The sequence below is a fragment of the Cololabis saira genome, chromosome 1 (assembly GCF_033807715.1).
Source record: "Cololabis saira isolate AMF1-May2022 chromosome 1, fColSai1.1, whole genome shotgun sequence".
Lineage (NCBI taxonomy): Eukaryota > Metazoa > Chordata > Actinopteri > Beloniformes > Belonidae > Cololabis > Cololabis saira.
In genome coordinates, this window is record NC_084587.1 from 25,804,787 (window position 1) to 25,948,965 (window position 144,179).

The 144,179-nt window shown below is 39.1% G+C and overlaps 7 protein-coding genes across 12 annotated transcripts in view; 6 read left to right on the top strand and 1 right to left on the bottom strand.

Moving 5' to 3' along the window:
- The first annotated feature begins 841 nt into the window (after nt 1–841).
- fgg (fibrinogen gamma chain) lies at nt 842–4,332 on the top strand. Its single transcript, XM_061719165.1, has 9 exons — nt 842–992; nt 1,082–1,129; nt 1,242–1,428; nt 1,629–1,713; nt 2,061–2,191; nt 2,564–2,697; nt 3,047–3,231; nt 3,399–3,676; nt 3,816–4,332. The coding sequence occupies exons 1-9, from the start codon at nt 930–932 to the stop codon at nt 4,001–4,003; spliced, it is 1,299 nt and encodes a 432-aa protein (XP_061575149.1). The 5' UTR covers nt 842–929; the 3' UTR covers nt 4,004–4,332.
- Nucleotides 4,333–8,096: 3,764 nt separating this feature from the next.
- Nucleotides 8,097–15,169, top strand: plrg1 (pleiotropic regulator 1). Its single transcript, XM_061730906.1, has 15 exons — nt 8,097–8,247; nt 8,431–8,537; nt 11,348–11,484; nt 11,636–11,689; nt 11,792–11,885; nt 12,001–12,082; nt 12,188–12,286; nt 12,383–12,475; nt 12,681–12,830; nt 12,986–13,087; nt 13,340–13,442; nt 13,553–13,661; nt 14,040–14,179; nt 14,347–14,540; nt 14,620–15,169. The coding sequence occupies exons 1-15, from the start codon at nt 8,239–8,241 to the stop codon at nt 14,677–14,679; spliced, it is 1,533 nt and encodes a 510-aa protein (XP_061586890.1). The 5' UTR covers nt 8,097–8,238; the 3' UTR covers nt 14,680–15,169.
- Nucleotides 15,170–21,739: 6,570 nt separating this feature from the next.
- Nucleotides 21,740–62,717, top strand: dchs2 (dachsous cadherin-related 2). Its single transcript, XM_061719179.1, has 21 exons — nt 21,740–21,987; nt 22,656–24,469; nt 28,595–28,786; nt 28,888–29,119; nt 31,019–31,255; nt 35,470–36,495; nt 36,579–36,766; nt 37,626–37,725; nt 37,832–38,001; nt 38,751–39,588; nt 39,740–39,979; nt 45,753–45,887; nt 48,984–49,193; nt 49,929–50,789; nt 50,873–50,986; nt 51,504–51,715; nt 51,809–51,960; nt 53,851–53,981; nt 54,083–54,369; nt 57,337–57,478; nt 59,331–62,717. Exons 2-21 carry the CDS (start codon nt 22,736–22,738, stop codon nt 61,925–61,927), a joined length of 9,798 nt encoding a protein of 3,265 aa, XP_061575163.1. The 5' UTR covers nt 21,740–21,987; nt 22,656–22,735; the 3' UTR covers nt 61,928–62,717.
- Nucleotides 62,718–90,526: 27,809 nt separating this feature from the next.
- On the top strand, nt 90,527–93,217 carry sfrp2 (secreted frizzled-related protein 2). The gene is made up of 3 exons (XM_061730916.1): nt 90,527–91,101; nt 91,260–91,340; nt 92,250–93,217. Exons 1-3 carry the CDS (start codon nt 90,573–90,575, stop codon nt 92,552–92,554), a joined length of 915 nt encoding a protein of 304 aa, XP_061586900.1. The 5' UTR covers nt 90,527–90,572; the 3' UTR covers nt 92,555–93,217.
- A 5,902-nt stretch (nt 93,218–99,119) lies between these two features.
- On the top strand, nt 99,120–103,408 carry tnip2 (TNFAIP3 interacting protein 2). Of its 2 annotated transcripts, none has more exons than XM_061730926.1 (6): nt 99,120–99,768; nt 100,804–101,103; nt 101,230–101,319; nt 101,576–101,839; nt 102,008–102,124; nt 102,244–103,408. In XM_061730926.1, the coding sequence occupies exons 1-6, from the start codon at nt 99,451–99,453 to the stop codon at nt 102,607–102,609; spliced, it is 1,455 nt and encodes a 484-aa protein (XP_061586910.1). In that variant the 5' UTR covers nt 99,120–99,450; the 3' UTR covers nt 102,610–103,408. The 2 variants fall into 2 exon arrangements, with proteins under 2 accessions (XP_061586910.1, XP_061586917.1); XM_061730933.1 differs by having other exon boundaries at nt 100,807–101,103.
- Nucleotides 103,409–108,939: 5,531 nt separating this feature from the next.
- Nucleotides 108,940–134,590, bottom strand: fam193a (family with sequence similarity 193 member A). 3 transcript variants are annotated; one of them, XM_061719202.1, is made up of 23 exons: nt 134,201–134,590; nt 132,796–132,870; nt 126,379–126,621; nt 122,381–122,556; nt 122,110–122,277; nt 121,541–121,787; nt 121,248–121,372; nt 120,805–120,952; nt 120,624–120,698; nt 120,444–120,518; nt 120,248–120,360; nt 118,817–119,059; nt 117,544–117,700; nt 117,233–117,379; nt 115,254–115,532; nt 114,694–114,916; nt 114,297–114,611; nt 112,782–113,064; nt 112,487–112,673; nt 111,964–112,203; nt 110,857–111,736; nt 110,464–110,545; nt 108,940–110,104 (listed from the first exon to the last, which is right to left on the bottom strand). In XM_061719202.1, exons 1-23 carry the CDS (start codon nt 134,408–134,410, stop codon nt 110,011–110,013), a joined length of 4,785 nt encoding a protein of 1,594 aa, XP_061575186.1. In that variant the 5' UTR covers nt 134,411–134,590; the 3' UTR covers nt 108,940–110,010. The 3 variants fall into 3 exon arrangements, with proteins under 3 accessions (XP_061575186.1, XP_061575178.1, XP_061575196.1); XM_061719194.1 differs by having other exon boundaries at nt 114,249–114,611; XM_061719212.1 differs by lacking the exon at nt 132,796–132,870 and having other exon boundaries at nt 114,249–114,611.
- Nucleotides 134,591–142,693: 8,103 nt separating this feature from the next.
- The window catches only part of arfip1 (ADP-ribosylation factor interacting protein 1 (arfaptin 1)), a 17,811-nt gene continuing 16,325 nt past the window's right edge, over nt 142,694–144,179 (top strand). For all 3 annotated transcript variants that reach the window (XM_061719223.1, XM_061719232.1, XM_061719241.1), the window contains exon 1: nt 142,694–142,926. The gene's annotated coding sequence lies outside the window, so the exon portion shown is untranslated. The remainder of the gene's footprint in view (nt 142,927–144,179) is intronic.

The window sequence follows — 144,179 nt, forward strand, 5'->3', positions numbered from 1 at the left end:
ATGAAATGCATTTTTCCAAAAGTGACTAAAACCACACAGAGATGTAATGGTTTCTTACCACTTGTTCTTGGTTTCTTACATCAGTTTTATGCAGGTATGCTGCCATAGCAACCATTTGGATTGTGGATACACAGATCATATTTTATCACTTGCAACAGTTAATATAAATGATCCGTCAGGGATATTGGATTCTGATTGGATATGCTCGAAATTTCTGTTAAGGCATTAATCTGAATATAGTCTTTTCACCTGTTAAATATGGTTCAACAATCTTCTCGTAAGTAAATCGTGAAACTTTCTCCAAAGAGTCATGTTTGTGTCCATTAGCCAAAAGAAAAATGTAAATAAAAAAATTTCAAGGATGACTGGATATGATCAATATTTTGAGAATATTTTCTTTTTTTTTTTCTAGAGTGCATGAACCTGCTGGACCTGTTTTCTTCCGGTGCAAAACAGTGTTCATCAATAATTTGTCAGCCTTTACTGATACCACATTATTAGTCATGTTTCAGGAATGACTCATGTGGTGACTTTTCTTTGACATGTAAATAAGCAAATGGTGTTTCAATCTTAACTGGAACAGATAATCCAGAACCAGGGTGAAGTCCTTGGTGCCAAATGTGAGTCATCATCTCGATTCTGCCTCATCATCAGCAGCACTGACATAAAAAACAAATATCATGGAAACCCACACGGCTGTGTTCCAATAGGTGAACTCTAGGCGTCCGTCAGACACCGTCACATCTGGGAAACAGCTACTGTCAGACCTTTGAGTCAAAGTTTTGTCACAAAAAAACTGAGGGGTATGTTTACCTTTGGGCTCCTTATCAAAGACTGACCCGAGGACCTCATTCAGATAAATATCCTACAGAGTCGAGCACCTCTTCACTCTCCAAAAAGGCAAAACCACAACTGGTGGCCAAAGCACCATGGCTCCATCACTTCTCGTGACAGCAGGAGGACTACTCCTGCTTTTTTCCTTTTCATCAGCTGTAAGTATCTTATCTTACGTTTTTTTTTTAAACATTACCTTCTTATTGAATCAAAAATCTAAATTGTTGTGTCCTGTTTTTAAATGTAGCAAATCAGAGGAGATGGCCTTGCAGCATGTAACATGAGAGATGGCTTTGTAAGTATCAACCCACATTATCACACTTTTGCATGTTTTTGCAGCGTGAGATAAACATGAACATTTGATTACATTGATGTGAATAAACTGTTCACGCTCTGACTGTATTTAGGGACAATACTGCCCCACTACATGTGGAGTTGCAGAATATATGTGGAAGTATCTACCAGGAGTGACTGAAGATTTGGATGAAATGACAGCAGAATTGGAAACGATAGCCAATTTGACTCAAGGGACAGAAGAAACAATTGTGTTCATGAAAGATTCGGCTACCGCAGCCCAAAAGACATCCCCGCCACGTAACACACTTTTGTCTTGTTTTTAATCTTGCAAACGCACATCCTATAATTATTTACTGGGATTAATGGTTTTCCAGATTTGACTGTAAAGCATTTGGTTCATATTTGCTTTCAATGTGTACTATAAGAAATCCATACTTGACTTAACTGAATGTATCCACACATAAACACGCATTTTTCAGCAGCTTGTTTCTTTGCAGACACATACATAAGCAAGTCTTCAAGTATGTTGGATGATGTTCTTCGATTTGAAAAGACCATCATTACACAGGAACAGCAAATATTGTAAGTTACTGTTAACATTCAGATTGCTTATTAAATGGGTTTTTGTGTACTGATGTAGTCTTAAGCACAATTTTGATCGGCTTTACTGTTTTTGTAATATTTTCAGCTGCTTTACACATCTAAATCCATTTAATTTGGGAATCTTGCAGCTATCCAACTGGTTATTTTGAATATAATTCTGCATATCAGCTCTGATTAAGTATTCTCAGATTATCGTTTCACATTTTTTTCTTGAAATCGAGCTTTTTACAAAATTCCCCACAACTGTTATATCTGCTTGGGAAAGGTAAGACACACTTAACTTCAGATACAATTCATACAACCCATATTTGTTACCCTGTCTCCAGTGAACTCCAGAATTTAATCTCCGACAACGAGAGAAGAATGGCCGATTTGAAACAAATTGCCATTCAGCTCCAACAGAAATGCAGTGAGCCTTGTAAAGACACAGTGGAGATCCAACCCATTACAGGAGCAGGTAAGAAAAATAAATAGATTTTTTTAAGCCTTCCTTTACACACACACACACACACTCACCTCAGGTCATTCGTATTTCACAACCTATTTCTCAATCTGGCTTCATCTCAAAAGCTTCTGTCCTCATTCAGTCTTTAGTTACACATTAAAATCAATATGCTGCAACAAGGCAGAGTAAACATGTTATGATTTTCACAGCAAATGTAAAAATTCTTATGGCAACAAGGGGACAATGTTTAAAGACTACTAGAATTATTATTATTATTATTATTATTATTATTATTATTATTATTATTGTTATTGTTGTTATTGTTATTATTATTATTATTATTATTATTATTATTATTATTATTATTACTGTATTTCTCCTCAGATTGTCAGGATGTTGCTAACAAAGGTGCCACCACCAGTGGTCTTTATTACGTGAAGCCAGCGAAGGCAACGGAGCAGTTCTTGGTCTATTGCGAGATTGACGACTCAGGACGTGGTTTCACTGTCATACAAAGGGTATGCATCAAAGTCAAATTGCATTTATCTGTCTTCATCTTGTGCTATATGATTTGTTCAGTTTATTGTTTAAAAGAGGAAGATGATAAATTGTGATCTCATGAGAAAGTCCAATACCTCAAATTGTCATCAGCTTTAGTCATGTTTGGTATTTTATGCATGGAATCCAATATCAGCCTATACATTTGACAAGGAAAAGCTAAAACTCAGGCTACCCTTCTTGTCTAACCCATCATCTCATTTTTTTGTGGAGGGCTTTCAGAAATGTGAGAACTGGATCAATGTCTCTTGTTCTATAGTGCAGAAGAAAGTTCATAGATGTTGACTGGTGTCTTTTTCATGTCCACAGAGACGCGATGGCAGCCTGGACTTCCACAAAGACTGGGTGCAGTACAGGGAGGGCTTTGGTCATCTCTCCCCAGACGACACCACAGAATTCTGGCTTGGCAATGAGAAGCTCCATCTGCTGACGACTAGCTCAAACATCCCCACCGTGATGAGGATAGAACTTGTTGACTGGGAGGGCAACAAAAAGTACATACACACCCACGCACACAATAACAGCTCACGGTCAAACAGAGCAAACATGACCCTTAATGATACTGTTGCTTTGTATGTTGGGGGGGGGCACAGACTCAGCAAATGTTACAAAATACTCAAATCAAATCTTACTCCCTTCACTGTCGTCTTTTTTCTTCCAGGTATGCTGACTACACCATGTTCAGAGTCGGGCCAGAGGTTGACAGTTACCGCATGACCTACGGTTACTACTTTGGTGGGGATGCAGGTGACGCTTTCGACGGTTTCGACTTTGGAGACGACCCCAGTGACAAGTTCTACACAGCACACAACGGCATGCAGTTCAGTACTCATGACAGGGACAACGACAGGTACGACGGCAACTGCGCTAAGCAGGACGGCTCCGGCTGGTGGATGAACAGATGTCACGCTGCGCATTTGAATGGAAAATACTACCAGGGTGAGAACCTCCTACTAAGAACAAACACATTTAAAACCATGCCTTTTCAAATAATTGGGGATTGTGTTTTATGAAGAACTTCAAACAAAACAAATATCCAAGAAACACGTTCTAAGGGGCTTGTGTTGTCTTCATCCAGGTGGCAGGTATACAGAAAAGGATGCGGGTGAATATGGCTTCGACAACGGCATCATTTGGGTGACATGGCACAACCGCTGGTACTCTCTGAAAGAGACCACCATGAAGATTATCCCCCTCAGTCGCATCCTTGGAGGCGGCGGACAGCAAACTGGTGTGAAACAGTTTGGCGGACTTGGAGACGCATAAAGAGGAGGAAAGATCGCGCTCTGCACTTGTTAACACCTTCCAAACCAGCAATCAAACAGCATCCAATCAGCACAAGTGATGTTTGCTTCTGTTGGTGATCTGACCCAAAAGAATACTAATGTTGACCTTTTCCTTTATCTCCACTGTTGTTTTTAAGCACAATAAATGTATTTCCCTTGATAACTATGGGGTGGTGTCTTTGAGCCTTCTTGCTGCTAGCCTTGTGAGCAAAATTGAATTGTTTATCTGAATGAATTCAACCAAAATATACAGACAAATGTATGCAAATGCAATTAAACATTTCTGAAATAAATGCCATATTAAATGTCCAGGAGTCGTCTACATCATTTAATTTACTCAGTTCTTTATAATCATACTTAATAAAATCTCAAATTCAGACACAGTTATGGTGATGAGGGAAAAGCAAGCCAAATGAACTGTGAGATTTTGACTTTTATGTCCTTGATACTATGAACCCAAGCTATTTTATGTTTTTTCTCTTCCACTTCATTTAAAAAATCTCTGCATACTTTTTCACATTAATATTTCCATCACAAAAGTTTAAATTACCTGTGCAAATGGCACCGATACAAACCTAAACCATCACAGGACCTGTCTTTGGATCGTCCTCTGTTGCAGATAACAGGATGGTTGAGTGGAATATTGATTTGTCTGACCACAATTTCACTGGGTGACGGCTTATCCCAGATGCTTTTGAGCCGAGAGATGTTGACACCGCCAATCTAAGAGGTTGACAAGAGGCTACTGCTTAAGGTGGCATTTGTGAGTGTAACTCACTATTTTAATGTTTGACATAAATTTTCCGGAAGGAATTCCTTGTCCGTGTGGATAAATCAGAATCTTGATGCAGTGTCGCTTAAGGGATCGGACATCGGAAGTGTCCACCCGAGGCTTGTGGTCTTACCCTTTACACACTGAAAACATTCCCGGTTTGTTGAGTTGTTTTAATGATATTACAGTAGAATTTCTACCAATGTGTATTGAGGAACATTTTTTTTTAAGCATTTCAATATTTATTTTCACATATTTGTTGACAAAATTGTATTTTTTTGTCCATTTGTAATACTCAAGCGACTCAGTCCCTCGTGGATACAGCTTCTTTACCAAGTCATCAAGATGACAGCCTGTCAACATCATCTTTTTGAAGCATCTTTTTTATTTTGTCTCGTTCATATCCTTCATGTTGTCCCCATATCATTAAAATCAGACTATAAAATTCAAAATCTAAGATTCCATCATTATTTTCTATTTGTATTTTCCATATTTTTGTAAAAGACCTTCTGGGCAATAATCCTCAAGGTGATCTGAAAGATTCAAAATAGCTGTTTAAGAAATGTAGTTGAATTAGTGAACACAAATTTGCTGTATAGATAATCTTCATTAACTAGGCCAGTAGCGGTTATAAGTAAGTCTTGTATGGATGTATTTAAGAACCAGCACACCAATCATATAATTTTCCTTTTGCTTCCATAGGCATTTTCAAATAGTCTCTTATACTTTTCTCTACTAATCACCTGATTCTCATAAAGTTGTTTAATGTCATATTTAGTTTTCATTAAAACCTCCAGTTTACACTTTATAACTATGCTTCAAACTCCAGCATATTGTCATTCAATGCATGGAAATCACTTGTGATAGTTTCAGTGTAGCAGAGTGAACAGGATGTCAAAGTTGCTGTGTTTATTCTGTATCTATATTTACACAGTTTATTTACTTGGAGTTTTGTACTTGTAGTGCTTGTCCCCATGTGTTGTTGCACTTATAATCTCAGAAATCTCTTATGGAGTCCAAATTCCACCTGACTCATGGCAAATGGCTGTGCTAAATGACACAGATTTCGTAGGGTTTGATATCAGAGAATGGTGAATATGAATGTTTATTTGTATGTATATATATATATATATATATATATATATATATATATATATATATATATATATATATATATTTAAGGCACATGTATACATAAGTATATATATTGGCATATATTTATATTTAAATATATTTAAGCACATATATGTGTGTTCATGCATTAATGTATATACTAGTGTGCTAAGCATGATTTGTAATATAGTACACCACACCAAATGTATAATATCTTATATACAAAAACAGTTTTATATTTTTTTTTCTCTTCTTGCTTTTTTCATCCTTAATATGTATATGTACTACTTGACTGCATGCATATGCCTTCATATTGGTATACTTAAATATGTCATATGTATGTCAAAGATATTTGAATGTATATTCTGTATATGTCATTTATACCGTATTTATCAACACTGCCCTCCTGACACGTAAACATACTCAGAGGCCCACATACAACACACTGCACATGCACTACACACGCAGCACAGACATCTCACACACCAAATGTAATGAATAGTAAACAGAATGCTCCTCCTCCTTTTCTCTGTCCTCTTCTATTTAGAAATGTGTGGTTGTTTTATGTCTTTTTTTCTCAAACACAACAAGTTATACTCACGTTATACTCACACACACTACAGCACATCCCACACACGCCAAACTGCACTCATCATTGTCTTGTCTTTTCTTTCCTACTATATCAAGTTCCACTTTGTGGTGATAGCCCTCTTTGACAGAATTTCTTATTCCTTTTCACTTTTTTTTTTCCTTTTCTTGAGACCTAATAAAATATGGTAGACTGTCAAGAGGGCTGATGATGGAAACACACACACACACACACACACACCCATGCACACAAAAAAAAATTGAAATGCTTAAATATACATATATATTCAGATTCAGATTCAGATTCAGATTCAGATTCAGATTCAGGCGACTTTATTAATCCCTTTGGGAGGTTCCCTCGGGGAAATTGACATCCCCGTCTCACTCACACAGCACTGTCACAAAACCAAACACCCATATAAAGATAAAAAGATTTAAAAAAATAAATAAATAAAGATAAAAATAAAAATAAAAACAAAAATAGAAATAAAAAAAAATAAAAAATAAAAAGTGCAGTGCCATGAATAGAATTATATGGATAGAAAACAAATAAGTGTTATGTAATACCGGTATTGCACAAAGTTATTCCACTGACCTGGTTATTGCCAGTGGTGGACAGTAACGGAGTAAATTTACTTGAGTACTGTACTTACCAGAGGATTTGTACTTTATTTGAGTATTAGATTTCTTTGGTACTTATTACTCTTACTTGAATACATTTCCAAGACAAATATTTTTACTTTTACTCGAGTAAATTTCTAGGAAGGCCTAAAAGTACTCGTTACTTTCAGGTCTGCTCTTTTTTCTTCTTCCCTAAAATCCTATTGGACACAAGCTGTTTTTGTCAAAGGAGGAACCTATCACAGTGCACGCTCTCCACTGGGATGTACGTAAAGCGGAAATACGTCAAGCCTCCTCAAAACGATACCGCCAAAGTAGCCTGCGTTTTTCAAAACAGAGCCGCAACAAGTCAAGACTGCAGGTTTTATATAACATTGTGGTTCTAAAAGCAGCACATCAGTGCAGCTGGTTTCAAAGAGTTAATTCTCAGAAACAAGAGTTAAAAGATCCTTAAATTAATTTTGAAAAAATATAGTAATTTACTGATGTGGAAAATAAGAAATTTACTCTTACTCTTACACTCTTACTTTTACATAAAGTAAATTTAAAAGCATTTACTTTTGGATACTTAAGTACCTTTAAAAGCAAGTACTTTTCTACTCTTACTCGAGTAATATTTTGACTGAGCTACTTTTACTTGTAACAGAGTAAATTTTGACCAGTAGTATTTGTACTCTTACTCAAGTACTGGGGTCGAGTACTCTGTCCACCTCTGGTTATTGCACAGTTATTGTACACTGACTGACCCCCCTAGCAGTCCCTCTGTTCTTCAGTTCTTCTTATGGGTCCGTGTTAAATCGACGCAGAGCCTACACCGTAGGATATGTAGGTTCTACGTTGGTGTAACGCGGAACCATAAATCAGCCTTCAATGTCTACGTTTACGTCGTCCCGCCCATAGACATATATGTCTGTGGTCCCGCCAGGCCGCTGGTGACCGCCAGGGGGCGATAGAGACACACCCTTTACTGACCTTGTTTACTTCCGGGTCGTTGCTCGACTTTTTTAGCGGCGCTCATGTTTTCGCATTTTTGATCATTTATGTACGTGAAGTTTCTTTTTCTGACGAAACAAAACCATTTTCTTCCGCTTTGGTGATATATCGGGAAATTCCTCGCAAGAATGACTGAGGTAAGGCATGTTTTCAGCGTGTTGTGGGTATTTATTTCGACACTGGAGACGCTAACGAGTATATACTCGTGGCTCCGGCTAATTCCTGACTCGTATAATGATGATCTTCGGTTAACTCAGGATTTTTAGCGCGTTTTAATTGAGTATTTGCGATGTTTTACACGTAAATGTAATCTTCCACAGGACGTCCAGAAGCACTCAGTCCACACTCTGGTGTTCAGGTCTCTCAAGAGGACTCATGACATGTTTGTGTCCGACCATGCGAAGGGCGTCTCTCTGGACGATGAGAGGTAAAACACTTCTTACATGCTCGTCATCTCCACGTCCATACAAGGATTTACAGTCTTAACTACTCTGTTTACAGATTTGCATTGCTAAGGTGCAGTAGCGTATACAGGACCGGCTCAGAAAATTAGAATATTGTGATTTTCTGTAATGCAGCTAACCGCGGTTGAATTGGTTTGATATTGGATATTGGATATTCAACACCCATAAAACTTGTGATACATACCACTGATTTTGGTCATATTGCTTGTGATGTGTTCATGGTCATCTAGACTATATATCACAAGGGAGTAATTATTATAAAATCATATTATGGGCTGATTTAATGAGGTTTAATGAAAACAATCGGTGTTATGTATCACAAGTTTTATGGGTGTTGAATTCATTAAACCTCATTAAATCAGCCCATAATTAGGGATGGGCGGTATGGACTAAAAAATGTATCACGATAATTTCTGGCATTTATCTCGATAACGATAGAAATGGCGATTAAAAAAAATACCAATTCAACTCCACCTTTTTAACTATAAATTTATCACCACATTCAGTCTCTGGAGCCCCCAAAACACTGCTCTAAAAGAATACTAAATCCTGCTAAACTACACTAATGGGAATCTTTCTTTCTTTCTTTCTTTCTGGCTCATTTCTTTCTTTCTTTCTGGCTCATTTCTTTCTTTCTTTCTGGCTCATTTCTTTCTTTCTTTCTTTCTTTCTGGCTCATTTCTTTCTTTCTTTCTTTCTTTCAGGCTCATTTCTGTCTTTCTTTCTTTCAGGCTCATTTCTTTCTTTCTTTCTGGCTCATTTCTTTCTTTCTTTCTTTCTGGCTCATTTCTTTCTTTCTTTCTTTCTGGCTCATTTCTTTCTTTCTTTCTTTCAGGCTCATGTCTTTCTTTCTTTCAGGCTCATGTCTTTCTTTCTTTCAGCCTCATATCTGTCTTTCTTTCTTTCAGCCTCATATCTTTCTTTCTTTCAGGCTCATGTCTTTCTTTCTTTCTTTCAGGCTCATTTCTTTCTTTCTTTCTTTCAGGCTCATATCTTTCTTTCTTTCTTTCTTTCTTTCAGGCTCATTTCTTTCTTTCTTTCTTTCAGGCTCATATCTATCTTTCTTTCTTTCTTTCAGGCTCATGTCTTTCTTTCTTTCTTTCTTTCTTTCTTTCAGCCTCATATCTTTCTTTCTTTCTTTCTTTCAGGCTCATATCTTTCTTTCTTTCAGGCTCATATCTTTCTTTCTTTCAGGCTCATATCTTTCTTACTTTCATTCTTTCTTTCAGGCTCGAATTCATTAAACCACATTAAATCAGCCCATAAATATGATTTTTAAATCAGCCCATATATATGATTTTTTAAATAATTACTCTCTTGTGATATGAGCACATCACAAGTGGTTTGACCAAAATCAGTGGCATGTATCACAAGTTTTATGGGTGTTGAATGTCGAATATCCAATATCCAATATCGAACCAATTCAACCGCGGTATGCAATTTAAAAAAAAAAAAAAAAAAAAAAATTAAATGTCATACATTCTGGATTCATTACAAATCAACTGAAATATTGCAAGCCTTTTATTATTTTAATATTGCTGATCATGGCTTACAGCTTAAGAAAACTCAAATATCCTATCTCAAAAAATTAGAATATTCTCGGAATCTTAAACTGTAAACCATAATCAGCAATATTAAAATAATAAAAGGCTTGCAATATTTCAGTTGATTTGTAATGAATCCAGAATGTATGACTTTTTTTTTAAATTGCATTACAGAAAATAAAGAACTTTATCACAATATTCAAATTTTCTGAGACAGACCTGTAATCGTAAATCAGTTTGTGGGGTCAGTCCAGCAAAGAGCAAAGGCATTGGAAATGTTTATTTTTCTGTTTTATTCGTAATTAAAATAGCTTGACTAGAGAAATGCATAATATGTCATAATCAATGGAGCAATAAGGACATATGGATAGAAAACCAACATATGGCTGAACATATGTCTTTAATTTAATATTTGATTTATTCTAAAATGAATAATAATACAGAACAGTATTGTGACTGGGGTCATCTGGATGAACACAGGATTTGTGTCTGTGAATGGACACTACGGCCAATTAAGAAACTGCATACTACTAGTGCATTACTAGTACATACAGTATTTCGTCTTGATGTAGCAGTATGCGTGACCAGATACTTTGCTGCTTCTTGGAAATTTTACATTGTGCAGATAACCAGTCTACCTCACATACTAAAATGTTGTTTTTTTTTTTTTTGACTGAATACAGACAAAATCTTTTCTATTATTTCTTCTTCTTTGCACCAACGTTTAGTACAGTTTCAGAATGGAGAAATGTGATCATCAATTCATAATTGAATAGTATTTATCCTACAATTAATAGTAATTTCTCTTTTTTACCATGTTTTATGCTCCTGTTATTTTTATTATTATTTATATTGGCGCAAACATAATTTTTTGTGCAGCTCTGTCAAATTGCACACCATGTAGATTGGCTCTAAAATGATAAATCCATTGTCATAGTGTCAGATAGATACTCTGTGTATATTATATTGAGTTAATTGTTGTGGTTTCAAATAACATTCCTATATCAGCCATATTAGTTATTTTGTCAAAAACTATAAATAGTTCCTCATATCATCAGAATAATTAATTATTTTTTTGACGTGAAGTTCCAGATTGCCCATTTACAGTGACATAATGTAACTGATGTGGCAGGCAGTGAACTGTGTTCAGACAAATATACCTTTAACTGGTAGAATAAGCACACAGGTAATTATGTAGGGAAATGCCTAATTTTCTCCTGTCATTGCAGCCACAAGTTAAAGATGGGTGTGAAACTAAAAGCAGACTACAGTCCAGTTATGCACATGCCAGTCCTGAAGGAGGGGAAGGACAGAGTGTCACATCCTCTCGGCAGCTTGCAAGGCCATCAAAGCTACTTACAGCCAGGTGAATAGAAAACTGATGTTGTGTGTCTCTGTACAGGTTGACTGTTAACATTTGATAAAATGGAAGAGAAGGTGATAGTTTATATGATCATAAAAGCACAGCAATGCTCAGAACTAAATGTTTTTGTTTCTTTCTAAACATTACATTTTAGATGATGACCCAGAATACCTGATTACTGGGACACATGCTTATCCCTCTGGACCTGGTAAACACTCTTACTTTAGCCAGGTTTATGCATTTGAGCTTCTTTGTTGAACTGCTTTTACATTTTTACAATGTATTCATATCAACAACTCTCACCCATCAGGCGTGGCACTGACAGCTGACACAAAGATGCACAGGAATCCCAGTGAGGCAGGCATACACTCCATGGCATTGGCTTTACCGCCCTCACAAGCCAGGTAAACCTTTCAAACATGGTGTCAACCAAGGAGTCGGTTCATGGTAATAATTTGGCCTAAAAGCCTGGTCTTAAAAGAATTACATAACAATATTTTCTCTGTTGGGCATTCTCAGGCAGGACGCCAGCCGCACCGCAGCCAGTGCTGCCGATATCCGTCGCCATGCAGGAGCAGAGAGATCTCAGTCAACTACAGTGGTGGGTCACAATCTGTCCTCACAGTCATGCTGCATGAAACCAAAGTTGGTTCTGTAACATCTCCTGAGGAAGTGTAACGCTATTATACTTGTGTGTTTATTTTAGTCTCTCATGGAAGGAGGTGGCACCAGAAATTCTACGCTCATGAGGAGAGCACCAACAATGCCGAAGCCCCAGTGGCATCCACCATGGAAACTGTTTAGAGTAACTATGAATTATGTTCTAATGTATCTCATTTGTGACCAACATAAAGATTGTTTGTCTGTTTTTTAACTGAATTGTGTGTGTATCTGCTTACAGGTCATCAGCGGTCACCTTGGCTGGGTGAGATCCATCGCGGTGGAGCCTGGGAATCAATGGTTTGTGACAGGATCTGCTGATAGGACTATAAAAGTGAGTCTTGCCTGTTTTTGGAGGTGCAGCAATCCCACACTGGCTGCATTAATACACTGCAGTTGTTTGTTGTTGTTTTTTTATGTTTACTTTTTTTCTCTTTTACCTATCGTGTTATATAAAAGGCCCAATTTCCAGTTACTTTGAGTGGGAGCCTTGAATATGTACTGCTGGAAACTGAAATGAAAGCGGTTTGTCTCAACAGATCTGGGACCTTGCCAGTGGAAAACTAAAACTGTCATTAACTGGGCACATCAGTACCGTGCGTGGTGTGGCAGTGAGCAATCGCAGTCCTTACCTTTTCTCCTGTGGAGAAGATAAGCAAGTCAAATGTTGGGATCTGGAGTATAACAAGGTAGACCATTTAAATGAGTGTAGGCTGCAGGGAATTATTAATATAGTCATTTTAAGAACAGATTTCAAATATTATCAATTCAGTCATTGTTGTTTGATTCTATTCCTAGTTGTGACATTTTGGCAGTCTCGTGACAGTCTTACTTTGTGTCTTAGGTAATCAGACACTATCACGGACATCTCAGCGCTGTGTATGATTTGGACCTACATCCAACTATCGATGTGCTTGTAACATGCAGCAGAGATGCCACAGCAAGGGTAAGTCCAGATTCTTCAAGTCTCAGGCATTTCATATTGTTTTTTTTTTATGTCGTGGAAGTATGCTTTCTGTGCATCAAGAACTTCTGGGCATCATCCAGAAACCAACTGGTAGAAAATTCAAACTTGGTCTACTGTTTTAAATGGAAAGTAAAGATATAAGCCAGGGAGCGATTTGATATGATTGAATATCTGCTGAATTAATAGTTTGTTTTGTTTTTTTCTGAATGGATTTCTTTCCTTGCCTTGAAGGTGTGGGACATCAGGACAAAAGCAAATGTGCACACATTAACTGGTCACACAAACACAGTTGCCACGGTGCGATGTCAGGCAGCAGAACCACAAGTCATTACCGGTAAATATATTTTGAAGATTAAAAACAAATCCAAAATCGTGTTTACCCTGTTAAGAGTGCAACCCAAAGAGATTTTAAATTCATGCTCGATATATGATTGATTTTTGCAGGCAGCCATGATTCCACTATCAGGCTGTGGGATTTGATTGCTGGAAAAACCAGAGCAACTCTGACAAACCACAAGAAGTCTGTCCGAACTCTGGTGCAGCACCCAAGACAGTGAGTGAACACAGAAAGCGTTGGTTAATGTCAGTGTAGAGTGGAGCATACAAATCCCCCATAATCCCCCTTAATTACTGTCTAACAATTCAAAAGAATCCCTTATTTTAGAGTTCATACATTGTTATCAAGAGTAACTGAGCTTGAATCTTCAAGAAAACTATGTATTTGCATGTTTTTGCTTTTCTGCGATTTATTAGGGAAATCATCTGGTATTTATTTGATAATAATGGAGCCTGAGTCATTAAGTGCATCCTAGTGTGAATTGCAGATTTTAGAAACAGGGTGACATCTGAGTGTATGGATTGTAATGGTGCTCTAACTGCTATTAGAGACACTAATCTGAAGTTTTCTGAAGGAATTGCACTTGTTTTACAGATACACATTTGCCTCTGGATCAGCTGACAACATAAAGCAGTGGATGTTCCCAGACGGCAGCTTCATCCAGAATCTTTCAGGCCACAACGCTATTATCAACACTTTGGCCGTTAACTCTGATGGCGTGCTGGTGTCTGGAGGTAATAACGTGGAGCTTTTTTGTCTAATACTTAAGTCCTGAGGTTTTAATTGTTTACCCTATAATGCAGCGCAACAGACAAATGAATCACTGGATCAGAATTCATCATACAGTTTTTTTTTTTTTTTTTTTTTTTTTTTTTTTAATACCCCTCTCCTCACTCTGAAGCCGATAATGGAACCATCCACATGTGGGATTGGAGGACGGGATACAATTTCCAGCGGATTCACGCGGCTGTACAGCCTGGATCTCTGGACAGCGAGTCGGGAATCTTTGCCTGTGTGTTCGACCACTCTGAGAGCAGACTGATCACTGCAGAGGCCGACAAGACCATCAAAGTTTACAGAGAGGACGACATGGCGGTAAGTTACACTGCTGCATTAGCAAGGTTTCTGAGCCAGATCCTAAGCAGATCAAATATTATTGTGTTCTTTCTTGCAGACTGAGGAAAGCCACCCTGTCAACTGGAAACCAGAAATCCTCAAGAGAAAACGATTCTGAAGTTTTCTTCATTTTTGTCACAGTAATGGCAAGTTTTATTTTTACCAACTTCTGCTGTCAATACACCCAGCATTTTTTTATTATTATTATTTACTAGTGCTTTTTCATCAAGCAAACTTCCTCTCAGCTAATGTGATCTTGACTAAAGCAGTTGCACCATCATTTCTTGCTTCAATCAAAAAACCATTTGCAGTCTCCGTTGTATAAGGGCAGTCCAGTAAAGCTGCCATTGTGGACGGCCAGAAACTGGTCCATCAGCAGAAGACACTTCAGATTCTGAAGGGTAGGCTTCAGCGTGGACCTGATGGCTTTCTGGGTCAGAGCCTGCAGCAGATTGGGGGAAAAAAACAACTTTTTTTTTGTTTGTTTGTCTTTCTCTCCATTGATTCAACAGAATTCCCAGTTGTACAGACTTGAAAATAATAAAACATTGTTCTTCTGGTTTGAGATGGGAAGTTTAAGGAGCTTCATTTTTAATAAATGACACATTTTTCCACACACGTTGTTGGGTGTTTAATGTATTCAGTCTGAATTTACCAAAGTGTCTCTTGGTGACAGTTCCTGTAGTTTTCCCAGTTTCTACGCTTCATCTCCTCCCAGCAATCATGATCTCCTGGTGCCTCATGGAGCTCCACAGTGTTTGGGAAACGGGATTAACTGCTCATTTGTGAGGTCAACATGAGAGAATGTTGAGGAAAAATAACATTTTTAGATAATTAAGCAATTTTATAGTGCAGTTTACTCATCAATTCCACATTTAAACCTAGGTTATAACTTATTTGAAAGCGTGAAAATGTTTCATGATCAAATCAAAAAACATGGAAAAACAAAAAAAACACTTCTTGTGTATCGTCCATTTGACTGTCTAAGTCTGTTCAATTTCTCAACAGTCTTCATCTTGCAGTACAAAATCACAATATTGGGTGATATACCAGTACAAGGCTATACATCATTACTCATCTAAAAGGTTAACAGATGAAGTCGACCCCTTCACTCAGCTCAGAGGTGTGTAGTTTAAACCAGACCTTGAGAAAGTTGGGACGGAAGTAGTGTTCCTCTTGTGCTGAAGAATCTCATTAAATTTGAAAACATAACATTCCTATATATGTTTGCACAGCTGCTTATTGTTCATTATTTAACAAGGAGAACAAGAACAGCTCCAGGTTTCTTCTGCACACTCTGGGCATGCTAAATAAGGCCACGGTGCTGTTGTGCTACGCTTTTGTCTGCTCTCAGTATTGATGACTTCACCAGCTTCTTCACAGGGAAAATAGTTTTTATTTAAGTGATAATTCATGACATCCACACCACTCCTGTCAATGAGGTGTCATTAAGTGGTGCAGCTTTGGAAATTAGTGTAAAACGTGATTTGTCTCTGGACTGTTTGTCAGATCGATCGCTGAGCTATCAAAAATAGATACCGGTAAATAAAACTTGACTAAGCTGTCAACGTAACATTAAGAATCCATCCCAAGCAGTGTCCATGGAGGCTGCTGTAGTGATAGTTTTCCTTATTTATTAGTATGTTTTGTTTGTCGCAGATGTACATCCAGTCCCCACTACACACACAAACATATATGTATATATATACAGTGGGAGAACTTGCACAATTGGTGGCTGACTAAATACTTTTTTGCCCCACTGTATATATATATACATATATATATATATAAGTATATATATATATATATATATACATATATATATATATAATTATTTTTTGCTCATTATTTAATGGTTTTCTTGTTAATTTGATTACTTAAATAGTTTTAATAGACTAGATGTTATCACTTTGGATTGAAAGAAAAACGTTTTTAATGTTTGTGACAGCTTTTCTCATTATTGTCAGATATACAATGATATAAAAACAGGTCTTTTGGTTTTTCCCTTCACCACCCGCCTCATTTATCCAGACTTAGGACTGGCAACTTTGAGCGTGGGCCCAAAAATGGTTGTGTTATCTGGATCCCACATGGACTAACTATATAAGTGAACCCAATGGGGCCACCAAGGATATTTAGTTGGTTAAAAATATTCTAAAAGATACGAGTGGGTGGTAGTTGGTCATTAAGATAGGTGGTGTTTGTTATCGTTTTGGATGCTCTTCTACCTCAGTCAAGAATGTAGATCTTTGAGACAGCATGACAGAAGCTCCAGCCAGGTCTCCTCTTCAGGCTGAATTTTGTCTGTTGTGGAGGATCGACCTCCTCACTTTCTGGTTTTTCAGACGTTAGGAGTTGACCAGCATTAAACATGCATTAAACCCCTGCATTGTTAATGTTCCCTGTCACTGCTCCTTCAATGTCCATCCACATTGGTAGTTCATCTCTAGATTCGAATGCTGCCACTGATAGGACAGCATTATATGAGCATCATTTTATGTTTTATTTTCTGAAAAGAAAATGGCCAATACTTTTTAAGTTACTGAACAATCCAACTTAGACAAAGGGAGACTCTGGCTATACTATGCTGTGCCTTTTATCAGTCACAGCGCTCAACCTAGATCTGTTGCCTAGCTACAGTGCGTGTTTCCATTAAAGAGGAACCTTGATGACCATTATGTCCTGTATGACTGTATGGTCCACAAAAAAAAAACACACATTTTGCTCAATTTGTCCTTTTAAAATTAGCAAGAAATATTTTCTTTTGTGTTGAGGAAAGCATCGCTCCACCAGAATCAAGGACGTTCACGAGTAATGTGAATAATTTCAGAATAATAGTGAATAATTTCACTTTGACAATCCTTTTACAGGGAAACATACAGAAATTAACTTTTATTCGTAGTGATGTCAAACTTTAAACCAGTACTGCATGTGAAATTAGAAACAAAAAACACAATTTGAACATGAAACAGTTTTGTCTCTTTCGACATTGCAAAATAAATAGCAAAACAAGCAATGTTGTATTGTTATGTTTTGAGTTTATAGTCTAAACCGTTGAAGTCTACGATCAGCTTAATGTTTGTAAATACTTTATGAATTTAATAGTTTTTGTTACAATTGAAGAACTGAATGACTGTTTTTGATGTCCCGGTTTATTCAAAATTGGGATTAATATATTAATAATGAATTGCATTAAATAAGCTATGATGCTTGATACACAGATGAAAAGGTTCATATGAATAAAAATTGAAAATGTTGTGTAAAATTTCAATATAAACAGAAAAGGATGATTAGCAAATCCTTTAAACTCTGTATGTAATAAGTAGAAAGGCACTATATCAATGACTAGTTTTTATTTTACAGTAAATGCTGAAGACTTGTCTCAACAAAGCTCAGCATTTTCATGACAAGAAGAAAGTGTCATGTGCTGTCTTCCAGGTTATCGTTCCTCAACTGAGCTGCATTTTTCAAGTCTTTGCATGTGTGATGGACCGCTGACGTGTCTGGGATATACCGACCCCAAAGAGAGTTGGAATAGGCTCCAGCCAACCCCTGTGACCCTGAATCAGTATCAGTGGGTATAGATAATAGATGGATGGAGGCTATGCACATCACAGCTAGATCCAGGTTTACGGTTTCACACTGCCCCATACTGTCCAAAACGGAGCTGCACCACTGTGAAAAAAGCGGCTTTGTTTTATTTTGGTAGTCAATTCAGACACCCAGATATATTCTCTCAAGCAAGGAAAAATTCATTTTTGATATAGACTGTGTCCCATTTAACTGAAACTCTTTTGACAAATAAAGATAAACATTGTGCAGCTAAATTATACCAACTTTTCATAAAAGTCGGGGGTGGGGGTTCTACTAAAGCCTTTATTTATATGTATGTGAACATTTTAGGTTTACAATAGAGATTTAAAAAAATAAAAATAAAAACTTATATCAGGTAGTATGAAAAGTGACTGTTGTGCTCCCACCGGCACTGATTTTGACATTTCTAAACTTCACACACATCTAAGAACAGAAACTATCTATTTCCCTCTTTCAGAAATTTCTACAACGTCGAAGATTCACTTGATGAGTACATCCTGCCTAAAGTTTCCGTTTCACAAACAACCGCATTGGCTCCCTGAATTTGATCCTTTAATAAAGTCGATGGGTTGGAGCGCTGCAGTTCCCACTTGTACCACTGGAGGGAGCTCCTGCAACTCTTTAGTTGCGTTTGGTTCAACAAACTTCACACGTCTGGCCCATGGATGTATTATAATAACTGGCCTTATAAAACACAGTACTTACCACTTATAAGGTCTGGCCTTATAAAACACCGCTTATGTCATCTGAACTCACAGTAGTGGACAGTTGTCTCTAGGGTTGCCACCTTTCAGAAATAGAAATAAGGGACGCCCCGATTTCAACAGCACAGGGCGCCAAAAAAGGGACATTCCCAAAACTTCTAAACTGCATAGAAATGTATTTATTTTATATGAAACAAAATGCTTTGATTTAAAGTTTAAAGTGCTTTAATAGCATTGAACTTGCATGACTTTACAGACAGCCAACCATACTAGCAACTGAAATAGCCTATGCTCCTATGGTAAATATAGGCCTAAATATAGCCTACAGGTGAAGGTCGGAAAATTAGAATATGGTGTTTAAGTTAATTTTTTTTCAATAATTCAACTTAAAAGATGAAACTAATATATTACATAGTTTCACAGTCGTACATGCAAAGCAAGATATGTTCAACTTTTATTTGTTACAATTTTGATGATTGAATTGTTTATTGATTTCAATAAAATATTACATTTTTTGAGATTATTTATTTGGGGTTTTCATAAACTGTGAGCCATAATCACCAACATTATAACAAATAAAGGCTTGAAATATCTCACTTTGAATTTAGTGGGAAATAATATATTTGTTTCACCTTTAGTTGAATTTACTACGAATTAAGTTTTGCAATATTCAAATTTTCCGACCTTCACCTGTATATTATGACATCAAGATTCTATGCAAAATAAGGCACATTCTGAACAACAAATCACTGCAAACACAGTACTGTACTCTGTTTTTACCATATATGACTTATTGTGTTGAATTATGGGGCAACACCTACAGAAGCAGCCTACAGACAATAAACAACATGCAAAAGAGAGCAATAAGGATAGTAAATAATGTAGGATATCATGAACACACAAATGCTCTGTTTTTAAAATCACAGGCAATGAAATTCTGGGATTTGGTTGAGTACAAAACCACTCAAATTTTGTATAAAGCACAAAATAATTTACTTCCTGGTAATATACAAAAAATGTTTAGTAATAGAGAAGGAGGATATGAGCTAAGAGGGAGATGGAATTTCAAACAACCGATTGTACATACTACTCTGAAAAGCATGTGTGTATCTGTCCATGGGGTGAAGCTGTGGAATAAGTTACCTGACAACATCAAAGAAAGTAAAAATATTGCGAAATTCAAAAAATAATTTAAAAACAATACTCTGGATATTTATAGACATGGTGGTATATAATCACGATTTTGGGGGAAATTGAACTGAATCTCTGGTATTATGTTTGGTATTGGTTGTGTATTTATATGTATAGTTGGTAGGTGTGTACGTGTGAAAATCTATGTGTATAATATGAGTATGTGCACTGTATATGGGTGTAGCAAGCATGAATGCATCAATGTGTATGTGTGCGTATTGTATATACGCATGCTATATATGATTTGATGGTATAAAGGTTAGGGCATCTATAAGCTTGTTAGCTTCCTAACCCTTTCGGTCAGGCCTATGTACCCTTTTTTGTTTTGTTGGAAGGACTTTTTTTATTTTTTTGCTGATCGAAATAAACAAACTCAAACTCAAACCCAAACTCAAATAAATAAGAGCATAATATATGTCCTTATTGGTTCAATACAGAACGCAACTCAGGCCCGGGTCTACGAGGGTGCAAAAGCATGCATTGCACCCTCAGTTTATGTGTTTGCATGCTCAGTTGAAAAGACGAAAAGAAAACTGACAAATGCGCGCGCGTCAGCCTGATTTATGGTTCCGCGTTAAATCGACGGCGTAGCCTACGGCGTAGGGAACACTCACCGCGTATCCTACGCCATAAGCTCTGCGTTGGTGCAACGCGAAACCATAAACCAGCCAGTGTCCGTCACTCATCTGCTTCCAGCAGTTACCTGCACCAGCAAGACTTTCTGCTGCTCCGTTAACAAAAAGTAACGATGGATATTCGGAAGTGGTTCAAGCACAACGACGCAAGCAAGTTTACAGGACTGTCTCAGAAAATTAGAATATTGTGATAAAGTCCTTTATTTTTCTGTAATGCAATTTTAAAAAAAAAATGTCATACATTCTGGATTCATTACAAATCAACTGAAATATTGCAAGCCTTTTATTATTTTAATATTGCTGATTATGGCTTACAGTTTAAGATTAAGATTCCCAAAATTTTCCAATTTTTTTGAGATAGGATATTTGAGTTTTCTTAATCTGTTAGCCATGATCAGCAATATTAAAATAATAAAAGGCTTGCAATATTTCAGTTGATTTGAATCCAGAATGTATGACATTTTTGCATTACAGAAAATAAAGGACTTTATCACAATATTCAAATTTTCTGAGACAGTCTTGTATATTTATGGTTAAATTTATTTTTGTTGCTATGTTTTATTTTCTGTTGCTAGATTGTCTGATGGGTGAGGTACTGTAGTCCAGACTAAATGTAGCATTTTCTTTGTTCTGCAGCGATATTGCTGCAAAAATGCACTTGAAATACACTTCAAATATTCTTGTTTTGCTATTATTATTCCGCTTGAAATTATGGGAAAATGCATAATTTAGTGTTGAATAACGTGCCAGGCATGTGCACCCCCTCTGATCGGAAAAGCACCCCTATCATCATTTTCTAGAACCGGCCCTGACGCAACTTAAACTTTAATTCCCAATTACGTAACAATTCCGTATATCAAGGGACGGGTGGCAACACTAGAACTTGTCTTGCAGGGCTAATTTTGATCTTCAACAAGTCAGACGTAATGCGGCTCTGAAGGTGTAATCCACTGCCCTAATTAAACCTTAAGCAACCGGGGCCACAGATGGAGCAGATCAGGGAGAGGCGCTGCAGACGAGGAGGAGCGTCCAGCGCAGCACAAGCCGGGTCCTATCTGCCACTTGGAGCCGTCATGTTGTGTGAGCAACTGCAGGGGATTTAGCACCGAGGGCTGTTTTGATTCCTAATCTGAGTGGTTGCAGTGTGCTTTCCTGCGCGCAAAAATGCCCATCATGTTGACCTGGTTTTCTTTCAAAAACGGCTCCAAAACGTGATTGAAGCTGTAGACTGTGAAGCAGGAAGATGTAGTCTTCCTCCAGCCAGCAGACAGGAGCAGTGGCGTCAATTCAGTGGAAGCTAAGGTATGGCAAGGTTACGAGTCACAGAATTTAACTAGAGTATCAATCAAGACGTCCAGCAAATACTCATCACAGAAGTCTGCTATGTAGTTTATCTGTGTGGTCAAGAAAATTGGAACTTTTTCAAATGCAGTCTCGCTCACTGCAAAAACTCAAAATCTTACCAGGAATATTTGTCTTATTTCTATTTAAAATGTCTCATTTTTAGTATTTTTTAGTCTCATTACACTTAAAACAAGAGTCATCGCCAGAAAAATAACTTATTTGACCATTTTCACCTGTTTCAAGTAAATTTTCAATTGAAATAAGTAGAAAAATCTGCCAGTGGGACAAGATTTATCTTCTCATTACAAGCAAAAAAAAAATTATTTTAAGTGAAAATCTACTTGAAACAGGTGAAAATTGTTGTTTTTTGAGTTTTTGAGTCTTGTCTTAAATGTAATGAGATTTTTTTTACTAAAAATTAGACATTTTAACTAGAAATAAGACAAATATTCTTGTTAAGATTTTGAGTTTTTGCAGTGTATAATAACTAGTGAAATCGATCATGTTGTTCTGATTTGCATTTGTAGTTATTCTATATGTATTAAGTAATAGAATAATCAATACAAATAGACAGAGTAATTCCATAAATGTATTTAAAAAACAAACATTTACATTTTCCCTTGAAGCCAAGGTGTGGCGGCTGCCATACCTTGCCATACCCAATTGACGCCCCTGGACAGGAGACTTGGCCGGGTGAGAGGGAGGGATGGGGCGCAGGGATGCCGCAGCTCGGGCCCTCGGAGCGCTCGTCCTGGCGCTGCTGTGCGCGCAGGCGCTCGGAGGACAGGTGTCCAACCTGACGCTGTCGGTGAAAGAAGGTCTGCCTGCTAAAACCATCGTCGGTGATCTGGGAGCCGTGCTCGACCAGCCCAGCACTGGATTCTTCATCTCCGAGAACAGAGACTCGTATGTGTTCAGGGACCTGGAGATAGACGCAGACACGGGCATCATCTCCACGGCGGTGGTCTTGGACAGGGAGAGCAGAGACAAGTACGAGTTTGTGGCGGCCACTCTCACAGGAGAGGTGATCAGAGCTAGGATAGAGGTGGAGGACGTGAACGATCACTCACCTGTGTTTCCAGTTGGGGAGCTGGAATTGGAAGTGTCTGAGTTAAGCCCACCTGGAAGCAGGTTTCAGCTTGAAGGTGCAAAAGACCAGGACGAGGCGGTGTTTGGTACTCAGGGCTACAGGATCACAGAGAGTGAAATGGTCGAAGTCTTTCACCTGGATTATCGTAGTGGATCCGAGGACCACCTTGGCCTGGATCTCATTCTCGCTAGCAAACTTGACAGAGAAACAAAGGACTTCTACACTTTGACTATCGAGGCCTTCGATGGCGGGATCCCCCCCAGGACAGGGAGCCTGCGGGTGAACATCCGTGTCCTGGACGAGAACGACAACCCTCCTGTGTTTAACCAGACCGAGTACCACGCCTCAGTGCGTGAGGATGCTCCCGTTGGGTCTCTGGTGTCTCAGGTGCATGCCACTGACCATGACCTGGGCGACAATGGCAGAATCACTTACGACATCAGCAGGCGGCAGAGTGACCCAAATGATGCTTTCTCCATCAACGAAACCACTGGATGGATTTATCTCAACAAGCCGCTGGATTTTGAGACTCAGTCATTTCATGAGCTGATCGTCAGTGCACGAGATAACAGTGCTCATCCTGAGTACAGCAGCACCTTTGTGGGTGTCAAGGTGCTTAATATCAACGATAACAGCCCCACTATCAGCGTCCTGTTTCTCAGTGAGGCGGGAGATGCAGTGGTGTCGGAGGTGGCAGCAGTTGGGGACTATGTTGCCCGTATTTCAGTGTCAGACCCAGACCTGGAGGATGGGAGAGTCACCGTAACACTTGATGGAGGGGATGGGAAGTTTATCCTGAAGCAAACAGATGATTTCCTTCATGCTTTGTGTGTTAACTCTGAGCTAGACAGGGAAGAGCAGGACCTATATGAGCTGAAGGTGCAAGCCTCAGATCTTGGGAGTCCACCTCTCACCAGTGAGATGACCTTCTTCCTAAAGGTGTCTGACACAAATGACTGTCACCCGGTCTTTGAAAAGAATATGTACACAATAAGCATTCCCGAGGATGCTCCTGTGGGGAGTTCCCTTTTGCAGATCCAGGCCCGAGACGCGGACGAAGGCGTCAACTCAGACATCAGGTACTCCATCCTGAAGTCCAGCCAGAAAAGCCTGATCAGCATTGACCCACAGTCGGGCCTGGTCACCACAGCTGCAGCTCTCGACAGAGAAACGCAGACGCAGCTGCGGTTCCTGGTGGTGGCAGCTGACGGAGGGGAGCCCACTCTGTCATCCACAGCTACGGTCGCGGTGCTGGTGGAGGACGTCAATGACAACGAGCCCGTGTTCCAGCAACAGCTCTACAATGTGTCCATACCAGAGCACAGCGATGTTGGAAGCTGCTTTTTACAAGTATGTTGATGAAACCCAAACACTTTTTGCCCAGGCTTCTGAGATGTGAATAGCTGTCTGTTCTGTGTTATGAAGTAGTAATGCAAACACACAGAGGATTTCACTTGAGCTAATCAATACATATGGCTTTCATCTCTTAAGATACCATAACCCATCTTACCCAAAACACTTTTCACAGTTCAAATTTAGTATTTACTGGCCAAAGCTTTAAACTGTAGTTTCTGTTCATAGTTCAGCACCAAAGTCTCAAAAACAGTCTCAACAGTCCATCAAAGAAAATGTGTACATGTATAGTTCTGTTGGCAACAGAGGTGGACAGAGTACTCGACCCCAGTACTTGAGTAAGAGTACAAATACTACTGGTCAAAATTTACTCCGTTACAAGTAAAAGTAGCTCAGTCAAAATATTACTCGAGTAAGAGTAGAAAAGTACTTGCTTTTAAAGGTACTTAAGTATCCAAAAGTAAATGCTTTTAAATTTACTTTAAGTAAAAGTAAGAGTAAGAGTAAATTTCTTATTTTCCACATCAGTAAATTACTATATTTTTTCTAAATTAATTTAAGGATCTTTTAACTCTTGTTTCTGAGAATTAACTCTTTGAAACCAGCTGCACTGATGTGCTGCTTTTAGAACCACAATGTTATATAAAACCTGCAGAAACACCAAAAACAAGTCAAATGAATGAAATGAGTTTATTAACAATCATGAACTGAAACCAAATGAACCTGCACCATCCAACTAAGTCTGGATCATTATCAGACTCAGACGACTCAGCGGATTGTGTTTCTTCTCCTGACGCAGGCGTAGCCATTGTTGCAGCTCTGTCTTGACTTGTTGCGGCTCTGTCTTGACAAACGCAGGCTACTTTGGCGGTATCGTTTTGAGGAGGCTTGACGTATTTCCGCTTTACGTACATCCCAGTGGAGAGCTTGCACTGTGATAGGTCTCCTCCTTTGACAAAAACAGCTTGTGTCCAATAGGATTTTAGGGAAGAAGAAAAACGAGCAGACCTGAAAGTAACGAGTACTTTTCAGCCTTCCTAGAAATTTACTCGAGTAAAAGTAAAAATATTTGTCTTGGAAATGTATTCAAGTAAGAGTAATAAGTACCAAAGAAATCTAATACTCAAGTAAAGTACAAATCCTCTGGATATGTACTTAAGTACAGTGCTCAAGTAAATTTACTCCGTTACCACTGGTTGGCAACATGTTTTTATTGGATATCTAGCAGAACAAGATGCTGTTAAGTGGTTTTAATACAAACTGCCAAAAAATATATTGCTCATGTCCAGTGGTAGAAACTCAAGGGTGAAACTACACACCACTTAGATGACTGGTTTCTGGGAATAGCTGGGACCAACGCATTCCACAAAAATCTAATATTCTTTCAACTGAAATAGAACTTTGATTTTAACATAAAGAATAAATCATTTCTACTGCAAAGTGTTACTTGGGGGGGAACGCAGTCTGAAGAAAGTGACTCAGATTCAGACAAAACCTCAAGTTTACCACCTTTTTTTTTTAAATGCTCTTACAAGAAAGGTAGAGAAGTTTAAGAAGTCTTCGCTGTGGACGTCCCAGTGCTCCGTGACTCGCTGCGTCACTCAGTCCATTTGCACAAAGGCATCAGTGATAGACACACAACACTTCACTTGAGCTCACAGATGTGATGCCTGGTGCCACTGTCCTGCAGCCTGGCACAAGTGTAAATCCATGACAAAAGAAGTCCTATTTAACAGAGCATTTTCTGTAAACATAAGAGACGCTGTGTAGGGGCTGAAGAGGTGTATTTTTCATCAGAACAAAAGTCCAATAAGAATATAGTGAGAAGTCGATCGAAATAAATGCTATTATGTGACATTCAGAGGGTAAAGTGGTAACAGGATTAAAAACCTCTGCTGAAGTCATGTTATGTTTATAGAAATGTTTTTATTGAAATATATTAGACATGAGGCATATTTCCACAGAGACTTGATTGGAGTGATTGCAGTACATGTCTAATCAGACTTTACTCACTTCTGTTAAGCGTCCTGTGATAAGAGTTCATTCACTCTGAGGTGATACCATCTTTATGGCTGGAAAGTGGCGCTCTATCTGTGAAATGTTCCTCTTGTCACAGGCACAGTCGGACATAAAAGGAAAACAATCGGCACCGTCTTAGGCGCGTTTTTCTTTTCACTTTGATGCCTGCTTTCTTTTGTTCTCAGCAGAGATAGCCTCCGCCTGGGATATTTTAAAATTCTTTTATTAGGGTGACCTTCTCTGACAGAGCAAAAGTAGTTCATGATTCACAGAAAACACAAAGAGTGACTCTGAAAGATGACGGTTACCACAGTTTGATATAATGTTTAACAGCATATGCAGTTACAGGATTGTTTTATATTCGTACAAGAAACAAACATTGTATTTTGATTGATAAAAATAAAAAATGAGCACAGAGCATAGTAGAAGGAATTAGTGCAATGGCAATAAAATATTTACATATATACAATGGCAAGAAAAAGTAAGTAGCGTTGAAAATAACTGTTTTTCTGCTTAAATTTACAATAAAATGTGATCTACTCTTCATGTAAGACCAACACAATGTGTTCACGCTTATAACACACAAACTATTATACATTCCCACATCATTTTAAACACATCTATTAAACAGTGACAGTGCTGGAACCACTGGTGTTGATAGGTGGCTGAACCTCCCTTTACAGTAGCTCTATTTGAAATCTTTCTGTGGTAAATTTACTTCAATGTTTAGGGTCAGTGTAAAGCCTGTGCCTATAGGCTATACAGCAGGGCAACTGGGTTGGTTTTAGTTAGGACGCGTGCTTTAAACAAATTCAAAGTTCAGACAAAGGATCCAGGTAGGATATGCCAATCCATTTATTCAATATGCAGCAGCACTCAAGATGAACATAAATCCACTGTTTAAACTTATAAACATAAACCTGTGACTGAACGCCACTGTCTGTCTCTCTTGCACGGTCGAAAACTGTCTGTCTTCCCCCTGTCGCACCTGAGTGCAATCACTACCCAGGAAGGTAATATTGGTTTCTATGACAACCACCCACCAAGACTGATTGAATGATTGACAGGTATAACATGAGGTCACCATAAGGGGAATGACAATTCATACTCAGTTTGAGATTCATTTAGTAATAAAACAAAATAAATCAAAGTATTTTATTTAGTTAAATTTGCGAATTCATTATCTCTTCCATAATGGTAAGTGGTCCAGGTCTTGAGGCAGTTAGGTAAGCCCAAAATGTTGATGCTTGCGCCAACATACCCAACTACTCTGGGATGATGGTTTGGCCTTGTGTATTCCTCCTGAACGTCATGAGTACACAAAAATAAATAAAATATATACATACATATATATATATATATATATATATATATATATATATATATATATATATATATATATATATATATATATATATATATATATATATATGGGTCTTTGAAGTCATCTTGCCAGACGCTCACATCAAGGAAGAGTAGTCAGGATTCATCTAATTGTTAGGCGGTCTTGCACCTGGATGACCCCTGCAGCGTGTGGTCTGTACACTGCCATAAAGCTCTCATAGCCATGCTGTCACACTACCTCCACTTGTTAACAGCTTCATGAACTACTCCACGCTTTCTATACTTTTTTTTTTTCAGTTACTTGCTTGCAGTGAACCATTGATATTTACGTTTTAAACTTGGGTTTCCTCTCCTAATATTGTTAGGTCTGTCCATCTTTGAGCTGTGCTCTAGTAATAAGCAGGATATATCTGTTGTGCCGCGTGGTTCATGTCATCCGGTCATTGTATTAATGTACAACATGCCATCCGCTCACTTAATAAGAAACAATACATTTCAAACTGTTTGAAGTTTGAAGATATACCTGTGTGCACTTTTGATAGTAAGTATTAAACTTTTAAATGTACCTGCCGCACAAAAGACAAGATCAAAGAAAAGCAAAGGCAGCATCTCATATACAGTATGTTATAATCATGTTTTCATGAAATAAGCTTAATGTATTAGTGTATTTTTTCCACATTTTACCATTTGAGTTCCCAGATAAGTGCAAAAAAAAAAAGCTGAGCTTTTCTTCCCACCTGTCCCATGTCCTTGTCTTAGGTTGCAGCCACAGACGCAGACACCCCTGAGTTTGCTGCACTGCTCTACTCTCTCTCCGATGGCTTCGACAGACAGGACAAGCATCCTCTCTTCCAAATCCAGCCACACACCGGAAAGCTGTGTGTCTCACAGGATATTGACCGGGACGTGGGACAGACGGTCCACGACATTCTGATCAAAGCTGAAGATCCGGTGAGTGTAGTGTCTATTTTGTCTAATCTCTACACTACGACCAGGTTAAAATTCGGTCTCCTCGCTTAAGTTCCAAATTCAATTGTTCTTTTCGTTTTCAGGGAGGTCTGAGCGCTCAAACGTACGTGCACATCGAGATAGAAGACTTGAATGATAACAGTCCAGTGTTCAGCCCTGAGGAGTACGCTGTGAGCATCAGCAGCCACACGCCGCCTGGCACAGAAATCGTCAACGTGATTGCTAATGATCGAGACTCTGGAAGGTTCGGACAGGTCATCTACAGTATACTTCCTGGAGACATGTCCGTTTTTTTTGCGCTGGATAAACAAACAGGTATGGGAATGAAAAACACTGGTAAAGTTTCTGAAACAGTCCAGAAGAATGTTGTGATTCAGTTTTATTTCTGGTGTTGGATGCTGTTTCAGACTTTGTTGGAATGTCGTCACATGGGGAGTGGTTTCATTTGTTTTCAGGGGTGAACAGGGGGCTAATTTGTGTAAATCCCCATGAAATAATTGTTAGTGTCAGTGCTCAGCAGGGGTAGGGCAGAAAATCCAGAAGCTTTAGATTCCCATGTGGCCGAGGTTAAGAGAAGATTTGCTCACTGCCAAGATTTTAGATTAAATTACATTAGAAATACGTTCACTGAAGAAAAATAAAACAGAGCATTTGATGTTAAGCCTGTTATGTTTTAACATTCCACATTTAGTTCCATAATTTGTGCGTTAATTAATATATGAATATGGAACAATAAAATCATTGAAAACAGAACTATAAAATTCATGAATAATTTCTTCCAAACTTAATACTTTTAGGTGAAAAAAAATCAAACAAGGTATATCCTCTTGATCTAATGTATCAAAAGAAAATAAAACAGATTCTGGTCCTTTAGGAATCACAACCTCAGATAAACATCAATTCAACATATTACAGTCTTATAATATACTTCTCACTAATCAAATACAGCTTATTAACTAATCTTCAGCAAATGGCGCCTCTATAAAAGCTGAGGTTTTTGCAGCTTGCTCGTCTGGAGCATTCAGAGGTGTGTTAATACAATGTTATAAAAGAAAGACATTTAGAGAAGCAAGTTTCTTCAAGATTAGCAGATTTTCAGTTTTTTATTATTAGCCATCATAGTTTCGATCCTTCTTGACTTCTATCAGAAATGATAACACTGACTGATGACAGCGGGCTCTCTCCAGAACTCTAGACTAGAGCGATCTGTAATTTCCAGTTCTTCTTTCCTTTTCTTTTTGGGCGACATCAATGATTAGTACCACCTGAGGTTATGGGGATGTATTACGCCTGGCACACGCGCAGAACGTACGCTCCAGTCGGCAATTGGTGTGTTGGGGATTATTTTTTTGACCAACTCGTGGAGACGAGAACCGACTTTCAGTCCGAGTGCTTTTCTGCCGACGGTCAGCCGTCGGGTTGGTGTGTCCCAGCCCTAAGACTCTAAAAGCCTCAGTTAGCATAGTGAATGTTAATGACGGTATCATAAAAATTGGGCAGCTTCACATCTAGTGAAAGCAGCATCTCACTGTAAAGCATGGTGGTGGAGGAATGGTAATTTAGACGTGCTTTTACAGTTATTAAGTTGACGATCAACCCCTGTGTACTTTACGCACAGAAAACTGCACTAAACTGTTTGGCCTTTTGTTAACCTAATATTGGCGCTATATTAGGTGCTGTCATGTTATTAATCTATGGTTAAAATGACCTAATTTTGAAACCGGGTTTGAAGAAGTTTTCCTGTCGTTATATATAAAACCTCATAATTTTTAATTTATGTGTTACTGATCTAATCTATAACAAATTTGCTTCCAAATATACCATTTGTTTAAAGTCAAATCAAATGATATACCGGTAAATACAAAGTTAGGAAGCACAACATCTGGATCATTGGATTATTGTTTTATTGTTGTTTTTTTAGTGCTATTGTTTTTGTCATATTGACTTCATCAATTATTACATATCTGGTGTTTTCTGAGTTACAGTTCTGATAGATTCTGTATTCTTTATGAGATTATTCATCATTAGTTTTATTTATGGAATCTTATTATTATTAAAAGTAAACAAAAAACAATTTGTTGATGCTCATGTGTACATTTGTGATTGTGTGATTAATTATGAAGAAATGCTAATTTAGCATATATTCTTTTTTATTTATCTATTTAATTCAAACTGTCAGGTTAATGCAAAGCTAACTTGAGCTGTTGTCTGCAGGAACGCTCCTCCTGAACTCGTCTCTGAGCCATCTGGGTGCAGCCAGCGTGAAACTCTTCGTAACAGCGCAGGATGGAGCAGGATTACCCTCAGACAGGCCTGCAGTGGTCACCGTCAATGTTTTACAAAGTGCTCAAGCTCCAGCTGTGTTCCGGAGGTCACGCTACACTCTCTCACTACCTGAAGATGCACCGGTGGGGACATCGGTGGGGACCGTGGAGGCCGTCAACCCAACAGGTAAGTGTACGTCAGCAGAAAGGTAGTATTTCTGTCAACTCTGTTTTATTTCTGCTGATCTTTGACCCTTGACCCTCAGCAGTGTGCATCTGCAGAACCTGCAGCCCATCCTAATTAATGATCATGATCAATATCTGGACCACACAGAACACATTTTCATTAAGTTCATTCATCTTCAAAAGCACCGAATTCCATACACTAGGCGACTTTAAAGAGTTTTATTATAAAACAAAGACAAAAACTGATATTTTTGGATTCCCTTTACAACAATGAACAATGTTTCTGTTTGTTGAAACTGAATTCATGAAATGACACACACATTGTGTTGTACTGCCAAGACGTGGAAAATATTGTCTCCTTGCACCTAATGACTGAGTTTATGAGATCATGGCCCAAGTCAAGGAAGACTCGTGATTTTCTTATATTTTCTTATTGTGGAAATTTGTCTGTGACCTTGAAATCAATAATAAAATCATTAAGTGTAAGGATTCTCCTTAGACAACCGACAACTGATTATAAATTGTATTCCTTATATTTTTGCATTCAAACAAAACCGTGCTGCTTCTTATACAATATATTCACTTTGCAGGCACTTATTGTCATTTTTTAAATCTAAAGCAGTTTACAGCCCTGTTGGCTGTATTACCCAAGAAACTGAATACAAGAGGTTGAGAGTTGAAGCACCGACATTGACTATGTCTCTGGGAACGCTTCAGGATCCCCCCCAGATGAGCTGGACAAAGTGGTTTGGGGATTCCCTGCTTAGGTTACTGCCCTGGTGACCTGACTTCAAATAAGGGGATGAAGATGGATGGATGGATGGATGGATGGATGGATGGATGGATGGATGGATGGATGGATGGATGGATGGATGGATGGATGGATGGATGGATGGTTATCTTTACTTTCTAAGCAACAGCGACCCAATAACTAATGTCAGCCACATATGAAACCATATTAATGCGTTTTTTTTTAGGTCCTTAAATGGCATGTGGACAGAGTTCCAATCACTGCCACCTATTGTTTTGTCTGCAGTGTTACATGGGCTCAAATTTACTACAATTATATTAAGTTAAATTCTTAATATAGTCAAATAATAAAGCAAGAATTGTTGCTTTCACTTTGATATCCTATGCATGTTAGAATATGTTACTTCTCAAACACCTTTTGGCCAAAAATTGCATTACCATTACCCTCTCATATAAGGGTTTACATATAGTATACGCACTGCAAAAGTGGCTCTGATATTTCATAAATCTAGTCAAAATTGTCTTATTTTAAGTGAAAATATCTTTGCCAATGGGGTAAGAAAACATTTCTTGAGCAGAATTTTGAAAACAAGTTAAACAATCTGAAATAGTCTCCAAAGTAGTATAGTGGTATAGTATAGTAGTATAGTTCACTGACAAATGACAAAGTACCAACAAGTAAGGAATGAAAGACAAAACGAAGTGTAATCACTGACAAACACTTGGGGGATATACAGATGCAGATGTGATGACTACAACAAGAGAGGACAGAGGGAGTCACACATCAGGTAAAGTGCTTTAAAAATGAAACAAGAAAAAAAATTAAATGCAAAAACAAAAAGTTGCTTTCATGTTTACACACCAAAAGAAAAAAAGAGCACAAGTCTGAACAAGACTCAGATAAACATGTGATCAAATCCAAGACTATGACAATTCTTAGTTTGAAAGCTGCCTTTTCCAGCTTTGTGGCAGTATGTACATGAGGGGTATGTTGCCACAGACACCCGATTTAAACTTAAGTATTCTGCAAAAGTCAGAGGGTTTTACCTGGTTTTACCTGGTAAGGGTGAATCTGTGCTGCATTAATTCCTTTAATAGCTGCATAACAACTGTACAATTGCTTGTATAGATGTGGTGCAAAGTCAGCATTACGGCAGCATTTGTCCTGACAGATGTTGGTGCCAAAAACATCTGGGCAATCAATGTCACTACTCCACCTCCTAGCAGTGATGAGAAGTAAAGAGCAAGCCTGCAGTTTAATCCTTCTAAAGTAGATAAACACATGACAAGAACTCAAGGGTCAAAGACAGTTGTACAACTTATTTGTTTTTTTTTCTCTTTAGTCGCCACAGTGGATCATATTGGCTTGGCTTTGGTTTTAAACTGGATGCCTTGTCTTGACACAATCCACCCATTTTTGTCCAGCGTTGGGACCAGCACTATTTTGGGGGACAATAAAATTTTCCCCTGGAAAACACAAACATGCTCATTTTCACCTATTCTGTCATTAAAGAGCACATAGTCTTTCTTTTCTTTTCCGTTTTAACCCTATACATATTGTTTATTTTGTTTCAATGCAAGTTTATTTAGTATAATTGTGGGTATCATATACTGTATAGTATATGTACGCCTGAGTAATTTACAAAACCCACAGAATACTCCCTCCTTCTTGTGGATTATTTCCTACTTCACCCAGTTTTTCAGGATTATCCCCTTGTAGTCGTGTTGTTTCAACATCACAACCTTATAAGTGCACTCTGCCACACTAGACAGTCGTTTAAGGCTGTTTAATCAATTAAAAGATTAACACTTCAGCTTTAAGCAGAACGACAGGAGTCTTGGACCATTAAGCTCTTTGCTTGTGCTTTCTAGCTGGTGTTGAAGTGCAACAAATACTTGAAGGGGATTAATGGGATACTCTGTAATTACTTAATGGGGGATGTGTGTGTGTGTCTGTGCTACCCATGAGTTTATTTCTTCTCTGTTTTTTCTTTTACCAAATATTTATTATCTAAAAATAACTCATATTATGGGGAACATGCCTACTTATTTAATGTTGGTACCAATTTACAAGATTTTATATAATAATGTTATATCACTTAGCTTAAACACAGACGAAATGGTTGTTTTTTTCTTAAATTGACTAACTAACATGACATTTAACACCAACAGACTGCCTTTATGTTTATTTTCATGAAACATTCATTGAAGTGTGTGTCTGCTGCTGTTGGTTATTGAGTTTTATTTTCTCACTTAAACTGTAAATATCTTTTATATGATGCTTTCAATTCATTTTATTGTCTCTATTTATTTATTTTTTTTTACTTCAAAGAGTTACACCAACCAAAACATTATACAGCTGTGCAGTTACAATCAAGGCATTCTAGCCTGTGGGTGTGGCAATGCTGGGTATGTGTGGGAGACTTGATTACAGATGAGATACAGCTGGTGAGGCTCAGCTCTGACTGGACACATCTGCCTCTGCAGTCTCCAGTCCTCCAGCTAGACCAAGCGCCAACTTCCCTAATTATGCGTACATGTGGAGACCAAAAGCACTTTTTTGAGCCAGGCTTCAAATGTGTTCGTTTCTCCTTTTAAGGCCAGGTTCACACAGTGCAATATTGGCCGTCTCGGATCAAAGATGCGCAGTCGTAGGAAAAATCGGTCAGCTCAGTAATGGTGGTCATAAATCTCAGTGAGACAGGTGCAAGTATGAAAGATGGAACCATCTTACAACCAAACGCAGGCTGTGACAGTTATAAAGCAGTGCCAGAAGTCCCACGACTTTGTCTAGTAACTAGCCAACTAGCAACTTGAAATGTCGTATTAATGCGACCCAGTGCAATTTCTTAAAAGAAAAAGTAAAACATAAAAGAAACTAACCTTTTATGAGACTGTGAGAAAGAATCAGTTTTGGTGGAGTTGTGGTGACAGAAGTCAGCACTGAAGTTGTCACACATAACTGCAGCCTGGGTCACATCACAGTATACCACATGCTCTTGTCCCAAAGCTGACATCCAAAGTTGATATCTTCTCTTGAATCATGGCCGGGAACACATTCTACTTTGCTACTACTACTTTAGCACTGTGTAATGCTGATGATGCAGCCTACATCTCGGCACATCAAGTCATATTTACGTAGCCTGAATTAAGGCCGTAGCCTGTGACACAATGGGGCATCATTGTACAGTCTGTACTCACCGTTCTTGACATCTTACCCAAGTAGATCCAAGTTGTAAAGCCTTGATCTTATAAGAGTGTTAACCCAGCCCAAGTTGAACTTTCTAACATCACTTTACATTTATTGTTGGGAGAACTGTTGTCCATTATTTTCTACAAGGGGCAATGAATCTTTCAGATATCTCCAAACTTCCCTAAGTAAAGCCAAAAACATCAGCCTTCAAACATCCATTAAAAGTTATTTTGTATCTGAAGAAAAATCTAAGGCACACTTTGTCTTCACAGACTCAACGGAACCCGTTTCCTATCGAATCTCTTCTGGAGACCCTCAAAGTTTGTTCTCTGTTCATCCGAAGACCGGACTCATCAGCAACATCAAACCTCTGGACCATGAGTCTCAGCCGTACGTCCTGCTGGTTCTCCAGTCCTACACTGACACCTCCCCGATTTACAGTACCACCCAAGTTAACATCACCATAGCTGATGTAAATGACAATGCCCCCATCTTCCCCAAAAGTAGCGAAAGCATCACAGTGCCGCAGAGTACTCGACCTGGAACTGTGTTGTTCATTGCTCATGCGCATGACTACGACAGTGAGGCCAATGGGCGGGTCCAGTATTACCTGAGAAGTAGGAATGGAGTGTTTGCAGTTGACCACAACTTGGGAACTCTTACACTAAATCAGAGTTTACAGTCGGACCATCAGCCGAGGTACAGCCTGGAAATTGTAGCTGAAGATGAAGGAAAGCCTTCTTTGAACTCCACGCTGACCCTCTCAGTTAACATTGACCAGACGGCTGCAGAAGACAGCTTGGCCTTTGAGACACTGGTCTACCAGGTAGAGATAGGTGAGGGCTTCCGTAAAGACTCCCGAGTCATCCAGGTGAGTGCGCACCAAACCCGGAGAGTTCACACATCAAACCCAGACCTCACTTACTCTTTAGAAACAGAAGTTGGGTACCCTCCTGCTCCTTTCCGCATTCACCCAAAGACCGGCTGGTTGTACCTCTCCCACAATCTCGACTACGAGACTGAGTCCAAGTATCGTTTTCAAGTGTTTGCCACATCCAGAGATGCCTCACTGGCAAACATCACAGCATCAGCCACGGTGGTTGTGCTGGTGCTGGACATCAATGACAACGCCCCGGTGTTCAGCAGTGAGATTTACTACTTCACTGTGGCAGAGGGGTCATCACTGCAAGGCCTTGTTGGAACAGTCAAAGCCTTGGATAAGGATTCTGGGAAAAACAGTCAGCTATCATACATCCTGCTTTCAGATGGGAAATTCTTCCGCATCAACCCTAGAACAGGTAAACCGTAAGCACTGAGAACACAACCCGTAATTTACCGTGCATCTGCTTCACCTTGCTCTCTCTTCTCACTGCCGTCCCAGGCGAAATCTTCAACTGGGTGGCATTGGACCGGGAGCAACAAGGTCAGCACAGTTTGAAGGTGATGGTGACAGACCAAGGTCACCCTCGTCTCAATGCCACCGCCACTGTTCACATCCTGATCTCTGACATCAATGACAACGCTCCCCAGTTTTCACACCTGCCTGCCAGCAAAGAGCTTATTGTGCAAGTGAGTCTCTTCTTCATGTCCAGTTGTTGAACATTTAAGATGACACACTAAAACTATGACGCTCCTCCCACATTTGCTATATTTCTATTAGTGAAATTAGTGGAAAGTAACCAAACCTAATAACGTGATAATGCAGTAATTTTGTCATTTTTGGGGGGAATATTATTAATTAATATATATTTCCGCTACTTTATACTTCAATAAGTTCAAGATGATTCAAAAACACTGCAATCAGTAATATAGCTGCAGACTCTCAAACATTAAAGCAGTGCTTTCAACCCGTGTTGTCTTCTTACAAAAGAGCGTGCACCTGAACTTCATACATGATTTCAGTCCTCAGATATTAAAATAATGCAATAACTTACCAGAATTATAAGTTTATGTCAACAAAACAAATTCTTCAATTTACGTTTACATCCAGGAGCTATTAATGTTATACTTGAAGGTAGGATAAGCAATTCTATACAATCGCTAAGCTAAAACTCGTTTTTCACATTTGGTGAATATCTTCTTACCATTGGCTAGATGTCCACTTTGTATGAAACTGTAAAACATTTTTTTTAAAGCTGTTTTCATGTGCACACAGCCTTGTAAACTTCTAACCAAATATCAACATATGTGACATAATTCAGAAATCCCTCACCCTACCTGTTAATGCTAATATACTGTAGTTTTAGTCTTTCTAGTTTTGGTCTATGGGAATTTCACATTATTAAATTATCTGAATACTTCCTCCACACTGACAAGAGGTGTGCACTAATCTGAGGAAATGTCAGGTAACATGCTTATCTAGATCTAATGACGCTGGACGTGCACTACATATTGTACTGTATGTACTCAACATATTCTCTTAATGCAGATATGGGCTGGTGCACCTACAGGATCCTTGGTGACAAACATGTTTGCCAAAGATTTGGATGCTGGAGAGAATGCAACAGTTAGTCATTCGCTGGTGACAGGTGAGCTATTGAAGTGTGTTATGTTGTGTTAAGAAAATGAGTATGAAGTTAAGCACCACATGCGGATGAGCTCCAGAGTGATATCACCTTGTGCTTTGTCTCTCAGTTGGTTTAGACGAAGATGATGTTGAACACTTTGAGATTGACGGTAAAACAGGAGACATCAAAACAACACAACTTTTCACCCAAAACGCTGAGCCATACTACACTTTGAAAATAACGGCCAGGGACAGCGGCGCCACGCCTCAGGAGGATACTGCAGTGGTTCATGTACAGGTACTGTTGTGGAAAAACCCATCAATAGCTCTTTAATGTGTTCTTTCCAACTAAGTGAATAACTGGACTGAAACTGAGTGTCTAGGTTACCAAGAATAAGACTTTAGAAATGATCCAGATTTCAGTAGATTTAATTAAACAATTGCATGCAAAAGGGTCAGAACATACATAGGGTGTCTCGATGCAGAATGACAACGTAACAAAGGAAGCATACTGATTTTATAGGCGCAAAGGATGATTCATTCATACTATTCTAGTAGACAAAAACATGTTTAAGGTCAGTGTTAATCTTTTTATAGCAGACTCCCAGTCTGTACATCTGGCTGTTATTTTGCTGCTCTCATCAGCTTGGGTTTAAACAAGTAGCCAAGGCTGAATTTTCTATCACAGGTACAGTGTGTGCTTTCATGGTAATTATATCATTTAAGATTTAAAAATTAAGGTTCTAGAATAATATAATTGGTTCTAAACAGTTATAAATGAAAAGAGTTTTGACTTGAAAATCTATAAAAATTCCAACGGACAATATTTTTCATTAAATCCTTTTGAAATTAATTGGATCACCTTGCAATGTATCGTTCCTTTCTTCAGTTCTGACTCATTTTAACTGGGTAATATTTGAATCCACTTTTATTTTTATGCCCTCTAGTTTTATCATTTACTTTTTGTCTCTGATCTGATGCATTAAAAAATTAATACAATAGAAATAAAAAATCCAACCTCTGACTGTGCCTGCCTTTCTCCTGCAGGTTTATGGATTAGAGGATGTGTACGGCAGCTCCAGCCACCAGCCTCTGAGACGGTTTTCAGTCAAGGAGAACACAGAACCTGGGACTGTCATCGGCTCTGCCAGCGTTGCAGATACAGGCACATTTCAGTATACCATCACTGAGGGGGACGGAAATGTTCACTTCGGCATTGACAGCTCATCTGGCGATGTCTATATTAACCAGCCGCTGGACTATGAGTCTGCCATGCAGTATTTCTTTGTGGTCCGAGCTGAGGATGTCAGCCCTGCTCCTGGCGTGAATGTGTCGATACCCGTCAGTGTGATGGTAGAGGACGTAAACGACCACACACCCTGGTTCCTTGATAAATTTGTAATGTTTGGTTTGAGGGAAGACACTCCAGTTGGGTCTCTGGCTTTTGCCTTTCAAGCCAGGGATGCCGATGAGACCTTTGCAAACAGTGCTCTTTACTATACTCTGGCCTTTGACTCTGATGTCAGCAATTCACCATCACACTTCCACATTGACCCACATACGGGCGCGCTGACTGTGGCAGCAGCTTTAGACCGGGAGACCACCCCCAGTTTTTCTTTCACCGTAACTGCCACAGACCAGGCAACGAGAAAGGACGAGCGTAGACGGGCATCGGTGACGGCTCAGCTCTTTCTGCTGGATGTGAACGATAACCGGCCAGCGTTTGTATCAGCAGACACGGTTCAGGTGATGGAGCATGCAGAGGTGGGGAGCATGCTGCATCATTTTGTGGCTATAGATGGCGATCAGGGTCAAAATGGGCTTGTCTCCTTTTCCATTATTGCTGGCAACAATAAAGGATTCTTTACACTAGAAGATAAAACAGGTATGAAAGAGAGATGTTTTAAACCTATTTCAATTTTTTAATTAAAGTGATATCTCTTGAAAACCTTTTTGGCTGTTTTACTTTGAAGATTTAGGTGTTTTTGCCTTCTTTGTCCATCAGGTTCAAACTTTTTTTTTTTAACCTTCTTTAGGTCTCTTGTATCTCTCTGCCCCTTTGGACTATGAGAGACAACGTGTTCACCGTCTAACCGTCCGTGCGGTGGACCATGGCCTCCCTACTCTCTCCTCCACCCAGACTCTGACAGTGGAGGTGGGAGATGTAAATGACCAGGCACCCGTCTTCGGTCAGACCATCTATAACGCCAGTGTGGCAGAGAATCAAGATCCTGGAGAACCCGTGATACAGGTTTCTGCCACTGATATGGACTCAGGTAATCATGTTCAGCAACTTGTTTCCTATTTTATGCTCAGTTACAAACTTATATAATGGTACACATGTTCAATGTAACCATCTATGCACTATAGCAACTTTATCTTGTATTAGGTATTGGTAATCATGGAAGTTAAAGATAATGGTGCAGATTTGACTGTTACAGACTTAAGCTATTAGGTTTCATGAGACAAATGAAGGGTCACACGCTCATATCTAGGGGTATGGAACCAGAATTGATTTTTTTTTTTTACCTTTTTCTTAAACTTAAATTTACTACGTATACAGTCTTAACTCCCTTTTAGTAATATTTCCATATATGTCAAAAAATAAATGAATGTAGCAAAAAAGTTTATGCAGGTTTCTGAGTATAAAGAGTCTTAACCTTGTGAATGGTGAATTGAAAAAAAACATTTTTAATCAACTTTTTTCTTATGAGTCTTTAGCAGATCTTTCACACATAGGGCCTGATTTACTAAAGGTTTGCGTGCGTAAAAACCTGTGCAAACTTGACAGCACCCGCGAACCAATGTGCGAGCTGATCTACTAACAGCGTGCAAAGACGACTGCGTCTCTGATATGCACTAAATAGCACACGCAATTCAGTTAGTACTTTTGCCCTGATGAATAATCAATATGGGGCGTACCCGGCAGAAATCCTAAATACTGGGAGGGGAAGATGCAAATTGCTCCATTTACCACGCGCAATGAGATTTACCAAGCCTGAAAGTAATTGCGCGTATTGTGATTGCGTCTGTATTTAATACGTTTGAAAGGAAGGTGCTAATCTGCTGCTGCCGTTATTGTGACAAGGAGGCGGTCTGCGTTGGTGTGACGCGGAACCATAAATCAGCCTTTAGTGTGCGCTCTGTGCTGTTCTGAACACTTCTCTTCTCTTCTTTCGGTCATATGATGGTCCCGTCTGTCACACATTTACTGTCAGTGTTTGCTATATAATATATCATATTTGCAATATACTGTGGACATCTGAATAAAAACGTAACTCATAAATAGATTGAATCAAAGCGCTCTCCAGCTCTGTGTCTGATTGTCTTTTTCTCCTCAGATCATGCCGAGCACCGCGGGGTCACGCAAACCCGACCAATTCAATATTAAAATCAAATTCGGTCCTTTGGCCCGTTTTTCTATTTCGTATTTTTGATCTGTGCCTAAAATTGAAATATGAAAAACCAGACGTTTTTCCGTTTTTTGTGTTACCAACTGCATTTATTCTATCGCAGGTTTTCTCCGATATTGCGTTTCTTTTGGTAATGTTTAAATTTCTTTGCTGTAGTTCATGAATGTGTTTATTTGCCTCTTCCACTAATATCTCTAACTCCAACTCGTCAAATTTCATTTTGCGCTTGTGACTTGTGACTGTGCATTCCATCCAGACTCTCCATGGCTCAGAGTTTGCGCTCGCAAACCTTAAGACACGCAACACCTCATTTAAATACTGCTGTTTGCACCTGTTATCAATTGCGCACGCAATCTTAGTTGATCACCCGCAAAACACGCAACAACAGCACGCGCAAACTTTTTTCAGTGCACACGCAATTTAGTACTCTTTATTTAGGATCTTAGTAAATCGGGCCCATAGTATCTTGTGATTTATTGGGGGATTTTTTTGTTTATTGGCCAGTTCCAAATAAAACCATCATATCGTCTTAGTAGTAAAACAAATATTATCTACATTCGCCAGTAAAACCATGAAAGTCCTGCTGGCAGTTAGACAGAAAGTTTGGAAAAAATATACTTTCCGTACTCACTCTGTGTTCTCTGCTTCCACCGTCCATGAACTCTGACGTGACTATTGACGTGACTATCGTCAAACCGTCGGTGGCCAATAAACAATCATCTTACATGTTTCCAGTTTAGGTCCCGACCAAGAAATCCAGCACAGAAGCTTGCCAAACCTTTAGATTCGCAAACAAAACTTTTAGATTCACAAGCAAAACTTTAACGTTTTAAAACAAAGACTTTTGATTTATATTTCAATTAAAAAATTTTGTTTTACTTTCACTTAAAAAAAATTACAGTTTGTATAGTCAATCAAATTTTTGATTGAAAGTTCATTTTTCTTTGCTTGCATAATAAAGCCACAAAAATCCCTCCATAATGGTTGGCATCATTCAGCAGTGCCATATTTAAGTGGCTCAGGTGACAATATAATCCATCCTTAGTGTTGTGTTTAAAATTAGAAATGTCAACTGAACCAACAGCTTTTCTTATACATATTTCATTGACTGACTCAGTAAAATTGTGATAAGGAGAAAAAGTCTCTTAAATTTCTGTAATTCTACTAATTTGTGATCAACTAATCATTTTAGTTGTGCTTGTAAGCTGTTGTAGCAAAAATCCAGTTTATGCAGTTCATAGTTTTTCAGAAGTAAAAAGTCATTATTATATTATTGTTTGACAAACAGTGTAAATAAAAGCGCATTTTCTTTTGAGATATAATGGCACTGACCCAACACAACAGCTGGCACAACAGCATTTTAACTAACCCAGTAGCGCTGAAGTCCAACCTGGAGAGTCCTGTAGCGGTGCCTAGATGGCAGCACTAGCATGTGTTTCTGAAGCTGAACTGGCTCGTAGTTCCAGATGCATATAAACATGTCACACACAAAACTAATATAAATCCAAACAGAGCACCAAAACAATGATGTATTCATTATCTAGAATTGATTGGCAGCTTTAATAAAAAACTGAAAAACAAATCTACAGATGTCATTCATCCATACATTTTTTTGTATATGCTACATCCAGTTCAGGGTTTCTGGGTGCTAAAATCTATCCCAGTTGTCTTCAGGTGAAAAGTTATTAATCAGTTGATGTTTATTTTGTATAAAGCTCAATCAATCAATCAAGGTCATCATTTTGTTTTAACACTAATAGCAGTTTAACTGAAGCCAACTTTTTTGTCAGATATTATATTTTGTCATACATCTGTCTATTGTACACCACATACATCTGAACCCTTATTCGTGGTCACACATTTACATGCCAGTCCCGATTATTTGAGCTAATTGTGCACACCTACTTCAGAATCCCAGTTTGTCTCATCATACTGACAGAGACTTTTTAGATACTGGAGGTGGAGGTTTTGCAGCAGGAGGATCTGCACAGGAGGGGCTTCAGCGTGAACCAACATTCTTGGGGGTCAAAATTGTCCAAGAACAGCAAGTCCACAACTCCTCTGGGACAACGTGAAAGGTCCACTCTCACGATGATTGCCATAATCCAAGCCATCTGTGCCAATAGGGCCAGTGTTTTCATCTGTCTCCTCACCTCGCCTTGTCTGGCAGCTCAGGCCCTCTCCTGCAAGTCTTTTGATTATCACTTGTGCCCCCACCTCCCCAAACTCTCACCAAACATGACCATTGTTTTGGACCTGTGATGTTCTCTGAATCAAGTTCCCATGTTCCAGAATCAGTCGAGATAGATGTGAAGATCACATTCTGGATGTCACGTTATTAGACAAAGTAATTACATTATAGTTATTTAAATAACAGTAACTAGCTTATAATCAAGCCTATGACTGAAAGTGCAACGCATTTGTTATTAAAGCTTGGAATTGAAAAGACGCTGAATTTTGACACCCAGTTTTAAAAACTAGCAAATGTGTGTCTAAATATTTTACTGCTGTTGGGAAAGAAGATGGAAGTGGAGTATCTTACCATCATAAATGGGCAGCTGTAATTTATAATTAAAAATTAACATCATGTCATAGTTTACACGTTCCGCAAAACTTTTGAAAAAATTTCCCATTCTTTTTCACAAAGTCACTTTTCCATTAAAGATACTGAATAATGAAGCATTTCAGTTGATATCTAGACTTATTCTTCTGGAAAGCATGTTTGTAGGATGGGCCTATCATGTCTGCTGAAAGCGATTGGGCATCATCTTGTTGAAAAATGTACTGAGGCCTTGAAAAACATAATGTCTTGAAGGCAGTATATGTTGCTCTAAAAGGCCAATTTGCTTTCCTGCATTCATTTAATCCAACTTTTGCCAAGAGCTCTGATATAACCCTATACCACCTTAGAGGTTTGGATTTGTTGCTGATAACAGTGTGGATGATCCAGATTTGCTTTTGATCTGTAACACACAATGACCTTTTATTAAAAAAAAAAAAGATCTGGAATACTGATTCATCCGACTGTAAAGCTTGTTTCCTCTGTGTGATGGTTGGTCCCAGATGCCTCTGAGTCCAGAGGAATGGCACCACTTCCGTATGAGGTTAACATAAGACTTCTTATTTTTATAATCTGCCAGATGAATGACAGTTGTTGATACAGAGCAGTCTGAGGGATCAGAGATCAAGGGTGGTCACATTAGGCTTGAACCCTTGTCCCTGTTTTTAAATTGTAAGGTTTTTTAGTACTGAATACTGATATTAATTAATGTTGTATTTGTAAATCTATTTTGTATGTCTTTTATGTGGACCCCAGGAAGACTAGCTGGTCGCTACGGCGCCAGCTAATGGGGATCCCAAATAAAATCAAATCAAATCAAATATGCACTGAAGTTACTACAGATTCTTTGAATGGTTTAGTGATATGATGCTATTTGAACATTTCTTCTTCTACAGTCTCCTCAGAGACTCAGCCTTTTATGGATATTGTTTTTGTATCAATGTACCAGTCGACTGATGACATCATATGCTTGAGATCATATTTTTATACCTTTCCTGTCTTCCTCAATAGCCCTGATTTGCCCTTGTTTCAACTTTTGAACAAATGAAATGAAGTTGGCAAAAGAAAACATCGTTGATTTCCAATAAAAATGAATAGTTTTGCACTTCCCTCCAGTAAACAATGCCAGTAGTTACTAGCGCTACAGAACAGCCTATTTTAATATGGAATTTTAACCCTTTTTTTAACCACTAGGAAAAGGAAATGTCAGTGACGTAAAGTAATTCTTACTGAGCATATGTGGCAGATAGATTTTCTTTTTTTCTCTTTTTTTTTTGTTTCGAACAGCAGATTATTGTTCAGTTTCTTTGTAGATTTTGCATGTTTTTTTTTTCTTAATTACTTCTCACCTGCATGGAACTGAATGTGTCTATATTTATGTTAAAGTTGGTAATAGAATGTGCTAGACATCTTAAGAGTAGATCAAATTTGGGAAATAAAATTTTGAATCTAAACTGGAATAAACTTGAAACACGCGAAATCAGAATTTCTGGAATGATCCAATGTCATTATATATGGAGACAGCGCGATATTGGTGAATTCGCTTAATTAAGAGGCGTGTTACAGTCTCCTGGCCCTTTAACGGATGTCTCTTTTTTTTTTTTATCCTTTTACCTTAGATTTTGTGTTTAACCCAGTTCTTTACCACCATTTTACTGTTGTTTATTGCTTATAGCTTTTCTATCTACTTATTTGTCAATTTCTATTGTGCTTTTATTATTATTATTTGTATTTTTTATATATATTTATTTTTTTAGTTTTTAACTCCAGTGTTTCCTCAGTGGGAGTCTCACCACTCATCCTCTGGTTGTGGTGGGGTCCACACAGCTATCCTGCAGAGGTGGTGTTTGGCTCTCTACCCCGTCTGGGGGTTGGTTGTGGCCCCCCCACCATGCAGCCTTGTCCCTGGGTGCTGCAGCCGCCTTCCAGTGCAGACAGCTCCCTGTGATAGTGTGATAATGTTCCCTCACTGGTTCTTCTGTGCCCAGCAATGTTTTCCATGTTGTCATTTCTTTTAACCTTTGATCAAGTCTGATTTGATTTGATTTACATTAAACTTCTGTGTTCATCCAACAGAAGAGAATGCTGTGCTGTGGTACAGTCTGCTTCCAGGTCCAGGCTATGAGCTCTTCAGCATCAACCCATATTCTGGGTTGATTATCACCAGTACACACCTGGACAGAGAACAGCAGCAACATTTTACCCTCAGAGGTGAGTCAACTTTAGTCAAGGTAATGTTTATTGCAACAGTACATTTAAAACAACCTCAGATGACCAAAGTGCGGCACATAAATAAGTATAAGCTAAGATATCTAATGAAATATTAAAAAACTAAATTAGGAACAAGGATTAAAACATTTAAAAATTAACTATATGTACAATAAAAGCCAAGGAAAGGATTGTACTCACACTGGAGCAACATCAACAACGTTTTCAAATGTTCTGCTCAGCTCTTATGGTTAAGGTGAGGCTATTCAGCTCGGTTTTATTATTTTACATTCAGGAGCATTCAACCTCACTGCTTCTGCTGTAAAGTGAAAATATAAGAACTCAGACAAGTAAGATGGTGCCATCCCATTAACAATCTTCAAGACAAACAATTCAATCTTAAAGATAAAATGTAGGAAGTAAGAGTTTATACTTAAAATCTTTTGGTAGCCCTTCACCTTACTTAACAACTTTAGTTTAAAAATGCTGGTCTTAATAATAGAGTTGATGTTGATGAAGTGATCTGTTTTAATTTTATATACATTAAGGACGTTTCTCTCCATCCATGATTGTATTTCCATGAGACATTTTCATAGAGTATGTATAGAAGTATCAGTGTTTGTTTGTATGAGCAGATAAAGCTGCAAATTATCACCAGAACAATAAAAAGCCAAATGAAGCTTTCTCAAATTGGAGCCCAGAGGAAGCATGTATAGTGCAAAAAGAATGTTACCCAAGATGGAGCCCTGTGGTACCCCACAGGCACATGAAGGCACATACAAACTCTTAGAAGCACTGTTTCTGTACTATGGGACAATTAAAAACCAGACTGGAATTTCTTCAAAATACCATATAGATCAAAGTACGGGTGCCTTTTATTAAACATTTGAAAAGTCTTCTTTGAAATTAGCCTGAAGTTATAAGGGTAAAAACTGATGAAGTGAAAGTGAAAGTGAAAGAACAGGACCTCACACAAGTTATCCAAACCAATAATAAACTTTAGAAACTGATAATCAACATTATTGACCAGGTTTGCCTATAAGTAGGAGTAATGTGACTCTTGTTAACTTGGTCAGTGCTGACAGAGCTCCTGCTTCTGCTAGCATATGTATAAAACATTTATATAAGGCTCCACAGAAGAAAAAAAAAGGAAATCCTCATCAAGTAATTGCTCAAACATCTATGTCAGGATTCTCCTGACAGAAATCAGTCCATCTTACCTGTAAACATCAGCTCCAGTTTAAATTGCACAGTGGGTTAGTGGTTAGTACTGTTGCCTCACAGCAAGAAGGTTCCTGGTTCGACTCCCGGGCCTGGCAGAAGTCTTTCTGTGTGCAGTTTGCATGTTTTCTCTGTGCTTGGGTGGTTTCCCTCCAGGTACAGTCCAAAAACACGCATGCTAGATTTATTGATTATTCTTAATTGCCCGTAGGCGTGAGTGCAAGTGTGCATAGTTGTTTGTCTATACAGTGGCCCTGTGATGGATGGGCGACTTGTCCAGGGTACCTGCCTATAATGAGCTGGGATAGGCTCCAGCGACCCCTGTGACCCTGTACAGGATTATAACAGGTATAAAAAATGGATGGATAGTTTAAATTGTGTGTTGATTATCTGGAGCAACAGTGAATGTGATCAGCCTTTAATGAAAAAAAAAAGTTCATTGTTCCTGGTTTGCTATTTAAGTCAAAGATAATCAGCTAAAACTTTCCTATTGAGAGTTAATACATGTGGTCTGTTTTATCTTAAATAGATCTAAACTTGCAAAAATGAGACTTAAAGTAGTCGTCAGCATTCTCCAGCACATTTCTTGTGTTCTCTGTCCCTCTGTTTCTCATTCCTGAGCCACTCTCCTCTCGTGCTTCACAGCCAAAGTCATAAAAAATTCAATGTCTGCATGAGGGCAACATTTTTCAGCAGATTGATTTATGTTTAAGAAAACTTTTAAAGGGCCGGGGCAGTATATCCAGCCGCTGCCGACTGCACTGCAGCACCCTCGCTCTTTTGTGGTGTTTGCTTACACACCATAATTACATTCCCTCTACCCAGCAGTGGTTAGTGATTAAAAATGCTTTCAGATGTTTTATCACAATATTTGTACAGTCACCAGTATGACGAACAATTAAATCCAATCATAAATTGTAATGACAGGAAAGCCTGCACATTTTGAAGTCATGCCAAAATCACAGAGGACTTCTTGGGAAATGCTGAAATATGTGGAGACAATTTTCTCTGGCCACAGATGAATTTGGAGAGAAATAGAAAACCAAATTCTTTTCAACAGGTCATAAAACATGTCTCTATATGTTTAATATTTAGATAACATGTTTTTCTTTTCCATTCTACAGAGCTTCGAGTCTGTTTTTGTTTCTAATAAAATTCTGATCTGGCGCAGTCTTTGGTCAGCAAAGATGGAGCAAGTGATTGCTTCTATTTGCCTCTATTTGGACACAGTTTTCATTCCATTTAACACATTAAATGTTAAATAAATTTGCTCAAAATTGTCCCATGTGATTCCTAATGAGACCAAAAAAATAAATAAATGGCATTAATGTGAATATTTTGATAAACCTGCTAAAGATCTTCTGTGCTGAATCTTTTCTGGAGGCAGAATTAAAAATGCCTAGGCATAAAAGAATAGACAGTAAAAGTAATAGCAGTCCTGGTGTTTTCCAGTGTCAGAACTTATAGTTTTCACAATTAAAGGAGCTTGAGGCAGGATTGTGGCAGAATTTATGAAAAAAATCTGTATACATTTTAAGTTTTCTAGTAATAATGTCAGCGTTCCAAACCCAAAAGAATGAGCCCTCTAGTGTATCTCTCCGTTGCCTTGAACAGGCTGTGTGCTGCAAAATGTGCTGCAATTCGGTCCTGAATTTCCCGCGCTGGGCTGCGGATGTGACGTCACATGACGCTGCATGCGCGTTTTCCCCGATCTCCCGTGCCGGCTTCGCTGTTGGCTGCAGTACCCCCAACGGCCGTCGTGGTGAAGGGTGGCGCTAGAGAGTCTCATTTCTTAAAAGGAGCCTCATGCTCCTTTAAGGTACAAAATAGGTAAAAGATAAAAAAATAAGTGAGGTCATTTCTGATTCCTGTGTGCAGTCCAGGCTCGTGACAGCGGCGCTCGGCCTCTCTCGGGGACAGCCACGGTGCTGTGCTCTGTGCTGGACCATAATGACAACCCGCCACAGTTCATGCAGTCGTCGTTCCGGATCAGCTTGCCAGAAAATCTCCCTCCTGGTGTGATCCACACTGCTCAGGCGTCCGACCCAGACCACGGAGAAAATGGGACTATACACTACTCTATAATAGGTAACAAACTCACACGCTTTCCTGTGTCTTAAGTCCCGACTCTGCTTTGTACTTTGTTAGACTGAGAAACCGTCACCACGTTTCCACTCAGCGTACATTTTATTCATAATTGGTTTAAACTAGGGGTCGGCAACCCGCGGCTCTAGAGCCGCATGTGGCTCTTTAGCGCCGCCCTAGTGGCTCCCTGGAGCTTTTTCAAAAATGTTTGACCTTTTTTTTCCTTTTTTTCTTCTTTTTTTCGTCTGTTTTTCTTTTTTTTCTCTTTTTTTCTTCTTTTTTAATTTTTTTTCTTCTTTTTTTCTTTTTTCTTTTTTTCTTCCTTTTTCCTTTCCTTTTTAATCTTGACATTTCGACTTTTTTCTCAACATTTCGACTTTTTTCTCAAGATTGTACTTCAACATTAATCTCGACATTTAGACTTTTTTCTCAACATTTTGACTCTTTTCTCAACATTTCAACTTTTTTCTCGAAATTTCAACTTTTTTCTCGAAAATTTAGATTTTTTTCTCAACATTTCGACTTTTTTCTCGACATTTCGCCTTTCGCAATTTGCCTTCATTCTAAGGCTTATACAAGATTTTTCATTTTTTGCGGATCCAGACATATTTGTTTTTTGTGTTTTTGGTCCAATATGGCTCTTGCAACATTTTGGGTTGCCGACCCCTGGTTTAAACAATGGTGAAAACTATGAAAGGTTTAAAGTTTTTTCCTGAAATTCTGACCCGTGGCCTCTAGGTGAGGACTACAGAGGTCGATTCACCATTGACGGTCAAACCGGTGCTGTCAGTACCACGCAGGTCCTTGACCGAGAGGAGATGCAAAATTACACGCTCATCATAGAGGCCTTGGACTGCGGAGCCAATCCACTCGGCTCCACCACCGAACTCCAGCTGGTGCTGCTGGACCAGAACGACAACATCCCCTCCTTCAGCAGCAAGAGCTATCACGCCTCCATCAGCGAGGGCCTGCCTGCTGGAGCCGAGGTTCTAGGTGTCACCGCCTTTGATCCCGACGACGGGCCTAACGGGGACGTGACCTACTCCCTGACAGATGACAGCAGCCAGGGGGCCTTTTCCGTAGACGTCTTCACTGGAGTGATCCGCACCACCAGGTCTCTGGACAGAGAAAGTAGAGCCCAGTACACCGTCAGAGTCGTCGCTGCTGACAGCTGCACTCAGGGACCTCTGAGCTCCGTGGCAACCGTCACCGTACAGGTGGAGGATGTGAACGACAACGTGCCAGTCTGTGATCAGACTCCTTTTAACGCATGGGTCTCCATGAGGACTCTACCAAATGAGATAGTGACCACGGTGATGGCGACCGATGCCGACCAGGGTGAGAATGGGACAATGCAGTTTATATTACATGATGAGGACAACCTCTTCGACATCAACACTGAGTCCGGGGCGATTTCACTGAGAAGACGAGTGAGAGCAGGTTTCTCTGGGAGGAAGTTGCAAGTTGCCGTTTCAGACAGAGGGAATCCTTCTTTGAGCTCCACCTGCTTGGTTTTCATCCATCTGAAGGGCGAGCATGAAGGGCTTCAGTTCTCAAACAAAGTCTACAACGTTACCGTGGAGGAGAACAGCAGAGCAGGTATGTTTCACCACATCTCTTCCTTTTGTTTTCAAGGACACCGTAAGAAACCCTGGCATTCTTTTCGCTTTTTCTTTCTAAAGGAACGTGGATCGCAAAAGTAGAGGCCAGCGACCCAACCAGTCCTCCACAAAGAATCACGTACAGCATATTTAGTGGCAATGAGAATCATATATTCTCCATCAATCATCACACAGGTAATAAGCATCAAGCTGTCCACCCAAAAACATGCATTTGTTCTTGTTATTGTTTTCTGTTTCTGGGAGCTGGTTTGGATCGGCACACAGCAACTCATCAATTTATTTATGTTGAAAGCAAAAATCTGCATCCTTGTTATTTATTTCTGGTATAATCGGGTATTTATCTTTGACTCATAAGAGCAGCTGTTATATATTAATATGTGATGTTCTTCAAAAGGGGCTTTCATATAATCAGGTACATATGGGGGTTTTTCAGATTTATGCAGTTTTCTGTCTAAATTCTTTCTGTTTTATTTGATTTATCTCAGTTACTTCAGAAACTGGAAACATAGTTGGTGCAATTATCTTGAACTGAACATTTGTCATTACATTTTGAACCTCAGAGTCCTTGTGTTTGTAAACATCTGTTTCTACTGCCTTACCTTCGGTTTCCCTATAAGAAGAAGCAATACAAGAACAGATGTTTTTTTCTGGGCAATTTAGTGGTTGACCGTCAAGTTTCTCTCTGGTTTAGGTGAGATCCGACTGCAGAAGGATCGCTCACTGGACTTTGAGGCGAGCCGTCAGATCCAGCTGGTGGTGCTGGCTGACGGCGGGCTGCAGACGGCTCACTGCAGGGTTTCCATCACCCTGCTGGACATCAATGACAATGCACCGCTGTTTGACCAGAGCAGCTACAGAACATCTGTGTGGGAGGGTCAAGTGCACAACACCTACATCATGCAGGTACACCGTCAATGATTAAACCATACAAAGTGTGTGCTTTGATTTATTATTATGAGCTGCACTTATGCTGAGCATTTCATGTATTTGGAGCAGGTGTTTGCATCCGACGCTGACAGCGGTGTGAACGGGCAGATTGAATACTCCATCCTGTCTGGAAACAATAATGATGCATTCATTTTGGACTCTACACGAGGCATCCTCGCCACCAACGTTTTACTGGACCGTGAGATCACTCCCTCATACAAGTGGGCTCAGTTTGTATTAACTAGCATTAGATTGATGCTTACATTCAGGGTAATCAGAGTTGCAGTGTGTAACATATAAGCAGAGATGCCATATATACGGTTTTATAATCGCAGAATCCATAAATATAAGAATTGTTGACAAATGACTGGTTAGAGTCACAAGAGTTTGCTTGAACTATGGAAGTCAAGTCTCAGTGTCTTTTTAAATGGTAGCACCTGTATGCTTCTTCAAAATATGTACTTCTAATTTACATATACAATTTACAGTCTTCTGCAGTGCATAGTGTTTTTTTCTTTTTTTTTTTTTACCACACACTAAAGTTTGGAACAAGGTGCCCCTGCTGTTTGGGAAGCATCACAGTTGTGGAATAATTTAGATTACCGTATTTTCTGGACTATAAGCCGCACCCGCTCTATTTTTAAAAAAATAATAAAAAAAAGATATACAAGCCGCACCTGTATATAAGCCGCATTCACTCTATTTAAAAAAAAAGATATGCAAGCCGCAGATATTTATGTTGTTAGATTAGATATTTACTTCATGTACAGAAGGATTTTGAACTGTAAATGATGTACATGTTTGTACCTAAATAGATCCTTTCCTAACAGTGTCTTTTAACACGACAGCAACTTTGCTGATTAAAACGGGACAGAACCAAGAGAAAATAACACAAATATCTATTTATCTGTTTGAAATCTGCTTGTACTTCTATCTGCTAAAGAAGAAGTAGCGTATTCTTCTTTGCATTTATTTTGTCTTAGTTTTGATTCTAATTCCGGTTAGAGCGTCCTGAGCGGTGGAAGAAAAATCCACAGAATAGCCGCACCTTTGTATAAGCCGCATGGTTCAAAACCTATGAAAAAAGTAGCGGTTTATAGTCCAGAAAATACGGTAATTTGGATGGATTGCTTCTGTTCGGGCCACGTCGCAGCCGACCAGCACCTCTGATCCTCCGAGGTCAGTCAGCCGTGGCATTGTGCAGACATGTGAGAAGGATTGAGTTTATTGGGCCTCTTATAACCCTGGTCTACACAGTTTGCAAGAGAGGTCAGAGGGTTTTTCAACTCTCTGGAGGAGCGAGCAATGCTCAGCTTGGAACGAAATCATGTTTGTCACAAGTTAGCGAAACCATTCATCCGTCTGTCCATCCATCCATCCATCCATACCCCGCTTCTTCCTATTCAGGGTCACGGGGTCTGCTGGAGTCTGCCCCAGCTGTCTTCAGACAAAGGGCATGACTGTTAGTGAGACAAACGTGGATAAATTATTATTTCAGTTGTCTGACTTTTCCCTCAGTGAACAGTCCCAGCTGACAGAACAAGAGACCACCTTTGGCCTTTTTGTGAGGAATGCTGTGACTGTTTCCCACAGTGATTTTAGACTGTATGAGTGGACGACGCTGTGCTGGGTTGGGCTGGGCTGTCAGCTTACCCAGGGTGAGAAGTGGACGTCTTCCCTCTGGAATTTAATTTAGGAATTTAAGAATGAAAGTTGATTTTCGTTTGTTTAGTGGGTGCAGTAAAACTGCAGTGCATGTTCTTTAACCAAGTACGATGAGTACAGCAGAACCTGAAATGAGACTCCGATCCTCTTTCAGCAGATTGTGACACATTTAAAAAAAAAAAAAAAAAAAAAAAAAAAGGGATCTGACGGTATGCCTGACAGCCCAACCAGACTACAGTTGAGCTGATATCATGTTATTGTTATTGTGCTGCAACAGAATAACGGCGGACTGTTCCATAATTTTTGCTTTTCAAAACAGTGCAGTAGCCGATGACGGTTGACGAAATGATTTCTTTTAGAATGTTGTACATTTTTCTTTTAGTATTTACTGTTGTAGCCCACACCAGAACCCACGTTTAATGTTTGGATGAACCTTTACATTACAGGCTTGTTCTGCAAGCAGCGGACAAGGGGAAAGCTCCGCTCAGCAGCACCACCATCGTTAGGGTCCAAGTGGTGGACGTCAATGACAACAGCCCTGTCGTCCCGCCCATGGAACCCGTGCTCATAGCTGAGAGTAAGCTTAGTCCGTCCCACTTGCTTAAGCCTCATTGTATAATACAGTTAAATTGTGAACCTAGTCATCTGGCTTATGTGACACATTTCTTCTCCTGCTAGATGTCCCAGTGGGCTACGTGGTCACCCAGGTGACTGCAAACGACGTTGACCTGAGCTCAACTATCACCTACAGTCTTTCAGAAAACAGCAGCAGCCCTGTTCCCTTTGCTATGGACCCTTACACTGGTGTCATTACCCTGACCCGAGCCCTGGACTACGAATTGCAGACGGAGTACACACTAACAGTGCGGGCGTCTGACTCCCTCCATCAGGCCACAGGAGATGTGAAACTTCACGTACTTGATGTCAACGACAATGCTCCAGTCTTCACACAAGTGTCCTATCAGGTATGAATGATTGTATGTTTTAAGAATGTGTAGACGATTCATGAGTTTTACTTGTATTAATCTGCTTTAAACTGGTGATTACCGACAATAACCGCAGTCTTAGGGCCCGATTTACTAAAGGTATGCGTGTGTTAAAACCTGTGCAAACTTGACAGCACCCGCAAACCAAAGTGCCAGCTGATCTACTAACAGCGTGCAAAGACGACTGCGTCTCTGAAATGCGCAAAATTGCACACGCAATCCATTTAGTACTTTTGCCCTGATGAATAATCAATATGGGGCGTACCCGGCAGAAATCCTAAATACTGGGAGGGGAAGATGCAAATTGCTCCATTTACAACGTGCAATGAGATTTACCAAGCCTGAAAGTAGTTGCGCATATTGTGATTGCGTCTGTATTTAATACGTTCGAAAGGAAGGTGCTAATCTGCTGCTGCTGTTATTGTGGCAAGGAGGCGACATCCAAAATCAAAGAATACGCAGAGAGAGAGTCTTTATTCTGCTGCATGCTATTTTAAAAATGGTTGCACAAGTTTAATTAAAGGCCACTTTTTCTGTAGTTCTTCGCCTTATATCTTTGCCACCTTCTCTTATTGTGCCCCCCTCCACTCGCCCACAAGCAGGCCAAGCCTTTGTGCCAAAACTTTGTATTTTATTGATTACTTATCTTATTGAACGTGAAATCATCCTTCGTAAATTACATTTAATTAAAACCTGTGGTTATTAATCACAAAACACAGGTTAAACATCATGACCAAATCCGCTCCGACCCGCTGTGTCAGGATCAGCGCAGAGACTGCAGCTTCGCCTGAATTATGGTTCTGCGTTAAATCGACGGCCATATGATGGTCCCGTCTGTCACACATTTACTGTCAGTGTTTGCTATATAATATATAATATTTGCAATATACTGTGGACATCTGAATAAAAACTTAACTCATAAATAGATGAATCAAAGCGCTCTCCAGCTCTGTGTCTGATTGTCTTTTTCTCCTCAGATCATGCCGAGCACCGCGGGTCACGTAAACCCGACCAATTAAATATTAAAATCAAATTCGGTCCTGTGGCCCGTTTTTCTATTTCGTATTTTTGATCTGTGCCTAAAATTGAAATATGAAAAGCCAGACGTTTTTCCGTTTTTTGTGTTACCAACTGCATTTATTCTATCGCAGGTTTTCTCCGATATTGCGTTTCTTTTGGTAATGTTTAAATTTCTTTGCTGTAGTTCATGAATGTGTTTATTTGCCTCTTCCACTAATATCTCTAACTCCAACTCGTCAAATTTCATTTTGCGCTTGTGACTGTGCATTCCAATCCAGACTCTCCATGGCGCAGAGTTTAAGACACGCAACACCTCATTTAAATACTGCTGTTTGCACCTGTTATCAATTGCGCACGCAATCTTAGTTGATCACCCGCAAACCACACGCAAACAGCACGCGCAAACTTTTTCAGTGCACACGCAATTTAGTACTCTTTATTTAGGATCTTAGTAAATCGGGCCCTTAATGTATTATTTCTAGAATGTCAGTGAAGGCGTTTGCCAATTATTTCAACCATCACTTCTACAACGATGAAAATGTCAAATTACTAAAAGAATCTGTGGTCAACATTAAATTAGCAACAACTTTTAGTTACTAGTCAAGTCTGTCTTCAAAAGCAACAGAATCTATTAAACCTATTAAAGTCGACATTCCTCAAAGGCTGACTCATTTTCCCGATGTCTTTGACATGATGTGGTCAAAATATCACTGAGGTGTAGCTCGGAGGTTCCCTTTTCAACCATGTATTCACTGCTTTGTTCATAGCAGCCAATTTGTGTGATGATGTGAATCACGCCCGTTCATAACGCCTGTTCAAAACACCCATTCAAATTAATCACAATGGTCTTCAAGAAGACACCATTGAGGCGTTTAGAAGCGACTCTGGACTCTGCTCCCTGAAAATTCTTGAAGATTACTTCAATGTTGAATTCTAGAATAAAAAGGAGGAAAAAACATAGCGAGATATACAACTTAAAATGAGGAGACTATCATGTCATTCTCAAGTGATCTTGAAGCGTTGATGTAAATTTATAATCTCACGAGTCCAAGCAAGAACGTAGCGCTGGTGAAGACAGAGGAAAATCACTGCAAAACCAATAGCACTTACACTTCCTGTTCAACTCAAGCTTTTAAAAATCAATCATGTTAAAGTTTTTGCTGACCCCACCTCAGAGGTATAGCATGATGTGAAGTTGGGTGGGAGGCAAAGATGGGCAGGATGAGTTATTCTCCTTAGATCTGGCTTTTGTAGTCACAGTTTCCATCACATTTGAAAGGCTTGATGAAAGAGATATTTTTGGATCCAGGCTGCCACAAATCAAGACACATGTTCTGTTATATCAAACTTTTTCCTTGGTACTGACATCAGGCACCCACATAAATGGTAACAAGAATGAAAAAGTGTAAGTTGTTTTTGTTTGTTTGGGAATTTTTTTAAAAAACATTACATATCTCTTAAATAAAGGAGAGAATCAAAAACCAAGTCCAAATGTAAGCAAGCTCAATTCCTATAACTTTATCAGTGCCAGCAGGTGCTGAATATATGATAAGATATTTATTTTTCAGGAAACAATGCAGTGGAGCTGCATTGTGGTTGTAGAGGTGCTACGTTATTGACCTCTTGGCAGTTTTCTTTTTGGATTTGGGGAAAATAAAGCAGTTAATGTTGAGGCCAAAAGCCTGTGTAGATCTTTTCTCATTGATACTTGGTCCAGATTTGATTGAGGAATCCATAAAGAAGCAGCTCAAGGAGCAGAAGTGATGATGGCACAAGTATCCACAGAATCTTAACAATTCCCATACCTGTCTTGAATATACCTTTTATTTTAGCAGTGTTTTAAGTCTGTATATGTGAATAGCATTCCCAGCTGAAGTGCAAGAGTTGTGTAAAATGATGTGATCAAATGCTCGTTTTGTCTTTGAGGTGGCCGTTTCAGAGCTGGTCCCAGTGAACACATTAGTTCTGTCGGTGTCTGCTACCGACAGAGACTCTGGACTCAACGGCGAGATCAGCTACAGACTCCTGTCATCGCCACTTCAAGGCTTTTACATTCAGCCAGACACAGGTAAAAAAAAACAGTCAAACTGATGAAAAAGTCAATGTTAGGCTGCATGTTTGGGTTTCAGTGAGAGTGTGTGTCTTTCTCCATGTGTGTGTAAAAGCATGGACTTTTAAAAATGGCTCATTGTGGTAGAGGGTTCTGAAAAAGCACAGCTTCTGTAGGCATCATGGTTATTGTGTAGCATCATTTCAACAGAAAAGAAACAAGACAGAACTGAAGGAAGTGTACAAATCCAAAGGGTTTCAGAAGAGAGGTATAAAATAGGGCAAAGTGAAGGCCTGCCAGCAAAATCTAAAGGATTTAAAAGATGACTTTTCATATCAGTTAGCCCAGCAGCTGCACCCATAATGCAAGTGGAACTATTTTTGGCCTTGGTGGAGACCGATGTGCTTTGACTCATCTCTGCCCTGTCACAACCTATGTTTTTATCTGTCTTGATTCTTCCAGACCAGACTTTCTCCGTTCTCCACACCTGATGTTTCAAGCATTTTTCTATGCTGGTCATTTGAACCTCGTGTCTCTTGACTACTGCTGTACAGTATATGTATTTGATGATTTGATGAGCGGACTACATAGAAAATATTAAGCAAATTAATTGGATGCAATACGATTTGCTGGATTTGCTTTGACCACTTTGTATTTTGGTCCAGTTATAACTTAATGCGTTACAAGTTTGATGGCTTTTGTCTGTCTGCATTCTTGCACTCTGAGTCATCAGTTCTATTCTGTCCATTAAATGTAGCTTTTTCTGGCATAGTGAAAATAGCACATGACAAGTTAAAGGGAACAGAGAAAGTCTCTGATTGGTTGTGAAAAGCTCAGCACATAGTATCAAAGGTTATTGAGAGTTTTACTTCTGCCAGCAGCAGTAAATTTCACCATAGTTTATATTTTTAAGTCCTGTGCAAATCAGAGGACAAGGAAAATGAGATGGCCACAAGAAGTTACTGGGATATAAAGCTTAAAAGAGCTGTAGCTATGCTATTACACCACTTTTTAAAGGGCATAGAAAGTAGATAAATCCTCCAGAGCTGAAACCAAACCAGCTCTCCTCAACTTGGCCCGTCATTTTCACTCAAGAATGATTTATGGGCTTCTATCATGTTTGAGCCCCAGATTTAATATAAAGAGAGGAGCACTACCGCTGACTACAATCCAAAAGGGTAATATAGTGCTTTCTATAGAACGGTGCCTCTTTCTCTTTCCATGGTTGTATGTTCGTGGTGGATGGTGCTGCTGCAGGATGCATATGGTCATCATGTACAAATGGTTAAATAGCAGTGAAGTGGAATAAGAAACTGAACGGTCAAACTCTTTGATGCCGTTCAGGAAGAAAATTGCTTTTATGGCGTCCACATGGAATTCATTTTAGAAGTTTTTCACATGACATGATGTTACAGTGCGGTATTTAACAACCGTGGCAGTTTTGATTTACAGTAACTTTTGGGTTTCTCAGTGAGCAAAACTTTGGATGATTTTGAGTTCATGAAACTAATCCAAGCTTATAGTGTAACTATGACTTGATGCTATGAAATGCCATCTTAGCTTGAAATAACAATTTGATAACTGATATGTTGACTTCAGTCCTTTTCAGGCATAAGATGTAACATCAAAAACTTCACCAGTCATTTATATGTTATCATATTTGTTCTTTGTTCTTTTTTATTCATCTGCATTGATTGATGGAAGCTGTTGAATATGTTTTCTATACGTGTACGCTCTAGTAACAGGTGGTGGAACGTCAGACTTTTATTAGATTCTTAATCACAAGGGTTTTATTGAACTTACAGGAATAGATGAAGTTGTTACCTACTCTGAAAAATGCTAATTTCCATCTCACGTTTTTGTTTTGCAGGATCTCTTCTTACTAACAAGCCCTTAAAGGGCATCACCAACAGCAATCTCATCCATCTCCTAGTTGAGGCAAGGGACGGAGGCGACCCCGTGCACTCCACCGTCACCTCCGTTGATGTGCTGATCCTGGACTCCAACGACCATGAACCTTTGTTTCACCAGGACGTCTACACGCTCACCGTGTCAGAGGACACGCCCACAGGCACATCTCTAGTTACTCTCTCTGCAGAGGACAAGGACTGGAGCCCTGAAAATACCCATTTGGACTACACAATCATTGGGGGAAATGAAGAGAGACGATTCTGCTTGGAAGTTAAAGTCATACCAGTTGAAAATCAACTGAAAAATGTAGCAAAGCTTGTTCTCTGTAGCCCTTTAGATCGGGAGACAACTGACAGCTATGCATTAACAGTTAGCGTTTCCGATCGAGGAACACCTCCGCTGAACAGCTCGGCTGTCGTCAGGGTGACTGTGACGGACTGCAACGACAATGCCCCCATTTTTTCCAGCACAGAGTACCACACACAGGTGAGTGAAAACAGCCAGATAGGTACCAGGCTGGTACAAGTCAGTGCTGAAGATCCTGACTATGGCATCAACGGCCTTGTGCGGTACAACATCATTACTGGGAACCCTGGGGGTCACTTTAGTCTCGACCCTCAGTCTGGCCTCTTGGTGGTCAACCACTCACTTGACTATGAGGACGACTCCAAATACACCCTCACCATCAGAGCATATGATGGTGGTGAAGCTTCCGAAAACCACAAAGTGGCTTTTACTGTTGTCTTCATCACAGTGTTAGATGAGAATGACAACGCACCGTACTTCGCGTTCCCTACAGTCAACTGCTCTGTGCTGGAGAACCTCCCAACATTTACCCATACGTGTTCCGTACTTGCCGTCGACAACGACTTGGGTCCCTACGGCCAGCTAACCTACTCCATTATTTCCTCCTGTTTCATGGATTACGGCAGTCGAAACCCAGACAAGAAGGAGGCCTTTGCCATTGACCCTCTTACGGGCGACATTCACACCAGACAGACTTTTGATTACGAACGAGAGAACGAGTACTGCTTCGTAGTGGAGGCAAGAGACAAAGGCGACAAAACGGCCACAGTTAGAGTGCAGGTGGCCATTAAGGGAGTCGATGAGTTCAGTCCCGTCTTCACCCAGAAGCATTACCACTTCTTCCTGCCAGAAAATGTCAAGACTGGGGTGATAGTCGGTTACGTTATGGCAATGGACCATGATGGAGGAGTGGATGGGCTGGTGGAGTACTCCTTCGTAACTTCATCTCCATTTTTCTCAATTAATAAAACAATTGGGGCTCTCTTTGTGTCAGGTCCTGTGTATCGCAGAAGAGGCAGCCATGCCAGCGAGGACGTGCTGGAGCTGGTTGTATCTGCAGGAAGCCCTAGACTGGGCTCCAGGACTACAACTTGCATGGTTTTTGTTAATATATCCAGCTCTGCAGAAGCTCTTATCAGGGTCCCCCTTGACGCACACATGTTTAGTTTAAGTGTCTCACTCATCATGTTCCTCTTTGTCATCGTCGTCTTCGTGGGCTTGGTCCTCAGGTACAAAGTTAAAGAGGTTGACATCAGAAAGGCAGTTGGTATTGCTGCACACTTGAACCACAGCTCTGCCTCATCCAGTGGGTCCAACAGCCAAAGGCAAAGTGCACTGTCTTTGCAGGAAGTGGTACACTCCAGCATCTCGGTTACAAAGAGAGACACCTCAAACCCGTACCCTCATTCAGACTCGAGTGGCCGTGGATCAGCGGAGGGCGAGACAGCTGAAGACCAGGAAATCAAGTGGATCAATGAGTACCCTTGCCGTAATCGAGACGAACACACCACAGAGCTTCCAAATTCTGCTTTACCAGGGGACAGTATCTCTTGCCATTCAATTGACGTCGGACCAGAACACATTTTAGCGCATAATAAATGTTTCGTTAGCGGTATGGCCAGCATAGAAAGTCTCCACCACTTCAAAGAAGAAGGAGGAGGTGAGGGACTACTTTCTTTTATACCCAAGATGATGGATTTACAGGACAATATGGGGACTAAAAGGTACGATTCCCTCACTGGAGCCCAAGCCACTGCTGATTCTCTGACATCACTGGTGTGCCTTGAGGAGCAGCTGCATGGCAGCTACAATTGGGACTATCTTTTGGATTGGGAGCCATGCTTTGAGAATTTGGCATCTGTGTTCACAGATATAGGGATGCTCCCCGATGAGGAGCTTCAAGGCGGGCATGAGGAATTAGCAGCAGAGTCAAGCTGTCTCATGTACCCACCACCTCTTATAACAGGAGTGGCTCAGGCTGGTATTAGAACTGTCCCCCCCCGAAAGCCAGTGCGAGTGCCAAGCCTGAGCAGGAAGCCTTCTTACCCCAGATATGCTTATTCCCCCTTAGCCAGGAACACAGGACTTACTCCATCAGCTATGACACCCACTTTCTCCCCATCCCTGTCCTCTCTCACCATTAGGACCCCCAGCGCTTCACCAGTTGTCTCAGACACCGGGGTGGGGGGGATCAGACTTGACTCAGGTCCCCTCACTGCAAATCTTTTGGAGGCAGAAATCCAAGTGTAGACATCAACTTTGATCATGTTTGTATTTAATATCGCATTCCATCCTCTTACCAACTGAACTGTTTTTTATGGGATCTGTCACAGCTTGTTTAGTTTGAATAATGATACATGTAAGGACTATTTCCATCATTTGTTTTTCATTTTCAATTCTTTGTGGTTTTAGAGTCACAGATTTCATGAGTCTGACCTCAAGGTGGCGATACTAAATACACAGTTCATGGTAATTTTGCACTGATTAAATTGCTCAGATTGATTCTATAACCCACTACTTTAATAAATCTAGTATCTAAAAAAAGCTTGAGGTCGAGGTTGTTTTGCATTATGTTCTTTTAATGCAACATTTGAATGAGAGCAGATGTTCTCGTTAGTAAGTAATTTCTGAATGTTTTATTGTAAACATGTTCATATGTGCAGAAAATGAAACACTTTGTTATTGCCGTTGGTTGCTGTTTCTAATTGGAAACCTTCTCTTGGTTAGTTTAAGTTTAATAAGCAAAGAATGGCATCTTTATTCTGTGGTTATGTCTGCCTTCCTGGAATCAGAGAATACAAGTGTTTTGGATGGATCCACTTTTTGGCTCCCGCTTCATAAATAATTTCTGACAATAAAAGGGCAACAAAATCCAATTGTGGGCAAAACTGAATCTACTTGTTTGAGCTCAGGCATAATTGGATATTTCTTGTCTTTACAAAGCAAGGGAATGGTTTGGTTCAAAGTAAACCCCACCAAAACCAAAGGAAAGAACCAGGGATTATTTTTGTGTAAAATAAAATACTTTTTTTTAAAAAGGCATTATGTTGTTTTTCTGTCAATCTGACATGAAGTAACTCCAGATACTAATCCTACAGACATCATGTTATTAAACAGCACTTTATGTACATTTTCAGAGATCTGTAAGACTTTGAATATTAATGAATTTGCCCAGAATTTTTCAATAAAGGAACTCTTTTCTGCATTTTTCTTGCAGTTGACACTTAACCCTTCAAAGTCTGACACATTAAATCCTTAATATTTGTATTTTAAATGTTTATTATATATTGAACTCAAAAAATGACCCAATTTTGATCTTTAACAGGTTCTGAATAACATTTTTTTTACATGAATACATTGGATAATTTTATTGTTTTGGTTTTTTTATTTCTTTTGTTTATTCATTTGATAATAGTGTTTGTGCAGAAGACCCAGAAATCAATGTATCCAATATGATACATCTGGCATTATAGGGTTAAAAGTTACGCTATGGCAGTCTGCCTTGATCATTTATTAGCTTGTGCATACACATTATGTGCATTTTCTTTTTATCCCCTTTTCAAGATGGTTAAAATAAAATGCATCACTTTGAAAATGAACCAATATCACATTGGAAAATAACTGCAAAATAATTCAATTCAATTTTATTTATATAGCATCTATTACAACAGAAGTTGTCTCTAGGCACTTTCCAATGACCCAGAAAATTGGTAACAATAAAAATTTAAAATAATTGAACATTCAGCCCTATATGTCTATTATTACGTGGTAAAAAGTGTACAGTACTATCTAATAATAGAGTGAAACAATAAGAAATCAGGTTAGTTTTATCATTTAACTCATGTGACAGTGTGAAAACATTCATAAGTATTTTTAACTTTGTACATAAAGTGTATAAAAAAGACAGTACAGGCATCTTTTAGTTGCGACCACCTTGTTATAAGTTAGTGCAAACTACTCTGAATAGATGCAAAGGCCTCTAGTTCAAACACCTGCCTATTTTGTCATTAATATCTGGAAGCAGAGGCCATGAACTCCTCCCTTTTTGTGTCTATTGATGTTTATTTTGTGTCATATGTGACTTGTATGGACTTAAATGTATGAGAGTGGGACAGCAGCCAAAATGACCAACCTGTACAACAGTCCTTATCCATATCCACGCTTCCACTAAAATGGAATTATATTTTTGAGTCTCGTCAGATACTATAAATAGTGATTTATTCTGATATAGGTTGATTGCCTCAAGTGCTGAAGTTAACAGTGATCTGGCTGAAAACACAGATTCATTCAAACTCAAAACCGCTTCAACTCACATTGACCCTAACAAAAGTCGACACACCACACTGTCTAATAATCAATCAGAATGCTCCTTTAACTCCTCTTTGACACAAAGCACTAAAACTAACTTTGTCAATTCTCAAATGTTTATGGGACTGAAGAGCCTTTCATGCGCTAATAGATCTGATTCAATGTTCATCTACCATCTTTAATAAAAATCTTTTTTGAAGGGCCTTCCTAGTACAATGTCATTGATTTTAGTTTATTTATTTATTTTCTTCCCTGCAGAACTATTCAAAGAGGAATGCCGGCTTGAATCCATTTGGAATGTATTTCACATTAAAATATAAACGTCAAGATGAACAGCATGTTTATAACTTTTTCAACTTTCATATTTTCTCAGAGGACTTGCCAAGTCACTTCAAAGATATGCAAACATTTTTAATGTGTGTTGTGGAAAAACCTATTAAATGCTCTTTCCAACTATGTGACTATCTGGACTGAAACTGAGTGGTCTAAATTACCAAGAATAAGACTTGAGAGATGAGCCAGATTTCAGTAGATTTAATTAAAGATCTGGAGGCTGATGCACACCTAAAAAAAAGTAGATTTAATTAAACAATTGCAGGCGATAGGGTCAGACGTCTCGATGCAGAATGACAGTGAAACAAGGGAAGCATTCATTTTAAGACATAAAGGATGATTCATTCTTAGGATTCTAGGAAACCAAATCATTGTTTAGGTTAATGTTAATGTTTTTGGGCAGAGTACCAGTCTGTATGAGCTTTGCTGCTCTCAGAAGTTTTGGTTTAATCACGTGGCCAAAGGCAAAATTTTCACAATGTGTTTTTACGTAACACAACCACATAGAATCTGCTTGGCTTTCTGATTAACATGTTCAAAAAATATTTTCCAGTATTTGAATCTGATCCTTTTGCCATTATGAGACAAGTATTTCCCGTATTTCTCTAGCATTGCTGTCATCTGCAGTGGTGCCAGAAAACTGTTTAGTTTGGCTTGTGAGTTTTAAAATCTTAGTGGCCGTCTCCTCGGAGTGGTCGCCGTAGTGGAGTCAGGTCATCGTTTTTTTATACTGCTGCTGCCAAATGTTACAGCAACCTAACTCTTGATGCTCAGTTGGCCTCATGAAATAAGAGCAGAAAGTACTTGTTCGTAGACTGTTTGCACGTGTGTTTTGTGAAAATGGTAGTAGCTCCAGGCTTTACATAGGTATAAACAAAATCAACAAACCTAACATCTATCAACCTTGTGGAGCATGTAATAATATATATTGCTTATTATTATTAGAATTTTCAGCATTAATACCTTTTCATGCAAGTACCTTTACAACGCACTGTTTAAATATGAAAATAAATCAGAGCTACAGTATGACATGTTTATCTTAATTGATGGAAACTTTGCATAGGTCAAGGAGCACAAGTTAGCTGACACAGCTAGCCGAAGAAATTCATTAAATAAAATCAAAAACTATTAGAATCAGTTTTTCAAAGTTTCCTGTGTCTGCTGATTGATTTCTTGGAGTTTCAAAAAGTACAAAGGTTTGTTTTAGCCAAGAAACTTTAGATAACCTATACTTAGAAAGTTATTGTGTCATACATTTTATTCCTGCCCTTTTTATTAAAATGTGTGTCAAAAGTACATCTCCTGGGTGCCACAATGCATAGCGATATAATACAACATGTATAAGCATACTTTCAGAGTTTGCTGTTGACTCCCGCAGAGGCATCGGCCTCCATCAGGGATGATTCCTGATGAAGAGGTCAGTACAACTGATGAAGTCTGAGCGAAAGTGTTCAGGATAGAAAGTGTCTAATTAAAGAAGCAGCATGGTTGTCTGCAGCTGTTGAGAAATTTTATTTAATTATGTTTTTACAAACTTTTTTTTTTGCATCCAATTTCCTATCAAACCATTTAGGCTTCCCCTCTGTGGTGCTTTGTTGGACAGAAGAGATCGCGTTGATTGCATGAGTCACCTTTACAGGCCCATGTTGTGCCAGTCTTTGTCATACCCATACTAACAGTGAAAAATGGAATATCATTCCGTTGCTCCTCTTCTGTTAAAATGTTCTCCATCATTGTGTCTGAAAAAAACCTTTACACATGGTAGTCCCGGGGCGGGGTTTCACACCAGTTAATGAGCACCAGGAGCAAAACAGCAATCTGTCAGTGATTTGTATTCACACAGATGCACATATTCTTATGATCAAATGCCAGTTTTCTTTTCGAATCCACAGAGGGCTTTTAGCAAGGAGATAATTTAAGTGTAACTATATACACATTTACAAAGATTTCATGTATGAGATCAAGTGTGTGTAAAATGGTAACTTTGTCAGATCATCGGGGTGCTACCAAACATCCCAGATTTCCACTCCATAACTTCTTGATAATGGTCCACAAATGTTATTTGAGTTTTGGAAACTTGTTTTATTTTTCGTTTCACTGATCTGAGCATCTAAGAATTGTGACTCTTCATGGAAAATAAAGACATATACGGTATAAAGTGATTCAACGCGGCTCCAGATGGTCTGCTCATAATCCAGATGCGCTGCTCTCAGGGAATGCATGAGTGGAGGAAGCTGCAAAGCCGAAGACTTTATCAAAGACAATCAAGAAAGATAATAAACAGTCAAGCTTTGAATCACGTTTGCCAAGTGTACCCTGCATGTATAGTCTCTGTTAGCTGCGTAATATTTCACGGTTTCAGGGAAGTCCCTCCTCTGCACCTCAATGGGTTTTGACAACAAAGTCGACATTCTTCTCTGTTTGTGATTTCAGTTGGTCCTCGACTTCAGAGCCATAGCCATAAAAGAGATTTCTTAACAGGATGACAGCTTGTTTAAAATTGGTCAATGATTTTTATCAATTACAGCCTGTCACTTTGTCAAAAAGAAAGTGAGTGATCAAGAAGTCTCTACTGCACAATAAGATCCTGCATCACTTGTCCAAAAGAAAAGGCTTTTCCAGTTTTTAAGTGAGATGATATAACATCATCTAAAGGGTGTCTCCAACAAAATAAATCAGCTGTGTTCTTATTTACACACCATTCTTCCCCTCAGTCTGTGTTTGAGGTACTCAATGCATGCAAAACAAATATAGCAATAGGGGCAGTGAGAAAAAGAACTTAAGCTGCATTCAATTTTATTATAAAAAAATGAGTAGCATCTAAAATCTCGTAAATTCAGGCTTGGTGGTTTTTGAATAATCTTGCTGACAGACAAACAAAGAAACAGCACTGAAAGCTAACTTCTTCCTCAGCACTGCCTTGGCCCCCACATGGATCAGCTAGTTTTCCCTCAGAGATGTCATTGCAAATTCTCCATTGGTAGTTTAAGTGAGAGGGGGAGACGTTAGACAGCCCTAGGGGGCCTCCTAATAGCCTGGGGCCTCAAGCACCTGGCAGGCGTGTTCACAATCTGCTACTGTGACTGAATCGTAAAAAAAAATAAAAATAAAATTAACCAAAATGAAAATTGTCCCTTCATCCATACTCAACACCCCCAATCAAGTTTCATGAAAATCAGCTTTTTGGTCAATTCTGTAATCAAAGAGTCAATCAAACAGAAAAATCAGCTTCTTGGTGAACAGCCGAAGGTCTAAAAGTGACATTGCTGATTGGGAAATGCTGAGCTTGATGCTTCTGGAGTGCATGGGGGCTTTTGCCCCTCAGGACAGTTCCCACCTGCAGCCACGTGCAGCTTCTGCAGTGCAGCATCTGTGTCCCCTGAAGATAACCAAAGAGAAAGACTGTTTGTGGATCTGAGAAAAGTAATGTATTGCTTTTCTGAACTGTAAATGAATAAATAAAAATTCAAGATAAAAAAAATCACCTCAAGGTTAATGAAAAGAAGTGCAGAAAAATACAATACATTTAATGTGGGAACATCCAAGTCTTTCTCTTCAAATAAAAATGTAAATTTACCTTTAAATGCACAAGATATCTTAAGAATGATACAATATTTGGTATAAATATATAAGGCAGCTGGATAATCTGGAATTGTGTGTCTATAGGGGCTGTAATTGTATGTGCACGATATACTGACTCTTGTCAAACAATGGGCCGCATGAGAGCCTCACTTGTCAGAGCTCCTTCTGCTCAAGAAAGACCTCCTGATCCAGCTTTTCATCAGTTTCTTGTTTTTTGACAGAAAAAAAAAACTAATTCCATCTGATGGTCAAATGGAAAAGACTTTGTGGAAAATAAAATGTATTGTAGCTTTCTGGTTTGTGTCAAACAGGATTGTATAATTCATTAAAGGAATTTCAGTTCAATTCACTGGATGGATCACTAATTGTGCTCTGTGTGACTGTTGATATCACATTAAACTGTTTTTGAACTGTTTAACATATCAAAAATTTATGGCTTTGAAAAATGTCAAATTTACCTCATGTCACAAGTATGATCTTGCAATCAACATTATTTCTCATCATGTGCAGAAATCCTTTTGTGTAAAAACATGATATCCTCTGATTGTAGTGGGCGTTCGTAGGCAATCACTTGGAACAAGCAACAACATATCATTTAGCGCAATACCAAGAGTGACTGGCACAAGAATTCCATTACTTAACATTCTGTAGCATCAACCCTGAACTGCAAGGGAGGAGCTTCAGTCCAGTTCACTCTTATTCTTATACTGAAACTTGGAATCTGGCATGGCAGAAGGCAACTTGATTGATAGGATCTGAACGCACTCATATACTGTTAATTGAAAGATATATTCATTATTTTGTATGTACAGCATTATTCTTAGATTCCCAGATCTATACTGTGGTTGACTATGGAGTTGTTTTAAGGATATTAATAGTGCAGTCTGCATTTTTGTGGCTGTAAAAATATTTAGTGATAATTGTTGTACTCTATATAGTTCCCTCAAAGTATCGTGAATAATTTAAAACTGATTTATTAGATTTCATGTGTGTGACAGCAGTGAGAAAGTGAGAAGCGCCAGCAGAAATAGTGCTAATAGTGGCTGAAAATATATCCAGATGATGAGTTCACTTCATTGTTCCTCACACAGAACTCTGCACAGAACTTGACTAATTCCCCTATAGGAATTCCAAACTGGTTCAAAACTTTCCAGTCACCACAGTGGCCGAAAAATATTCTGTAAAGTGTCAAAAAAAGGTTTCTGTCCTGCTGCCTTCATACCAACTGTTATGAGGTGTTTGGAGGTGCTGGTGTTCTCACACATGACAACTGCCATCCCTCCTGACCTGTATAAGTGCCGGTTTGCATGGTGCTATAGAGCCTATTCCCCTGTCTCTTAAAGCAAAGGGGTTAACCCTGGACAGGTCGCCAGTTCATTGCAGGGCCACATGTAGACAAAATAACCACACACATACACTTACATACAATCCTATGGGCAAAGCATCCAGCAGTGGTGTCAATTTGAGAAATACACCACATTCTAATTGTAAATCTTGGCATTTCAGAAGTTTACTCACTGAATGTTGGAGATGAGCTCTGGTTTTGCTGGTAAGCACTACTGTGAGCTGGTTAGATGATTCCCCTCTAGAGGGTCTTTACCTGACGAGGACCAGTGTTGGCTCATCATGAGCTGTGGTAAAAAGTGGACCCATCTCCTCCCTTCAAGGGTCGAAACAAGTATGGTAAAGAACTTTGTTGGGGCATCAAGCTGTGTGGTGTCATCATCAGGTTGGTCAGGATGCCACTGCACATGCTGCAGGGATTGTTGGTATTGAAGTGGTCTTCATTGGGCTTCTTTTGTTCATTGCATATCTGATGCCTCTGCAGAGATTCACCCGTTCTGCTGAAGGCTGCTTCCCGCTCCAGCTGTAGTGTTTTCATTTAACCATACTGTAGCTTCTGGTTAGGAAATACTTTCTTTGTTTCTTTAGTGACATTTTCTGTGCAAAACCTAATGTATCCCAGATAAACCCCTGTTTACTCCTTTAGATTACCTTTACAAGCAAACCATGATATGTAGTTTGTCAAAACAGTCCTGAAGCTTTGCGATGGCTTCATCTGTGCTTACCTGCACTGTCCTGAAGATGGGTTAAACTCTGCAGATCCATTGTCTGTACGCTGAGGTCAGGAACAGGGAAATGTGAATGTGGTTCCCTGAGTTGGAGATCTTGTGCTGCATGCCACATGGGCACAAATCATATTAATAGCAAGGCTGGTAGGTATTTAGTAGGAGTTTGCTCCCAGGCTGGTCAGAACCATTTATTCATGCCATTGCCCTGCTCTCCTGCCTCACACTTCCTGCCCCTCTCCTCTATCACTATCAAATAAAGGCAAAAGGAAGAAAGATTACCATATACTTGCACAAAAATGTAAAATCTAAGCAACAGTTAGAGAAACATAGTCCTGTTCAAGAGTTTATAGCATCTAGAGGCTTTTTTAGAGTTGTAACGTTCACAATGCACTATAAGCAGTGTGAGTCATACAGACTTAATATTCTCTTAAATTCCAGTCAGCACTCAGGGAGTCCTGCAACAGATGCTTTGGACCTCAAAGTCCCAATCTCAACATTGTGGAATGAGTTTGTAATTGCTTAAAGAGATTGAAATTACAAAGTTCGCCCACATGAAACAGCGATTCACCAAGTCTTTCCAAGAGATTTGGAAATAATAAAGCAGTTATGGTGCTGACTTAAAGGAAAAGTGTTGTCCAAACAATTACTGGTTCTAGCGTTTTGTTCCCATTATCTCCACTTCGTATGAAATATAATCCATCCATCCATCTATTATCTATTCCTGTTTATTCTTATTCAGGATTACGATGTTTAACTCTAAACACACCTTCACTTTACACAATTTCAAATAAATGTCTCAAAGTTTTTGCACTTGCATCTTATAGTACAGTCAAGTATTTGAGATGGATAAATTCCATCCAGCCCAACTCTCTAAAAGCATAGTAGTGTGTTTAATAAAAGTGCATGTAAGTGGAAAATGTTCCTGTTTGGTTGACTTAGATATTGGAACTTTTTTTTCTTTTTACTTTTTCTTAATAGATGATTTTGGAAAACAATGATTAGAGAAAAAATATCTTTCAACTGGAAGTCACACATCAATTACAGCTTTGAGAGACTTGCTTTGAGGTTCATTATAAGCATAGAGTATGAAACTTCTGATTAGGCCTCAGATTCTGGTTATATTTGATCAGGAGGATTGTGAGAAGAAAAAATGAGCAGCCTTCACTTTACCCTTTGACTTCACCATATGTGCAACGGCTTGATTTTTACATCTTCAAATCTGGATGTTCATCTAAACTGTGAAGCTGAAAGCTTAAACAAACTCTGTCAAGTGAGAGAATGCTTTATGCTTCATTTGCAGTCTGGAAACAATCCAAAAACGCTGTTTCCCTCTCTCCTCCACCCCAAATAAAAGAGACCACATCTGACAGTGGAAGAAAGAAAAGCTTACAATCATTACTTACTAGTATTAAGGACCCATTTCAGTATTTATTTATAATGCAGTCATTTCCCACAGACATTTCTAATGTTAACAATGCAAGTTACATAAACTATTAATCACAGAACAAGTAAACCGCGCTATGTGACCAGAACATACCTCTGGGTTTTTCTTTTAATCAGAAACATATGGAACATACTTTCTATACTTTTCAGATGTTTGACAGTGTTTGGGATGATATATGCCAGAGTGCACTCCCTTTGCCTGCTTCTGATGGAGATTAATAAAGACATGATGTGAGTTACCTCAGCAAAGCTGGGAATAAGGCTTTGAAGATGATATGCATGCAGCGTGTAGAACCTGGCTTGTAGCAAACTATATTGCACAGATTCTTATCAAGATTTTTTTTTTATAAGACTAATTGGGCGGGGGGAGTTAGGATTGTGTATGTGGAAAATAAAATTGGTTCATTTGAAGATCCTTTCATCCCTATATTTCATGGAAAATTGCAGAAAGACACCATCAGATGTCGAAACTGAGAAATCTGTCCCGTGCAGCGTGATAGCTTGGTGGTTAGCACATTTGCCTCACAGCAGGTTCACGTGTGAAACCCCAACTGGAGCCTTTCTGCGTGGAGTTTACATGTCCTTCACATACTTGCATGAATTTTCTCCAGGTACTCCTTCATCTTACAGTCAAAAAACTGGTGACTCATGATTATAGGAGCGAGTGTTCGGGGTCATGTGGCCCTGCAATGGACCGACTACCTTTCCAGGGTGTACTCTCGCTGTTTGCAGAGAGCTGGGAATGGCTCTTGCAGATCCGTGTAACCCTTGATAGGAATAAAGTGCTATCGATCATGAATGGAGAATGGCCTTTGTTGGATATGCAGCAACGTGTTGGAAAATGGACACGGTTAAGAAATAGCTATGTCACTTCTTCTGTCATGCACGCTCCATATCAAAGGTGAGGAGATCAGCTGTGAAATGTGAAATGTTTTCCCAGTGTTTTATGATATACTTTTTCAACTGTTGAAGATTTGGAGCATCCTTTCTCATAATTTATGTTTAAAAAGCTTTCAGTGGGTAACAGGTCTGTCCTACACAACAGACAGAGTCTTTTGTTACAAAGTTGTTGTAATATGTAGCAAGGCACAACAAATTTGTTATTAAGGTGCAGCTCATACCCACAGGCAGCTTAAGGTTCAACATATACAGAGATGCAGAGGATCGGAAAAGTATTCCCCAAAAAACAGCCAATAGAAGTGTGTCTTGTTCCCAAAATGTAATTATAAGCATTAATGGTGCATTCACAGATGTGCAAGGTAGTTGCAGCGTTCTTCTCAAAAGGACTTGGAAATGTTCATAGTCATACATTTTTTTGACTTTCACCGAACCCAGTGATCGCTTTCTGTTGCTTTCTTTGTCCTTTATTGGTTGAATATGTAGGGTTGCATATCTGGTTCCAGCCCCTAAATGGTCCCGTATTTTTTCATTTCTGTTCTGAACTACCTGAATGTGCAACACAAACTGTATGGTATGTTTCTCTTTACCTCAACATACTCGTTCACTTGGGGTCATGGGAGTCTGCGGGAGCCTATCCCAGCTCTGTACAGGCTCTGTACAGGCAGGGTTCCACCCCGGACAGGTTGACAGTCCATCACAGCACAATCCATAAACTCTGAACATATCTACATTCTCACAGGGAACCTCTTTTTACATCCAATCATCTTACTCGCCTGTTGCCTGCCTAATGGTTGTGAAATCTTCCCCCAAGTGTTGTAAATGTTCGGTTGACGATGTTCCAAGTTTATTTGAAACATAGATTCTCTAATATGTACTGTTTTACAATAACCTACTGTTTAAATTGTTGATTCTTATTAAAACGTGTCCAATGTTTTTAGAAAATATGGTTTTCTTCAGCAGCTAATATCTCTAATTCCAAGACAACCAGTAAAACGCTGATTTCAAGAAAACTAGTGTCGATAACTGTTGAACATGCAAGCAACAAAAGCACAAATGTGGCATTTCAGAAAACAAGGAATTTCTAGGTAACAACTTTTTTTAAATGATCTTAAAACATTATTGAGCCTACAATTGTCTGAATTTGTCACGACTTGCGGTTGATAGGACCTAAATGCAGGAGAGAGGCCAGAGGCAGGAGTTCCAAAAAAGGTCATAATTTAAATTAAACTAAACCTAAAGCGCTGCTGAGCAGGGTTGCAAAAAACATGAGAGCAAAAAGTCCACCAAGAAGAGTCAGGATAAAAGAAGAATCGGTATTTTATATATATATATATATATATATATATATATATATATATATATATATATATTTACAGCCTTTGCTGTAGGAATCAGTTTATAACTTCCACTTCCTGCTCTCCTGCATTTGGGTTTAACACTTCCTTAAACCTAACACTGAAAAATAAAGGACATTTATTGAATTCAGTCATCATTACAAACATTTGAAAGGCATGATGGGTTTTTTTCTTACCCAACTATGAGTGTTTCATTTTAACTGGCTGGCACACTGTTAAAGAGTGACTGTGGGAATCATTGTCGAACATGACTCGAACTGAAAATTACAAAAAGACACCTTGGTCACACAAAAGGAAGAATGGTGTATCTGATAGACAAGTTGAACTGAAGGATTCCTTAGTGCAGACCAGTGAAAAGCATGAAGGTTGATGCAACCAAAGTGCTCACGGACCAAATGCACATTGCGCAAATCCTGGACCTGGTAAGATATGACGTGTCATGGCTCCTGACAAATATTCTGCTGCTAATACAAGTTTTTCAGGTTGTTGTTTCTGTATGCGTGATGATGTATTAGTGCTGTTTTCACACTGTGTAGTAATATGTCTTAAAAGATAACTTTTGTCCTTTCCTGGGGATCTTTAATTTAGAAGCCGGACCTATAGGCCTGAATGAGCATTAGTGTTAACAAACTGTGTTGAGATATAACAGTATGTGCCTGTGTTAAAGATACTGATTCACTCCCAACATTTTGAGTATTGTTTTAATTGACGAAACGCTGCGTTTTTGTTTCTGAATCATATGAGGTTTCCTCAGGGTTCCCTGATTGCTAGGATAGATGGCATGTTAATAATATAGTAATAAACACAAAAGTGAAAAGTGACGTTCCATTACGTTAGTTGCACATACAGTATCACCAGGCAGACGTCACTACAAGACAACCACAGAGCCAGCAGCGTGATGCAGCAGAGGTAGCGACAGTGCCACTACCCCACAGTGTTGGAACTGACCGGTTCTCATGTCTTTGTCTTTGTTGTGTTTTGCACTTTAGAGCCACCACAGACACCAGTCACTGCAACAACTGTTAATCCTAGTTCACCATAATGAAGAACCTCTAGCGTTTGGTTCTCGAGCCATCAGTTTTTGGATGAGCATGCTGTAAAGAATACTTTAGCTACAAGCGCAAAACTTTCAGTTTCCAGACCCACACATACAGACACACAACTATGCCTGGAGCCCTTTCAATGAAACTAGTGAGGAGAAGGGAAAGGGGCTTTCTTAGTGGAGGGTAACAGAAAGAGGGTCAAAAAGGCTTTGGATGTTTGAAGGAGCCTCCAGCATCACATTTGGAACCAATCAAATCAGTGATGTTTTTTGGCCACAATATATAAAACAGATGGACTAAAAGTGGGGAGGCGTACCATACTGTTGGACAAAAATCTGCAGAGGAAGGTAGAATTATCTTTCTTTCTTAAGCCACTGTCCTCCACTTTTCAGTGTTACTTTATTGTTGATGCTCTTCGGATTAATTTCACAAAAGGATTGTTTTTATATTTTAGTTTTTTCTGCACCCTGTGTGGTCTCCTGTTAATATGAATGGTATTATAGACTTGTATGTTCCCTGTAATGTTAACACCAATAGATTTAACCACCGACCAGGGTGTGAATGTCACATTAAAAGAGCGTCTGTGAACATTCAAAGTTGTCTCACACCCTCTATGACCTCTGACCTCTCAGGAAAGCAGTGGGGGATGTAGGGGTGTATTGTTTGGTCACAAAGTAAAAACGTGAGGGCAGGTGCTCCCTGCAGGCGCCCTGTTTCAAATATAAGAGCCATGGGTCTCATGTGATGGATGGATCTATCCGAGATGCCAGGCTCCTTTGGGGCAGAGTCCACTGCAGGGGGGACGCCATCTGGGAAAAAAATGTCAAAGCAGGCCTAAAGGTTCAAGATTTATCCTCTGGCCTGAGGTTCAAATGTCTGTGCCTGACACTTTGTAGACAAGGTGGTAACGACAGCTTTTCTCACTTCCTGTACAAAAAGAGTTTATCCATTTTTGTCTTAAAGGATGAAAGGGATCAAACAAGGTTGGGGTCAAGCTTTTCCAACCTGGCCATCGTTCTTTTCTTCTCTTTTTTTTAACTGTGTGTCCTTCAGTGTCGTGAGGATCAACTTGAAACATTGAAGGTAGCAGATTACACATACGCCACCATCAGTCTTTACAGTGTTTCCTCTTTTGTGTTCTTCGTCCTTCTAAAAATGCGTATATTATTATTATTTTTTTATTTTTTAAGTGGTTTTGTGGCTGCCGAGGCCCAAGAAAGTACTTGCACAGCAAAGGCACAATGTCCCATGTGAAACTCAGTTTGTGTCTGTGGATTAAAAATTATATATATAGCACAAGCATGCAAGGTAAGACACACATACTGTAAAATGTGAACTGTACTTTAAAAAAAGTGTAAAATATACACCTTAAATACAAGTCACAGTGCAGGACAGAGTTTTTGCAGCGTGGAAAAATGTTGCACAGGACATATATATATATATATATATATATATATATATATATATATATATATATATATATATATAGTATATATGTTGAGACTGCTACCCCCGCGACCCGGTTCCGGATAAGCGGTGGAAAATGGACGGATTTTTTTTCAGTGTATCTAGCCAAAATTTATACTTCAGTGTACTTGGTCAGTATTTATGCTTTATTGTACTTCACTCTACTCTAACTAATAAGTGCAGTTTTCCAGTACATTAAGTAATACATTGTTTTTTGTTTTTTGTTTTGTTTGTTTCTGCTTCAGAACAAAATCTAAAAGATTGAAAAACATTTCCTTTGTTTTTCCATTCTAAATGCATTACACACAGGGCACATTGTTTGTGCAATTAGGTTAAAAAAAAATTATGTCAACTCAGTACACACTTTCACATAAACAACATAACTTCTCCAGGCAATAATGTGGTTTTTGATTTTTTGGAAGTTTTTGGAAGTTTCATTTCCAACAGAAACACATCTGACCAATCACATCTAATCAATTGGACCAAGGCGACGCTCCTGTCCAAAAAAATGAATAAAACAAAGAAACAATCAACCAGTTGTTTACAAATCTATGAGACTTTTATACTCTAACTGAACAAAAGTTTTTTGGTTTATCTCAGACAGAAAAACAGACATTGTTATTTGCTTTTTCGCAGAGCTGGATGGAAAGTGCCACATTTTATGGTAAATCAATGCAAAACCTTGTGGCAGAGCCATTAATAGTAACACTATAAGAGGGAAGTAATGTGACCATTCAGACGGGCCTTTATGAATACCATTAAAATAACACTAGCCAAAATTCAGACTAATTTGCACTGAACAGGCCACTTCAGAACCCTTGCTCTTTTTTCAGTCTACGCCCAGCTGGTAGCTCCTGTCACCTTCTCTTCACTCCAGATTTTACATCCAAACTGCTCCCAGAGCAGCAGGAGGCTTTGACCAGCTGTTACCCCAGATGAAGTTTCACTTTTCAAACTACGATCAGCTCTCTCGTCCATTCCCATCACACCTCTCAGTCAAGAGAATGATACAAAATCCACCCAGTGCTTTCCTCAGGTGATAACCAGCGGACCCGGTTGTAATAATTAGCAGCAGCACTACTGACTCACTGACCCACTTCCACGGTGCTCGAACCGCAGGTCACCAGTTCCTATCACAGCAGCTGTGGGACTTGCTGACAGCTGTTGCATCATAGGATGATTTGTTATTGTGATTTTAAAAAAAAAAGAGTTATTTCAATTTATGAATGGCTTGCATCTACATCTGTTGACATCTCTTTCACGGAGCATTCAAACACTTACTAGCTACACTGATGCAGATGTCAGTGTAGCTAGCAGGGGTGGAAAGTAACTAATTACATTTACTCACGTTACTGTAATTGAGTACTTTTTATGAGTAATTTGTCATTTTCTGAGTAGTTTTTGAAATATGTAATTTGTACTTTTACTCGAGTACATTTTGACCCAAGTATTTTACTTCACTACATTTAAACCCCCTCACGTTACTGAGTACAAAATTTATGGGCCTTGATGCGTCGAAACTGCCGGAAACAAAAGTTTTTAGTTCTGCCGGGTTGCTCTTCACAGCAAAGAGAGCAAGACTTACAGCAAAAAACTTCCAAAATCAGCTGCTGCTGAAATTAAACAAGAGCTTTTCCAGTGTAAAGTTGTAGATTGTGGGCAGTATTGTGGGATCTTGTGGGCATTTTATTGTGGTTTATTGTGAATAGCAGGATCCTGCGGGCATTGGGCACTTTATTTTGTGTTTGAATACTTTGATTCTGGTTTTAGTGTTGTCGGTTGGACAATATGTTTGCACTTTACAGTACAGGTTGTGACTGTCCTTTTTGTCCTGTTCTGAGGAAGTAAGACCTTTTACAAGTGTGGATGTGTACTTTAAAACGCCTCGAAGTTGATTAAAACAACTTGTGCTGGATTTGATTCGTGACTCATCCTTTTTTTACATTAAATAACGGAAAGTAACTTTTACTCAAATTACATTTTAAATGAAGTACTTTTGTACTTTTACTCGAGTAAATTTTTAGATGAGTACTTTTACTTTTACTTTGAGTAGGATTTAAGCAAAGTAAAGATACTTTTACTCAATTACAATTTTTCAGTACTTTTTCCACCTCTGGTAGCTAGTCACAAGTCAAGAGCTGTGCTCGTGTTAGCATTTTGGACAGATTTAGTGCTAAATTTGTATCAGCTGTGGTTGTTTTAAAGCGCTTTATAAATAAAGTTGAGTTGAGTAAATTAGTTGGTTCCAACCTCTAAAAGCGAGGTATAGCTGACTGTTAAGCTAGAAACTGAAACCAAGAGAGCAATCAGGATGGTTAAAGTCTGTTGATTACCAGAGCTCCCTGTACAGGGTGCATATGTGATTTGACAGCCTGTTCCCCAGCTGGCAAGTAAAGGGTTAACCACCTAGGATGAAGGAAACAGCTAAAATTTGCTAATAAGAGCGCTACGCTGAGATATAAACTCCAGCTTACTGAAATAGACCTCCTGGCTGTTGTTAATTGAGACATTACTGATTGTATACCTCCTAAATTGAATTACTTTTTTGTCTGAGGATTTTTTATTGTCCTCTAGTCTAGACAAGACACATCCATATGTTGTATCAGGTCTCAATGGGTTAAATAAATATTTAATGCAGAGAGCTCATGTGTGAGCTTTAGTTATGCTTGCAGCACAGAAACAAGCGGATCATTTCTTCCTGTTTCCATCTGTCCCCGTCTATATGCTACATTGACATGTTTGCCTGAAATATTTAGCTCTCTAACTTAAAGGGCCTAATGCCTATTTTAAACAGGCCTTGAATGTCTTAAAAACAAGCTTTTGATTGTTTTTGCTAAATAAATTAGAAATTCAGTCTCTAAGCCATGTCTTTATCTTCCCAGTTTCTAACCTCCTTCTCTATACGCTACGATACGTAGCGATACACCGCTATGAAAAAATGGCGGAAGCTCCGGCCGGCGGAGTTAGTTGTGGGCGTGGTTTCAGGCATCGCTCCCGTCATTACGTAACGACGGGAGCAGAATCTGAACGGCTCGTAGAAGCCACATCACACTGGATGGCTCATCCGGGCGGCTGTACAGACACTGCAGAATCTGGTTGCTTTCCTCCTTCTCTGAGTTGGCAGGCTGAGGGGAGACCACTTTATATATGTTAAAGCAAGAAAAAACGTGTTTTTCATAATAGGTCCCCTTTAAGTTGTGTTGGAAAGTTTGATCTTTGGATCCACACTAGTTCTAGGTTTTGGCCAAACCCGATGAGAGCAAAGCCATTTGGTCATTTCGAGACATACAGGAGCGTTATCTCCAGAATGAAATCCAACTTTTTATTTTAATACTTTAATAAGCACTTGGATGTTTTATTTTCTACTGTCCAGGCAGGGAAGAAGAGTTATTAGCAGAAATAAAAGAGTGCTATCATGGTGATGCTGAGCAGGTTTGTCACTTCTTTGCTGCAAATTCAGTTTTAATTTAAATCTGTAAATGCAGACATGGAAAGGTTTTTATTAAATGTCCTATTAAGGCCAGCTGAATACATCCAATCTGTCACTTGATAGGGCATATGTAACTACTGGCAGTATGAGGCAGAGCAGAGCAGTGTTTAGGTTGGAACACAAAATGTTAGTGTGACACCTCCAGGACCATAAAACTTAGAAGAGAATATCTGAGGAAGGTGAGTATTAAAAGATAGGCATGCTTTTTGATTATGTGTAAAATCACAGTGGCGCTAAAGTAATGATGCTCCAAAACATAAAACCGGGAGGTCAAGCAGAAGCACCCTGGAGGAGTCTATTTCCCTGGATGTTGGAGGGTAAAAAAGCCCTCTGTGATAAAAAAGAGGCATTATTAAGTTTATGTGGGACCAGTTTTTGTGTGTGTGTTAATATGTCTCCCAAAAGAAGTTAGGATAACTGTTTTCTTTTTTCTTCTTCTCTTCTCAGCAGGGCTCTACAGGTTTAGCATGCACCGCCTCAAGACCTTTTCCATCTCCTTCCACATACCATCAGCCTGAAACACACACTTAAATCATATGCACGAGGGGGTGACACTACTCTGCTACTCTGCAGTATGTCAGCGCTGGCATGATCTCTCCTGAGAGAGAACTGGTGAATAACAGAGGAGACCCGTGATTCTGGCCACATCATCTTTAATCCACTACCAGAGAAGTAGACTAATGCATGTTGAGTTTTTATGTTACCCTCTTCATATCTAAACAGGAAAGAAAAGAAGACGAATTGGTGGGTCCATAAGACCACTTTTATATATCTTTGTAATTAGCGCTTTTACAATGCAGTACTCTACAGGGGTCATTTACTTTTGGAAACATCTATAAATAATTTTGCAAGATTGTTAAATAAGGCTGCCAGACTCGATTGAGTGTATGATGGAAAGCTTTTAAATGAAGGGAAATTACTGCATACAGCAATAAATGTAGCTTGTGGTTTGTGTAGTCCAGCCGGTTTGTGGCAGTCACTGACAGTGGCTGTGAATGTACAAAATGTACCAATACACAGGTTTTAGCTTGTGTATTAGTACTACTCCTGTGACTGAGGTGTGAATTGTAACAAAAGACTGAACCTTTATCGGAAGAGTTTAAAAAAAAGCAACCATTTATTGTCAATAGTGACCTCATTTATAGAGGAAGGCAAAATGAGACAAATTCACAACATTAACCACAAAGGATTACAAAGACCAGGGGCCATAGAAGAGGCTGGTTCATCAGCAGCTGCCAGCATCTCTTTCAGTCAAAATCAGTGGAGAAAATGACCAAAATTATCCTTTAAAAGACAGAAAGAGAAACCATGAATGACTGCACACTTTCTTAAACTCATAAAACACTTAAAACACAAGCTGAAATGCACATTTTCATGGCATACTGTAGCCAGAGTATCTATCTTTGCAAGGGTTGTAGTTGCTGCACCTTATGATTGCTCATGTCTTTGTCATCAACCCATTATGACCGGACGGAACATACAGTATGTGTGCTTTTACCTTTCGAGTCTGCATCAAAGCACATGTGGCATCCACATTTTCAGAAAATGCAAACTATTGAGTTTTAAAAAAAATTACTGATCCATGCACGGTCATTAATTCAACATGAAAGCAGCAGTTCCAACCTCTCAAATGGTCTTGATTTTATGTTTTCAGTTTCTTCAGAAGATGAGGAATAAAAGAGTTAAGTGGACAGGACAGTGGAAAGTTTCCCAGATGTCATGAAGGGTTAAAGCCATTTTCTGTGGGGGAGGGGGTGTTGGATCTTTATTTTGAATGGTGACAGTTCAGTGGGTGCAATGTGCCACCTACATGCCCTGAAGCTTGCTGGCATTTATTTCTAAATGGACCAGAGTGTCTCTAAATCATATTTCCTTGATGGTTTCATTTCATGGTTAAAAGTTTAAAAGGCTGACAAACTAGATAAATGATGCCAACAAGTGAATGAATATAAAAATTACACAAGAGGGTTGTTCATTCTTGCATGTCTGCAGTTTTATGCAAAGATCTTTGCTTTTACTGTACAATAACTGTTGAGCATGGTTGCAAAAATTAACTATACTCAGACAGATTGAAAATCAATAATTAATTCTCTGTATTGCGGTTGAACCCGAAAGTCACCCTGTCCATGGATTAGCTACTCAGCAATACTGCCACAAGAAATGTGTCCTTGTCATGGTGTCACAACTGTGAATGAATACCAAACCTTTATTTACACTTGAGCCCACGTCTGGCATTTTTAGGGTGGCAGTGGGTCACTTGCTTACCCACGGCCACTGTTTTTAAAATTACGAGGGTTGTTTTTTTCATTTCTGTTTCATCTGACCCCCAAATTCCTCCAATTAATTAAGGGAACTTTCACAACACAGGCATATAAAATCATATGATCCACAACCTCTGATACAGTCTGTCCATGTATAATTACTTGAAGATTTGAATTGAAGGAGGGAAATAAAAATTTAGCAGTAACATGGTGATTTTTGACTAAAGCATTCAGCCATACATTGTAATGACATACTGTATGTATTAAAGGTATGTTCAGACTAAAATAACAGAAAGTCCTATGAGTAAACTAAAGCCACTTTTCTCAGGAAAAAGAAATCCTACAACAAGCCAATAGGAGATCAAATAGAAATTTACAGAAGATCACTGTAAACACGATCCAGATGGGAAATTTTAATGTTGTATTTTCAATGTCAGAAAAGTACTAAAATTTCTCTCCTTCACAACATATAGCTGTCTAACTGAATATTTCACTTGCTGGCTAGTAAATACAGATTGTCCTAAATTGAAAGTTGTTTTTTTCCAGGGCTTTGAGTGTGCCTCTGACTGGTGCACAGTGCGGAGTCGCTACACCAAAGATGCAGTCGACCACTCTGCAGGGAGGTTGCAGCTTTTATGACCACTGGCTAGAAAACGACAAACGCGAAGCACGGATAACATGTACAGATGACGATCAAATCCACAAGCAGACTCCTGCAAGGTCTTAGTGTGTGCAGTTTTTCACATTGACAGTGCCCCTGTTCTCAAATCACATCACATCACATCACAAGGTAAATAGTTCGATGGCCTAGGATTTATGTTTGGGACTTTTGATGGAGGTGCACTTCCAATGCTTGCCATGCGGCTTTCCCTTTGCTGTTGATATCAGAGTGACTGACCTGTTGTTCCTATCTGCGCACTTTTGTTATTTTTCTTTCTTTTGTTTTGCTTTTGATTTTATGTCACTGTTACATTTTTGTTGTAATGCCCAAAATATACAAATCATTAAAAATAAAGTTAAAAAAAGAAAGGTAAATTGTTTATTTTATGCTCACTACTTGGTGATGAATGACAGAGTGATTTAGAGGCACTATCAGTTACGATACATTTGCATGTCAAAACCGGCGTGCTTGTTTATGAAATAATTTTTATATAAGTTGAAGTAACACAGATGGAAGAGCTAGCACTTCACTGTAGCTGAAAACGTAGCAATCCACATTACTATGTATTAATTTTTATTAACTGAAAAGGAAAAATATGGAAAATGCAAATCCTTGATTAATTGTATGGATGTTCTTACTTTATCAGAGAGATCTTAGAAAGTTACTTGTGTATCATGACAAAGTAAATCATCAGAATAATAATTATGAGAATTTATTGCATTTATACAATGCTTTTAAGCTACCAGGCTGGACAGGAAGTCATTTCTGACAGATTCAGTCTGGCAGAATTTGTATCCCTTGTCCCATCAACATAATCCCACCTTTTTTAAAGTAATAAAGAGCAAAACAATATTTTTGAGTACATGTAGTTATATATGTTAATTACTATAGATCAATCAAAATCAAAATCAAATCAAATAACTTTATCTATCTGTTAGGAACTTCGTTTGTGTAAAAGCATCAGCATCAGTGCGTGTACAGTTAACATATGTGACAGGACAATACAGAAACAAACCACACAATCAATGTAAAGCAACATCCATTGGGCAATCACAAGTACTGCTTACACTTAGATGCTGTAAACCATAGCATAGATAAAATAAGAAAGAACAAAGAGATAAAAAAAAAGATTTAGTAAAGCACAGAGAAAACATCTGAAAATGGACCTTGAAAACTCTTGAATTTAAGATGGAAAACCTTTGTGACACATTTAGCAAGAAACGCACTTCTACTCACACACACATTTAAGTAAAACAGAAGAAAGAACATGAAGTAATGGCATGATGTATGTATGTGTATGTATGTATATGTATGTATTTATATGTATATATTTATATGTATATATATGTATGTATATATATATACATATATATATATATATATATATATATATATATATATATATATATATATATATATATATATATATATATATATATATATATATATATATATATATATATATATATATGTATGTATGTATGTTCAGACTGGAAAACCCAGAGAGGGTCTGTTTTTTTAAACAGGCTAGAATAAAACAGGATAAAAAAAGTGAAGAATGATCAGATTAAGAAAACTACACTAATGTGAATAATATAGGCTTTGTTTCTGCACCAGGAGAGTTCAGATTTAAACTGAAAATACCTCTCAAATAGATGGAGCATTGGGATAAGGATCACTTAAGGACCCTACAGAAACAGCGGGGGGCGGTTAGTGTGGATGTGGGGAGGAGAGGGGACTCAAAAGAAATAAACTGTGCCACAGGCATCAATAATTAGTTTTTTAACCTGGTGAAGGAGTTAAAATATAGAGCTTAGAAGAAGGTTAGAGCAGTACGAACTAAAAAACCGGTCATTTGTGTAGTTTTTGTCTTGCAAACATGTTGAACAGATTAAATGGGACATGTGCATAATATCAATTCAACTATTACCTGAATAGTCAGAATTTGCAGGAGTAATGATCAGAAATCAACGGTAAGCAAGATTAAGGACATAGTCCAGCCCAGGGTTCTACCGTCTCCTCAGTTTAATAGATGTATTTTGTTCTTAAGCTTGTGAATAGTAAATTGAAGGTTGTTACTAGTGAGGGAAATGACTGCAAACGAAATGAGTGACAGGTCATCCAGAAAGCACTTGTGTCCAAAGACTTGCTTTTACTTTGGTCTGAGTTGTAAAGTTTCCCCCCAGAGGTCTCCCCGGTGTGAGTCTTCCAGCTTCAGTGACGGTCAGGGGTCAAAGAGCAAAACCCAACAGAAGGATCTGCTCGTCACACTGATCCATGGACAGACTGTGAGCATAAAGCTGCCTGGTTTGTTGCTGTGTTTTATGGTACAATGACATTTCCTTTCTTCCTCAGTGTTAAATGCCAAGGTTAACATTAGGAATGAAATTCAATGCCCCTGAGGTAATAGAAATATACCAACAACAACCATTTAGTTTACCACTCAAAAATTAGAGATGGGAAAACAGCTTTGTTCTGTCAAATCCATTTTCCTTATGTCTTAACTAAAATATTCAACATTCACATAGTAATCACACCTTGTCTGCAGGAAATTTTGCATATTTGCTTTTCACTTTCAGTGTCATGCCCTATTTCTCCCACTGTTTAGTTAGATTTAGGTCCAAAGATTAGGTGGTTAGATCTAAGAAAAACACAAAAAAAAAGGTTGGGTATAAATACTTAGCTTCATCATGTAAATCCACACATCAAATAATAAGGCAGACATTTACTGATTTAATATTTATCCTGAAAACTAGAACTTAAAACTATCTAATCATGGAATTTTTATGCAAATCAGAAGAATAATGTCATGAAGAAACAAACTTTTCGGTCCAAAAACAACAAAAGATGCTCCTCTGAAGCTCCTGAATTCACATTGCTTGTCGTAAGCAGTGGATTAATATCTTCAACCTGTAGGTTTTACTTAAAGATTTGAACGTGTTATCCTCATCGGATATCATCAGTTAAGTGATTGATAAAAAGGTGGGTCTTAGAATGCAACACATTTTGTAATATATTGCTAGGCTAAGTTAACACCTACGTCTGTTGCCATGACAACAACATGAGAGCACACAGTGGTAACTATGAGCAGGAAAGCATCTAAAACCAAGTCCTATCAATTACCTTTAACCCCTTGATGCCTGATACGTGAAATAATACAGATACCTTTTTTTTAAAAGACTCCCAACTCTGTCTTTAACAGTTTTCTAATTAATAATTTTTGTACTTCTATGAATCTATCTATGAATTTTATAAATCTTTTTTTTTTTATTGTTGATTTTTTTTTTTTTTGGGCCCCCCCCCCCCTAAAAAAAATCAAAAAATCAACAATTAAAAAAAAAAGATTTATAAAAAAAAAAAAAAATCTCCAAAAATAGATACAATAAAAAGAATAATAAATAAAAGCACCAAATGTATTCATAGAAGTACAAAAATTATTAATATCAGAAAGGTGTGTATTAAATACTGTATGCATCTCAGGCTAACTGATCACTTGGTTTTAAATAAATTAGTTTCAGTACTTTAATAACATATATATATATATATACAAATATTTTACGCACCCCTTACTTACAACTTTATGTCCAGTACTATGTGCAGTGCACACATCTCTGGTATGGATTTGGTTATAACCAAATGTGTAATGTAGTTGTGTTCAAGTTCCACAGCTGCTCTGGAACCCCATGCTGAGATCATTAGACCTGTGAAACGGGAACATCAATTATGGCATAGCACAATCTATAGCCTTTCACTGCAGACCTCTAACAAGATTAATTCCTTGTGGATGGGATAAACTTCCCAAAATGTCACTGTAGAAAGGGACCAATTGAAGTTAACAAGCTCATTAGGCCACTTCAGGACAACGTTCAGAGTATTTTGTGTCTGTGATTCTCAGCTGGTGGTCATGGGGCCATGGGAGGTACATGAATGTTTTGAGATGGGACAAAATAAATCCATATTTTATAGCACATGCAACCCAATATTTAACCAGGTAACATCTTAAGAAGTAATAGACCAACTTTGCAAAGTAAAAAAAAAAAAAGAAAAGTATTGAATCCAAGTGCTTTACGCTTAAATCTGGCCGTTTTTTTCTGCAGTCATGTACTAAAGAAGCTTCAGATCACGTAAGGTTAATGGAAACAACTGGCATTATTTTACATTTTTTCAAATTAATTTTTGCAGCATGTTTATGACACTGGGCTGTCTGGTCATTTTCATCTTTTGAAGACATCAATCTTATGAGACAGCAGGGCATTGATTCTTTCTTTCTATCTTTTTTTAAGAGAAGGATGGTATATGTGGGGTTAAGACTATATAAACTATAGTACCTCTGTTCATCTTAATGAGAAACATCTCATCTATAGAAACAGTGTGACTCATTCATGTGTTTTCTGTTTCAAGACAGACACTGAGGGACCTCGGTGGCAAAGTGAAAAAAGCTCTTTATGCCTTTGGCTGCGTGGATTATTCTTGGTTCGCCTTGTTCACTGTTTTTAAAATGAGAAGATAAATCACTACCAAACTCATGCTTTTATTTACTCTACAGTGATAGATCACAGCCAGAGAACCTGCCTGTATGGAAATAGTGCTATAGCGATACATGCCAATAGGAAAACATCCCTTTTGACAAACAAGGTCTGAGTCTACGTACGTTGTGTTTCTTTCACACCGAAAGCAGTTTTATGAAGATTCAATTAACAGATTTCTCAAAACATTTCACTTCACATCACTTTATTTTCTACTTGCTCCCCCTTATTTTGTGATTGTATTTGACAAAGGTCCAGCCCTGGATTCTCTGTGAAATAGGAGAAGGAAATGGGTGGAGCATTGCGCAGAGAAAAGCAGCAAAGGGTAAACCAGTGTGTCTGACCAGCCGTCTCTCATTTTCACACAGAGTTGTAATGAGAACCTGCTGGGGTGATGTTAAGCATAGACCGAAGATCGGTTTACCTCTTTCCCAAACCTCTGACCTTAAACTGTACTGGTGATTCAAAGTACATTTTTTTTAAAACATAGTTAGTCTTAATCAAGTCATGATAATGATCCCTCATTCAGATCCAAGTTACCATGCCTTCCAAATCTTCTGACTCATAAAAGTTAAGATGTTTTGAGATGCGTCCCTGTCGCTGACTGTATCTCGTGTTTTCTGTAGGCAATGCATCAGTGGAAACCCCAGAGCGATTTGCATATGCAGACAAAAAGTACTCAGGAGCAAGTGTAGTCAGTCAGCGAAAGGGTGAGCATGTGACTCTTCACCCCACAAGAGTTGAGTCAGCTGACTTGCTGCACAGCTTAAGAACCTACTGAACAGGAGGCTTTAGCCCTTAATTGTATAAGCCCTTCAGCGAAGATGAACAGGCTTCGAGGAAAAAGTAGGTTGGAGACTGTGAGTCACTCTATTAAAACAAAATAACACTTTTTGAACAGCAAAGCTATTCTTATTTATGTATTTATTTATTTATTTATTTATTTGCACAAAAGAACTTTAAGTTCAGCACTTCCCCCTCTTGGTGTGGAGGTCAAAGTGGACATGCTTTTCCATGCTTTCTGACCTTCCTGAAGTGTTGATGAATAGTGACCGTAAATGTTATTATGAGCTTAAATAGCACCGATTCTATGTTATAGAAGCAGTGAATCAAAATGTCACAAACTTTACGGTGCAAGACTTTATTTTTAGACTTCATCTAACTGCGTCATGAGCTATTGAGCCTTCAGACACTCGACCAGTTAAAAGCACTTAAGACAACATCATCTCTTTTAAGGAAGTGCTGTTACTGGAGATTTGTTTCACAAAGGGACAAAAGGCACTTTTGCGACACCGTCTAAGATTTGCTCACCTTTTCATTTTCTCTTCCATCTATGAGTCTTTTAGTTGCCTCTGCCATTATGTCCACAATAGATCTGTGAGCTACACAGTCACAAGAGATGACCAAGAATGAGAGTCCAAGCTATTTGGGCTGGTATTTGCCGAATGTAAGGATGGAAAACCCTTAAGCACTGGACAATGATCAAATTGAACGAATGAAAAGGATACTGATTTTTGTTACTTTAAAACATGATAAGTTTGTTGTTTGATATTTAAGTTGTCATCAAATCATATCAAAAGATCAAAGCTCACTAATGTGCTGGCCTGTCACTCACAAACTTTCTAATTCCCCCTCCATTCGCTTGAGGATGTCATAAAGCAAATTAAGGATGTATTTTATGGAATTAAAGTCGTCTTTTTGAACACATAAGATACAGCTTCCCTCTAATTGCAACAATGAATCTAATTCAAGTGTTCCATATAGCTTTTAGAAAACAATAAAGTTATATAACATAGTGAGTGGTCCTTTGTATCACCAAGACATTGTTGATGGTGACGCCTTTATATTTATTTATGCCAATCGGGGGCATAGATTGACACTGAGCTGCTGGAGACAGTCAGTCCCAGGGTGAGCGCCGAGAAACAGACAAGCACTCCTATTAAAGGCCTATTAGGAATCACTACTTAGCACATTTCAACTTTTTCTCTGTGGTTTCTTCCCATGATGCACCTTAAACCACAGAGTCTGGAGAAAGTCCACGGAGGAAAAACAGGAGAGTTCCACAGCAAGTCCACAGGTGTCTGATCCAAAATCTTTACGCTGAGAAGCAAAGCTCATTTAGACACCTCTGCTCAGGATTTAGGAAATACATCTTTAGCAGCAAACCTAATGTAATGATAGTGCAGGACTTCATTCATAAAACACAATTTTTACATGTTGGGTTCACCGAATCATTGTTTTTGTATGGAAAGAAGCAAAGTGAGGCTTCATGCCAAAATATCCCCTGGGTCCAAAAAACCAAAAACATGGACCTATAAACATACATGATGTGTTTAATTCAGAATCAGAAGAATCAGAATCAGGTTTATTTGGCCAAGTCGGGTCAAACAAGACTGTTAATTTGACTCCAGAGCATATAAACTACCACTAAATTTAGTTTTCTAAGATTTTTCAGCACTATGCCTAAAACAAGTGACTTATGAGCAATTTTGAATAACTATCAGTGTTGCTGAGTGTATGTGAGTGGGGGGGCGACACCATCCCTCCCTACACCAGTGTGGCAGCAGGCATCTCAACAGATTTTCAAATCTACATTAGTAAAATGAAAAACATTTTGCAGACTGAGAATACACCAGATCTAAGTGGGGAAAATGCCTGTAATGTGGGTGAAATTACCCTTTAAGCAAGAAATTCTTACATTCAAGTTTGGGGTCCAAGCCTGAGAAGAAACACACTGCTGTTTTCTGCTCATGGGGGTCTGAGGGCGGATAGGAGCCAGAGCTGCAGCGCCTGAGGTGGGAGGCAGATTTGGTTTCACCCTTGGGTGTATTGAGTGGAAGTCTGCTTCTCACACCAGGGCAAGCCATATTTCACTGTGTGGTATGAACCTGCAGACCTGCCCAGAGGATTTCACCTCTCTTAATGATGGAAAATTAACGCTCCATTGAACTGAGCTAAATGCCCCCACTGACATTTCCAAACTATTTACAGCAGGGGTCGAAAAGCAGCAAGCTGCAGGATCATTCGGGGTATATTTCTGCTGATTTGGGTGTAATGAGGGAAGCCTTTCAGACAGATTCTCTTATGATTCCATTCCAGGCAGACCTGGAGACGAAAAAAGAGATGGAAACTTTTTAAGAAAACGAGTGATGATAAAATACTATGAATGCAATTAGAAGTTTTTACGTCTCTCAGACCCCAGGAGGAGCAACTGGAGAGAATTTGGATGTCTTTGCTTGAGAAAACAAATTTCTCCTCAAGATTCACCTGACATGGAAACCAATTGTGCTGAAGTAAGAAAGGGTCCTTGCGCACGAACTACTGGCTCCTCCCAGACATGTGTGTGTAAAAAAAAAAAAAAAAAAAAACAACCTCAATTTAACAGAAGCAGCAGACCACTGACACACGCTCAATCCACGCTTACTGGTGCCCAGCAAAGCCTGAACCGGCGTGTATGTTGCAACTTTTACGCACAAACAAAATGAGAACCTTCATCTCGACCGTAACAGCGTTCTGGGTGATAACAATACCCTGCATGGAAGCCATCCATGGACTCTACAATTTTGGCCAGCACGACTTATTCTACAAAAAAAACAATTGCAAGCAAATCCCTGCAAATCTCCTCCTTTGCAATGACATAGAATACGCGGAGATGCGCCTCCCGAACCTGCTCGGACACGAAACCATGAATGAGGTTCTGCAGCAAGCTTCGTCGTGGATTCCTCTGGTGCAGAAACAGTGTCACCCTGACACAAGAAAATTCCTCTGCTCCCTTTTCGCTCCTGTCTGTCTGGACGACTTGGACGAGCCGATCCAGCCGTGCAGGTCTCTGTGCGAGAGCGTCAAGCGCGGCTGCGCGCCCGTCATGTCCGCGTTTGGCTTTCCGTGGCCAAAAATGTTGGACTGCGACCGTTTCCCGCTAGACAACGACCTGTGCATACCTCCAGCAGGCATTGAGAACTTGGTCCCAGTCACTACAGAGGGTAGGATTCCGATTATGTGTGATTTTTAGCCATTTTTCCATCAGCGTCCTGTGCGTAAAAACGCAGAATATGGCACACCTGGTGTGCCCTACATAAGTAACATACTGTTTTCAGTGTTGGCAGATTGTTTCATTTATCTTGTCTAATTTTTCTTTCAGTACCCAGGGTCTGTGATGCTTGCAAAGAAACAGATGAAAATGATAACGAAATTGTTGACAATCTTTGCAAGAATGACTTCGGTAAGTCCCTCAGATTCATTGCACCAGTAGTCCTCAAGGTGAAGTACATGTGTCCCAAGAGGTTAGAAGAAATTCAAGGCATGCTCGTATAAATGTGACAACTAAATATGCATCACCTACTGAAACCCGCGTTAAGAATATATTCAATGACCAATATGCCCCTCCCTATTGCGTGCATTTTAACACCAAATAGCATGGGTCCTCTCACTCGGCTTACATGAGGACATATAAACAAAAGTTTAATGAAGTGGCACCCTCTTGAGCCAGTCATCAAATTAAAAATGTAGAAATGCACTTTTCTGGGGATCACAACCAATGTTCTCCTAGCGCATGGTCCAAACCCGAGATAGGGCTTTTCAGGAAGAGCATAGGACTCACCCATCAATATCCAGAAGATGGTATTCTGCTGTGGTGACCCTTGAAAAATAGCCTAACCTTTTTGTTTTCTTTGTTTTATTCGGTTTTGTTTTGTTTTCTTTGTTTTTTGCTCTTCTGGAAGCCAATGGTGTGTTTTACCTCAAGGCAGCAAAATCCCAAGCATCATGTTCAATTGCATGTGGATATGAGTCTTCCTGCATGGACACCTGTAGTCACTGACATACTTTTTTTCTTGGTTTGCTCTTTGGCTCAGTTTAGACACCAAAATGACTTAGTCTTTAAGCTAAAAAACGACCTAAGGAGAGTATTGGGGCTGAAAACATACAGCCTTTCAACACAACACACTTCTAACAAAGCTGGATTATACCTGTATGACAAAACTGGGATGAGACCAGTTTTTGTTGTTCATAAATCCAGAGATCACCTCGGTATTGGTTTCCTTTCATTTAAAATGGCAAAACTTGGTCCTGCAGCTAGATCCTTCATTATTTAGACATTTTCTCTCTCTCTGTTTCCTGAATGCATCTCCAGCTCTGAAGATCAAAGTCAAGGAGATCTCCTACATCAACGGCGACACTAAAATAGTGCCGGAGTCCAAGACCAGGACCATTTACATGATGAACGGTGTGACGGAGCGGGACCTGCGGAGGATGGCGCTGTGGCTGCGGGACGGACTGGAGTGCATCTGCGAGGAGATGAACGACATCCACGCGGCGTACCTGGTCATGGGCCAGAAGGTGGACGGCCGTCTCGTCATCACTTCACTGAAGCGCTGGCAGAAGGGACAGCGCGAGTTTAAGAGGATTTCACGCAGTATTCGTAAGATGCAGTGCTAGAATAAAAGACGATTAAAAAAATGCATGTCAGTGTTGAAGATAAACTTTAGTGGAGCCCTGTTTTTATTTTTATCTGACACACAACGTGCTGCTATGGGTCATATGTTCAGGTCTTGGGCGCAGCTGTTTCCAAATCCTCAGAAGATGCCTTATGGTTTCCTCCGTTGGTTTATTATCGCATAAAAAGAAACTCTGTTACATGAGGCACATAACAAGACCAGCACATGTATTTCCCTCTATAGTGTTTATGGATTTTCAGGTGTCAGACAGATCATTTAAAATATGTATTTATAAAAGCTCATTTCCAACATCTAAACAGTTTTCAGAGCTTGTCTTTGACTCTCATTTTGCAGTGATTTACTGCCCCCTAGTGGACCGTTTTGAACTCACGCGTCTTTCCGGGCGGATCGGTCTCAGTGTCGTTCCTCCGTTGCTGTTAATTGCTCTCAGATGGTGTTTAAGGTGCAGAGAAATAACAAATTACATGGCTGGAGTGAAAACTGGTAGCTTTGACTTCAGGATGAAAAATTACTCACTGTAAAAATGATTGTCAGATGTGGCTAAATCCTGCATAAAGGTGGAATTCATTACATTCAAACTGAAATGTTTTCTCTTGCTGGGTTAAATGACAGTTGTGTATGTGGAAGTTATTTTAATGAGTATACTATAAAAAAAATACAAAAAAAATTAAAACAAGTTCAATTAGAAAAATTTCATTCTTGAAAGGCTGAGATGTGATCAAAAGGACATCAAATTATAAACTCTGGACAAATGCTTTTTTAGCTCGACAAAAATAGAAATTGGTCAAAAGTGTGATTCCTGTGTTTGGGTGTTTTGTATTTTTATATTCCACCTGTTTTCTCAAGAAAAAATGAGAAATAGCTGGCTATATTCTCTTGATAAACCTTTTATAATGCATCATTTTCTATCACCGTATGATAAAACCAGTATTTTTTCTACTTCAGACATCATGTTTCATTTAAACCTTTGTTTAGATCTTCAATGTGTTTGATTAATATGAGCTATTTTTAAGCATAAACATAATTTTCAAATATATTGACTTGGATTAGTGCCTTGGTAAATAATCATGAATTTGTGTGTATGTTTGCAAAATACAGTGTTTTTAGAAGCAGTACAGTGTAAATATAATATCAAATACTGTTCATTTATTCTTGTATAAAGCTTTCAGCAATTAAAGTTGTCAAATCTACTCTGTGTGTGATTCTGGCATAAAATAGAACTCTTTTTAAATCCTAATCCTTAAAGTTATTGGATGGAAATACAGTCCAATGGTGTGTACTATTAAACAATGTCATCTAGTGGATTTTATAGGTATATTTTGGTTGTAGAAGATGCATTTAGTGGTAAATGTTTTAAAGGTGAAAATAATAATAATAATAATCTTAAACACATTGTGTAAGTTTAGCCTTCAATTTTTAATCATCCAAGTTATCAACTTAAAAAAAAAGCACTTGTAGGGTTATCCACAGACTAGATCTGTTTCAAGATGCTCAACTACACCTGCTTGAGGCTTCATCTGTTGTGCAGAATGTGGGGATCTACCAGATGTTCCGTCTGTCTGGACTTATCACAAAGTTGGACGGGCCTCCCAGAGTTTTATACTGGCACAGAGTCTCAGTCATCCAGCTCATGGTCATTTCAAAATGCTTGCTTCTTTTATTGGTTCCTGAAGACATTTTTACTACCACCTGAGATATTCCCTGAGTTCACCCTGACAGGTGGAGAATTTAAGGCTCCCGATGTGTTGATGGGCTGCTCATTCTACTCCCATGTAACTGACTTGGGTTCGGGGTTAGCGTTTCTCTGTACACTCCTCACTGCATTCAGCTGCAAATGCACCACCACTCTGTTTTGGTTTGGGTACTTTATCGTTAGGGTGAACAGCTTTTTGGGTGTTATTACGTTTTAAACAATAAGATAATGCAGTCTTTGGCAATCCTTCAATGGTTTTACTGCATTACTTTTCCTCTCTGTTTGATAGTATGAAGCTCCAATGTTGGACAGCTTATGATCAAGTGGGTGGTGTGAACACATAAAGCAGATATTGGTCTTTGTGGGTGGAGGTTTCTGGTATACAACAATGCTGAGACTTCCATCCTCCAAAATGGCATTTTGTTATTTATATCTTGCATTCAACGGACTAGATGTAACATTCACTGAACTGTTGTGTTCAGTAAAGGCTTATACTTCTTGATTCATCCCAGGTGTCCTCCACATGAAACAGTGTCCTTGTAGGAGTTGCTCTACTTGCTACTTCTTTCTTGTAGGTTGGAGTTGTAGATTTTCTTACTCTTTAAACATCTGTTTTCCTCACAGTAAAATCTGTGATTGCATTTAAAATAGGCATTGGAGAGGCAGACGTTCATTTAGGGAGCCCTACCAGTCAGTTTTAATAGAAGAAGACTTTTAAATAAGAGCTAAATCATCTTTAAAAAGCAAACAAACCATAAAAGAAGTCCAGTTGCCTTCTAAGCTGCCTTCAGAGTTTTTGGTAACATAAATCAATGTGTGAATTGATGTGAAACTAATCATACAAAGCCCCAGGAGAGGTGATTAAAAAAACAAACACTTCAGTGTGAAATATTTACACCTAGTCCCACATGGAAAATATATCATTAAACTATGCCGCTGTATCCAGAATGATTTGATTTATCGAGGCCTTGCCATGGTGAACATGTGTTGATTTCTGCTCATTTTGTATCTTGGTTCACTGTTATTCTAACTCTCACATGCCCACCATGTGATCCCGGTTACTCACCTCCACAGTCCCATGTGTCATATTGGGTTTGACCTAGAAATACCCGGGACTCCCCACCGGTCAGTGGTCTTTTGGCTGAATGCCAAAAACAAAGTCAACTCCACTCCTACAGTCTAGACGGTAGTTTCATTCTGACCTATTATCCTCACATGTAAATTATGTTTGTAGTCCAGCATCAGCCCTCAATGGAGTTTTCCAGTGCACTCCCGGGGGCGCTTGTTGCTGTCCATGCATGAAGTTCCTCTAAAGGGCAGAATTAGCATTTTTATGTACTTGATCTGTGCACAAAACAGTAGCTGGTATGTATGGTATTACCAGTACTCGAGTTGGTAAAACAAATCGGGGGGATGGTGGATTTTATCATATGGGGACAGATAATTTGTGCTGATTACAAATAATATAATATATTACTAGCACTGACCAAAACACCTGCAGAAATACTGCAGGAATTACATAGCAGCAGTTAAATGCAGCCTTCTGTAAGCTTTAAATATCCACAGGGCTTACATCAAATACATCAAAACACAAAAATAAAAACAGTTTTCTGAACTTATCAATATGCCTCTGTCCTTCACAGGATAAGTAAAATGGATCACTGCAAAAACTCAAAATCTTAACAAGAATATTTGTCTTATTTCTAGTTAAAATGTCTCATTTTAGTAAAAAAAATCTCATTACACTTAAAACAAGACTCATCACTGGAAAAAACAACAATTTTCACCTGTTTCAAGTAGATTTTCACTTGAAATAAGTAGAAAAATCTGCCCTTGGAACAATATTTTTTTGCTTGTAATAAGAAGATAAATCTTGTCCCACTGGCAGATTTTCCTACTTATTTCAAATGAAACAGGTGAAAATTGTCACATTTTTCTGGTGGTATTTTTCTGGTGATGACTAAATGTTGAAATAACAGTAAAACCACATTCATTGATGAAATGACATAAGGGATGGAAAGGGGGGATGGCAGTTTTACAGGGGGGATTATTTTGACTGTTTTTATTTCAGGGGGGATGCTATCCCCCCTCATCCCCCTTCAACTCCAGTACTGGGTATTACTGTATGTGTGTTATAGCTATTATAAAGCACATGACAGGTATCCAGTGGATATTCACACCTCGAAGCAAATACTAAAAGATGATGAAACATTGTTCACAAAGCACAAAAATATCTTACTTTTTCCAATTCTTCAAGTTCCATCCAGCCATGTCACCATCCCGCAGGGATAAGAGCAGGGGTGAGCGGGTCCAGTGTCCTGCTTGTTCAGTTAATTCCCTGCTTCAATACACTTGATTCAAATGAAAGGTCGTCATCAGCTTGTCATCAAGGTGTGCACAAGTCTGTTAATGACACAGGCATTTTTATCAGGGTGTGTTGAAGGTGGAAACATCTAATACATGCAGGACACCGGCCCTCCAAGACCAGGATTGCCCAACCCTGGACTAGAGTCTCACCTGGTGAATCATCAGGTGAGCCCTGACATGTTACCAGTCCATCACAGCGCAAAGTAAAGACATTCCAGGACAACCTCAAATGCTCTTTCTCCAAATACTAACCGGTCAAAGCTCTTTCGAGCTTAAAAAGAGGATGGTATGTCCCATCGGCGTATTTACACATGTATGTCATTTTTACTGTCTAACAAGAGTTACTTGTTATAAATCTCTGTGGCTTGTAAGGGATTGCAACATCGAGTAAAATCCTTAATAACTTATCAAGCAAAATGTTTTACCTAGGCTTATGAAATGGGCTTAAAAATGATAATGCACCCATGTCCATTTGTTACCCATGTACCTGAGCATAATCATCGCTAGCAAGTCACATGGGACCAACATGGACCCCATGTACAATTCCATTTAGGCCCTACATGCAAATATCGACTGGGTAAAGGCAATACGGTTTATTTTACACTCTTTTTTTAGTCTGTTGCACTATTTATTTATAATAGATTTATAAATAAAGAAATTGTGAAATGGCCTGTCAATTTAACACAGTCCCTTTGCAGATGTGCTGTTCCATTTCCAACACCACACAGCAGGCGATAATACATTTATTACAAAATAATGACAATGCATAGTAACAGTAGAGTATTGTGACGTGACCATCAGTGGAGCAATGATTTGACAGGATCCCATTTCACTAGGTTTGCGTTGTTATTATTACTAATTAATTCATTAATTAATTAATAGACTCTATCTGCTCAGGAGGCTGAGGGCTTTTGGTGTGCAGGAGAAACTCCTGAAAACATTTTACGACACTGTGGTGGCATCAGCCATTTTTTACGGAGTGGTCTGCTGGGGCAGCAACATCACAGCTGCAGACAGAAGGAGGCTGGAGAAAACCATCAAAAGGGCCGGCTCTGTCGTGGGCTGCTCTCTGGACACAGTGCAGGTGGTGGGAGAGAGGAGGATGATGGCTAAGCTGTCATCCATGATGGAGAAGGACTCCCACCCCATGAAGGACTATCAGAGCGCTGGAGAGCTCCTTCAGCGACAGGCTCCTTCACCCTAAATGTGTGAAGGAGCGCTACAGAAGGTCCTTCCTCCCTGCAGCTGTGAGACTACACAACCAGCACTGCTCACAGTAGACCACATACAACCTGACAATAAATGTACATAAGGGAAATAATGTGTAATATCTTTCACTCACTGCAACGTGCAATTATGTAAATATCCATCTGTAAATATCTGTCTGTTATCTTTTTATATACTAGTATTTCTTATTATTTATCTTTCTTCTTCTTCTTATTATTATTATTATTATTGTATACCAGTTTACTGTTTATAGTGTGTTATTATTATTACTGTCTTATTACTTTTCTATTGATGCCTCTTGTTTTTGCACTATCCCCTTTTGCTGCTGTAAACTGCAAATTTCCCCTCTGTGGGACTATTAAAGGTTTATCTTATCTCTTATCTTATCTTAATAACAACAACACACAAAGCAGAATGGTGGGATGGTGGTTAGCACTGTTGTCTCATTGAAAGAAGAATACTGGTTCAGCTCCTGGCAGGGGCCCTTCGTTTGCATGTTCTCCCCATGCTTGTGTGGGTTTTTCTCTGGGTGCTCCAACAGTCCAAAAAACATGTGTGTTATTTGTGATTCTAAATTGCCTGTGTGTGTGGTTATTTGTCTATATCTGACCTGTACATGCTTTTGCACAAAAGAGCTGAAAAAGGCTCTGGCAGATGCCCTGATTATGAATAGGCAAGTATGCATGATAAGAAATCCTTTAATAGTCAAGTTGGACTATTGGACTAAGTTGGAAATTTCCCCTCTCTGGGACTATTAAAGGATTTCTTTTCTTATCTTATCTTATCTTATCTTATGATGGATGGATGGACAATCGCAGTCAATATAATTAATTTACTGTATTTAAATATGTGGAGAAAACAAAAAGTGACGGATTAAAAAAAAACAAAAAAAACAACAAAGAAACTATGTGGGGAATTTGCTATGACACTACAAATGCTCGGATGTCACTATTCGAGGACGAGCTGTGTGGAAACCCTGAAAGTTACCCAGGAGAATGACTGTTTTGAATGATCAACGTCTGGTTTCTGGGTTGGATGAAAAGGAACTCAATCAAAATTTAGGAACTGTTTTGATTAAAACGCAGACTATATACAGAATATAGACTACATCACAGACGTCTGTTGTTTTTTTGTTATTGTTGTTTTAATGAGCGCATCTGGTTTGCATTGCAGAGATGACGCCCCTCGCGTGAAGAACGCCGACTTTTACGACGGCCTTGAACGCACCACTGTATTTCTTATTCTCACCAAAAAAACACACGGATCCGCGCTGAAGTTTAGTGTTTCTCTGCTTGTCAAATTGTTAATTTATGCCAACCGTTCTGACAAACGCTTCTTAGCAATAATGCTCGTCGGGTGAACCTTTGAAAGGCGGCAGTGCTCCGTTTTGACGAAGCTCGAAAAACTCCGCGGGGAAGTTCCCGAGGAAATCCCCCAACGCCGTTCTGGTGAGCTAAAATCTCCGACAGAATTTACCTTCTCGGTGCATTTCTAAAAGTCGCCCGAGCAGAGAGCACAATCCAAACCAAATGCTGGACTACTGAAAGACTGCTGCGACTTTTTTTTCTCTCAAATCGACCACGTCTGGGATGGATATGGCCAGCATAAACGCGGACAGCGACGCGCTGCAGGAGAAGACGCGCAGCTACGGCGTCCTGAACACTCTGTATCACGAGACGCAGCAGGAGATCCAGCTGCTGCACAAGCAGATCACTATAAAGGACAGTATCATCGCAGATTTAAAGGCCAGGCTGGGGAGATATGAGAGGATCTACATGACGGTGGGAGATAACGAGTCCGTGCTCATCGGTCCGTCCAACTCTTTGGTGGAAAGCTTGGTCACAGAAATATGCAAACTGAAACAGAAGACGAAAGATATGGAGTTCAAGGCAGAGAAGCAAACAGAGGTAAGAGCAGTACTGGAGTTGAGGGGGGATAAAAAAAAAATAAATAAAAACGGTCAAAATCATCCCCCCTGTAAAACTGCCATCCCCCCTTTCCATCCCTTATGTAATTTCATCAATGAATGTGGTTTTACTGCTATTTCAAAATTTAGTCATCACCAGAAAAATAACTTATTTGACAATTTTCATCTGTTTCAAGTAAATTTTCACTTGAAATATGTAGAAAAATCTGCCAGTGGGACAAGATTAATCTTCTCATTACAAGCCAAAAAAATAAATAAAAATAAAAAAAATCTTGTTCCACTGGCAGATTTTTCTACTTATTTCAAGTGAAAATCTACTTGAAACAGGTGAAAATTTAATCTTGTTTTAAGTGTAATAAGATTTTTTAACTAAAATGAAACATTTTACTAGAAATAGGACAAATATTCTTATTTTGAGTTTTTGCAGTGATCCATTTTACTTATCCTGTGAAGGACAGAGTCATATTGATAAGTTCAGAGAACAGTTTTTTATTTTTGTGTTTTGATGTATTTGATGTAAGCCCAGTGGATATTTAAAGCTTACAGAAGGCTGCATTTAACTGCTGCTATGTCATTCCTGCAGTATTTCTGCAGGTGTTTTGGTCAGTGCTATTATTTGTAATATATTATTTGTAATCAGCACAAATGATCTGTCCCCATATGATAAAATCCACCATCCCCCCTGATTTTTTTTTACAACTCGAGTACTGGGTAAGAGAGCTGGTGGAAAGATGAAGATGAGTTGAGAAACTTCCATTTAAAGTGGCAAACCCATGCTTCATATGTGTGTGAATTAAGAAAACACGAAAAAAGTGAACATGTTATAATTATTAGTTAATATATTATCTGGTGTATTATTTTAAAACAAATGAAAAAGTGTTGAGAAACTTTAGAGAGACATCCATACAAACTGTCATTAAAAACAGGAATAGACTGCATTAACATAGCATTTCTAATATAACAAAAACAACAACATTGTGGCCACGTTGTTCAACATTTATTTGTTTCCCTCAAGGAGATCCAGAGGTTGAATGTGCAGCTTAGGGAGAAGGAGCTGGAGCTGGAGAGAGTCAGGTGTCAGCCGGCCCACGAGAAGGACCAGGAGATCCAGAGGCTGCGTTCGGCTCTGGAGGAGAGGGAACGGACCGAGGCCACCAGGACCGTCCTCTGCACATCCCTGGCCGAGGAGGCGGAGGAGCTCCGCAGCCAGCTCGGTTCCACCGTGAAGGTGTGCCAGGAGCTGCTGGCCAGGCTGGAAAACAACAAGAAGGACGGAAGAGAGGTGGAGGAGATGGTCCCGCAGCAAAAGACTAAGGTGTGTATTGGCTTTTTTTAATGTCACTTGTGCTCAAAGTTCCACCAACTGTGTCCACGTTTATTTTTCTCTTTGTGGAGACTCCCATTGTAACCTTGTCATCCACATTTTTCTTTCTTTTTACAGACAACAGAGTCCTCTGAGATGAGTGCCGCTCAATCCCAAATTTATCAGCTTCAGGAGGAGAATCAGCAGCTCAAGCATCGTGTGGCTTATGTGAGTCATCAGTTCAAAGAACATGTTATGCTGATAGGTAATATTTAGACTTTTGAAAATGCATTTCCTGTACTCAGGCGGAAATAGTTTTTTTAAACCTTTGTTTAACCAGAAGAAATCATTTAAGATTTCTTTTTAAATCTCTTAAGAAATTCCATGATTTTATTACCTTTTTTTCTTTTTCAAGGAACTATTTTGAACTGAGTTTTAGTCGAATTATAAAGAGATTAAACAGTGTTTTTATTGCTCTTTGCAGGTTCAGGGTCTGAATACTCAGTGGCAGAAGTACGATTCTAGCAGGGAGGACTACATCCGAGGTTTGTGTCAGAGGCTGAAGGAAAGCACGGGCCAGGGAATGATGCCACTCATGGGCTCCGTCAACAAGGGACTGCTCAATCAGGAGATCTCCAGGCTCAATACCTTACTGGAGGAGAAAATAAGGGAGAGTCTCAGGCTGGAAAGAGAAGCTGAGGAGATAAGGAGGCAAGGCCAAGAGCGAATCCAGACACTGGAGCAACAGGTTGGTGCTCCATCATTACTTTGGTGCATCTGTATTCTGCATTAAACTATATGTAAAGCCCCCTGAGAGGACCTTAATGGTGTATTAGCAAACCGCCAACAAAATGACATGAGTTTGGTATAATTTGCTGGATTTTGTACATAAATGGTTTGTTTTTTCCTTCTTCAGGTTCTCATCTACACAGAAGACTTTAAGTCAGAGCGCGCTGACAGAGAGCGTGCACAGGGTCAGATTGAAGACCTGAAGGAGCAGATTTCACAATTAAAGCAGCAGCGACACAAGCAGGTGAGACGACAGCCCTCAGTGAGGGGGATGAGCACATCCATGGAAGCTTCTGTTTACTTTAGTCATTGGCAGTGCCATACATAGGGCTGGTCTGAGTGTTTGTTTTTTTGACCTCACAGCAAGGATCAAGCAGAGAGAGCAGAGACGTGGTTCCCATGTGTCGCGTGCACATCGGACACAGGATCTCCTCAAGGCGAAATAATGACACCTCAGAGCTATTGGTGAGGACTGGTGCTGAGAGGCAACAACAACAGCAGCAGCAGCAGCAGCAGCAACAACAACAACAGCAGCAGCAACAACAGCAGCAGCAACAGCAGCCTGCAGCATCGGCCGCTGCAGCAACGCCAAACTTGGACTGGAACGAGTGCCCGGGATTGTCAGAGTTACAGTGCCCGCAGTGCTTTGCTATGTTCAGAGACACGGAGGCTGCAGAGTACCTGAAGCATTTTGTAGAGTGTCCCCGACTATACACGGAGCAGCACTGATTGAGAAATGACAGGTCAGCTCTCACTGACGACTATTGAACACTGAAGACCAGCACTACAATGCAGAAAATAACCTGGGTGGGATTTCCAATTCCGATGAAACAACTAACTTCAGATGTTTGTTTTGGGGTTTTTCTTTTGTAGTAAAGTGACACGAAACCCAAAGTGTCCCTTGTGCAGGAGAAAATCAGTCTTTTGCCTTTGAAAATCTCCATGAACACCCAGTGTCATATTCTGAGGGTTCTCCTGCTGCGATGCAGGAGGCTGTTGTGGTGGGCAGAGGGGATGCCAGTGCAGTTTATCAATTATTACGATATACCTCAGTGAGTCAAATTACAAACCCTTTGCACTTTCTTGACATTTATTCAAAAACTAATCGTATGATTATACGGTTACGAGATTGGAGATGCATAAGCTTCTTATTTTGGATCTAGATGCCTAGTTGTTCATGTGGTGCTATTTTTTTTGTTTTTATTGAACTTAACTATTTCTATAAAATATATATTCTAAATGACAGATTCAAAAGTATATAACTATATTGATATTTATTCTTGTTGTAAATGGAAATGGAAAAGGTAAATCTTTTCAGTGCAATGTTGTGTTGCCTTTTTTCAACCAAAGCCATAAAATATATTATTTTCTCTATAGCTGTGGGATCAATAATGTTAAGAATACAACAGGAGGAAAGCATTTGAGACCCTGTATGTAAAGACTGCATCCAAACTGACAAGTTATATTTGTTTTGTTTCTTTTGAAATGATTTTTTTTCTGTGGGTGGCACATTATTTTTGTAATAAAAGACTGATAACCCAACACTTTATCTTATGATTTATATGATTTGAAATTTGGTTCATTGTTGTGCAGGGTTTTTCCTGTCTTGAGACAGTCTGCAGCCCCAAGCTGCAACCAAAGATCATGACCTAACCACAAAAACGTTGGCGCTACTTAATCTAAGCCTGCGTGCATGTCTTTTTCACGGCGTCACGTGTGTTTTGTGCACGGTGGAAAACCCCTTCCCAGAGTTGCCTGAATGGGCACGCTGTACTGTCACAGCCAGATTCCCAGCTGTTGCGTAGCTGAAGAGAACAGTACAAGGGTACCAAGAGGACCAGCTCAAGTTACAGCCGAGCCCCAGCAGCTGCCTGTAGTTGTAGTTAACGGCGAAAACACGACACAGTCTCTCTGAGGTATCATTTTGACTCAAACACGGCAATAGGCGCCGTTTGGTGAAACATTGTCATGGGTTTGGTGTGGTAAGCAGAGGAAGCTGGACATCCCCTGCTTAAAAAAGGAAGTAAGCAGTTGCACGTCGCAAAAAAAAACCAAAACTAGACAAGGCCGAGCAACTGTAATATTCTTACTCGCTTGATCACGTACCCTGTAGATTTCTGGTAAGACAGCCGCACACTTAAAACAAGACTGAAAGTAGACTTTTTTTCCCTCACAGAGTTAAAAGTCTCAGACTTATTCTAACCATTACAGTTGGGTCATGAACAGGAAGTTACATGGGTTTTTTTTTTTGGCATACTTGGCTACGAAATGTGACTGAGGCAACTTTAACCACCAGTGACCGTGACCTGTACTGGATCATTTCAGAGGGTCGCATATTTCCCAGATTACTACACAGTGTGGACCTAGAAATGTTTGAGGCAGTGACATAATTTCTGTTCCCTTACACAATCACAAGCTAATTATGATACAACATGGGCCAAGAGGGTATAAGCAAATAAACATAGTAATAAGTAACTGCGTATTCAAGTAGTTTATTGGGGGTTCCTCTGAAATGTTATTCTGGATCTTTATTTTTGTCATTAGCAAGTAAGAGTAGTTGGATGGGGCCGAGAGACACTTGACCACTTGCTTTCACTTAGTTTTTTTCTTTTGCTTTAACATTTTCCATTAGTATTTTGATGTTGAGTTAACTATTTTTTTTTTTGCATTTAGGAGATTTTAAGCTGACAGTAAATCGCTGGCTCTGTCATCTGTCAAATAATCAGTAAACATTAGATACCCATAACCACTGGTGGCCATTCATGCCTCCATTTGTTTGGTAGGTTATATTATGTGCTTCAATTTCTTCCTGCCCATCATTCATCTACAGGTCGCTCTAACTTCTATCTGTCCCAGACTTGATCTGGCTGTTTAAGAACCCTAACTAACCCTTCCTACTCAGGCCTGATTAGACCGCTTCAGGTATTTCCCAAGGCTTATGAATGGCTTGCATCTCATGGCAAGCCCTCTGTATTTGCTCTCCTGAAACCTTCTCGTAAAGGCAGATTTGGATAATGATATGCCTATCTGCATGAGATTGTTCTTCACGTGGCAAGATGCTGCGAGGGGGCTTTTCATGAAAATGATGCTGCGATCATCCTCTACTGTTGTCTTCAGGGGCGTTCCAAGATAGATGCGGTTTCCTTGTCGTTTTTTCTCAGAAAAGTGCTAAACTCTAAATTTGGATGCTTCTGGTGTCTCAACTATGTCTCTTTCTTAGACTGGAGGCTTTCAGTAACACTTTCAGCAACACTTTCTCCAGATTTTATCCGTTTATAATGAAATGATGCAGAAATACACCATGGCCATCCACAAAAAAACTGTTTTTGGGCCAGAAACTTGATCTCTTGAAAGAAAGGGTTCTTCATGTCCAGGATCTCTATTTGTCTTGTAAATTTTGGAATAAATACCCTAAAAAATGTCAGTCTTCAATTTATGCTGAAATGCATTACACATAGCTCAGGTATGTTTTCATATCCATCAATAACCGTAATAATTTGAAAAGACTAGATTTTTTTTTTCCATCAGTGGCCATGATGCTGTGGTTGATGGCACATATTAATAAATGCTCTCTTTTGGTACAATCCAAATTAAGTCAATTCTGGTTTAATTGTTTTATTTTTTCATTGATAAGCAACATCAATAAACCTTGCTTGTGGCCAGAACTTGATAAAACCAAATTACCATCATTTCACATATGGTAATTCTGGGCCGTAGCTGTTTTGTTACCCGGGGTAAAGGCCAAACACTCAGATAGAAACGTTATTTTTAAACAGCAGGTTAAGATTGGGGGCATGTGCTTCGTTTTTGTTTTTTTTTAACCCTTATAAAATATTCAAGCTTAAATTAAGTCCACAACATCCAAACAGAGTACTGATGGCCATGGGACCCAGGAATCAGTCCCACAGCAACTGGACCACAAAGCTGTAGTTGTGTTAGACATTATATCATCTCAACCTTCTTCTGCCAGCACAGGCTCACAGGGGTCTGCTGGAGCCCATCCCCGCTCTCTTCAGGCACACTGGACAGATCATCAGTCCATGACATGCATGTTTTGGGACTGTCAGGGAAGCTGGAGTACCTGGGGGAAAAAAAACAAGTAACACAAGAAGAACATCCAAACTCCCCGTGAAAAGACCTGAGTTGAAGCAGGAACCTTCTTGCCAGAAGGCAGCAGTGTTAACCAGCAGGCCTCCTTGCTGCCTAAATTCCAGTTTGATCAAATAAACCTAACTTTTTAGTTCCATTATGTTATCTTTATCAGTACGGAAAATGTTGAGATGAACAGTGAGATGGTCCACCGCTATATCTGCATAAAAAAAAATTTCACAGACCAGACACACGTATGACAAATGGAAAATACATTTTTTGAATCAATTTTTGGCAGTTCAAATATCTCCAAATGGCTTATTTAGTCAGTTGTTTGTTTGTGGATAGCAAGCCATTTCAGCATTTTCAGATGTTGTGGCCAAGAGCTAATAAAAAAGAACAACAATTTAGATTATATTCAGTTTCTTTTCCCTCAAACAACTTCAGAGGTGAGGTTAATGGCTTTAACGGTTGTAGTAAATGTTAAAGAACTATTTAAAGCTCTGCTGTGTGCTTTGGAAGTCCCAGTCAACATCACATGTTAACTTACTAATCAGCAACTGGGGGAAGAAATTTGTGGCTAAATCAGTTTCTAACACATTTATTTCATTTACATGATACACTGGCCTGGCTTGAGGTCATGTGCCCACGCGCTTTCTGATGCCGATTTTGGCTTTTAAAGGGCAACATCACCATCTCCTCTTCAAGCAAACCCCACACAGGGGAGCAGAAACACAGACAGACAGGCCTTTAAAGAGGCACGAGGTGTCTGCCGGGGATTCTCCCCCCACCCCCCACTGTCAGCTCACACCTACACATTACAGCAGGGTCTAAAAGGGACTGAACTTCCACACACACACACACAAAGCTCTACCCACCAATGTCAGAGTGGAAAAAAATAGGTCATAAGTTCCCACCTGAGTGTCTGGGAACTTTTCAAAGAAACAAAGCCTTATCAAGTAAGGTGACGGAGGTAGAGCAGTTCCTGTTGGAAACTGGTTTCAAAGCATCAGGATGTACCGACGTAGCTGTCACATATACTTAAGCGGCTAGGGAAAACTTCAGCCTGATACTTATCCAGGTAAATACAGAATGGATAGACACGACCTTTAATCTTCTATGTATCCTAAAAGAATGGGAAATTCCCTCTATTGTGAGGAAATTCCCTTAAAAAAAAAAAGCATAGAGGTTTATTTGAAATGGATTTTTGTAAAGTTGAGCAGATCATTTGAATACATTGCCTACCGTTTTGGTGTAATCGGTTATTGTTAGTTTTCTTTCTCTCCATGTGTCTGGGTAAGGAAGTTAAGTGGTTTCAGCTATCAAAACCACCACTGGAGCAGCTCTTAGACGGTCAGGAGGAAGGGGATTCCCTCCTTATAAATGTGCATGATCCTGAGGCACTTCAAGCAGTTAACAATGGAAAGAAAAGTGCTCTGATTACAAGCTAGAAGGCAGCTCCGATCCCTTTAAATAAAACTATTGACATTCGCACCCAGTCATTGTCAGAAGGCTGTGTGCACCAATATGTTTTCCCTCATCCATCGATTCAGCTCCGACTCATGAGGCCTTCATCTCTGCGTACAAGAGAAACAGATACACCCATTTCATTTCTGTGTGTCATTTAAATCGTGTCCTACGTTTGTGTCTCATACATTTTTATGGGTGATTTTGACTCGTCTGCGTCCTTTTGTGGGGCATTTGCCTCAACGTGGTACATCCGATATTACATCAGCACTGACAAGAGCATGCACACGGTTACAAACAGCTACTCATTCATACCTGAAGTCTTTTATGAGTCACATCTGGTGGATTTCACAAACCAAAAAACTTTTGTCGCCTCTTGTATGAAAAACATTTCCCACAGTGTTCTCATTCATCAAGCAAGAGCTTGGTGAACTCACACTTTAAAAAAAGAAAAGAAAAAGCTACTCCTTGTCATTGTTTAGAGGGGGAAGTGATGATCACAGTCCTACCTCACTTCCTATTCCTCATTATACATTTGTCTCTAAACATACACATAAATGTACTCTTGGAACTTAACATCTATTAAAGTCAAGAGCAGCTTATAATGTCATGGTGGAATATACCCTGGGAAGATTTTCATGTCTTCACCTTTATCTCCAAGAAAGATGTCCAAGGTTGTGAAGTTTAGTTTAAAAGAAAGAAAAAGGAAACTCAAAATCAGCTCCTTAATTATGCAACCTGACTGTAATTACACATTAAACAGCCCTTTCACAGCTCTATTCAGCAAAAAGCAGTGTACTGGACTTCATAAACTCCCTCTAATTTAATTACCATAGTTTGTGCTGCAGAGTTATAATAAACACGTATGAAACAGAGCTGCGTAAAGCCCTTTAGCCCCAAGGCTGCAATCTTTGACGTACTCTGCAACTGAAACTAAACCTCAAGGTCTACTTGAGTCAGTTACAAAGCCACTCTTTATTGATTATGACTGTCAATTAGATTTCCCTGAAGGAACTCAAATGAAGGTACAATTCACCCTGCAACCTTACACGTAGCCATCGCGCACAATGTGCAAGTTCCTGCCATCGCACAAGCGGGGCAGATAATTCATCAATCCCTTGCATAATGACAAACACTGAGGTGTTTTTTTTTTTTTTTAGAAATATGCTCATTTCTATACCTGTCAAGTTTGGGGCTTAAAATAATAAGACCAACATATAGATCCCCCCCCCCCCCCATAAATATGAAGTGAAACAGCAGGTGCAACGCCACCTATTGGTTAAAACAATACGTCTGGCACAATTGAAACCCTTTTATATGTATTTTTTTGTACTTTATCGGCACAAAAACATCAATATGAGTTTTGTGAGCTATTGAGCACGTGAGGGAGCAAAAGCCACCGTGGTGGTCTCCCCGTTTCCCTCTATTAAACTTACTACCTCTTGTAGACAACGAGGGATCAATACTCTCAACTAACTGAGCACAATTCACATAACAGTTCACACTGAACTGTTTCTTTAAATGTATATAAAAGTATAAACCATTTATGACCTTTGACAATTTTCTTTTTTTTACTCCATGTAGAAAATAAGATTTGACACAACACACATAATCCTGCCATACTACTGTATTCCATCTTTCAAAAAAGAAAGACAAGATTTAATATTACTTAACAATATGTTAAAAGCAGCCAGTTCGGCTTCAGTGTTAATACATTTTACACTATGACAGACTGATAGTGTGAGTATTGTTTGTTTTTTTTTCAATTTCATTCTGAAAGTACTCCGATACAAGCTGGCTACAAGTCAAAAATAAAGAAAACAAAAAAAAACCCAACTAACTGATACTTTTACTCAACAGTTTGTTAAACAGAACTTTAAAAAAAAAAAAAAAAAAAAGTCAAGTATTACAGCTTCCTCCATTCAATGAAATCGTGTGGAGGAGGAAGTGGTGGAGGTGGTGGGGGTGGAGGGGCAGGGGGTGGGGGGAAGTGGAAACCAGCTAAACCAAGCCCATTCCCTTGTCAATCATGTGGATGAAATGCCGTGCTAGGAACAATGGGATAGTAAACCACAATATCTCAAATACAGCTTTAATTCATTATATTTCTCTTTTTTTGTAGTTTCCGTTGTCTCTTTTTTTTTTCTTTTTTTTTCTTTTTTTAAGAAGGAAACCATCCAGACACAATAAGCATCTTCTGACTACAGGTAAGCCAATGCAAGAAAAGAATTTCAGACCATGGCTTTTTCAGTCAACTCAGACTAAAAGCACACAAGCACGCAAGAAAATTAATCAGATGTAAAGTAGCATTTTGTGATTTTTTTGTCTTTTTTGTGTGTGTGTGCGCGTGTCATTTCGTCTAATTTCTGCAGGTGGATCAGTCCGAGATGGATCTGTTTCGTAACCACGCAGGGACGAGAACAAAGCAAGCCAGCGTGGGTCTGATTTGGAACAGTGGGAGAGAAGTTCTGGACAACAAGTGGGTGGAGGCACAGGAACAGGGCTGGAGGGTCGGGTGTGGGTTTGTATAACAGTTAAAGGTACTGATGTGTGTCTTATCAGATGCCAACACCCTTAATGTGCAGCAAATGTGGCCTTCTTCAAACTAAAGTTTGACCAGTTGATGGAAAGCCGTTGGCGGGTCTGCCGGGCCGAGTCCAAACAGAATCTGAAACAAAGAAAAAACGACCCGGACATTAACGCTTTACACTGACATCCTGTCACACTTTTTTAGACAGACATTTTCATTGCATTCTTGAGGTTTGAACCCCTTTATCCTCCCCAAACATGTGCAAAAATGTTTGTCAGTAATGTTAACCACCAAACTTTACAAAATGTCATTAAATTTTTTTTTTTTTAAAACATGCAAATAAGCAAAGTGGACCCCAAACATATAATAAAAACATTAACCCACTGCTCAACTAGTGGTTAAACCCAACACTACGAGCATATGTGGTTAGTGAGACGTACTTTTCATAATATTCCACAGTCTTTAGCCAGATTGACTGTTACTTAAACCGTACATACCTTTTGAAGTATTCCACCTCCCTCTCCGTCTCATCCATTTCAGTGCTATCCAGGTCGATGTCTTTGGGCAAGAATACATCATCTAAAAATGAAACAAACCAAAAAACATATTTCAAATATATTTAGTTTGAGAATTATTGCAAAGTAAATATCTGTTTCGTGCATGTCCTATTCATTTTCCATATCACCAGCGGTATTAGCCATTTATCTATCTGTATAGTGTGCACCACTCCTAACCACACTGTGGCTAAACCGCAGAATAGCTAAGAGACCAGAGGGGAAACAATGTTGGCCAGTTAAGCAAGTGCTGCGTTTAGGGTATATTTTCCATTCCCCTTCCCCTCAATGTAACTTCCTGACTAAATGTTGACCATAAATGTAGGTTATACCAACCTATTGACGTGTTCATTTTGTCCCCCTTCTTCTTCTTGGTCTTCTTGGTCTTGCCTTTGGGCTGTGGAGACTCTGCGGTGGGGTGCTTGCCATTCTGCTGGGTTTGCTCGGGCTGGGAGGCTGGAGGGGGAGAGGGGGAGGAGACGGGGGCATTTGTCCTGTCTTCCTTTATTTGGGAAAGGGGTTGCGGTTGCCTTTTCCCACTGGCACTTCTGTTGTTACTTCTCTCCTCCTTGTGTGGTTCAGTGTGTGGGAGAGAAACTAGCGGCTCAGCAGGCCTGATTCGCTTTGCTTTGGTGTCTGTTGCAGCAGTAGGGGTTGTGCCATTGGCCAACTTGGCTGTCTCATCAGAGCTTCTGGGTGACTCTAGAGCTTTTCTTACAGCAGCTTCACAAGTCGCCACCTTTGCGGGTTGCTTGGCCTTAACCCTACTGCTGACTTCAAGGGCTGGGATGCCATTGAGGAGAGTAACTGGGGTTTTGGGGATGTTGGTCTCATTAGAAAGCCCCTTTTCAATGGGGCGTTTTGGGCTGTGCTGCACGTTGGGCTGGGATAGGGGCTCGAATCTGGGTTCCTTTTGGTCAGGGAGGCGGATGAGGGTTTGAAGCAGGTGCGACTTTCCATTCTGAAGATTATCTAGCACGTTCTGAGCTGTCTGTTTGAGGGGTTGTGGGTTGTTTTGAGGGGGAGCTGTGTTTTCTTTTGCTTTCTCTTTCTTTTTCTTCTTGGAAGCGCGATGTTGCTGCAGCTCCTGCAGTCGTAGAAGTTCTTTCTGAAGTGCTGCCTCTTCCTCTTCCTGTTGCCGCCGCTGTTGCTCTTCTAACAACTGTTGTTCCACCCTCTCACGGGCTTCTGCCTCCAAGCGCGCCTTCTCCTCCATCTGAAGCACAAACAATCATACACTTTGAGGATGATGACAATTCTAACACACATAAATATCCTAATTACCCACAAAAAGAGCCCTGCATTCTGTTCTCGTCAATCCAAAGACACTTAGTACTCAGGTAGGTTTAAGAAGCAGTTTAGATGAAAATGATATCAATCAGAGGTTATTTCCTGATTCATTTAACAATATGCATCCTCAATTGGCCTGAAAGAACAAGTTACCTTCTTTTGTTTATGCCTGGCTCGTTTCGCTGCTTTAGAACTGGAAACAGGTTTATTGTCCGCACTATTTATGAACTGCAACAGGTCCTCCACCCGTCTGTGGTCCTCAACACCGCCATCTCTTTCTATCGTTGGCTGCTGCTCCTCGCGCTTCGGCTGTTCTTCCTTGCGCTTTGTCAGACGCAAGCGCAGCTTCTCCCGCATCTCTGCATAATTTCGACTGGTGGGTGCAGCTGGTGGCTGTGCAGAAAACAGAAAACGGCCCTATGAAGAACTTTCTGCAACAATCCAATAAGCCCATAGCCACACTGTGGCTATAGTGCAGAATAGCCAAGAGACCCCTCTTATAACAGTACACTTTAAGGTCCATATTAATATGGGTTTAATGTTATTTACAAAACAAATTGAAGCAGAGATGAATGTCAGATTCTTAAAAGAAATGTAAATGTGCATTTATAATTTGCGTTCTACCAAAGAAAGACACCGTCTTTGAGGTGAATGCAATTGAATCAGGGAATCTTACCCCTCCATGACCGAAGAATTCGCAGTAGCAGCAGTCACAGTACTTTCCTTCTTTCTGGTTGGTCGAAGTGGAGGTGGAGGAGCTGTGCTCTGAACAGCTGTCCTCGTCCTGACTCTCCTCTCCATCATATGGCTGGTGCTCATATGATCCATTTGCTTCACAGCGATGGCCTTCACAGTCCGGGTCACTGAGAAAGACCAACTCTTTATGAATATCTGCTTTAAATGTGTCATTTTTCCCCTGCATCACAAAGAAATGGTCCCTATTCCTCTCTCATCTCCGTTAGCAGACTCACCTACAGACGCTAGGGGGGGCACTGACAGGACCATTCATTGACGGTGCTGGAGGTTCTGCGGGCGGGAGGCACAGACCCTGGTGGGAATCCACAAAGTCTGCGGCCGGAGCAGGCATCTTTGGAAAGGGTTGGGAGCCCAAGGTGGGAAGGTGCGTGGTGGGTGCTGGGGGGAGGGCTGGGCCAGATAGGGAAGGGAGAGACGCCAGTCCTGTGGAGCCGTTTCTGGGAGTGGCTGAACTGGACTGTCTGTGGTCCTCTTTACCTAAACTGTGAAAAACATCATCTAGAAAAGAAACACAAAATATAGAGAATTACACTTGACGACTTCTTAGTCTGAAAAATAAAACTGACACTTTCTCAAGAATGGAAAAAAGCTATGCTTAATTTATACCTGTGCTCTGAACGTAAACAAAGCTTACGCTGTAGCCTATGTACAAGTACTGATCTAAGCATTTACTGGTGTGTTATTCTTTGCTTTGAGCAATTCAAAGCCATAACAATACGTCATTAAATTAATGATTAGTGAAATAACAAGAAGCACTTTGAAAAAAAAAACTACAGTGGCAAAATAGTAGTCATAATGTTTGCATTATTAGACAACTACAATCTAATGCAGCCTACATTTCGTTTCACAAAAGTATAATCTACTACCAAATCAATACGCTACTAAGAGGGTCAACCACATTTACTTCAGGCTGAATCTGTGATGTCTAGTTATATTCAGTGCATATAATATGACATATTTACAGCAAAGAATGTAAGTCGAAGTAAAATCAGGTGTAATCGTTGAGACTTGATGAAAGACACAACCAAGGGGTTGGTTGAAAAAGGAAAAGGTTATTTCATCAGTTACTGGAAGCAATGCAAGACTTCAGAGTGGAGGATGCTTTTTAAGATGGTTTTCCTGGTTCAAAGAACGAGTCATTCTTTTTTTTTCCAGCATTAAAACAATAAAAACCAAAGCATTTCTAAGAATCGATTATTCTCTTTGTTTAATAAATATTTTTATTAACTATACTTGGATTTCCAATTCAGTTGTACTTTGTTATTAAAAAGGTGGGGGAATTAAATGTTTCAGCTTTGATTTACCCAAAGGAACACAAAGGAGATAGATGACAACTAAAAGTTTCACATCCACTTCACCTACAAACCAAAAATACCTAAAAATAGCCATTGTGTCACTTTAAAACAAGAATAAGAAAAACTACGTCAAGTATCTCTTCCGCATTTTTCCCAGACTTGGGTTAAAAGTTCTAGGAGAAAACGACTAAAACCTTTCATAGAATGATTATCTTGCTGAAGAAAGGGATTTTAATTAATATACTTTCACAAATTAACATTATAAATGGCTGTAGATTGGATGTTTAAACACAAATAACAGCCAACAGCCATGACCAACTTAATCACAGAGTTCAATCACCAGTGTGACCCTAATTAGCCCACTACTATTTGTGCTTCCTATATTACCTATAGAGTTGGGTCTCTTAGATGCTAGGTGGATGGGTGGGTTATTACTTGACTGGACAGTGGTGGCAGTGCAGGACACAGATGATGTGGCTGCAGAAGTGGCCATCACTACCCGGTTGGTCTCCACGAAGGCATCCTGGAAATTATAGAGACACTTCTTCTTGACGCCAGTCTTCTTCGGCTCTTTGGCTTCTGTAGAGGAGCACGACGATGATGACGATGATGAGGATGATGATAAAGATGAGGACAATGACGAGGAGGAAGGAGGTAAAGGGGTAGGTAGTGAGGGATGCTCCCCTGGTGGGCCAAGAGAAGATGTCGGGGGGAGGGGCACGTCGGCGATGGGTGGTCCAAGCATGTCACCTGTGGATTATCACAAAATGTAAAGTTAACCGTTTTTCCTCTCTAATTTGGGATGAGGCTCATGCTGTGGCCTGGTGATTACCTGGCAGGCATTCAGGCAACAGCACTGATGGATTCCAGCTCTTCATTACTGCAGCATCCCACAGATTCTCAAATTTAAGCGAGAGGCACTGAAGCGAGCTATTCCAGTCACCTGGCCCACCTGTACCAGCAAAGCAGTTGGGGTACACATGCTCTGGTAATGATGTGCTGAAGGCTGGCTGCTTGGCTGCTGTGTGGTTGGATGTAGGGTTTGGAGGCAGAGGCTTAAGACAGAAAATGTGTCATTAGTGGGGATCATGATATGATATATCATATGAAAAGAGTTGAGATGTCAGAGTTCACTTTCGGGCAGCTTTTGGGTCGTCAGAGATTGATGTTAGTTTGTCCCCTTGTGGCCGAAAAAAGGATTACAGTGACAGTACATGAAACTAGACACCTAAGTTTAGCTTTGTTCCTGGAAAATAAACAAAAACCCCAGCAATAAGGAAATGAATTACATTTCCCTTAACGAGACTCATGTAGCTACAGATTAGCACAATAATCAGCAATGTGGAGAAAAGTAGTGGCTCTCTCTATAAATCCAGTAAAAAAATAGCTCACCTTGTTGTGTGTGAGAGGAGGGCTGGGCGGGTAGAGTGTAGGGTGAAGTAGGGGCCGGGAGAAGTTGTGTAAGGGCAGGTGGCCGTGGATGTGTGGGTACAAGTGGAGGGCAGGGTGTGCAGGGGCAGTCTTGCTGTCTGTAAAGAACTGGTGTCCAACAGCTGGAGGAGGCACAGCATGGAGACGACTGGGGGGCAGACAGGTGGCAGGGCCCAGGGTGGAAGAGCTGGGGTCCTGGTTGCACACGTGGCACTCGCAGGCATGCGCGACCTGTTCTACCTGAGGGTAGTAATATATATTCAAACCAAATGAGTCTCCTTTTGGAGGATTTTTGTGTAATAGATGAGATTAGATCATGTATCTGTGTCATAGTGCTGTGAATATCATTCACAATACCGTATTTTCACGACCATAAGGCGCATATAAACACCTTATATTTTTTTTCAAAATGTGCAGCGCGCCCAATAGCGCAGCGCGCCGAATGTGTGTTGTCGGGGGCTCTCACCGCGGCTCCCTCGCAGGAGCGCTTTGAGAAACACTGTGCGTTCGGGAGGAACCGCCGTCCGAGCGGCAGCCGACGCGTCCCCGCGGGCGGGGAGGTCGGCCTGCCCGGCGGCGGGCTCCATCATTTACTGTTGTGCTTGGCTGCCACGCGAACGGACAGAAACTGCCGCCTATGGCAACCGCTTGACATCGGTGTGAACCGGCCGTTCAAAGTAGGCCTGTGTTGAAAAAAATCGATTTTCCGATTCTAAATCGATTTTCATATTAATTCCTAAAAATCGATTCTTATGTCTAAAGATCGATTTTTTATTATTTTTTTTCCATCATTTTCGCCAGGTGAACTTTAATCCCAGTAGTCGGACACACAGTTTGTCATGACACATGTGAAAAATGCCAGGTGCTTCATGGCAATATGTGTGCGTGGTGACAGAATAAATTAGATAAGCTAAAATTATTTGTTTACTGCATGAACTGTTGCAATTTCTTTCTTTTTTGCACTTTAAATGGATATTGAAAGGCCTGTTTGAGTTATTTATTTCTTAGTTATTTCACAATAATTATTGTGAAATTATTATTTCACTAGTTATTTTACAGTCATATAATTCAGGAAACAGCTCAAAAAACATTTTAAATAACACTAAGCCAAATCAATATCGAATCGGATCGAATCATGATAATCGATTCTGAATATTAAGAATCAGAATCTAATCGATTCTTGACATTTGAATAGATACCCAGCCCTAGTTCAAAGTAAGGCTGCGAGCGGCGTGGGAGCGATGGATGACCGATGGAGACCACAGTTTCACAAACAGTGGAAGGCAGCACCGGGCCAGTTACGCCACAGTTTGCGGATGGATTGTAGATGCGTGGGCTAACGTGTCTGCTGGCACTGTTGTTCAAGCTTTCGCAAAAGCCGGCATCATTTCCGAGGGGCCGCACGGCACAGAAAGTGACTGACAGCGAAGAAAGTGGAACTGTTGTCAGGACTCAGCCCGTCGGGCTTCATCCACAGCCCGAGCGCGCTGAGACCAGGAGAACTGCTCAGCGTGGCCAAAGAGCTCATGCCCGTCGCCAAGCGCGCAGCAGTTCTCCTGGTCTCAGCGCCTGTGACATATTTGATTTAGCGCAGCTGTTGGGTTTGATTAATGACGCTTGTTTTAATTTTTGATAATTCATTGGTGATTTAAAAAATGTTAGTACTTTGTAATAAAGACTTAAATAAAGCACAATCAAACTCAGTTTTGCCTGCGCTCTATTTTTAAATACGCACATTTGTATGCTTGTGTGTGTGTTGTTGTAAGGCGGTGCGCCGTACGTGTGTGTTAAATACAGTAATGGCACACATAACAGACTGCGCGCCGTATGGTCGTGAAAATACGGTACTTTAAAAATGACAACGGTTCAATTCAGCCAGCACAGTGAACAAAGAAGGTGATAGACTGAAAACCACAACTTGTGTCAAAGTGTTGCAATACCTGTTGGTGGTTGTAAGAGGGAGGAGGACTATTTGTCTTCCCCGAGGAAAGCTCTTCCTGCTGCTGTGGGGGCTCCCCGCCAGCCTCACCATTAGTTTCCTCTTCGTCACCCTCTGAGGAACTGCTGCTGCTGGTAATATGAGGGGACTGGGCCACATATGTGTAGAACAAAAGACTGAATGAGGATTTAGGTGGAGAGAAGTGCATTTCCCAAATTACCAGTAACCCATTCATAATGAATATTGGTTTCGTCATCCAGAAACTGAACAGGGAAATTCACAAGTAATCTTGGGAAGTTTTAAATAACTCACCCCTGCCTTCAATGCCATGTTTTCATCATCCGGGGTGATGTTATTATGAAGACCGTTCACAGTAGCTGTTACGACACCACTGTCCTCGTAGTTACTCATAGGGTAGATGTCTCCGAACTTACTGGACAGTGGAGGCACTTCATCATCATCACTAATACTGTAACAAGTATGAAATGATTAGTCAGGGGAAGTTGAAAGTATCACTCTTGTTTAAATGAAAACAGATTATTCTTACAGATTATAAATCAAACAAAGATCAATAATTATCTATTTAATGATGTTTACAGACAGTAGGGGTGTAACGATACACTAATACTACACTAATCAGTATTTTTTTAACAACCTTGAATGAGGAACATATGACTGGAAACAATTGTCTTTTATTTGAAAGACACAAAATACAAAACAATGCTGTGTGTTTGCCCTATTGTTACAGTTTGTAATGCTTTATAACTGTTTAAGTTTTAAAGAGAAAGCCAGGCCAACCATTTTCCACAAACTGAACTAAAAGTAAATGTCAGGTTTGCATTATGCATCTTCAGTTTCATACAAGTAAAAATATTTTGCCACAAACTGAATAGTTTCTCTCATGTATGATTTGACTTTTTTCTTTTCCAGAAATTTAACAACTAAATTTAAATAAATAAATAAAAGTAAATAAATACATACAATTTTACATCATAAAAAAGAAAAGTGTAAGAGGAGATTTATTTTTGTTAAGAAGGTTATTTTGGTAATTCAGGGTTCATTATTTTATAAATATATTCTTTATATTCTGATATAGTCCCTGAAATCAGGGACTATAATGACACTAGTCAGTTTATCTGTAGTTGTTAATATGTTTTAGATTGGGCGGAGTGATACAGCACTAGGTGCTCTGTTTATGTTCTAAAATCCTATGCTGTTGAGCGGACATTAAAGTAGACTCGAACTCAGCAGAAGTTGCCAGCGTGTTTATCCTACTCACGACCAGAAAAAGGTTTAATTTAATAAGGTAAGGCTTAACTCTACACCAGCCTTACATAAGTAAAAGTTCAGAGCTCAAAACGGGACTAGTTTCTTCTGAGCGGAGTAAGATTTTGGTCCGCGGGTCGAGGCGCGGTCGGATGCGAGTTACTAGTAAACACAATAGATTAATATTAATAACCCAATATCGCGATACACTTTGTCACCTCCACGACACGTATCGTGACGTTTTTGTATCGCGAAATTTCACGGCACGATATATTGTTACACCCCTAACAGACAGTAATAGGTGTTTGAAAAGACTTACAAAGTGCTGGCATCGCCTTCAGGTAGAATGAGCCTCGGATGCTGCTGAATGGTGATGGGAGAGCTGGAATTAGAGCCCGATGCCGAACTGCCGGAAGAGAGGCTGGGAGGGTGCACCTCTGCCATGTAGTCCCTTGGTGGCTCCCCTTTTAAGGGCAGTTTAATGTGCAGGTCCTCAGCGATGGGCGAGTCCATGATTCCACATGTGAGGATGTGGGAGAGACTGCAGTCGTCGCAAGTACACCTGTTGGAGGACGCAGTTGAAACTGACAAACTGATATTACAATAATCAAGACAGTAATCTCTTATTATCCTCACGACGCTCTCGGTATGTCACAAGAAAAGGTCAAATACTGTAAAAACTAAACTGTTTTCCTCAAGTACACTTAACTGGCAACTTCTGCAATGACGAAAAAGAAAAAGATGCCACCGTTTGACACAGAAAGTAGTAAACGGGCCTTCAATCGACAAACATGACAAGCTGTTACAACAAACAAATCATTTCTGAATTCAAATAATTATCTTAATCCCTGTGCCAACCTTTAATAGTGATTATCAATGCTTAAAAAGGTATTATAACTGAAACCCAGTTTTTTTATTGGAGGAAAATTGCATTGAAAATAATATAGTTGTTTTCCATCATTCCTTTCTAGGTCAGGGGTTTGTTTTCATGATGTTTCAAAAAATGAAGAACTGCTACCAGTGGATCCAGCTATGTGGAAACTCAACATGTTCTAAATGAGTATATTGACATTTATAGCAATATGTTGATATAAATGTGATTAAGCCCTTACTCTGAAAAAGACGAGGTTATGTAAACAACAGCTTTTGTTCACCTAAATCCAAATGAGGTCATATTCAGAGTAAGCAATAATTAAATTAAGCCACAAGGAGTTTTAAGATTTATGTGGCATTATGTAGACTTGTGTACAACGTAATCATACTTTTATGATAAACCCGAGTTTTACAGGATTATGCACCACAACATAGTTTTCTGATGTGTGCCCTGGAGAAAGAGAAGAAATGTGAGAAAAATAAAAGCTCTGAAGTATAAGGGGGAGCCCAGACAATGTTTGTACTTTGAGAGAAACTGGTACAATAAGGGTTAAACACAAACAGGACTAAGTAATGTAATGGGGGCATGTGTCATGAAGTCAGTGTTTTTTAACATGCAAACAGGAATATCGATAATATTGATGTTATACCCTACATGTGGTGCGTGTACAGATCCTGGTCGCAATATCACTTTATTAATTATAAAATCAATAGTAAGAATATTACTGTGTATGTCAACTTACTCAATGACTATGAAGAGTTGGGGGTGAAGTTTTATTTAACACACAAACGATATACGTCTCTTCCATATCTGGATTTTACTGCATTAAAGACACCAAGCCCACCAGTGATACACTAGTAAAGGCTGGGAACTTACCTTCTTCTATAATTACAGTTTGGACAGTCTGGGATATTAAGTCGAGATGAGAGCATTCTCATAGTGTCTGTGAAGTTGTTATCTTCAGTAGTGGACTTCTTACTGTTGGGTAACTGAGGGGGCAAAAAAAAAACGTTAAAAAGCTCTGAAGAACCCAAATGCCAATTTAAATACGCTCACTTGTGTTGTAACCTACTTGTTCCTCTATAAACCTTCTCTGCTTAAAGAACTCCCAGTCCTCCTTCAGCATTCGCTGCTTTGTCTTTAAAGTCTGCAAAGGAGCAGACAAATAAATAAAGTAACAAAAACTTAGAAAAGTATTTAAGTTAAAAACTTCAATAAGTAAAGCCGTCCACACAGAACCGTAAACTCATACATTTTTGCTGATTAAGGACTTGTGTGGCTCTGTTCTTTGGTTGTTGAGATTCTGACCCTCCACCTTAAACAGCAACTGCAAAACAAACGTGAAAATAACATGAAAATATCCCATTTACCAACACCACCTGCATACAAAGAAACTCTGGTTTTGTTCATTCTTCCATGCTGAGTGTGTATACCTGTTGATCTACGTAGTCATCAATCCTCTTCTCACACTCCTGCCAATCACCAGCCACAGAAGCCATCTCCTGTTGCAGCTGGTGGTAGCTCTCCAGCAACGTCCGGTACATATCTTCATTGTATGAGTCATGAGAGGCTGTACCATGTCTATAAAATAAAATAAAATTAAATGAAATAAAACAGGGAGTTGGAAATTAGCCTATTGCGATCACTTGAGTAGCAGAAGAAGACGTAATGTAACGTGCAGTGAATGGCAACATAATCTTTGGGTCTTTGGGTACCTAGAAAAGCACTATATAAAACCTATTATTATTATTATCATCATCATCATCATCATCATCATCATCATCTGGAACTTTAATACAAAAAAAAACCCAAATTATGTAATTAATCTACTATTCAAAATCATAGTTTGTATTTTTAAAGAGAGAAAATGTCTTACTTCAGCTGTGCAATAAGCGCCGGTAAACTGCTGTGTAAAATTGGTTCAGAGAAAACAAGATTCTCAAAAAGGTGCTTGTTGTGCAGCTCCCACGTCACCTGAAATTTCTGGAGGTGCTCATTCTCCTAAACAGCATCAACACAGGCAGGGTGAAATGCTTTAATTACAACCAATACAACAACATGACTAAACTAATGGATATGTCAATTAAATTTCTGTATGTGGATGGATATCTTTTCTCATCTATGAGTTAGCCAATACGTCGTCTTTGAAAACACAAAAGGTGAACTAACCAGGGTGAGAAGGAAGCTGCTGATGGTGCGTGCAGCTTGACAGAGAGCATTGTACTCCTCTAGCAGCAGGGAAATGAACTGGTGGGCCTGAGGAGGACCCTGGGCTACAGCAACAGTCCCGGATGGAAGTGTACACTTGGCGCAGGCAGAAAGATGCTTTAGTAGCCGCACCTTCACTTCCAAGACGTATTCTCGAGCCTGCTGCTCTAGCCGTTGGTAGAGCTGATAGGGATCTTTTATGCAGAGTCTAAATGTGAAAATAAACATTTAATTTAATCTCCATTTGTCCACTGCTTTATGCTCCTTCAGTGAGTCCTATCATGATATATTATATTGTTTCAAAAAGGAATGCATATTAAGCTGTAACTATCCATTCAAATACATATTTTAACCAAATGTACTAGAAAAAAAAAAAAAAGATGCAGTGGAATTTTCTTTTTTTTGGACATTCATTTCAGATCATTACAACAGATTTCCTATAGTAACAGAGGCCTATACAACTCAAAAGGGACATCTAGTGGACAAAAACGCATACGCAACAAGAAAAAAATAGATAAATATGTCAATACCTGTCAACTAGCTCTTTCATGCCCTCTTTGTCCCTCTCTAGAGGCTGGTCATGGTCATCTGCAAGTGGTGTTCCTGTCTGACGGTAGATGCAACGCACCAAATAGCGAACCTCCGACCAGTGGTTCTGCAGCTGCTGCGTCTCCCTCTCTGACTCAGCAGAGATCTCCCTGCATTTCCACAAACCCCGAAAAATTTCCATTAAAACACACACATTATTAATCTCCCCTCACTGCATACAAATGTCCTTAAGTCTAATCAATGGGAACTGACCGTCTCTCATTGCAGGCTTCACAGCTGCAAACTGTATCAGAAGGCATTGGCGCGTTGAGGTCTGGGGCAGGGAGCATGGGTAGTGTAGGTGCAGCAGTGGTCAGTCTGTCTGCTGTGGCTGCCTCCTGTCCCAAGTTTCCATTACCCACAGGCATGTGCAAAAGAAAGTCCTGACTCTGTAGGCAATGTACAAAAAAAAAAAAGACATTAAACAAAGAACCTTTTTGCAACATTTTGAAAGCTTTTGTTAAATCTTGTGGAGTTTCAAATATAAACAAAACCCTAAAAATAATACATTTTATTTGTATGGCGCCTTTCATGGCATTCAATGTCACCGTACAACAATCAAAAGATAGAAAATGCGATTAAAACAACAGAAAGCAGCAGAGTTTGCTGCAGAACATAAAAGAAAGACATTATGATTCAAATGCCTGTTGAACAAGTAGGTTTTGAGATCCCACTTAAAAACTTTCAATATTCCTGATGTCTGGGGGGAAGGGAGCGGCTGAATGCTCTAGACCAGGAGTGTCAAATGTGCGGCCCGCGGGCCGCATATGGCCCGAGAGAGGTTTTCCTGCGGCCCGCGAGAAGTTTCCAACGCAAAAGAACGAAATGTTAATTTACTAAAAAGGAAGGCATAAATAATTGCCATGAATCGCAGCTTATCCGATAATATATTTCTTCTACAAATCCATCGCTATTCCACAAAGAGAGCAGTTTGACATTTTTTTAGTTTTCTAGAATGCATTTGCCGATTTTATTTCTTTGTAGACAGTCGTTTCTTTTTATTAACTATTATATATTTTCGCAGGAAAAATATCACTGCTAAAAAAGATGATAGAAGATATTTATTCAGAGAATTTCAGTTTTGAATACAAGGATAGTGACAAAGTAAAACAGTTAAAAAAGAAGTGCTGACTTTTTCGGCACACTGGCGTAAATATCCGTGCCAATTTTTAAAAATAAATACACTTAATTGTACTGGAAAAATCTCTAAATCACAAAGAAACACTCTCTGATGTAATAAGAAAGATTTTGCTTTTAATTAAATTTCCTATAAGAAAGCGAAATATAAAAAAAAAGTACTTGTTTCTGTTTATCTTTGTAAAATGATATTAAAAGTATCTTACATAATTTGAAAAGAAATGAGAAATTTCAAGAAAAGATCCTGAAGAAATATATTTTACATAATTAGAGTGTAAACAAAGTGCATATTTCCTTTAAAATTAACTAAACTGATATTGGATTAGATAACAATAGTAAAAAGAAAAGAATTAGAGAAAAGATTTTCCGCACCGTTTTTGTTATTTTGAGCGTGCGGCCAGCGAGAAAAAAATTGGTCAAATCCGGCCCGCCAAGCAAAATGAGTTTGACACCCCTGCTCTAGACCCCAAGGTGGACAGACGTTCTGAGGGCTCAGGCCGGCTGGTGGAGGAGGCAGATCTGAGAGACCGGGTGGGGATATTGATGTACAGGAGGGCGGAGAGGTATGAGGGAGCGAGGTTATGGAGGGCTCAGTTTCCCATTGTACATCAGCATGTTTCTCCAAGTCCAACAACATTTTGCAGCATATCATCATTGGAAGAGACATGCCTTTGCTCTAATGTTCAAGACAATATTGCTTTCAAATGGAAGTACAGTAACTGCTTAAAGAAGCAAAAAGGAGTATTTGATTCCTTGAAGGAAGTGCCGTCTATTTCCTGCAGTCTGCTGTGCCTGCTATTGGCCAAAGTCCAGCCATAGTAGCTTTGGAGCTCCGTGCTCGTCGTTTCTTACAACAATCGTGCATCGCTTTACGGTAACAGGTCACACATAAGCACTGATGAAACTACCCCAAGTAACTACACTGGGCATCATGGCAGTGGCAACAACGACACCCGAGTAACGATGGATAAGAAAAGAAACGGAGTGACAACAAGTAAGGGACAAAACAAGATTAAATCTGGGAGTGTTGTAAAAATGACATAACCTCCACACCTACAGGGTGACCGTGCAAGATAAAAAATGTCAAAGTTCCATTATGCTGCTTTATGAATACTACAGAGACATTGTGATCAATATGTTACTTTTTGTCTATGTGGCAAAAGTTTTGTTTTGCTTTATTTTTTATATTTTTATGGGCGAAAAAAGACTAGGAGAAATACAGCATTCCAAAAACTGTTTTATCAAGGACAGCCTTTCAATGCAAGATTAACGCACGCACTTTTCACAAAATATGACCCTCAACCTGTAGTTTGGAGAAACAAGAGGCGATGCAGTGGGAATAGACTATAATGAAAGCACACTGAAGCACAGATCACGTGACCCCCGCGGTTTTCTGAAGAGCAGTTTTGAAGTCTCTTTTCCATATATACTCTAAAATACACAAATAAAAATAATAATATACACCTTTTCCACATATAGTGCCCCGCCATGTTGCTCTGAAAACCGAGGGGAACACGTCCACTGCTTAGTTACTGCAGCCGGGGGTTCACAGCAGAATATCAGGTTTCAGATGGTTCGGAGGCTAAATCAGATGCTGGGTTACTGTAAATTGCACTGTAGTGCCACACAAGAACTGTTGTTTAAGTGTTTCTTCTTTTGCTGCTTTCTCCTTTTTCATGTAGGACTTTTGTTTGTGTCTGGTAGGTGATTGAGATGTTAGCAGTTTCAACGTAGCTAGCTACTTTTGTTAGCATAAATGGTAAATTATTCCGCATTTATGGTATTTTTCTCACACGAAAAATATAAAAATGTCTACAAATAGAGAATTAGCCCGACGACCATGTACGCCTTCTGTAATGACATGGAAATAAACAGTGGTATTAACTAAATACATTAAAGCAGTTCTTAAAAGCTGTTTACACAGGGTACAGCCATCTTGGATTCTGAGCTAAGAATTATCTGGGACCTCCTGATACAGTCCGAGTAGGGCTGTGCGATTAATCGATTTTAATAGATGTGTTTAATAGATTTATTAATCAAGACGATGTTAAAAAAAGGAGAATCGGAAAATCGATTTTCCTTTTTTGCTTCATTACGGACAGAGCTCGTCTAGTCATCTTTGTTTGGTCAAGAAAATTGTAAATGTTGTCACTTTACTAAACTCAAGGAGGATTTACAGTATCTTTCAATGCATTTCATTCCCAATAGGGAAATTTGTTTGCTATTTTTCTTTAAAAATAAAGATAAAATATTTGAAACAATTTATTCCATTGTCTTTTGTAGTTTTACCAAAAAAATCGAAATCGAAAATCGGGTTTTCAGAGAAAAAAAAAAATCGGGATTTTATTTTTGTCCAAAATCGCCCAGCCCTAAGTCCGAGATAATCGTTGGGAACTCCCAGCTCTCTGGTATCATTTCATCCTACTAGAAAATGCTTCTCACTCAAAGTCACTAAGTTGGGAACAAGTAGGAGAAGTTGAGTCTACAGCTCACCTTGTTGCTGACAAATACAGAGGAAATGAAGGGCGAGCCGGGGCAATTAATGAGGAGAAACCCACACTGGCATGCTTTTACAGGGGAAATAGTGTCAGGTTACATTAGTATACATAACGTTGTCGGATTTTTATATCTTATACCTCATTTGACAAAAACACCTGAGGAAACATGCTGCAAACTAGTGAAATAACCTGTTCCAGCGGACAGCGGACAGCAACTGAACATTTGGGCTAGGAGATGTTATCCTCTTGGCTGAACCAAAGCAGAATGGTAGAATAATAATTTCCGGTATGTCCATCATTGTGGTCGCTTCTCAGCAACAGCTGCTGCTCATGATGGCTGCATCTGTTTTGGCTGTTCTGTTTGAGAACAAGAGGTGCCAAGGGAACACAAGAGCTGCATCTCCCACTGAAAGACTAACACCACACCAGCGTTATGGGTTATACTGCAGATACATGGCAATTATGTTGAGTCCAATGCTTAATAGCATGCACAGCGGGATCATACAGATGTAGTCCTTTGAAGCAACAAACGTTTGGTTGTCACAAATGTCTTCATTCCATACCCATCTCACTTACCCCTAACGACTGTTCCAGAGTAGTACGCCTGTCCTCCTTCTCTACAGTCCGCCTGCAGTCGGAGCATACCCACAGAGGCAGCTGGAGGGCACTGGGTGTGTTGGCGAGCTGTGCTGTACCGTTCTGGCCAGAGATGTCTGCCTCTGAAGGCACAACGCTGTCTTTACGCTCACATCTGCACAAGAGGCAGCTATCCCCGGCTGTGTAGGGCGCCCGCTGGTTCAGGCCAAACGTAAACGGAGTCTGTGATGGGAACACAGGATTAAGCAGAGAAAAATATATTTATATTCAACTAGTTAGAAAAATCCATCCTAGAATTTATATACAAGCTACTGCTAGGATTTCTTCTCACAAAGCAACACCACAGATTACATGTTAGTAGAAAGTACTTTTAAATATGATGGTTCATATCAGTTTTTAAGGGAATACGTAGGGCTGGGCGATATATCGAGATTTTAATATATATCGATATATTTTCAAACACGATATGGTACCAGACAATATCGTTTATATCAATTTAAAAAAAAAAAAAAAAAAAAATGTACATTTTTTTTTTAATGATTTTGATATAGCTTATTTTGTGACAAATTGACTTGAATGTTTTATTTGAGATTTGCACAAATGTTTTGTTATTTGCACAACTGTCAACCTCAGTGGAAAAGTCTGCCTGTTACTGTCTACATTGTATTAATTGCACAGTGTATTTTAATTTAATTGTTATGCAGGAAAGGGATATTTGTTTTATTTTCTTCAAGAAGCATTTTTATTCTATATATGCAGGCAGTTTATTTTTATTTCATTTGTTTTATACATTTTGATATTGTGCAGACCTCTGTTAATAAAGGTACCTGTGTGACATTTGGCACGAGGCGTTGTATTATAACTGAAAAACTGGGAAAAAAAAAAAAAAAAAAAAGAAGCTAACAGAGATGCTATGCTATAATGCTTTGGGGGAAACCCCAATTAAGGCACAGAAAAAATATCGGAGATATATATCGAGTATCGCCATTTAGCTAGAAAATATCGAGATATGACTTTTGGTCTATATCGCCCAGCCCTAGGAATACGTGAACATCAAACTAGGTTTCTGCTTTCTATAGGGATTATTTGCAAGGTATTAATATTTAAGGAAATGTATGGCTCCTAGATTTGACAGTTGGACAGTTTCTGCCAAATATCAACTCAGCTCGCCCTCTAAATCACACCTGACTCACTGCACAACAGGTACAACCAAAGGCCTCAACAGCAAATAAAACATTAAGAGCTAGAACCTCTCTCTGATACAGAGATCTGTCAGTAAGTGAACCGTGGAGGGAAATAACCACATAACTAGCAGCACTTTCAATGAATGATTTCCACAATTGCATACAAAAAATGAACTTGTGTGCTCTGTCTTTTAAATATATGTAGCACTTAAAGCAGTTACCCATTGAACTCAAGTTTAAATGTTGCTCCACTCTTGTAAGCCTTTTTAGATAAAACCATCTGCAACTTCACTAATTCTAAACAAATGGTTTTGCCATATAAAGCTAATCATATGAATTGTTTTTTTTCAGAACATAATACAGAAAGTGTCTTGAGTTATGACCCTTTTACACCAAAGGCTGTGAGCACCACTCTGCTATCTGAACACGTAATAATGTGGTAGGGCTGGCACGAATATCATTTCATAGGCTCTGGAGCGTCGCCTGAAAATTACAGCAAATATTCAAAGCTTTGTTTTTGGATGGGGGGGTTGGTGAGGGACCTCCATTATATGACACGCCTTAAAAAAAGAAATTAGATAAAAAATACTACGCAAGACCAAATGAATTTGGCTCATCTTTCACAAACGTCATCCAGTGAGAGGGGAGCACATGCACGAGACCAAGCTGACCGAGACATCATATAAGTTATTAATGCATGCCAGATCGACTTAAGACTGCGCAAAAGGAGCACACAAGATGGGAAAAAAAAAAAATCAAAAAAATCACATGCACCGCAGTGAAAAACAAGTCTTTAGCTCCTATGAATAACTAGGTGGGGCCAAATAGGAGTTTCTACAGCAGCTTGTCATCACTCAGCCTGTCTCACAGCTGAGATCTTGGGCATGTTGTCATCCCCTTCAAACTTGTTTTATGCTTCGACAACCAATTGACAGCATATCTATGTAATAGCGGGGAATCGCAGACCATAAGCTACGCCGTACGTATAGAAGCCTAAATCAGGTTCAACAGCAGGAATGAACTGAAGCAATTGTAGCATTGTAGGTGACGTTCGCAACCACCAGCGAGTAAGGGTGCTCAGTGCAGATGGCTGTTTGCAAAAGTAAATGGGAAAAAAAAAAATTGGGATACCCAAAGTGAGAAACAAGATGTGTGTTTAATAAGCATATATCCGGATATCCGAGTATTCAGGCCCAGCACTATTGCTTGGCCACTGTGGAAATGGAACGCTTTCACAAGCTTGGATTCATCTTTGCTATTCCTTGGACCTCAAGGTCTCGTGTTTCCACATAATAATTTTCCTTGCTGTTTTTTTTTTTTTTTTAACCATTTCTTTCTCAGTAGTTGGTATGATTGGCTTGAAAAAAAGAAAGAAAAAACAGTTTTTGAACTTTTTATAGTCGACTCTATGCAGAAACCTGACTGTCCTTTTATAGAAATTTTCCATCAATTAAACTTTTTAAAGACAAACTTGCACCTCTATACTAGGGCTGCAGCTATCGAATATTTTAGTAATCGAGTATTCCACTGAAAATTCTATCGATTAATCGGATAAAACATATTTTTGTTTAGTTAAAGAGCAATTATAAATATACATAAGATGTTAGATGTTAATTTACATCACTAAGACTAAATTATATAATACAGTAGGTTCATGGCTGTGCATTTAAAAACCCTGAACTTACACCAGTTGACCAAATTCACTGCCTTCACTCAAAAAACTAAGTATCTTACCAAGAAATGTTCTTATTTCTAACCTAAAAATGCCATTACACCTGATAACACAAATAACTTAAAAGGTTAGGTGTTTTCCCCACGTGTTTCAATTGAACTTTCATTTGTGTCAAACACATTTTAAGTTCTAGTTAAGTTTTAAGTTAAAGTATAAGATTGAGTTTTGGCAGTGTTCAAAATACAATTCTGAGACCTGCTTAGGAACCAGTGCTGCTTGATGTTTTATCCATGAATGACTACAGAGCTAAAATTGAAAACTACCCAGTTAGCTTTATTACGTTTTTATTTTTCTGACATTTTCTGCCTTTTCTTTTAGTTAAAACTGTAGCGGGAACAGGTGTTTAGAGGAACCTATGTATGTACCGGGTTAGAGGGGGAACATATCGGAGAACAGACTAGAAGAATATAGCGTGGATTGAAAATAAAAGTTAAGCACTGAGCTACACGTTTCTCCCATCCGGGCCATTGCAGACTGCCTGAGCATTTATATATATATATATATATATATATATATATATATATATATATATATATATATGCGCCTCCGGGCGAAATACCCTGCTTTGAGCTTGAGAAATTAAACGATTCCTCGAGGCAGAGAAAATTCCTCGATCATTTTTTGTAATCGAATTACTCGAGGAATCGTTTCAGCCCTACTCTATACCAAGCAATAGGAGTTTTACGTATTCTTTAATAAATAACTGGTTTTGAAAGACAATATTTATATAGAATAGATTATAAAATTTTATTATGTGCACTATGTATTATTATTTACATTATATACACACACATATATGTGTGTGTGTGTGTGTATGTGTGTATATATATATATATATATATATATATATATATATATATATATATATACACACACACACACACACATACATATATATATACATACACATATACACACATACACCTGTGTATTTGTCTCTAATGTAACATTGTAAAATATAATAGAAAAGTTCAAGATAATCCTTGTTAAAACTGGTTTTAAACTGTAAAAAGTAGCATGTCTGAAATTCATGGATATGTTCATGATTTTCAGTCACACGTTCACCAACTTAACTCAGTCCTTAGTCGGTTGCAGTCCTTTCTAATGTCCACCATTAATTTTGTCAGTTTTAGAGATGCACACCTGCATTCCGATTACCGATTTTCTGATTGTGACCTGCCGATACTTATTTTGCCGGTTTCAAATATTTTTAAAGAACTTTAATTATCCAATTTTGTTTAATACTCAAAGCTCTAAAAAAATTTTAACTTTATATCAGGGTTTTTATTTTTTAGGATTTATTATATTTTCTTTATTTGTTATTGTAAAATTCATAATATAAATAGCAGTTATGTTGTTATTTGCTGCTATGCATTTCCTTTTTATTATTATTATTATTATTATTATAGAAATATTAGGCTATAAACTTTGACCTTATAACTTGCTTGCGATCAATAACTCTGCCCTGAGTGAACTGTAGCTTCTCTTCAGTGTCGCTGAACTTTCTGTGAAGCAAATCCAGCTGTGTGGTTTTAGCGATACAGTGGATCAAAATATTTAAACAAAGTTTTCTAAAGAAAATTCTTTTAATACATGCAAGTGTGTTTTTAATCCACTTCAAATGTTGACTACTGTATATAGTAATTTTGTACCACATCAAGTGAATTTATAAAGTCTTTTTGCTTTATATAAATTCACCTCTACTGAATTCCATACTAAAATGTGCAGTATTTAAATACTGATTCAAAAAACGGTTTTGGTCTCCATTACTACATTGCACTTTCAATAAGAAACAGAGAGAGGGGAAAACTGCCCTTTAGAAAACCAATGGTGTGACGTTGTGGATCATCTGTCCAACAATATTTACGTCTATGGTCAGAAAAAATGTCCATGTTACCACGTTGCTCCTGCTACATGTACAGTATAAGCGATGCTTTCACGTTTAATGTGCTGCATACATAATATGGTTCATGCGCAAAATGGGCCGGATTATAAATCGATGAAAAAGTGAGGGTGACCTTCTGGTCAGTCACCAATCAAGCTTAAACATTTTTTTTTTTTTAAATAAAATTAAAAAAAAAAAATTAAAATCAGACCGGAATGTCAAATTTTTTTTTTTTTTTTGGTTAGTTGGTTCACCAACATCTCTTTCACCAACTATGGTTTAACTAACTTAATCCCTTACTGCTGAATCCATAATGTGCTCATTGTGAGATTTATGTGCTGCAGGTAGTTTACATCATGTATTTCCAGTTAAAAATGTTCCTCTCTCTTCACCAAAGAAATAAAAATCATACTTTTTTTTTCCCCACTAGGGGAGTTTTTACCATCCATTGTTTATGTAATAAATGCTCGGGGGTCGTGTTCTGGGTCTCTGGAAAGCACCTAGAGACAACTTGTATTGTAATATAAATAAAATGGAATTGAATTAAATTCCCATTTATTTTTGAAAAGCAAATTATATGAATCTTCCTCGAGTACCCAGTAATATCCTCTGCAATGAGTTGATCACAGATTGAATGCAATTCAAACAACACCATTTTCACCAAGAGACCCAGTGAGTGTCTACAAAATTGGCTGAAAAAAGCAGCTCTGTCCCAACTTTGCAAAGAATGAAAGGAAAGAGACTTGATTACGGTAGTGTTGGTGAAAGAATTGTTCTTATTCCTTTGAAAGATTTGGTTGTACAGATCAGTTCATTCATGAACGATACATCACTAGGAGTACGGCTAGTGTTTGCTTTTCAGCACAGGCAGATACACATCTGTTGCTGGAAAAAAAACCGACAACATACAAATCAGAGACTTCCCAGTTACCAACAATAACATGACGTTTTGAAAACTCTACCAAGCTGACACTCTACATCATGACTAGTAGTGCTCCAAGCTCAGCTCCAACGTTTACAACAGACCCTGCTCAGAACTTGCATTAAAATGTGTCTGAGGAAGTCCAGTCCCACATGGCAAACAGTAATGCAAGACACAAACAGATACGGTTACAAATCCACTCACTAAGGACGCATTTTAAGGTTAACATGAAAGCATCCTGGGACTGAGTCAGGGACTGTCCGATAAATTAACATAATCTGGTTAGGTGATGACTCCTTTGCGTTTTCGTGCAAATGCTCACAATATGGCTTTTGCCATTTGATTTCCTATACAAGTTTGTGGCAGACCTTTCTTTGTATGGTATACACCTTGATTTGTGTTGTACATATGCTTTGTTGAATACAGTTTGGAAAGTAAAAAAAAAAAAAATGCATTTGGCTGTTAGACAGAACGGGAAGGTCAGATCCAGTGAATCAAGAGGTGGGTGCACATTTTAATGCCAGGTGTGAATGCATTCACCAAGTGCTGAATGGGCAATATTCTGATCAGTGTGTGCAGCAGTGAAGAGCAGTAGGCATTGCAGTTTGAACAGAGAGTAACTAAGAACTACATGTGGTCGTAATTTCCAAAGATTTGTATCTTACAAATTTACCTGAAGAACACCAGAGAAGTCAGCATTCACTGGCCCTTCCGTAAACTGCGGAGTAACACTGTTGTTCACTTTCACCTGAGATAAACAAACAGTTCAGTGTTAACTTCATATTGAAATTTTATTTTATTTTTCTGTCTTCTCAGTTATAAACAGTGAATATTGAAATACTTTAAAGTCTGTTAGACTGAATAACTTCTTCCCATTGATAGTTTTGCTATGACCAAAAGTGGATTGCTGACTCTGTGTCTATGCAATACAGTCAAGTTTGTCCAGGCTGGGAGGACAGATTTAAACTACAACACAAGGATAGTGTGTCAACATAATGTCACAACAATTAAAACTCAGCATGCAAAAATTAAAGGAAAGCATGGTTACCATTAACCCCTGAAAAATCTATCTGGAGTATCCAGGTGTGCAGACAAGGGGTTACTCATCCATCTATCTATGTCACAAGGACAGTATGACTTGCTGTATTGACTGTTCTGTGACCATTATATGCAGCATTTATAACCAAGAATTAAATTCCACATAAAATAATAAGAGTGGACAAAACTATAGACAAATGATGACATTGTGAAGCTTGTAAGAAGACGAATATAACCTAATCGGTACTGGTACGATGAGTACTACAATGTGTTTCTCTGTCAAACACACACACATTTTCTAAGCGACCAAAGAGAACAAGTATATAAAAAATGACCTACATAATAGTGTTTAACCCCGAAATTTATTGAAAACAATTTGCTTTTGAACAGATAGTGAGCCTGTAAGTCATCTATGATCCAGTCTATTAAACATAACCACGATACACAAACACTGCCTAGGTTCTAGTGTTTAAGGTACACTGGCTGGGTAGGTTTTATGGGAATAACTGGAGAAAGTCAGGTAGTTAAAATGTTCCTCTGTGGAAGAAAACCAAATAAAAAGTGTCAAATACGGTCAAAAAAGGGATATAGAAGCATTGTGGAGTTGTTAGTACAGTTAGCATTAGCACCAAAGTGTGAGGAACAGCAACTGTTCTTCTACCGAATAATCTCGTTTTTTTGGCCAATTTAATCCCCATTTAAACTCATGTATAAACTCGAAATAACACTTCCTGCTGTCCAGCTTGTTGTCGATGCAGCTACAATCTCTTAACCTGAGCTAAAAGATTGTAATAATAACAGTGTTTGACCAGAGAAAGTTATCTTTATGTTTACACCAGCAGCAGCTGTTAAATCTATTACACCTGTGGTTATTGATACATAATAATCCACTGTTATCCCTAATCATGGCTTGTTAATTGCCGGCTACGTTGCAGTGGTTATTGGGCTAGCTGCTCTCCCCGCATCAGTGCTGGGCCCGGATCAGATGTGTCGTTGATAACACCAGCCAGTCTGCACCGCCTTGACATCCACTATCTCACCTCTCCGTTCATGCCTACGTTCCCGCTGCCCGCACTGCCAGATGTTAAGAAGTTGACGACGGACGCAGGTGCGGGGGTCCCCGGGCAGCCCAGCGCCGGGGCGAGCCCGGCCTTGGCGCCGCTGCTGCTGCAGGCAGCGCTGCAGCTGCTGCCACCGCCCCGCTTGTTCTTCCTGCGCTTAGCCCCCCGCTTAGCATCGGTCGGACTCATTTTCTCTTTTCTGTTGCTGCCACTCAAGAGACGAGACAACTTGCCGTCCGGATTTGGCAGAGTCTCGAGTGTGAAGGCCCGGTGCAATCACTAGGGTGTGAATCCAGACTAACGATTTAGAAACTCCCCCAAAACGACAGACACTCAGTCCCATCAAAGTGCAAGCCGACTTCATAGATTCCAATATGGCCTCTGAACGACTGCTTCAGCCTGCTCTGCCTGCGTCACCGCGCATGCGCGGGGCCCCGCCCAGGCGCTCATGGGAAACTGAGTTTGTTGTGGAAAATACATTTTTAATGAAACTACAGGAAGACGTAGCTGTCAAGTTTTGGATTTCAAAATAAGGGACATGAGGGACAGATGCCCTCCAGATGCTGAGTGGATCCAGACAGAGAGAGATTAGACAGAAGTCTAATTCATACATAACCCTTCAACCTTGTGTACCATTGCCATAAATGTTAACCATCTCAATTTTATTTATTTATTTTTTATTATTATTTTATTATTATTATTATTATTTTAATTTTTTTATCTGTTTTACTTTTATTTTTTTCTGTTTGTTTTCACATATTCCTAACTAAATTATAAACTTTTTTTTATTCTATCTTTCATTGGATTTAGAATTGAGCTGATGTAATCTCCTAAGGGGTTGCTCTTTCTGTTAGTGTGATGTTGATCCTTGCTGTTTGTCTTGATGAAAAATGATAATAAAACTATGAATCTCAACAAAAAAAAATAAGGGACATTTTACACCACCAGCCCAAACGGGGTCCACTATCTACATTTCAAGACAGGTTTACTAGAAATCTTCTAAAATAAATGTCAACAATTTACAGACTACAATTATGTGCTCATAATCTGATACGCCTATATTTTTTGACACTGAGATGCTGTGGGCATTCCTATGTACTGTATGTAATTCCTATAATAGAGCCCAAATGAAAACACAACAGTGGATTAAAGGACATGTATTCATTTTAAATATTTGAATGAGTTTGTTGTGTAAAATACATTTTTAATGAAACTACAGGAAGACGTAGCTGTCAAGTTTTTGGATTTCAAAATAAGGGACATTTTACAGCACCAGCCCAACTGGGGTCCACTATCTTACATTTCATGACAGGTTTACAAGAAATCTAAAATAGAATAGAATAGAATACTTTTATTGTCATTATACATGGGTACAGTGAGATTAAAAGCAGCATCACCTCTCCAGTGCAAGACAGTGCAAACAGATAAGAAATATAAATAATATAAAAATATAAAAAGGTTAAGGTGCATTTTGAATAGTGAAATCAAGACCTGAGAACCTATCTACAGATAGTAACATATAACTACACATGTGGTGGAATATTGCACAGATAGGCCAGGAAAAAGTATTGCACTGTAAAAAAAACAGTAATGAAGACATTCACATATTGTTCAGGGCGATTTGGCAGAGTCTCGAGTGTGAAGGCCCGGTGCAATCACTAGGGTGTGAATCCAGACTAACGATTTAGAAACTCCCCCAAAACGACAGACACTCAGTCCCATCAAAGTGCAAGCCGACTTCATAGATTCCAATATGGCCTCTGAACGACTGCTTCAGCCTGCTCTGCCTGCGTCACCGCGCATGCGCGGGGCCCCGCCCAGGCGCTCATGGGAAACTGAGTTTGTTGTGGAAAATACATTTTTAATGAAACTACAGGAAGACGTAGCTGTCAAGTTTTGGATTTCAAAATAAGGGACATGAGGGACAGATGCCCTCCAGATGCTGAGTGGATCCAGACAGTCCTTATGCTGGGGCGCAAACTAATCATGTGTGAATGGAAGGCCTCGGAAGCTCCCTCTGTCAGTCTCTGGTCTAGCCAGTCGGTCACTTGGCAGCTTTGGAAAAGCTGAAGTTCAGACTTAGGAACAATGTAGACCTATATATGTCAAAATGGATTAAGTGGATAACCTATATTGAGAGATTAGACAGAAGTCCAATTCATACATAACCCTTCAACCTTGTGTACCATTGCCATAAATGTTAACCATCTCAATTTTATTTATTTATTTTTTATTATTATTTTATTATTATTATTATTTTAATTTTTATTTATTTATCTGTTTTACTTTTATTTTTTTCCGTTTGTTTTCACATATTCCTAACTAAATTATAAACTTTTTTCATTCTATCTTTTATTGGATTTAGAATTGAGCTGATGTAATCTCCTAAGGGGTTGCTCTTTCTGTTAGTGTGATGTTGATCCTTGCTGTTTGTCTTGATGAAAAATTATAATAAAACTATGAATCTCAAAAAAACAACAGTGGATTAAAGGACATGTATTTATTTTAAATATTTGAATGAGTTTGTTGTGTAAAATACATTTTTAATGAAACTACAGGAAGACGTACCTGTCAAGTTTTGGATTTCAAAATAAGGGACATTTTACACCACCAGCCCAACCGGGGTCCACTATCTTACATTTCAAGACAGGTTTACAAGAAATCTAAAATAGAATAGAATAGAATACTTTTATTTTCATTATACATGGGTACAGTGCAAGACAGTGCAAACAGATAAGAAATATAAATAATATAAACATAAAAAGGTTAAGGTGCATTTTGAATAGTGAAATTAAGACCTGAGATCCTATCTACAGATAGTAACATATAACTACACATGTGGTGGAATATTGCACAGATAGGCCAGGAAAAAGTATTGCACTGTAAAAAAAACAGTAATGAAGACATTCACATATTGTTCAGGGCGATTATGGCTTTGGGGAAAAAGCTGTTTTTCAGTCTGTTGGTTTTGGACCTGATGACTCTGTAGCGTCTTCCTGAAGGCAGCAGGTCAAACAGGTCAGAACCGGGGTGGGAGCTGTCTTTTTTTATTTTAGTGGCTCTGCTGAGGCAGTGGGAGGTGTAAATGTCCGTCAGGGGGGGAGGGTGCAGCCGAAAATAATAATAATTATCATTATTATTAATTATTAATAAAATAACTGTCAACAATTTACAGACTACAATTATGTGCTCATAATCTGATACGCCTATATTTTTTGACACTGAGATGCTGTGGACATTCCTATGTATGTAATTCCAATAATAGAGCCTAAGTGAAAACACAACAGTGGATTAAAGGACATGTATTTATTTTAAATATTTTCACTTTGTATAAACATTGCTGCAGCGTATCATCCGCTCTGCAGAGAAGGTGAATGGCTGCAATCTTCCATCTCTCCAGGACCTGCAGGCCTCCAGGACCCTGAAGCGTGCAGGAAAGATTGCGGCAGACCCCTCCCACCCCGGACACAAACTGTTTCAGACTCTTCCCTCTGGCAGGAGGCTGCGGTCCATCAGGACCAAAACCTCACGCCATAAAAACAGTTTCTTCCCGACTGCAGCTGTCCTCATCAACAAGGCCCCGGACCGCCCTCTCCCCCGTCTGCCACAGACTGTCCCCCCCCACCCCACTCTACGTTACATTAACGTAAAGACTCCACTCCTGACCTTATGCATCACATTAACGCACATCCCAAGTCACCTTTGTACAAACTCATTACTCCGGCACTTTAAAACCAACATGTTGTAGATTTTTTCCTTTTAATATTATTTGTTCTTTTGTATTGCACCAATCACCACAACAAATTCCTTGTGTGTGTTAAACTACTTCTACTTCTTTCTGATTCTGATTCATTGATTGTCTTCAAGTGAAACATTTACATTTTCTTTTAATTTGTCATTTTCACTCATGTGGCTCTCTGGCATGACTGATGACACAGACGCATGTTTCTGTACCTCCTCTTTAGGAAAGTACATTTTTTATCCCATTTTTAGATATATTTACACGCATTATTGGCTTTTCTGGCAGAAATGTCTTATCTCTCGTTACATCCATCCATCTCTGATTTGTTTGCTCCCGTTGTCACCACTAACCTCGTGAGAACTTCCACCCAGGCTACAGCAGGGGGCAGTTCTCGGGAGGCTAGTGACAATTCAGTTTGCAGTTTAAAAATTATTATATAATTAAACGGGAAATGTACGGGAAAATACTAATACGGGAGGACAGCGGGAAAGAGGGGTAAAATACGGTAGTTTCCCGGCCAAAACGGGAGACTTGACAGGTATGCAGGAAGACAGGCGCCCCTAGGTGAAATCACAAAAAAACTTGACCAACATGTTAGCTGGATGACCTCCCAAGATGCACTAACTAATACTAACTAGACAGGGACAGACTGAAACGGACAATTAGGTCTGTGGAGAAGATAATTGGGACTAACCTCCCATCTATCCAGGACCTGTACTGGTCCAGGACCAGGAACGGGCAGGTAATATCTCTGCAGACCTGCAGACCCCTCACACCCAGGACAGTCTGTTTGAACTCCTACAGAGAACTGTAGGCCAAAACCTCCAGACACAGAAACAGTTTCAGAATAATCAATCACTGTGCCATAGTAGTAATAATAATATTAATAACCTCAATCATATGCTGTAACAATGCACCTTTCAATAACTATGTCTACCTCATACTGCTGCACCTTTCACTTTTTTTTTTCATTTCTATATATATTAATAAGAGCTGTCATTTGTCTATTTACTGTACAGTTAGTGAAAATAACCAAGTCAAATTCTCTGTCTTGGCCAATAAACCTGATTCTGATTGTGATTCTAAGCAATAACCGATCCATTATTAATATTGGCTATCAGACCTGACCTGATGGATGGATTGAATATTGGTGAATGTCGGATCAATTTATTCTCTTCAATTTAACACGTGCCATACCTGGAACATCACGTGTCAGATGCATGTGGGACCTGCTGTGGCAAGAGTTTGTGAAAGACTTTGAATTAACTGGCTTTCTGCCCTGATTTTTCATAAAGGGTGAAACCGTGGGTTGGTGGTTTGCATATTTTGTGTACATGTTCTCTCAATGGGCTTTCTCCGGGTAAGACGGGGTTCCTCCTTCAGTCCAAAAACGTCAGGTTAATTGGCTGTTCTAAAATCACTCTGTCACCCTAAATAGGAATAAGTGCTGATAGATCATCCATAGATGGATGGATTGGCCTTAAAATATGATCTTATATTAGTCACAATAATCGTAAAACACTATGTGCTTAAGCTGATAACACACAGCTAGAATTTCTTGTGTCTTTAATGAATAATTTTCCCTTCAGCACTTTGAATGTCTAATAGGTGTACCCAATAATAAATTAAATTCAAAACATTTATACCTATGTTGCAATATGGTACATTTTGCATTACAAAGTTGAAGTCCCGTTTAAGTCAAGCTGGTTCTCTTCAGTCTCCCACGTATCTTATTGGAATAGAGAGTCAAAAAGCAAGATCAAAGATCTCTAGGCAAGGCAAGTTTATTTTATACAATTTATACAATTCAACAACATGGTGATTCAAAGTGTGTTACAGGATATCACATAAGTAAAAAGTATGATTTTGTAGGGGCACCGTAGGTACTCCTCAACAATTTAAAATTTAAACAAAAATAAAAAAAAGAGAAAGTATAACAATAGATCTCTACTTATCACTTCACCTCTACTACTCTACTTGTATTGATAGAAGGTCTTCAATCCACAACCCGTTTTGTCTGGGAAACTACCATATTTTACCCCTCTTTCCCTCCGTCCTCTCGTATTAGCAGATTTCTCCCAGAAAAGCCAAGAATTTGTGTAAATATCTCTAAAAATGGGATAGAAAATGTACTTTCCTAAAGAGGAGGTACAGGAACATGCGTCTGTGTCATCAGTCATTAATGCCAGAGAGCTTCATGAGTGAAAATTACAAATTAAAAGAAAATGTAAATGTTTCACTTGAAGACAATCAATGTTTATACAAACTGAAAATATTAAAAATAAATGCATGTGCTTTGAGCCACCGTTGTGTTTTCATTTAGGCTCTATTATAGGAATTACATACATAGCAATGTCCACAGCATCTCAGTGTCAAAAAATATAGGCGTATCAGATTATGAGCACATAATTGTAGTCTGTAAATTGTTGACAGTTATTTTAGATTTCTAGTAAACCTGTCTTGAAATGTAAGATAGTGGACTTCGGTTTGGCTGGTGGTGGAAAAATCCAAAAATTGACAGGTAGATTTAGATTAGATTTATTTATTCAGCACAGTATAAAAAACAGAACAAGTAACTTACAAATGTAAAAAAGAGATTGGTAATGTGCTCGGCTGAGGCAAAAAGCCCAAGGGGCTTATACGAGGCCTCTACCTATGTAAAATACAGCAAAAGATTGTACAAAGATTTAAAATATGCAGAATACATGATTGCAGTATAAAAACAAAGACAAAGCAAATAAACAGAAGCAAAAATAGAATACATGGTATCTACATGATTAAAGAAAAAATAACAAATCTAGAAATATCATTAGGTAATCTGATCAATTAAATGTGTCCTGAGCTTATGTTTAAAATTATTGAATGAAGTAGAGGTAGACGAGATTGCTGTATAGGTGTTCCATAACTGGGCAAGCCTGTATCTGATGGAGAACTGACACAAACCAGTACGGAACTTTGGGAGATTTAAATGATTAGCCTGTCTTGTATTAAAATGAACGAGGAGTGTGAGAATCAAATAAAATAGGGAAAAATTGTATATTATACTTGCTTAAGATATGTTTAGATATTTATTTGGAGTATATATTAGTTGAGAGGGATAGTTATAATTATGTAATATATGTTATATATTTATTGGGTATGTAGCACATATATATTTATAGGGATATTTATGTAGTTTATATAGTGTATATTTATATAGATTTATATAATATTGTATTTTCTAGATATTGATATAATATTTATGTAATATTTATATTTTCTATATACTTATATGGATAATTATGTAATAATAGGCATGTTTACGTAGTAATATAGATTATATTTATATGGATATTGTGTAGATATAATAATAGCAATAATGTAAATCCATAGTTATAAAGGGGTAGGAACTAGGAAAAAGTGTATACTTCTTCCTACTCCTTTTTTTTCCGAACATATGTGAATATAAAGATGTAAATGTTTTTATTTTTTTAATTTATTTTTACTTTCATTTTTATATACATGTTCGAAATAAAAATTCATTCATTCATTCATTCATTCATTCATTCATTCATTCATTCATTCGTTCATTCATTCATTCATTCAAAATGGTGCATATTACTGTTGAACTGAAAAAAATCTTTACATGGCAAAGAAAAGGAAACTGGCAGGATTGGAACAATACTTTGAAAATAAAGTATGAATAAGGTACAATCAACAATCTTGGTAAGAAGTTGACGTTCAGGTTTTCCAATTGCAGAGGAGGAGAACCAGTTTGAAGAGATATATATTATATATTTATTGGGTGTGTAGCACATATATATTTATAGGGATATTTATGTAGTTTATATAGTGTATATTTATATAGATTTATAAAATATTGTATTTTCTAGATATTTATATAATATGTATGTAATATTTATATTTTCTATATATGGATAATTATGTAATAATAGGCATGTTTACGTAGTATTTATATAGATTATATTTATATGGATATTGTGTAGTAATGTAATAATAGCAATAATGTAAATCCATAGAGTTATAAAGGGGTAGGAACTAGGAAAAAGTGTATACTTGAAAGTGTATGTTGAATTTCCCTTCAGGGATGAATAAAGTTCTTTATCTATCTATCTATCTATCTATCTATCTATCTATCTATCTATCTATCTATCTATCTATCTATCTATCTATCTATCTATCTATCTATCTATCTATCTATCTATCTATCTATCTATCTATCTATCTATCTATCTATCTATCTATCTATCTATCTATCTATCTATCTATCTATCTATCTACTTGTTCCTACTCCTTTTTTTCCGAACATGTGTTCAAGATGTAAATGTTTATCTTTTTTTTATTTTTTATTTTTACTTTCATTTTTATATACATGTTCGAAATAAAAATTCATTCATTCATTCATTCATTCATTCATTCATTCATTCATTCATTCATTCATTCATTCATTCATTCATTCATTCATTCATTCAAAATGGTGCATATCACTGTTGAACTGAAAAAAATCTTTACATGGCAAAGAAAATGAAACTTGCAGGAACAATACTTTGAAAATAAAGTATGAATAAGGTATGATCCACAATCTTGGTAAGAAGTTGACTTTCAGGTATTCAAAAGCGGATCGTCCACCTGCAGAGCAGGAGAACCAGTTTGAAGAGATGTCAGACTGTAATGAGGGTGGTTCACCAGCAGGGGGAGCTCGCGCCCCGCAGGTGATGCGGGTCCTCATATGTTAGTACAAGCGGGCCCACTTGCATTGGCTCAGTCTTTCCGGGGTCCAAACATCCCGTCGGGCGTGCCTGTGGAGCGTTAAAGGCCATTGATGAGAAATTGACAATACACCAATGCAACTTCTGCATTAATAGTGCGTGCAATTTGTTCCGGGGAAGGTTTTCTGAGGATCTCAGCTCTACTGCAGCGGCTAACAGAACACAGCTAAGTTGTTAGCCGCATCCGCATACAGGTAACGATCACAAGGTTTTCAACCTAAATCCCTGTGTGGCGTTGATTTATTTATGTAGCGAGATGAAGGCATCCTTTTTTTATATTGAAATCGATTTCGTAGAAGTTTTAAATGTGCTCCTTTTCTGCATTGACTGCTGTTGAGCTACGTTATTGTCAGCTAAACGGAGGCTGACGAACCAAACAAGAACTTGATTAGTTGCGCCTAAAATCCTGTTTTTAACGTTTGAACTCCATCCACACTATGCCATTCTGAAATAAGCTTTAAATAGTATTTTTCGGGTATTTGCGGTTTATCAGTTTTGGACGCCCTCCCAAGTCACGTGACCGTGCTGCAACAGGTAAAGGCTGATTTATGGTTCCGCGTTACACCAACGCAGAGCTTACGGCGTACGGTACGCGGCTACGCACACCGTACGGCGTACCCTACGGCGTAGGCTCTGCGTCGATTTAACGCGGAACCATAATTCAGGCTTACTGCTGGCAGCCAAACCTTCACTGCCTGTTCCTCAGCCTGGGCTTGCAGAGAGTTAGTAAAACATGCATTTCTGCGACAGATCCTGCCAACAACAACTCTTTTTTCCTTGCATCTTTAGTTCATGAGATATAAATGCTGACGTTTTCGTGCCAACGATTGAAAGCTTAATATTGTCACCAACAGAAGTGGTTAATAATATAATACTCACTGTTATGCTTACAGTTAACCCTAAATAGATTCTATATTTAATCATAAATAGGACAAAAAACAATGCTAAATAAAGAGTACATAAGAAATGAGAATTAAAACATAAAATAAATGGAAATTTCTTGTTAAAGAAAATTAAAGGAGCATGAGGCAGGATTTATGAAAAAAATTGTCTAAGTTTTAAGTTTTCTAGTAACAATGTCAGATGAAGCGTTCCAAACCAAAACGAATGAGCCCTCTAGTGTATCTCTCCGTTTCCTTGAACAGGCTGTGTGCTGCAAAATGTGCTGCAATTCGGAGGCCGAATTTCCCGCGCTGTCCTGCGGATGTGACGTCACATGACGCTGCATGCGCGTTCTCCCGTGCCGGCTTTACTGTTGGCTGCAGTACCCCCGACGGCCGTCGTGGTCAAGGGTGGCGCTAGATAGTCTCATTTCTTAAAAGGAGCCTCATGCTCCTTTTTAAATAGGATATATCTTCAACCAAAAGTTTGTGAAGTTCAATGGTTGTCACCTTGAAGGTGAAAACATTATCTTGTCAATGAGTGAAAACTAAAGCAAGTTTGGTTG

Excerpts from the sequence above, each read along its gene's own strand:
- sfrp2 (XM_061730916.1), top strand. The coding sequence starts at position 90,573 with ATGTTGCAACTTTTACGCACAAACAAAATGAGAACCTTCATCTCGACC. Across the intron at positions 91,102-91,259 it reads GGTCCCAGTCACTACAGAGG|TACCCAGGGTCTGTGATGCT; the intron begins GTAGGATTCCGA and ends TTTTTCTTTCAG. Across the intron at positions 91,341-92,249 it reads TCTTTGCAAGAATGACTTCG|CTCTGAAGATCAAAGTCAAG; the intron begins GTAAGTCCCTCA and ends ATGCATCTCCAG.
- fgg (XM_061719165.1), top strand. The coding sequence starts at position 930 with ATGGCTCCATCACTTCTCGTGACAGCAGGAGGACTACTCCTGCTTTTT. Across the intron at positions 2,698-3,046 it reads GTTTCACTGTCATACAAAGG|AGACGCGATGGCAGCCTGGA; the intron begins GTATGCATCAAA and ends TCATGTCCACAG. Across the intron at positions 3,232-3,398 it reads GACTGGGAGGGCAACAAAAA|GTATGCTGACTACACCATGT; the intron begins GTACATACACAC and ends TTTTTCTTCCAG.
- plrg1 (XM_061730906.1), top strand. Across the intron at positions 11,886-12,000 it reads TTACCGCCCTCACAAGCCAG|GCAGGACGCCAGCCGCACCG; the intron begins GTAAACCTTTCA and ends GGGCATTCTCAG. Across the intron at positions 12,083-12,187 it reads GATCTCAGTCAACTACAGTG|TCTCTCATGGAAGGAGGTGG; the intron begins GTGGGTCACAAT and ends TGTTTATTTTAG.
- dchs2 (XM_061719179.1), top strand. The coding sequence starts at position 22,736 with ATGGGGCGCAGGGATGCCGCAGCTCGGGCCCTCGGAGCGCTCGTCCTG. Across the intron at positions 24,470-28,594 it reads TTGGAAGCTGCTTTTTACAA|GTTGCAGCCACAGACGCAGA; the intron begins GTATGTTGATGA and ends TCCTTGTCTTAG. Across the intron at positions 54,370-57,336 it reads TCACACAAGTGTCCTATCAG|GTGGCCGTTTCAGAGCTGGT; the intron begins GTATGAATGATT and ends TTTGTCTTTGAG.
- tnip2 (XM_061730926.1), top strand. The coding sequence starts at position 99,451 with ATGGATATGGCCAGCATAAACGCGGACAGCGACGCGCTGCAGGAGAAG. Across the intron at positions 101,104-101,229 it reads TCCCGCAGCAAAAGACTAAG|ACAACAGAGTCCTCTGAGAT; the intron begins GTGTGTATTGGC and ends TTCTTTTTACAG. Across the intron at positions 101,840-102,007 it reads TCCAGACACTGGAGCAACAG|GTTCTCATCTACACAGAAGA; the intron begins GTTGGTGCTCCA and ends TTCCTTCTTCAG.
- fam193a (XM_061719194.1), bottom strand. The coding sequence starts at position 134,410 with ATGAGTCCGACCGATGCTAAGCGGGGGGCTAAGCGCAGGAAGAACAAG. Across the intron at positions 121,373-121,540 it reads GCAGCTTCCTTCTCACCCTG|GAGAATGAGCACCTCCAGAA; the intron begins GTTAGTTCACCT and ends GATGCTGTTTAG. Across the intron at positions 117,380-117,543 it reads ACATGGCATTGAAGGCAGGG|TCCCCTCATATTACCAGCAG; the intron begins GTGAGTTATTTA and ends TATGTGGCCCAG.